The 143742-nt window shown below is 48.9% G+C and overlaps 1 protein-coding gene and 2 pseudogenes across 6 annotated transcripts; 2 read left to right on the top strand and 1 right to left on the bottom strand.

The window, feature by feature from the left end:
- Window positions 1-35015: 35015 nt before the first annotated feature.
- Window positions 35016-36521, top strand: LOC308627736 (phosphoethanolamine/phosphocholine phosphatase-like; annotated as a pseudogene). The gene has a single exon. The product of its transcript is annotated as a phosphoethanolamine/phosphocholine phosphatase-like (transcript).
- Window positions 36522-39751: 3230 nt separating this feature from the next.
- On the bottom strand, window positions 39752-97648 carry LOC308628097 (uncharacterized protein). Of its 4 annotated transcripts, XM_081254658.1 has the most exons (3): window positions 97306-97648; window positions 54510-54752; window positions 39752-40833 (listed from the first exon to the last, which is right to left on the bottom strand). In XM_081254658.1, the coding sequence occupies exons 1-2, from the start codon at window positions 97627-97629 to the stop codon at window positions 54738-54740; spliced, it is 339 nt and encodes a 112-aa protein (XP_081110784.1). In that variant the 5' UTR covers window positions 97630-97648; the 3' UTR covers window positions 39752-40833; window positions 54510-54737. The 4 variants fall into 4 exon arrangements, 2 of the variants coding, with proteins under 2 accessions (XP_081110784.1, XP_081110783.1); XR_014017497.1 differs by lacking the exons at window positions 39752-40833; window positions 54510-54752; window positions 97306-97648 and adding exons at window positions 56474-56934; window positions 57125-57198; XM_081254657.1 differs by lacking the exons at window positions 39752-40833; window positions 54510-54752 and adding an exon at window positions 56474-56934.
- LOC308628093 (putative ATP-dependent RNA helicase DDX28) lies at window positions 57273-63368 on the top strand (annotated as a pseudogene). The gene is made up of 2 exons: window positions 57273-59030; window positions 62990-63368. The product of its transcript is annotated as a putative ATP-dependent RNA helicase DDX28 (transcript).
- Window positions 97649-143742: the final 46094 nt, after the last annotated feature.

Here is a 143742-nt window from a genome sequence, read left to right as displayed (position 1 = left end):
CTTATCCTACAAAGGCCTTTATGCTACTCCTAGGCCTTGCCCTGACACTGTCCTTAACTCAGGCCTTGACACTACTAGTAACTCAGGCCGTGATACTGTCCCTAAGGCCCTGACAGTGTCCCTGTCTAAGGGACTGAATGTCCTCCTAACTCTGGCCCTGCCATTATACATAAGAAAAGCTCTGACACTCGTCCTAACCGAGGCACCGACACTGTCCCTCACTAAGGCCCTGACACTACTTCTAACTCATGCCCTGACATTATACCTAACGTAGGCTCTGATGCTAACCCTAACTAAGGCCCTGACGGTGAGCCTAACTAAGGCCTTCACACTATTCCTGACTAAAGGCGTTGCCCTAGCCCAGGCCATAGCCGCAGTCCGAACCCCAGCCCCAGCCCCCACCCCTGATCCTACAGAGGCCCTTATGGTCCTCCTAGGCCTTTCCCTGACACTGTCCTTAACTAAGGCCTTGACACTATTTCTAACTAAGGCCCCAGCCCTAGCGCCGCCCCAGCCCTAGCCTCACCGTAGCCGCAGTCCCAGCCCTAGCCCCAACACCAGCCCCAGCCCCAGCCCTCGCCCCTGATGCTGATTCTATAGAGGCCCTTATGAGTCTCCTAGGCGTTCCCTGACAATGTGGTAACTAAGGCCTTGACACTATTTCTAACTAAGGCCCCAGGTCCAGCCCCATCCGCAGCCCCAGCCCCTGATGCTGTTCCTATAGAGGCCTTTATGCCCCTCCTAGGCCTTGCCCTGACACTGTCCTTAAGTAAGGCCTTGACGCTGTTCCTAACTAAGGGCCTAGCCCTAAACCTAGCCCCAGCCCCAGCCCCAGCTCCAGCCCCAGCCCCAGCCCTATCCCCAGCCCCAGCCCCAGCCCTAGCCCTAGCCCCAGCGAGAGCCCCAGCCCTAGCGCCCCAGCCACAGGCCCAACCCCAGCTACTGATGCTGATCCTACAGAGGCCCTTATGCTCCTCCTAGGCGTTGCCCTGACACTGTCCTTAACTCAGGCCTTGACACTACTAGTAACTCAGGCCGTGATACTATCCCTAACTAAGGCCCTGACAGTGTCCCTGTCTAAGGGACTGAATGTCCTCCTAACTCTGGCCCTGCCGTTATACATAAAAAAAGCTCTGACGCTCGTCCTAACCGAGGCCCCGACACTGTCCCTCACTAAGGCCCTGACACTACTTCTAACTCAGGGCCACATTATACCTAATGAAGGCTCTGATGCTAACCCTAACTATGGCCCTGACAGTGACCTTAACTAAGGACTTGACACTATTCCTAACTAAGGGCCTAGCCCTAGCCGTAGCCCAAGCCCCAGCCCCAGCCCCAGCCCTAGCCCAAGCCCCAGCCCCAGCCGCAGCCCCAGCCCTAGCCTCACCGTAGCCGAAGTCCCAGCCCTAGCCCCAACCCCAGCCCCAGCCCCAGCCCTCGCCCCTGATGCTGATTCTATAGAGGCCCTTATGAGGCTCCTAGGCCTTCCCTGACAATGTGGTAACTAAGGCCTTGACACTATTTCTAACTAAGGCCCCAGGTCCAGCCCCAGCCGTAGCCCCAGCCCCTGATGCTGATCCTATAGAGACCTTTATGCCCCTCCTAGGCCTTGCCCTGACACTGTCCTTAAGTAAGGCCTTGACGCTATTCCTAACTAAGGGCCTAGCCCTAAACCTAGCCCCAGCCCCAGCCCCAGCTCCGGCCCCAGCCCCAGCCCTATGCCCAGCCCCAGCCACAGCCCTAGCCCTAGCCCCAGCCAGAGCCCCAGCCCTAGCCCCAGCCACAGGCCCAACCCCAGCCACTGATGCTGATCCTACAGAGGCCCTTATGCTCCTCCTAGGCCTTCTCTGACAATGTGGTAACTACGGCCTTGACACTATTTCTAACTAAGGCCCCAGGTCCAGCCCCATCCGCAGCCCCAGCCCCTGATGCTGATCCTATAGAGACCTTTCTGATCCTCCTAGGCCTTCCCCTGACAATGTGGTAACTAAGGCCTTGACACTATTTCTAACTAAGGCCCCAGGTCCAGCCCCAGCCGTAGCCCCAGCCCCTGATGCTGATCCTATAGAGGCCTTTATGCTCCTCCAAGACCATGCCCTGACACTGTCCTTAAGTAAGGCCTTGACCCTATTCCTAACTAAGGGCCTAGCCCTAAACCTAGCCCCAGCCACAGCCCCACCGCTAGCCCCAGACCCACACCCAGCCCAACCTTACCCTCAGCCCTAGCTCCAGCCCCAGCCCCAGCCCTATCCCCAGCCCCAGCACCAGCCCTAGCCCTAGCCCCAGCCAGAGCCCCAGGCCTAGCCCCAGCCACAGGCCCAACTCCAGCCACTGATGCTGATCCTACAGAGGCCCTTATGCTCCTCCTAGGCCTTGCCCTGACACTGTCCTTAACTCAGGCCTTGACACTACTAGTAACTCAGGCCTTGATACTGTCCCTAACTAAGGCCCTGACAGTGTCCCTGTCTAAGGGACTGAATGTCCTCCTAACTCTGGCCCTGCCATTATACATAAAAAAAGCTCTGACGCTCGTCCTAACCGAGGCCCCGACACTGTCCCTCACTAAGGCCCTGACACTACTTCTAACTCAGGCCCTGTCATTATACCTAACGAAAGCTCTGATGCTAACCCTAACTAAGGTCCTGACAGTGACACTAACTAAGGCCTTGACACTATTCCTAACTAAGGGCCTAGCCCTAGCCCCAGCCCCAACCCCCGTCCCAGCGCCAACCCCAGCCCGAGCTCCAGCCTCTGATGCTTATCCTACAAAGGCCCTTATGCTACTCCTAGGCCTTGCCCTGACACTGTCCTTAAATAAGGCCTTGCCACTACTACTAACTCAGGCCGTGGTACTGTCCCTAACTAAGGCCCTGACAGTGACCCTAACTAAGGGTCTGACTCTCCTCCTAACTCTGGCCCTGCCAGTATACATAAACAAGGCTCTGACACTCGTCCTAATCGAGGGCTTGACACTGTCCCTCACTAAGGCCCTGACACTACTTCTAACTCAGGCCCTGTCATTATACCTAACGTAGGCTCTGATGCTAACCCTAACTTAGGCCCTGACGGTGACCCTAACTAAGGCCTTCACACTATTCTTAACTAAGGGCGTAGCCCTAGCCCTAGCCCTAGCCGCAGCCCCAGCCCCAGCCCCAGCCCCCACCCCTGATCCTACAGAGGCCCTTATGATCCTCCTAGGCCTTTCCCTGACACTGTCCTTAACTAAGGCCTTGACACTATTTCTAACTAAGGCCCCAGCCCCAGCGCAGCCCCAGCCCTAGCCCCAGGCCTAGCCCCAGCCCCCTCCCCAGCCCCAGCCCCCGCCCCAGTCCCAGCCCCAACCCCAGCCCGAGCCCCAGCCTCTGATGCTTATCCTACAAAGGCCCTTATGCTACTCCTAGACCTTGCCCTGACACTGTCCTTAAGTAAGGCCTTGACAATACTACTAACTCAGGCCGTGGTCCTGTCCCTAACTAAGGCCCTGACAGTGTCCCTAACTAAGGGTCTGACTCTCCTCCTAACTCTGGCCCTGCCATTATACATAAAGAAGACTCTGACGCTCGTCCTAATCAAGGGCCTGACACTGTCCCTCACTAAGGCCCTGACACTACTTCTAACTCAGGGCCACATTATACCTAACGAAGGCTCTGATGCTAACCCTAACTATGGCCCTGACAGTGACCTTAACTAAGGCCTTGACACTATTCCTAACTAAGGGCCGAGCCCTAAACCTAACCCCAGCCCCAGCCCCAGCCCGAGCCCCAGACCCACACCCAGCCCTAGCCTTACCCTCAGCCCTAGCTCCAGCCCCAGCCCCAGCCCTATTCCAAGCCCCAGCCCCAGCCCTAGCCCTAGCCCCAGCCAGAGCCCCAGCCCTAGCCCCAGCCACAGGCCCAACCCCAGCCACTGATGCTGATCCTACATAGGCCCTTATGCTCCTCCTTGGCCTTGCCCTGACACTGTCCTTAACTCAGGCCGTGACACTACTAGTAACTCAGGCCGTGATACTGTCCCTAACTAAGGCCCTGACAGTGTCCCTGTCTAAGGGACTGAATGTCCTCCTAACTCTGGCCCTGCCATTATACATAAAAAAAGCTCTGACGCTCGTCCTAACCGAGGCCCCGACACTGTCCCTCACTAAGGCCCTGACACTACTTCTAACTCAGGCCCTGTCATAATACCTAACGAAAGCTCTGATGCTAACCGTAACTAAGGCCCTGACAGTGACACTAACTAAGGCCTTGACACTATTCCTAACTAAGGGCCTAGCCCTAGCCCCAGCCCCAGCCCCAGTCCCAGCCCCAACCCCAGCCCGAGCCCCAGCCTCTGATGCTTATCCTACAAAGGCCCCTATGCTACTCCAAGGCCTTGCCCTGACACTGTCCTTAAATAAGGCCTTGCCACTACTACTAACTCAGGCCGTGGTACTGTCCCTAACTAAGGCCCTGACAGTGTCCGTAACTAAGGGTCTGACTCTCCTCCTAACTCTGGCCCTGCCAGTATACATAAACAAGGCTCTGACACTCGTCCTAATCGAGGGCTTGACACTGTCCCTCACTAAGGCCCTGACACTACTTCTAACTCAGGCCCTGTCATTATACCTAACGTAGGCTATGATGCTAACCCTAACTAAGGCCCTGACGGTGACCCTAACTAAGGCCTTCACACTATTCCTAACTAAGGGCGTAGCCCTAGCCCTAGCCCTAGGCGCAGCCCCAGCCCCAGCCCCAGCCCCCAACCCTGATCCTACAGAGGCCCTTATGGTCCTCCTAGGCCTTTCCCTGACACTGTCCTTAACTAAGGCCTTGACACTATTTCTAACTAACTCCCCAGCCCCAGCGCAGCCCCAGGCCCAGGCCCAGCCCCAGCCCTAGCCCCAGGCCTAGCCCCAGCCCCAGACCCAGACCCAGCCCCAGCCCCAGCCTCTGATGCTTATCCTACAAAGGCCCTTATGCTACTCCTAGGCCTTGCCCTGACACTGTCCTTAAGTAAGGCCTTGACAATACTACTAACTCAGGCCGTGGTACTGTCCCTAACTAAGGCCCTGACAGTGTCCCTGTCTAAGGGACTGAATGTCCTCCTAACTCTGGCCCTGCCATTATACATAAACAAGGCTCTGACACTCGTCCTAATCGAGGGCCAGACACTGTCCCTCACTAAGGACCTGACACTACTTCTAACTCAGGGCCACATTATACCTAACGAAGGCTCTGATGCTAACCCTAACTATGGCCCTGACAGTGACCTTAACTAAGGCCTTGACACTATTCCTAACTAAGGGCCGAGCCCTAGCCCTAGCCCAAGCCCCAGGCCCAGCCGTAGCCCAAGCCCAAGCCCCAGCCCCAGCCGCAGCCCCAGCCCTAGCCTCACCATAGCCGCAGTCTCAGCCCTAGCCCCAACCCCAGCCCCAGCCCCAGCCCTCGCCCCTGATGCTGATTCTATAGAGGCCCTTATGATTCTCCTAGGCCTTCCCTGACAATGTGGTAACTAAGGCCTTGACACTATTTCTAACTAAGGCCCCAGGTCCAGCCCCATCCGCAGCCCCAGCCCCTGATGCTGTTCCTATAGAGGCCTTTATGCCCCTCCTAGGCCTTGCCCTGACACTGTCCTTAAGTAAGGCCTTGACGCTATTCCTAACTAAGGGCCTAGCCCTAAACCTAGCCCCAGCCCCAGCCCCAGCTCCAGCCCCAGCCCCAGCCCTATCCCCAGCCCCAGCCCCAGCCCTAGCCCTAGCCCCAGCCAGAGCCCCAGCCCTAGCCCCAGCCACACGCCCAACCCCAGCCACTGATGCTGATCCTACAGAGGCCCTTATGTTCCTCCTAGGCCTTGCCCTGACACTGTCCTTAACTCAGGCCTTGATACTACTAGTAACTCAGGCTGTGATACTATCCCTAACTAAGGCCCTGACAGTGTCCCTGTCTAAGGGACTGAATGTCCTCCTAACTCTGGCCCTGCCATTATACATAAAGAAGACTCTGACGCTCGTCCTAATCGACGGCCTGACACTGTCCCTCACTAAGGCCCTGACACTACTTCTAACTCAGAGCCACATTATACCTAACGAAGGCTCTGATGCTAACCCTAACTAAGACCCTGACAGTGAAACTAACTAAGGCATTGACACTATTCTTAACTATGGGCCTAGCCCTAGTTCTAGCCCCAGGCCCAGCCCAAGCCCCAGCCCCAGCCCTAGCCCCAGCCGCAGCCCCAGCCCTAGCCCCAGCCGCAGCCCCAACCCTAGCCCCGGCAGCAGCTGAAGCCCAAGCCCTAGCCCCAACCCCAGCCCCAGCCTCAGTCCCAGCCCTAGCCCCTGATGCTGATCTTATAGAGGCCCTTATGATCCTCCTAGACCTTCCCTGGACAATGTGGTAACTAAGGCGTTGACACTATTTCTAACTAAGGCCCCAGGTCCAGCCCCAGCCGCAGCCCCAGCCCCTGATGCTGATCCTATAGAGGCTTTTATGCTCCTCCTAGGCCTTGCCCTGACACTGTCCTTAAGTAAGGCCTTGACCCTATTCCTAACTAAGGGCCTAGCCCTAAACCTAGCCCCAGCCCCAGCCCCAGCCCTAGACCCATTCCCAGGCCCATCCCAGCCCCAGCCCCAGCCCCAGCCCCAGCCCCAGCCCTAGACTTACTCTCAGCCCTAGCTCCAGCCCCAGCCCCAGCCCTAGCCCCAGCCCCAGCCCCAGCAACAGCCCTAGCCCTAGCCCCAGCCAGAGCCCCAGCCCCAACCCCAGCCCGATCCCCAGCCTCTGATGCTTATCCTACAAAGGCCTTTATGCTACTCCTAGGCCTTGCCCTGACACTGTCCTTAACTCAGGCCTTGACACTACTAGTAACTCAGGCCGTGATACTGTCCCTAAGGCCCTGACAGTGTCCCTGTCTAAGGGACTGAATGTCCTCCTAACTCTGGCCCTGCCATTATACATAAGAAAAGCTCTGACACTCGTCCTAACCGAGGCACCGACACTGTCCCTCACTAAGGCCCTGACACTACTTCTAACTCATGCCCTGACATTATACCTAACGTAGGCTCTGATGCTAACCCTAACTAAGGCCCTGACGGTGAGCCTAACTAAGGCCTTCACACTATTCCTGACTAAAGGCGTTGCCCTAGCCCAGGCCATAGCCGCAGTCCGAACCCCAGCCCCAGCCCCCACCCCTGATCCTACAGAGGCCCTTATGGTCCTCCTAGGCCTTTCCCTGACACTGTCCTTAACTAAGGCCTTGACACTATTTCTAACTAAGGCCCCAGCCCTAGCGCCGCCCCAGCCCTAGCCTCACCGTAGCCGCAGTCCCAGCCCTAGCCCCAACACCAGCCCCAGCCCCAGCCCTCGCCCCTGATGCTGATTCTATAGAGGCCCTTATGAGTCTCCTAGGCGTTCCCTGACAATGTGGTAACTAAGGCCTTGACACTATTTCTAACTAAGGCCCCAGGTCCAGCCCCATCCGCAGCCCCAGCCCCTGATGCTGTTCCTATAGAGGCCTTTATGCCCCTCCTAGGCCTTGCCCTGACACTGTCCTTAAGTAAGGCCTTGACGCTATTCCTAACTAAGGGCCTAGCCCTAAACCTAGCCCCAGCCCCAGCCCCAGCTCCAGCCCCAGCCCCAGCCCTATCCCCAGCCCCAGCCCCAGCCCTAGCCCTAGCCCCAGCCAGAGCCCCAGCCCTAGCCCCAGCCACAGGCCCAACCCCAGCTACTGATGCTGATCCTACAGAGGCCCTTATGCTCCTCCTAGGCGTTGCCCTGACACTGTCCTTAACTCAGGCCTTGACACTACTAGTAACTCAGGCCGTGATACTATCCCTAACTAAGGCCCTGACAGTGTCCCTGTCTAAGGGACTGAATGTCCTCCTAACTCTGGCCCTGCCATTATACATAAAAAAAGCTCTGACGCTCGTCCTAACCGAGGCCCCGACACTGTCCCTCACTAAGGCCCTGACACTACTTCTAACTCAGGGCCACATTATACCTAACGAAGGCTCTGATGCTAACCCTAACTATGGCCCTGACAGTGACCTTAACTAAGGACTTGACACTATTCCTAACTAAGGGCCTAGCCCTAGCCGTAGCCCAAGCCCCAGCCCCAGCCCCAGCCCTAGCCCAAGCCCCAGCCCCAGCCGCAGCCCCAGCCCTAGCCTCACCGTAGCCGCAGTCCCAGCCCTAGCCCCAACCCCAGCCCCAGCCCCAGCCCTCGCCCCTGATGCTGATTCTATAGAGGCCCTTATGAGGCTCCTAGGCCTTCCCTGACAATGTGGTAACTAAGGCCTTGACACTATTTCTAACTAAGGCCCCAGGTCCAGCCCCAGCCGTAGCCCCAGCCCCTGATGCTGATCCTATAGAGACCTTTATGCCCCTCCTAGGCCTTGCCCTGACACTGTCCTTAAGTAAGGCCTTGACGCTATTCCTAACTAAGGGCCTAGCCCTAAACCTAGCCCCAGCCCCAGCCCCAGCTCCGGCCCCAGCCCCAGCCCTATGCCCAGCCCCAGCCACAGCCCTAGCCCTAGCCCCAGCCAGAGCCCCAGCCCTAGCCCCAGCCACAGGCCCAACCCCAGCCACTGATGCTGATCCTACAGAGGCCCTTATGCTCCTCCTAGGCCTTCTCTGACAATGTGGTAACTACGGCCTTGACACTATTTCTAACTAAGGCCCCAGGTCCAGCCCCATCCGCAGCCCCAGCCCCTGATGCTGATCCTATAGAGACCTTTCTGATCCTCCTAGGCCTTCCCCTGACAATGTGGTAACTAAGGCCTTGACACTATTTCTAACTAAGGCCCCAGGTCCAGCCCCAGCCGTAGCCCCAGCCCCTGATGCTGATCCTATAGAGGCCTTTATGCTCCTCCAAGACCATGCCCTGACACTGTCCTTAAGTAAGGCCTTGACCCTATTCCTAACTAAGGGCCTAGCCCTAAACCTAGCCCCAGCCACAGCCCCACCGCTAGCCCCAGACCCACACCCAGCCCAACCTTACCCTCAGCCCTAGCTCCAGCCCCAGCCCCAGCCCTATCCCCAGCCCCAGCACCAGCCCTAGCCCTAGCCCCAGCCAGAGCCCCAGGCCTAGCCCCAGCCACAGGCCCAACTCCAGCCACTGATGCTGATCCTACAGAGGCCCTTATGCTCCTCCTAGGCCTTGCCCTGACACTGTCCTTAACTCAGGCCTTGACACTACTAGTAACTCAGGCCTTGATACTGTCCCTAACTAAGGCCCTGACAGTGTCCCTGTCTAAGGGACTGAATGTCCTCCTAACTCTGGCCCTGCCATTATACATAAAAAAAGCTCTGACGCTCGTCCTAACCGAGGCCCCGACACTATCCCTCACTAAGGCCCTGACACTACTTCTAACTCAGGCCCTATCATTATACCTAACGAAAGCTCTGATGCTAACCCTAACTAAGGGCCTGACAGTGACACTAACTAAGGCCTTGACACTATTCCTAACTAAGGGCCTAGCCCTAGCCCCAGCCCCGGCCCCAGTCCCAGCGCCAACCCCAGCCCGAGCTCCAGCCTCTAATGCTTATCCTACAAAGGCCCTTATGCTACTCCTAGGCCTTGCCCTGACACTGTCCTTAAATAAGGCCTTGCCACTACTACTAACTCAGTCCGTGGTACTGTCCTTAACTAAGGCCCAGACAGTGTCCCTAACTAAGGGTTTGACTCTCCTCCTAACTCTGGCCCTGCCATTATACATATAAAAGGCTCTGACACTCGTCCTAATCGAGGGCTTGACACTGTCCCTCACTAAGGCCCTGACACTACTTCTAACTCAGGCCCTGTCATTATACCTAACGTAGGCTCTGATGCTAACCCTAACTAAGACCCTGACGGTGACCCTAACTAAGGCCTTCACACTATTCCTATCTAAAGGCGTGGCCCTAGCCCTAGGTGCAGCCCCAGCCCCCACCCCTGATCCTACAGAGGCCCTTATGGTCCTCCTAGGCCTTTCCCTGACACTGTCCTGAACTAAGGCCTTGACACTATTTCTAACTAAGGCCCCAGCCCCAGCGCAGCCCCAGCCCCAGCCCCAGCCCCAGCCCCAGCCCCAGCCGCAGCCCCAACCCCAGCCCGAGCCGCAGCCTCTGATGCTTATCCTACAAAGGCCCTTATGGTACTCCTAGGCCTTGCCCTGATACTGTCCTTAAGTAAGGCCTTGCCACTACTACTAACTCAGGCCGTGGTACTGTCCCTAACTAAGGCCCTGACAGTGTCCCTAACTAAGGGTCTGACTCTCCTCCTAACTCTGGCCCTGCCATTATACTTAAAGAAGACTCTGACGCTCGTCCTAATCGAGGGCCTGACACTGTCCCTCACTAAGGCCCTGACACTACTTCTAACTCAGGGCCACATTATTCCTAACGAAGGCTCTGATGCTAACCCTAACTATGGCCCTGACAGTGACCTTAACTAAGGCCTTGACACTATTCCTAACTAAGGGCCTAGCCCTAGCCGTAGCCCAAGCCCGAGCCCCAGCCCTAGCCCTAGCCCAAGCCCCAGCCCCAGCCGCAGCCCCAGCCCTAGCCGCACCGTAGCCGCAGTCCCAGCCCTAGCCCCAACCCCAGCCCCAGCCCCAGCCCTCGCCCCTGATGCTGATTCTATAGAGGCCCTTATGAGTCTCCTAGGCCTTCCCTGACAATGTGGTAATTAAGGCCTTGACACTATTTCTTACTAAGGCCCCAGGTCCAGCCCCAGCCGCAGCCCCAGCTCCTGATGCTGATCCTATAGAGGCCTTTATGCTCCTCCTAGGCCTTGCCCTGACACTGTCCTTAAGTAAGGCCTTTATCCTATTCCTAACTAAGGGCCTAGCCCTAAACCTAGCCCCAGCCCCAGCCCCAGCCCTAGACCCAGCCCTAGACCCAGTCCCAGCCCCAGCCCCAGCCCCAGCCCAAGCCCCTGCCCTAGCCCTAGCCCCAGCCCCAGACCCAGCCCTTGCCTTAGCCTCAGACCCAGCTCCAGCCCCAGCCCCAGCCACAGCCCTAGCCCTAGCCCCAGCCACAGCCCCAGCCCTAGACCCAGCCCCATGCCCAACCCCAACCCCTGATGCTGATCCTACCGAGGCCCTTATGCTCCTCCTAGGCCTTGCCCTGACACTGTCCTTAACTCAGGCCTTGACACTACTACTAACTCAGGCCGTGATACTGTCCCTCACTAAAGCCCTGACAGTGTCCCTGTCTAAGTGACTGAATGTCCTCCTAACTCTGGCCCTGCCATTATACATAAAAAAAGCTCTGACGCTCGTCCTAACCGAACCCCTGAGACTGTCCCTCACTGAGGCCCTGACACTACTTCTAACTCAGGCCCTGTCATTATACCTAACGAAAGCTCTGATGCTAACCCTAACTAACGCCCTGACAATGAGACTAACTAAGGCCTTGACACTATTCTTAACTAAGGCCCCAGCCCTAGCCCGTCCCCTAGCCCCAGCTCCAGCCCTAGCCCAAGCCCCAGCCCCAGCCCTAGCCCCAGGCCCAGCCGCAGTCCCAGCCAGAGGCCCTACCCCAGCCCCATCCCCAGCCCCAGCCCCAGCCCTAGGCCCTGATGCTGATCCTATAGAGACCTTTATGATCCTCCTAGGCCTTCCCCTGACAATGTGGTAACTAAGGCCTTGACACTATTTCTAACTAAGTCCCCAGGTCCAGCCCCAGCCGCAGCCGCAGCCCCTGATGCTGATCCTGTAGAGGCCTTTATGCTCCTCCTAGGCCTTGCCCTGACACTGTCCTTAAGTAAGGCCTTGACCCTATTCCTAACTAAGGGCCTAGCCCTAAACCTAGCCCCAGCCCCAGCCCCAGCCCTAGCCCTAGCCCCAGTCCCAGCCCCAGCCCCAGCCCCAGCCCCAGCCCTAGCCCCAGACACAGCCCTAGCCTTAGCCTCAGCGCCAGCTCCAACCCCAGCCCCAGCCCTAGCCCCAGCCTTAGCCCCAGCCCCAGCCCCAGCCCTAGCCGTAGCCCCAGCCCCAGCCACAGCCCTAGACCCAGCCCCAGGCCCAACGCCAGCCCCTGATGCTGATCCTACAGAGGCCCTTATGCTCCTCCTAGGCCTTGCCCTGACACTGTCCTTAACTCAGGCCTTGACACTACTACTAACTCAGGCCGTGGTACTGTCCCTAACTAAGGCCCTGACAGTGTCCCTGTCTAAGGGACTGAATGTCCTCCTAACTCTGGCCCTGCCATTATACATAAAAAAAGCTCTGACGCTCGTCCTAACCGAAGCCCTGAGACTGTCCCTCACTAAGGCCCTGACACTACTTCTAACTCAGGACCTGTCATTATTCCTAACGAAGGCTCTGATGCTAACCCTAACTAAGGCCCTGACAGTGACCCTAACTAAGTCCTTGACACTATTCCCAACTAAGGGCCTAGCCCTAGCCCCAGCCCTAGCCCTAGCCCTAACCCCAGCCCCAGCCCTAGCCCCAGCCCCAGCCCAAGCCCTAGCCCCAGGCCCAGCCCTAGCCCTTGCCCCAGCCACAACCCCAGTCCTAGCCCCAGCCCCCGGCCCAACCCCAGCACCTGATGCTGATCGTACAGAGGCCCTTATGTTCCTCCAAGGCCTTACCCTGACACTGTCCTTAACTCAGACCTTGACACTAATACTAACTCAGGCCGTGATACTGTCCCTAACTAAGGCCCTGACAGTGTCTCTGTCTAAGGGCCTGAATCTTCTCCTAACTCTGGTTTTGCCATTATACATAAAAAAAGCTCTGACGCTCGTGCTAACCGAGGCCCCGACACTGTCCCTCACTAAGGCCCTGACACTATTTCTAACTCATGCCCTGACATTATACCTAACGTAGGCTCTGATGCTAACCCTACGTAAGGCCCTGACAGTGACCCTAACTAAGGCCTCCACACTATTTCTAACTAAGGGCGTAGCCCTAGCCCTAGCCCTAGCCGCAGCCGCATCCCCAGCCCCAGCCCCCACCCCTGATCGTACAGAGGCCCTTATGCTCCTCCTAGGCCTTTCCTTGACACTGTCCTTAACTAAGGCCTTGACACTATTTCTATCTAAGGCCCCAGCCCCAGCGCCAACCCCATCGCAGCCCCAGCCCCAGGCCCAGCCCCGGCCCTAGCTCCAGTCCCAGCCCCAGCCCTAGCCCCAGCCCCAGCCCCAACCCCAGCCCCAACCCCAGCCTCTGATGCTTATCCTACAGAGGCCCTTATGCTACTCCTAGGCCTTGCCCTGACACTGTCCTTAACTCAGGCCTTGACAGAACTACTAACTCAGGCTGTGATACTGTCCCTAACTACGGCCCTAATAGTGTCCCTAACTAGGGGCCTGACTCTCCTCCTAATGTGGCCCTGCCATTATACATAAAAAAGGCTCTGACGCTCGTCCTAATCGAGGGCCTGACACTGTCCCTCACTAAGGCCCTGACACTACTTCTAACTCAGAGCCACATTATACCTAACGAAGGCTCTGATGCTAACCCTAACTAAGTCCCTGACAGTGAAACTAACTAAGGCATTGACACTATTCTTAACTAAGGGCCTAGCCTTAGTCCTAGCCCCAGGCCCAGCCCAAGCCCCAGCCCCAGCCCTAGCCCCAGCCGCAGCCCCAGCCCTAGCCCCAGCCGCAGCCCCAGCCCTAGCCCCGGCAGCAGCTGAAGTCCAAGCCCTAGCCCCAACCCCAGCCCCAGCCTCAGTCCCAGCCCTAGCCCCTGATGCTGATCTTATAGAGGCCCTTATGATCCTCCTAGACCTTCCCTGGACAATGTGGTAACTAAGGCGTTGACACTATTTCTAACTAAGGCCCCAGGTCCAGCCCCAGCCGCAGCCCCAGCCCCTGATGCTGATCCTATAGAGGCTTTTATGCTCCTCCTAGGCCTTGCCCTGACACTGTCCTTAAGTAAGGCCTTGACCCTATTCCTAACTAAGGGCCTAGCCTTAAACCTAGCCCCAGCCCCAGCCCCAGCCCTAGCCCCAGCCCCAGCCCCAGCCCTAGGCTTACCCTCAGCCCTAGCTCCAGCCCCAGCCCCAGCCCTAGCCCCAGCCCCAGCAACAGCCCTAGCCCTAGCCCCAGCCAGAGCCCCAGCCCCAACCCCAGCCCGATCCCCAGCCTCTGTTGCTTATCCTACAAAGGCCCTTATGCTACTCCTAGGCCTTGCCCTGACACTGTCCTTAACTCAGGCCTTGACACTACTAGTAACTCAGGCCGTGATACTGTCCCTAACTAAGGCCCTGACAGTGTCCCTGTCTAAGGGACTGAATGTCCTCCTAACACTGGCCCTGCCATTATACATAAAAAAAGCTCTGACGCTCGTCCTAACCGAGGCCCCGACACTGTCCCTCACTAAGGCCCTGACACTACTTCTAACTCATGCCCTGACATTATACCTAAGGTAGGCTCTGATGCTAACCCTAACTAAGGCCCTGACGGTGACCCTAACTAAGGCCTTCACACTATTCCTGACTAAAGGCGTTGCCCTAGCCCAGGCCATAGCCGCAGCCCGAACCCCAGCCCCCACCGCTGATCCTACAGAGGCCCTTATGGTCCTCCTAGGCCTTTCCCTGACACTGTCCTTAACTAAGGCCTTGACACTATTTATAACTAAGGCCCCAGCCCCAGCGCCGCCCAAGGCCCCGGCCCAGCCCAAGCCCTAGCCCCAGGCCTAGCCCCAGCCCCAGCCCCAGCCCCAGCCCCAGCCCCAACCCCAACCCCAGCCCTATCCCCAGCCTCTGATGCTTATCCTACAAAGGCCCTTATGCTACTCCTAGGCCTTGCCCTGACACTGTCCTTAAGTAAGGCCTTGACAATACTACTAACTCAGGCCGTGGTACTGTCCCTAACTAAGGCCCTGACAGTGTCCCTGTCTAAGGGACTGAATGTCCTCCTAACTCTGGCCCTGCCATTATACATAAGAAAAGCTCTGACGCTCGTCCTAATCGAGGGCTTGACACTGTCCCTCACTAAGGCCCTGACACTACTTCTAACTCAGGCCCTGTCATTATACCTAACGTAGGCTCTGATGCTAACCCTAACTAAGGCCCTGACGGTGACCCTAACTAAGGCCTTCACACTATTCCTAACTAAGGGCGTAGCCCTAGCCCTAGCCCTAGGCGCAGCCCCAGCCCCAGCCCCAGCCCCCAACCCTGATCCTACAGAGGCCCTTATGGTCCTCCTAGGCCTTTCCCTGACACTGTCCTTAACTAAGGCCTTGACACTATTTCTAACTAACTCCCCAGCCCCAGCGCAGCCCCAGGCCCAGGCCCAGCCCCAGCCCTAGCCCCAGGCCTAGCCCCAGCCCCAGACCCAGACCCAGCCCCAGCCCCAGCCTCTGATGCTTATCCTACAAAGGCCCTTATGCTACTCCTAGGCCTTGCCCTGACACTGTCCTTAAGTAAGGCCTTGACAATACTACTAACTCAGGCCGTGGTACTGTCCCTAACTAAGGCCCTGACAGTGTCCCTGTCTAAGGGACTGAATGTCCTCCTAACTCTGGCCCTGCCATTATACATAAACAAGGCTCTGACACTCGTCCTAATCGAGGGCCAGACACTGTCCCTCACTAAGGACCTGACACTACTTCTAACTCAGGGCCACATTATACCTAACGAAGGCTCTGATGCTAACCCTAACTATGGCCCTGACAGTGACCTTAACTAAGGCCTTGACACTATTCCTAACTAAGGGCCGAGCCCTAGCCCTAGCCCAAGCCCCAGTCCCAGCCGTAGCCCAAGCCCAAGCCCCAGCCCCAGCCGCAGCCCCAGCCCTAGCCTCACCATAGCCGCAGTCTCAGCCCTAGCCCCAACCCCAGCCCCAGCCCCAGCCCTCGCCCCTGATGCTGATTCTATAGAGGCCCTTATGATTCTCCTAGGCCTTCCCTGACAATGTGGTAACTAAGGCCTTGACACTATTTCTAACTAAGGCCCCAGGTCCAGCCCCATCCGCAGCCCCAGCCCCTGATGCTGTTCCTATAGAGGCCTTTATGCCCCTCCTAGGCCTTGCCCTGACACTGTCCTTAAGTAAGGCCTTGACGCTATTCCTAACTAAGGGCCTAGCCCTAAACCTAGCCCCAGCCCCAGCCCCAGCTCCAGCCCCAGCCCCAGCCCTATCCCCAGCCCCAGCCCCAGCCCTAGCCCTAGCCCCAGCCAGAGCCCCAGCCCTAGCCCCAGCCACACGCCCAACCCCAGCCACTGATGCTGATCCTACAGAGGCCCTTATGTTCCTCCTAGGCCTTGCCCTGACACTGTCCTTAACTCAGGCCTTGATACTACTAGTAACTCAGGCTGTGATACTATCCCTAACTAAGGCCCTGACAGTGTCCCTGTCTAAGGGACTGAATGTCCTCCTAACTCTGGCCCTGCCATTATACATAAAGAAGACTCTGACGCTCGTCCTAATCGACGGCCTGACACTGTCCCTCACTAAGGCCCTGACACTACTTCTAACTCAGAGCCACATTATACCTAACGAAGGCTCTGATGCTAACCCTAACTAAGACCCTGACAGTGAAACTAACTAAGGCATTGACACTATTCTTAACTATGGGCCTAGCCCTAGTTCTAGCCCCAGGCCCAGCCCAAGCCCCAGCCCCAGCCCTAGCCCCAGCCGCAGCCCCAGCCCTAGCCCCGGCAGCAGCTGAAGCCCAAGCCCTAGCCCCAACCCCAGCCCCAGCCTCAGTCCCAGCCCTAGCCCCTGATGCTGATCTTATAGAGGCCCTTATGATCCTCCTAGACCTTCCCTGGACAATGTGGTAACTAAGGCGTTGACACTATTTCTAACTAAGGCCCCAGGTCCAGCCCCAGCCGCAGCCCCAGCCCCTGATGCTGATCCTATAGAGGCTTTTATGCTCCTCCTAGGCCTTGCCCTGACACTGTCCTTAAGTAAGGCCTTGACCCTATTCCTAACTAAGGGCCTAGCCCTAAACCTAGCCCCAGCCCCAGCCCCAGCCCTAGACCCATTCCCAGTCCCATCCCAGCCCCAGCCCCAGCCCCAGCCCCAGCCCCAGCCCTAGGCTTACCCTCAGCCCTAGCTCCAGCCCCAGCCCCAGCCCTAGCCCCAGCCAGAGCCCCAGCCCCAACCCCAGCCCGATCCCCAGCCTCTGATGCTTATCCTACAAAGGCCTTTATGCTACTCCTAGGCCTTGCCCTGACACTGTCCTTAACTCAGGCCTTGACACTACTAGTAACTCAGGCCGTGATACTGTCCCTAAGGCCCTGACAGTGTCCCTGTCTAAGGGACTGAATGTCCTCCTAACTCTGGCCCTGCCATTATACATAAGAAAAGCTCTGACACTCGTCCTAACCGAGGCACCGACACTGTCCCTCACTAAGGCCCTGACACTACTTCTAACTCATGCCCTGACATTATACCTAACGTAGGCTCTGATGCTAACCCTAACTAAGGCCCTGACGGTGAGCCTAACTAAGGCCTTCACACTATTCCTGACTAAAGGCGTTGCCCTAGCCCAGGCCATAGCCGCAGTCCGAACCCCAGCCCCAGCCCCCACCCCTGATCCTACAGAGGCCCTTATGGTCCTCCTAGGCCTTTCCCTGACACTGTCCTTAACTAAGGCCTTGACACTATTTCTAACTAAGGCCCCAGCCCTAGCGCCGCCCCAGCCCTAGCCTCACCATAGCCGCAGTCCCAGCCCTAGCCCCAACACCAGCCCCAGCCCCAGCCCTCGCCCCTGATGCTGATTCTATAGAGGCCCTTATGAGTCTCCTAGGCGTTCCCTGACAATGTGGTAACTAAGGCCTTGACACTATTTCTAACTAAGGCCCCAGGTCCAGCCCCATCCGCAGCCCCAGCCCCTGATGCTGTTCCTATAGAGGCCTTTATGCCCCTCCTAGGCCTTGCCCTGACACTGTCCTTAAGTAAGGCCTTGATGCTGTTCCTAACTAAGGGCCTAGCCCTAAACCTAGCCCCAGCCCCAGCCCCAGCTCCAGCCCCAGCCCCAGCCCTATCCCCAGCCCCAGCCCCAGCCCTAGCCCTAGCCCCAGCGAGAGCCCCAGCCCTAGCCCCAGCCACAGGCCCAACCCCAGCTACTGATGCTGATCCTACAGAGGCCCTTATGCTCCTCCTAGGCGTTGCCCTGACACTGTCCTTAACTCAGGCCTTGACACTACTAGTAACTCAGGCCGTGATACTATCCCTAACTAAGGCCCTGACAGTGTCCCTGTCTAAGGGACTGAATGTCCTCCTAACTCTGGCCCTGCCATTATACATAAAAAAAGCTCTGACGCTCGTCCTAACCGAGGCCCCGACACTGTCCCTCACTAAGGCCCTGACACTACTTCTAACTCAGGGCCACATTATACCTAACGAAGGCTCTGATGCTAACCCTAACTATGGCCCTGACAGTGACCTTAACTAAGGACTTGACACTATTCCTAACTAAGGGCCTAGCCCTAGCCGTAGCCCAAGCCCCAGCCCCAGCCCCAGCCCTAGCCCAAGCCCCAGCCCCAGCCGCAGCCCCAGCCCTAGCCTCACCGTAGCCGCAGTCCCAGCCCTAGCCCCAACCCCAGCCCCAGCCCCAGCCCTCGCCCCTGATGCTGATTCTATAGAGGCCCTTATGAGGCTCCTAGGCCTTCCCTGACAATGTGGTAACTAAGGCCTTGACACTATTTCTAACTAAGGCCCCAGGTCCAGCCCCAGCCGTAGCCCCAGCCCCTGATGCTGATCCTATAGAGACCTTTATGCCCCTCCTAGGCCTTGCCCTGACACTGTCCTTAAGTAAGGCCTTGACGCTATTCCTAACTAAGGGCCTAGCCCTAAACCTAGCCCCAGCCCCAGCCCCAGCTCCGGCCCCAGCCCCAGCCCTATGCCCAGCCCCAGCCACAGCCCTAGCCCTAGCCCCAGCCAGAGCCCCAGCCCTAGCCCCAGCCACAGGCCCAACCCCAGCCACTGATGCTGATCCTACAGAGGCCCTTATGCTCCTCCTAGGCCTTCTCTGACAATGTGGTAACTACGGCCTTGACACTATTTCTAACTAAGGCCCCAGGTCCAGCCCCATCCGCAGCCCCAGCCCCTGATGCTGATCCTATAGAGACCTTTCTGATCCTCCTAGGCCTTCCCCTGACAATGTGGTAACTAAGGCCTTGACACTATTTCTAACTAAGGCCCCAGGTCCAGCCCCAGCCGTAGCCCAGCCCCTGATGCTGATCCTATAGAGGCCTTTATGCTCCTCCAAGACCATGCCCTGACACTGTCCTTAAGTAAGGCCTTGACCCTATTCCTAACTAAGGGCCTAGCCCTAAACCTAGCCCCAGCCACAGCCCCACCGCTAGCCCCAGACCCACACCCAGCCCAACCTTACCCTCAGCCCTAGCTCCAGCCCCAGCCCCAGCCCTATCCCCAGCCCCAGCACCAGCCCTAGCCCTAGCCCCAGCCAGAGCCCCAGGCCTAGCCCCAGCCACAGGCCCAACTCCAGCCACTGATGCTGATCCTACAGAGGCCCTTATGCTCCTCCTAGGCCTTGCCCTGACACTGTCCTTAACTCAGGCCTTGACACTACTAGTAACTCAGGCCTTGATACTGTCCCTAACTAAGGCCCTGACAGTGTCCCTGTCTAAGGGACTGAATGTCCTCCTAACTCTGGCCCTGCCATTATACATAAAAAAAGCTCTGACGCTCGTCCTAACCGAGGCCCCGACACTATCCCTCACTAAGGCCCTGACACTACTTCTAACTCAGGCCCTATCATTATACCTAACGAAAGCTCTGATGCTAACCCTAACTAAGGGCCTGACAGTGACACTAACTAAGGCCTTGACACTATTCCTAACTAAGGGCCTAGCCCTAGCCCCAGCCCCGGCCCCAGTCCCAGCGCCAACCCCAGCCCGAGCTCCAGCCTCTAATGCTTATCCTACAAAGGCCCTTATGCTACTCCTAGGCCTTGCCCTGACACTGTCCTTAAATAAGGCCTTGCCACTACTACTAACTCAGTCCGTGGTACTGTCCTTAACTAAGGCCCAGACAGTGTCCCTAACTAAGGGTTTGACTCTCCTCCTAACTCTGGCCCTGCCATTATACATATAAAAGGCTCTGACACTCGTCCTAATCGAGGGCTTGACACTGTCCCTCACTAAGGCCCTGACACTACTTCTAACTCAGGCCCTGTCATTATACCTAACGTAGGCTCTGATGCTAACCCTAACTAAGACCCTGACGGTGACCCTAACTAAGGCCTTCACACTATTCCTATCTAAAGGCGTGGCCCTAGCCCTAGGTGCAGCCCCAGCCCCCACCCCTGATCCTACAGAGGCCCTTATGGTCCTCCTAGGCCTTTCCCTGACACTGTCCTGAACTAAGGCCTTGACACTATTTCTAACTAAGGCCCCAGCCCCAGCGCAGCCCCAGCCCCAGCCCCAGCCCCAGCCCCAGCCCCAGCCGCAGCCCCAACCCCAGCCCGAGCCGCAGCCTCTGATGCTTATCCTACAAAGGCCCTTATGGTACTCCTAGGCCTTGCCCTGATACTGTCCTTAAGTAAGGCCTTGCCACTACTACTAACTCAGGCCGTGGTACTGTCCCTAACTAAGGCCCTGACAGTGTCCCTAACTAAGGGTCTGACTCTCCTCCTAACTCTGGCCCTGCCATTATACTTAAAGAAGACTCTGACGCTCGTCCTAATCGAGGGCCTGACACTGTCCCTCACTAAGGCCCTGACACTACTTCTAACTCAGGGCCACATTATTCCTAACGAAGGCTCTGATGCTAACCCTAACTATGGCCCTGACAGTGACCTTAACTAAGGCCTTGACACTATTCCTAACTAAGGGCCTAGCCCTAGCCGTAGCCCAAGCCCGAGCCCCAGCCCTAGCCCTAGCCCAAGCCCCAGCCCCAGCCGCAGCCCCAGCCCTAGCCGCACCGTAGCCGCAGTCCCAGCCCTAGCCCCAACCCCAGCCCCAGCCCCAGCCCTCGCCCCTGATGCTGATTCTATAGAGGCCCTTATGAGTCTCCTAGGCCTTCCCTGACAATGTGGTAATTAAGGCCTTGACACTATTTCTTACTAAGGCCCCAGGTCCAGCCCCAGCCGCAGCCCCAGCTCCTGATGCTGATCCTATAGAGGCCTTTATGCTCCTCCTAGGCCTTGCCCTGACACTGTCCTTAAGTAAGGCCTTTATCCTATTCCTAACTAAGGGCCTAGCCCTAAACCTAGCCCCAGCCCCAGCCCCAGCCCTAGACCCAGCCCTAGACCCAGTCCCAGCCCCAGCCCCAGCCCCAGCCCAAGCCCCTGCCCTAGCCCTAGCCCCAGCCCCAGCCCCAGACCCAGCCCTTGCCTTAGCCTCAGACCCAGCTCCAGCCCCAGCCCCAGCCACAGCCCTAGCCCTAGCCCCAGCCACAGCCCCAGCCCTAGACCCAGCCCCATGCCCAACCCCAACCCCTGATGCTGATCCTACCGAGGCCCTTATGCTCCTCCTAGGCCTTGCCCTGACACTGTCCTTAACTCAGGCCTTGACACTACTACTAACTCAGGCCGTGATACTGTCCCTCACTAAAGCCCTGACAGTGTCCCTGTCTAAGTGACTGAATGTCCTCCTAACTCTGGCCCTGCCATTATACATAAAAAAAGCTCTGACGCTCGTCCTAACCGAACCCCTGAGACTGTCCCTCACTGAGGCCCTGACACTACTTCTAACTCAGGCCCTGTCATTATACCTAACGAAAGCTCTGATGCTAACCCTAACTAACGCCCTGACAATGAGACTAACTAAGGCCTTGACACTATTCTTAACTAAGGCCCCAGCCCTAGCCCGTCCCCTAGCCCCAGCTCCAGCCCTAGCCCAAGCCCCAGCCCCAGCCCTAGCCCCAGGCCCAGCCGCAGTCCCAGCCAGAGGCCCTACCCCAGCCCCATCCCCAGCCCCAGCCCCAGCCCTAGGCCCTGATGCTGATCCTATAGAGACCTTTATGATCCTCCTAGGCCTTCCCCTGACAATGTGGTAACTAAGGCCTTGACACTATTTCTAACTAAGTCCCCAGGTCCAGCCCCAGCCGCAGCCGCAGCCCCTGATGCTGATCCTGTAGAGGCCTTTATGCTCCTCCTAGGCCTTGCCCTGACACTGTCCTTAAGTAAGGCCTTGACCCTATTGCTAACTAAGGGCCTAGCCCTAAACCTAGCCCCAGCCCCAGCCCCAGCCCTAGCCCTAGCCCCAGTCCCAGCCCCAGCCCCAGCCCCAGCCCCAGCCCTAGCCCCAGACACAGCCCTAGCCTTAGCCTCAGCGCCAGCTCCAACCCCAGCCCCAGCCCTAGCCCCAGCCTTAGCCCCAGCCCCAGCCCCAGCCCTAGCCGTAGCCCCAGCCCCAGCCACAGCCCTAGACCCAGCCCCAGGCCCAACGCCAGCCCCTGATGCTGATCCTACAGAGGCCCTTATGCTCCTCCTAGGCCTTGCCCTGACACTGTCCTTAACTCAGGCCTTGACACTACTACTAACTCAGGCCGTGGTACAGTCCCTAACTAAGGCCCTGACAGTGTCCCTGTCTAAGGGACTGAATGTCCTCCTAACTCTGGCCCTGCCATTATACATAAAAAAAGCTCTGACGCTCGTCCTAACCGAAGCCCTGAGACTGTCCCTCACTAAGGCCCTGACACTACTTCTAACTCAGGACCTGTCATTATACCTAACGAATGCTCTGATGCTAACCCTAACTAAGGCCCTGACAGTGACCCTAACTAAGTCCTTGACACTATTCCCAACTAAGGGCCTAGCCCTAGCCCCAGCCCTAGCCCTAGCCCTAACCCCAGCCCCAGCCCTAGCCCCAGCCCCAGCCCAAGCCCTAGCCCCAGGCCCAGCCCTAGCCCTTGCCCCAGCCACAACCCCAGTCCTAGCCCCAGCCCCCGGCCCAACCCCAGCACCTGATGCTGATCGTACAGAGGCCCTTATGTTCCTCCAAGGCCTTACCCTGACACTGTCCTTAACTCAGACCTTGACACTAATACTAACTCAGGCCGTGATACTGTCCCTAACTAAGGCCCTGACAGTGTCTCTGTCTAAGGGCCTGAATCTTCTCCTAACTCTGGTTTTGCCATTATACATAAAAAAAGCTCTGACGCTCGTGCTAACCGAGGCCCCGACACTGTCCCTCACTAAGGCCCTGACACTATTTCTAACTCATGCCCTGACATAATACCTAACGTAGGCTCTGATGCTAATCCTACGTAAGGCCCTGACAGTGACCCTAACTAAGGCCTCCACACTATTTCTAACTAAGGGCGTAGCCCTAGCCCTAGCCCTAGCCGCAGCCGCATCCCCAGCCCCAGCCCCCACCCCTGATCGTACAGAGGCCCTTATGCTCCTCCTAGGCCTTTCCTTGACACTGTCCTTAACTAAGGCCTTGACACTATTTCTATCTAAGGCCCCAGCCCCAGCGCCAACCCCATCGCAGCCCCAGCCCCAGGCCCAGCCCCGGCCCTAGCTCCAGTCCCAGCCCCAGCCCTAGCCCCAGCCCCAGCCCCAACCCCAGCCCCAACCCCAGCCTCTGATGCTTATCCTACATAGGCCCTTATGCTACTCCTAGGCCTTGCCCTGACACTGTCCTTAACTCAGGCCTTGACAGAACTACTAACTCAGGCTGTGATACTGTCCCTAACTACGGCCCTAATAGTGTCCCTAACTAGGGGCCTGACTCTCCTCCTAATGTGGCCCTGCCATTATACATAAAAAAGGCTCTGACGCTCGTCCTAATCAAGGGCCTGACACTGTCCCTCACTAAGGCCCTGACACTACTTCTAACTCAGGGCCACATTATACCTAACGAAAGCTCTGATGCTAACCCTAACTAAGGCCGTGACAGTGACCCTAACTAAGGCCGTGACAGTGACCCTGACTAAGACCTTGACACTATTCCTAACTAGGCCCTGCAGCTACACTTAACTCAGGCCCTGACACTGTCCCTAAATAAGGCCCTGATACTACACCTACAACAGGTCCTGACACTGTTCCTAACAGAGGCACTGATGCTAGTCCTAACTCAGGTCCTGAGAGTGTCCGTAACAAAAGCCCTGCTGCTGTCTAATATCTAAAGTTTTGACAGTATCCTTAGCATATAACCTGTCCCATCTCTTACTAAGGTCCTGAAACTGTCCCTAAGTGAGCCTTGACGCTGTCCCTAAGTGAGACCCTGAGCCTGTCCTTAAGTGAGGCCCTGAGAATGTCTTTAACCAAGACCCTAATGCTGATCCTACAGAGGCCCTCATACTCCTCCTAGGCCTTGCCCTGACACTGTCCCTACCGAAGGCTGTGACGCTGTTCCTAAAGAAGGCCCAGGTGTTCTCAGTAACTAAGGCCTTCAAACTGTCCCTCGCTACGTTCCTGACTTTATCCCTAGCCCGTAACGTGACTCAGTCCGTAGTTAATGTCCTGCCTCTTACCCTACCTGAAGCCCTAATGCTGTCCCTAACTAATTTCCTGACTAGTCATCAGTAAGGCCCTGACACTGTTTGTAAGTAAGGCCCGGAAGCTGTGTCTAATGCAGGCCCTGCTGCTGGCAATAACTAAAGGCCTGACACTATCCTGAGCTAATATACTGAACCATCTCTAACCGAGGTCCTGACACTATCCCTAAGTCAGCCCTGATGCTGGCCCTAAATCCCTGAGGCTGTCCCTAAGACAGGCCCTGAAGCTATCCCTAACTGAGGCCTTGACGCTTCGCCTAACTCAGGCCCTGACCATGTCTTTTTTTTTTTTTTTTTTTTTTTTTTTGCGGTACACCGGCCTCTCACTGTTGTGGCCTCTCCCGTTGTGGAGCGCAGGCTCCGGACGTGCAGGCTCAGCGGCCTTGGCTCATGGGCCCAGCCACTCCACGGTATGTGGGATCTTTCCGGACCGGGGCACGAACCCGTGTCCCCTGTATCGGCAGGCGGACTCTCAACCACTGCACCACCAGGGAAGCCCCCATGTCTTTAACTAAGACCGTAATGCTGATCCTACAGAGGCCCTGATGCTTCTCCTGAGTCATGACCTGACAGTGTCCCCAGCTAAGGGACTGACGCTAGGCCTCACTCAGGCCCTGTCGCTCTCCCTACGTCAGGCTCTGACGCTTTCCCTACCTGAAGCCCTGACACTGGTTCTAAACAAGGCCCTGATATTCTCAGTAACTAAGGTGTTGACACTATACCTGGGTCATTTCCTGACACTATACCTAGATCATAATTTAACCCTGTCTTTAGGTAAATCAGGCCTCTTACGGCAACTAAAGCCCTGATGCTGTTCTTAACTCAGGCCCTGAATTCAGCCCCAAGGCTGTGACACTGTCCCTAACTAAGGCCTTGATGCTCTAAGTCAGCTCCTGATACTGTCCTTAACTAAGGCCGTAATACTATTCCTCACTCAAGCCCTGACAGTGTACCTAACAGAAGGCTCTGACACTAGTCCCAACCAAGGTCCTGACAGTGTCCGTAACAAAGCCTCTGTTGCTCCTAACCAATGCCCGGACACTGTCCCTAAGTAGAGCCTGAGACTATGGCTAACTCAGGCCGTGACACGATACCGAACAGAGGTTCTGATGCTGGTCCTAGCTCAGGCCCTCACACTATTTCTAAGAAAGGCTCTGGTGCTACTCCTAACTAAGGCCCTGAGACTACTCCTAACTCACGCCCTGACACTCTCCCTAAATAACGCCCTGACATTACTCCTAGCTCAACCCGTGAATGTGTCCCCAACTAAGGCCCTTGTTGTACTCCTAATGTAGGCCCTGCCACGATACCTAAGAAAGGCTTTGATGCTAGTATTAACTAAGGTCCTGACACTGTCCGAACTAAGGCCCTGACACTACTCCTAACTCAGGCCCAGACACGATACCTAACGAAGGCTCTGATGCTAATCCTAACTCAGGCCCTGACACTGTCCCTAACAAAGGCCCTGCTGCCGTCAATATCTGAAGTTGTGACACTCTCCTGAGCATATATCCTGTCACATCTCTTACTAAGGTCGTGAAACTGTCCCTACGTGAGCCTTGACGCTGTCCCTAAGTGAGGCCTTGAGAATGTCTTTAACCAAGACCCTGATGCTGATCCTACAGAGGCCCTTATGCTCCTCCTAGGCCTTGCCCTGGCACTGTCCCTACCGAAGGCCATGACGCTGGTCGTAAAGAAGGCCCAGGTTCTCTCAGTAACTAAGGCCTTCAAACTGTCCCTCGGTCCTTTCCTGACCTTATTCCTAGCCCGTAACCTGACTCAGTCCATTGTTAATATCCTGCCTCTCATCCTACATAAAGCCCTAATGCTGTCCCTAACTAAGGTCCTGAATAGTCCTTTTAAGGCCCTGACGCTGTCTGTAAGTAAGGCCCGGAAGCTGTCCCTAATGTAGGCCCTGCTGATAGTAATAACTAAAGGCCTGACACTATACTGAGCTAATATACTGACCCATGTCTAACCAAGGTCCTGACACTATTCCTGAGTCAGCCCTGACGCTGTCCCCAAATAAAGCCATGAGGTTGTTGCTAACATAGGCCCTGAAGCTACCCGTAACTGAGGCCCTGACGCTCTCCCTAACTCAGTCTCTGATCATGTCTTAAGACCGTAATGCTGATTCTACAGAGGCCCTGATGCTGCTCCTGAGTCATGTCCTGACAGTGTCCCTAGCTAAGGGCCTGACGCTAGGCCTCAGTCATGCTCTGACCATCTCTCTGTCAGGCTCTGACGCTGTCCCTACCTGAAGCCCTGATACTCGTTCTGAACAAGGCCCTGATCCTCTCAGTAACTAAAGTTTGACACTATCCGTAGGTTATTTCCTGATACTATACCTAGACTTTAACCTAATAGTTTCTTTAGCTAAAGTTGAGCTTCTTATGCCAACTAAAGCCCTGATGCTGTGCCTAACTGAGGCCCTGACTTTAGTCCCAAGGCCATGACACTGTCCCTAACTAAGGCCTAGATGCTCATCCTAAGTCAGGGCCTCATACTGTCCCTACCTAGGGCCCTGACACTATTCCTAACTGAGGCCCTGACACAATCCCTAACAAAGTCCTTGACTCTACTGCTAACTCAGGCCCTGACAGTGTCCCTAAATAACGCCCTGATACTACTCCTAACTCAGGCCATGACATTGTTCCTAACTAAGGCTCTGATACTACTCTTAACTCAGGCCCTGATATGATACCTAACAAAGACCCTAGTCCTAACCAAGGCCCTGACACACACTGTCCCTATCTAAGGCCTTGACATTGCTCCTAACTCAGGCCCTCACACGATTACTAACAAAGGCTCTGTTGCTAGTCCTGACTAAGGACCTGACACTGTCCCCAACTAAGACCCTGACACTACTCCTAACTCAGGCCTTGACATGATACCTAACAAAGTCTGTGATGCTAGTGCAAACTAAGGCCCAACACTGTCCCTAACTAAAGCCTTGACACTACTCCTAAGTCAAGGGCCTTAGTTAGGTCCTGTTTCAGCACCTTAGTTAGGAATAGCATCAGAACCTTAGTTAGGTATTGTGTCAGGGCCTAAGTTAGGAGTACTGTCAGGGCCTTAGTGAGGGACAGTGTCAGGGGCTGAGTTAGGAGTACAGTGAAGGCCTTGGTGAGGACAGTGTCAGGGCCTTAGTTAGGACTATTCAGGTCCTTAGGGACAGAGTTAGGGCTTCAGGTAAGCTAATTATTACTTAATAAGTAAGCCTTGTTAGGTATCGGGTCAGGGCCTAAGTTAGGAGTACTGTCAGGGTCTTAGTTAGGGACAGTGTGAGGGCCTTGATTAGGACTAGCATCTGAGCCTTTGTTAGGGACAGTGTCAGGGTCTTAGTTAGGACTAACGTCAGGACCTTCTGTTAGGTACACTGTCAGGGCCTGAGTTAGGATTAGTGTTAGGGCCTTTGTTAGGGACAGTATCAGGCCCTGACGTTGGACCAGCATCTAGGCCTTAGTTAGGGACAGTGTCAAGGCCTTGGGACTAAGTCAGGGCCTGAGTTACGCACAGCATCCAGGCCTTTAGTTGGCATGAGAGGCTCGACTTTAGCTAAAGACAGGGTTACGTTAAGGTATAGGTATAGTGTCAGGAAATGACCTGGGGATAGTGTGAATACCACAGTTACTGGGAGTATCAGGTCCTTGTTTAGAACCAGTGTCAGGGGTTCAGGTAGGGATTGCCTGGGAGCCTGTTATAGGGAGAGCGACAGGGCCTGAGTGAGGCCTAGCATCAGGCCCTTAGCTAGGGACACTCTCAGGGCATGACTTAGGAGCAACATCGGGGCCTTTGTAGGATGAGCAGTAGGGTCTTAGTTAAAGACATGATCAGGGCCTGAGTTAGGAGTACATTCAGGGCCTTAGGTAGGGAGAGTGTCAGGGCCTTAGTTAAGACTAGCATCAGAGCCTTTGTTAGGTATTGTGTCAGGGCCTGAGTTATGAGTAGTGTCAGGGCCTTAGTTAGGGACAGTGTCAGGACCTGAGATAGGAGTAGTGTGAAGGCTTTAGTTAGGGCCAGTGTCAGGGCCTGATTTAGCAGTAGTCAGGGCCTTAGTTAGGGACAGCATTAGGGCTTCAGGTAGGATAAGAGGCAGGACATTAGCTACGGACTGAGTCAGGTTACAGGCTAGGCATAACGTCAGGAAATGAGCGAGGGATAGTTTGAAGGCCTTAGTTATTCAGATCATCAGGACCTTATTTAGGACCTGCGTCAGGGCCTTATCTAGGGACAGTGTCCACGCAAGGCTTAGGAGTAGCACCAGTACTTCTGTAAGATCAGCATCAGGGTCTTTGTTAAAGACATTATCAGGACCTCTGTTAGGGACAGCCTCAGGGCCTCTCTTAGGGACAGCATCAAGCCCTCACTTAGGGACAGTTTCAGGAACTTAGTAAGAGATGGGACAGGATATAAGCTTAGGATAGTGTCAGGACTTTCGATATTGACAGCAGCAGGGCCTTTATTAGGGACAGTGTCAGGGCCTGAGTTAAGTGTAGCATCAGGGCCTTAGTTAGGAATAGTGTCAAGGCCTTAGTTAGGGTTACCATCAGTGCCTTCGTTAGGTATCATGTCAGGGCCTGAGTTAGTAGTTGTGTCAGGGCCTCAGGGACAGTGTCAGGGCCTGAGTCATTAGTAGTGTCAAGGCCTTCGTTAAGGACAGTGTCAGGGCCTGAGTTATGTGTAGCATCAGGGCCTTAGTTAGGAGTAGTATCAAGGGCTTAGTTAGGGTTAGTGTCAGGGCCTTAGTTAGGATTAGCATCAGAGCCTTCATTAGGTACTGTGTCAGGGCCTGAGTTAGGAGTAGTGTCAGCGCCTTTGTTTCGGACAGTGTCAGGGCCTTGGTTAGAACTAGCGTCAGAGCCTTTGTTAGTTATAATGTCAGGGCCTTAGTTAGGGACACTGTCATGGCCTGAGGTAGGTGTAGTGTCAGGGCCTTAGGTAGAGACAGTATCAGGGCCTGAGTTAGTGGTAGTGTCCAGGCCTTAGTTAAGGACAGTGTCAGAGCCTTAGGTACGATTAGCATCAGAGCCTTTGTTAGGTATCGTGTTAGGGCCTGAATTAGGAGTCGCACAAGGCCTTTCATTGTGGACAATGTTAGGGCCTGAGTTAGGAGTGGCATCAGTGCCTTTATTAGGAACAGTGTCAGGGCCTTAGTTAGGACTAGCATCAGAGCCTTTGTTAGGAATCGTTTGAGAGCCTGAGTTAGGAGTAGTGTCAGGGCCTTAGTTAGGGACAGTGTCAGTGCCTTAGTTAGGAACAGCATCAGAGCCTTTTTTAGGTATCGTGTCATGGCCTGAGTTATTAGTAATCTCAGGCCTTACTTAGGGACAGTGTCATTGCCTTGGTTAGGACTTGGGGGACAAGAAGACCATGCAACTGGGTGCTGCCGCTTTCCACCTCCTCTCCCTCAGGCTCCCTGGCCTGCCCGCGTCCCTGTGGCACAGCTCTGTGTTTGGTCACCCTTTGTGTGGTAGAGGCCTGGAGGAGATGGTCAGTGTCCTCATGGGAGGATCCTGCTGCCCACAGAGCATCTGGGACTCTGAATCCAAGTTCAGCAAGGGGAATACTCTGGAACTTTCTGACCCTCCAGGCCCCAAAAGCCTGGGAGCTTGGCTGGGCTCCCGTACCCACTTCTTATGCAGTCTCCCTGGCTCCCCCATCCCACCACAGTGAGGATCCAGAAGGTGCTATGTGAGGCCCTTTCCAGTCTGGGCAGCACCAGGGCCCTGGGGCTCTTCCAGGCCCAGAGCATCTCTGAGTGTATTCCAGTGTAGTGAAAAATTGACAGTTTTCACACAGTGTAGAACAAGCCTGGCTGTTATTTATGGTTCGTGTTGTGTGTGATTTTTCATGGTCTTGGAGAGTCCTATCATTTTTTTTATGCATCAGCACATTTTCCCACAGCACGTGCTTGAGTCCACAGGCTCAGGGGGTATTCCTGGGTTCTCTGGTCAGGAAGGCCCAGTCAGACTGGAGGGGAGACTGACTACACCCAAGGCCTGATCCTTGTCAGGCAGAGGGCAGGAGATAGTCCAGTTGAGGTAGGATTGAGGCTCATTCCAGGAGGGTCATCCTGACTGTGGTCTAAAGAGATGCCGCTGCTTCTGGGAATATTTTTTTCTAGAGGAGCAAAACAGAGATGTTGTATAGAGCATGCCTTGGACTAACAGGCAAAGGCAAGTCCGTGCAGGCCTGTGAGAGGGGGATCATGTCTCCCAGATCTTCATGGACTGTAGACCCAGCACCTCTGCAATCAGCCCCAGGTGGAGCAGCATTAAGACATAGAAGAAGTGGACTTGGGTCAGACTGCAGCTTTGTGATTGTGCACAGAGACGGCTGACTGTTTCCCAACTCCAGGGTTCTAGAACTGGGGCCTCTGGAGGGCATAGGCATTCAGGAATATGGTGAAGTGCTTATGGAAGAGTAGTTAGCAAAATGTAAGCCTCAGCCCACAGCAAGATACCATGCAAGATAACACAAGACCCCCAGTCCGGAAGTAGCACAGACATGACCTGCAAGTGACACTCAGACTTGCTTCTCCCACGAGCGGCTGGGGCAGCGGAAGGCTCGGCTGAGGCAGCTGAGCAGGCTGGGTCTGTACCCCACGACTGGGCAGGGCAGAGCGTGCTTGAGCCTTCAACGAGCCTCAGTGACAGGTGCAGGGCTGTGACCATCTTTAGTTCCCAGGGGCCATCTGGTGTCTCCTCGTTCTTGGGGAGGGTGAAACACAAACAAACTTTGTGAGATTTCCTGAGCTTGTGTGTGTATGTGTGTATTACGTGAGTGTGCGCAAGCATGTGCATGTGTGTGCTGTCTGTGCACAGGTCTGTGTACACCCGAGTGCATGTGAGTGTGTTTATGTGCAGGCAGGCACATGTGTGTATGCACGTGTTTTTGCATGCGCAGCACGTGTGATTGTGTGCCTGTGTGTGACTGCAGTCCATCTTTTCATGTGTGTGTGTACATGTGTGTGAATGCCGGTATGCTTGGGCGTGTACGTGCACATGTGTGTGTACAGATGCATACTGTGGGGGGATGAGGAAGGCACGGGGTTGTTGCTTTCTGGTGCCGCCTTCCCCCACCCTCCCTTTTGCTGTGGCCTCAGCACTTCGTGGTGAAGTGTAGAGACTCAAAAGGAGGACCACTACCCGCTACCGTCAGTGATCTGTCTGCTCATCCTCACGGTCATCCATCTGTCCAGTAAACATCCCTGAGCCTGTGCCACGTGCTGGGGCCTGGGGTCCACAGTGAAGCAGGCGCATGCTCTCAGCTGTGCTCAGCCCAGCCGTGCGCGGGACAGAGAAGCTGCAGGCCAGGTATGTCTGCGGAGGGAGAGGTTACCTCTGGCTGGTGGGTCAGCGGAGGTGGCAGCTGAGCTGAACTGAAGGAGCGGGATGGACGGAGCTCGCTCTAGAGGAGGGTGGGGGCAGGGGGCAGGGGAAGGGGCTGGGTGCCTGGCTCGCGGGGAGGACGCATCGCAGAGGGGCTGCAAGGGTGGCCAGACAGCTAGCTTTGACTTCGTTTTATAGACAGAACAGTTTTGGAACCAGAGTGACAGGATTAGGCCCACATTTTTCCTCTGGTGGCGGCTGAGGGGTTTGATGGCAGAAGAGAGGAGATGGGCCAAGGAACAGGGGTGACGGTGGGGGCTGTGCCTCCGCCAGGCTTCCAGCCTCTTTGTGGTGGTCCCTTGGGTCCACAAGGTTAGCACACACCTTGCGTGAGGCCAGAATGGGGCTTCCTCTTCATTCCCTCTTTCCCAGAAGTAAACGCAACACAGTTTGGAGTTGGTGAGACTGAGGGGGCCATCTTTCAGGAAAGGCAAGCGTCAGCGTTGGCTGGGGTGCCCACCCGGGGACAAGGGGGACCCTTAGCCAGACCCGCAGACCCCGGGGAAGGACACGGTGTGCTCAGAGAGGCAGGGATAGTCAGGAAAGCCAGGTGTGCAGAGAAGGCTCGGCCAAGGGGGCCCTGGGGGCTCAGAGACTCAGGAAGTGAGGGGAGGGGCGGCCAGACATCCGTGAACTAGGCCCAGGGGTCGACGGACCAACGGTCGTGCTGTGTGCAGGGTGGACACACAGGGCCAGAGGCACTTCTGTAGGGAACGTCTCCTGGGTGCAGTGGGCTCTGGAAATTGTCTGCGGGTTGCCACACCTTCTGGGGGCTCTCCGGCCCAGGCCCTAGCCGGGAGCTGCCTGTCCAGCCTACCCTGGCTCCACCTCCAGACTGCGCAATCCTGGGCGGGCGGGACAGGCTCCTCGTGCCTCGGTTGCCATGACCTGTAACGTTTCCTTTCCAGTTTCCAGATTCATTGTAAGTATATATGTACAGTTTCTTGCGTTGTCTTGCGCCACCCGTTGGCTTAGGGAAGAACTCTCCTAGTAGGTTGGCCTGCAAGGTGTGCTACTTCAGAGCTTCCATCTGACATACTCTTCCCTGCCCGAAATGCAAACACAGCACACACTCCCTGCCTGGTTTGGGAATGATGACACCTCACCTCTCACCTCTCCTGCCGTCTCCTGCCCGCACTCCAACCTCAAGGACACTTCGGTTCCGCATCTGACTCCCGACCCCTCCAGCTGGCTGGGGACAGGCAGCCTCATGAGACAGTGCACACAAAGTTTTCTGGCCGGGCTGTGAAGATGAGGACCAGGTCCCACCTGTGCCAATGAAGCAGGCGTCTCACCTGGATTAGTCTCCGGGCTGTTGAAGGTGGACTGAAGGTCAGACAGTCCAGAGGCCAAGGGCCCCAGAGGAGGGGGGTGTGGGCACAGGTAGACCAGGAGCAGCTGCCCATCTGGTCAGGAGAGTCCAACAACCCAGGACTTTCTGGTTCCTGGGGGGAGGAGAGGGCAGAGGCAGTGGGGGCCCAAAGACAGGTCTTGCTTCACCTCTGGATGGAGCCACTCAGGTGAGCCCAGGTTTTGAGGGATGAGTTAAAGGATGCAGGCTAGAGGGTCAGGGTTAGAGGATCAGGTTAGACGGTCTGAGTCAGGGTCAGGGTAAGGGTTGGGAGTTTACAGGTCAAGGTCGAGTATCTAGGGGCTAGGGGTTAGGAGCCTTAGGGTTTAGGATTAGAGATTAGGAGGTTAGGGTTAGGGAGTGAACAGTAGAGATTTGGGCGTTAGGGTTAGTGGGTTAGTGTTAAGCACAGCTGACCCACGGCCCCCCTAACCCCACACGTCTGAGTCCTGTAGGGTGGACAGGACTTGCCTGGGGTCACTCACGAGTGGGGGTTCACCTGGGCCGCTGGTTATCTACCCCCGTCCTGGAACCTGAGAGCAGAAGAACGAAACGTCTGCTCGGGTCACTGACTTTCAAATCCAACTCAACCTCAGTCAATGGCTGTTAGGGCCTCAGAAGCCCACAGGGCTCCCTCCTACCATCTGAACTGGAAAGAGTAGTGCTGGCCCCACTTGGCCTGGGCAGCCCGGGTCCAGCACAGGCCTGACTGAGCTCACTCCATGGTCATGTTATGAATTTATATAGAACTTGGTGCAGCGACCTACCAGCCCCCAGGTGCTGCCTCCTGAGGGCTGGTGGGGCCCTCCTGGGACTGCAGGCATCCTTTGTCCCATCTGAGTGGGCATCAGTAGACATCAAGTCTCAGGACAGCCCTTGACCTCTGACCATCCAGGCAGTCACCTATGGTCCTCCAGCTCAGGCCAGTCTGGTCCCTGTCAAGCCCCTGTGGGCAATTACTGAGCTGACCTTGCTGCTGGCAATTGAACAGCTACCTGGGCAGCACAGACAGCCCTTTGGGATGTTTCAGTTACTAACATGCATGTGGTTGAGAAAAGGGCCTCCCCCTCACAGGCCCATAGCCTGCCAAGTGAGGTAATAACCGTCTAAACATTTGAGTGTGTCCCTGACATAACAACCATACAGCAGACCATGGCCTTGCAATCCTTTGGGCTTCCAGCTGTAACAAACTTTTGATATTCATACTCATTAAGAGTCAAAGATACGGGAGCAACTGGGCCACCCAATGGACAGTTTGACACTGAGGCCGCATGGTCTTGGAGATCCACATGCACCCATGTGGTCTCTGAAAGCTGCCCATGATGGATTCCATGATACGGCATAATCCTTGAGCCTCCCACTGCTTCATTGAGCAAGAATTTGCTAACCACCATAGCATTTAGTCTCTGCTCTTTGTAAAGGAGAGAGGAGACTGGATAAATGAGCAGTATTGTTCTTGGGGGATGGGTGAGTCATGTGGCCAGGGGGCAGGTGTGACTCCTGGGCTCCCGCCACCAGAGACATCAAGGAGGGCTGTGCCTTTTGCAAGAGGAAGAGGTTCTTGCTGTTGTGGACGGACAGCAAGAGCACTGGATGGGTGGCTGCAGCCCCTGACCCTAAATCAGCCCCGTCCTTCCTTGGCCTTCAGATCCCACAGCTGTGCAGTGGGCCGTCAGTGGTGTGGAATCTGCCGCTTTCCCCAGTCCAGCATCTGTTCTCATGCCAAAGTCCAGAACCTCAGCTTTCCTTTGGGAACTTCTTACTTGTTTCCAGTCCAAACAGTTCCAGAGGGCTGATGCTACGTTCCACCCACCTTGAAGATGGGCATATGATCCACATCTAGCCAATCCCGTGTTCCATCCTGTGGGTGCTCTGATGGGTTCAAGGACGATGCTATGATCCAAACCAGGCCAGTGACGTTAATTTTATTTCATTTTTTGGCCATACTGTGCACGCGGGATTTTAGTTCCCTGACCAAGGATTGAACCTGTGCCCCCTACATTGGGAGCTCAGAGTGTTAACCACTGGACCACCAGGGAAGTCCCATCCCCTCATTTTCAAAACTGCTATTGATTTAAAGCACACAAGATGGTTGTGATATGAGTGGCCTTTTCAGTATGACTTCTTTGACTTAGAATGTTTTCAATGTTTATCCATGTTGTAACATGTATTATCAGTGTTTCATTCATTTTTTTATTGTGGTTAAAAATACATAACATGGGGATGGGGGGCAAGTGGAGGGAACGGCCCAGATGCACACCATTCACGGACCCTCTGGACTGGAAGGACTCGTGAGAGCCGGAGCCCAGAAATCCGGGGATGGATAAGATGCAGCGTCCCCTCCAATTCCCGTAAGCGCCCCTTGCTCCATCCTGCACCCAAATACCTCAGCTAGGCCCTCTCCCCACTCTTGACACTCCAGACTCAGCCGGGACAGACCTCTGCAGCCGCCACTCCCCACCCTGCAGGAGAAGCTCAGAGGTCCTGTCCCCCTTTCCTCTGAGGGACTCTTTTTGGTGACCACAAAAGGATTTGGTCGCTCAGGACAAAGCTGGTAGAGGACAGTGGGATGGCTGTGCCCGGCGCGCCACGCTTCCTCCTGACCTTCGACTTGGACGAGAGTATCGTGGACGAAAACAGCAACGACTCCGTCGTGCACGTGCCGCGGCGGGCCAGCGGCTGCCTGAGAGCCTGCGTGCCACCTAGCGCGAGGGCTTCTACAACGAGTACATGCAGCGCGTCTTCCAGTACCTGGGCGAGCAGGGAGTGCGGCCGCGGGACCTGCGCGCCATCTACGAGGCCATCCCCCTGTCACCCGGCACGGGCGGGCTGCTGCAGTTTGTGGCCAAGCAGGGTGCCTGCTTTGAGGTTATTCTCATCTCAGACGCCAACACCTTTGGCATGGAGAGTGCGCTGTGCGCCGCCGGCCACCACGGCCTGTTCTGCCGCATCTTCAGCAACCCGTCGGGGCCCGACCCTTGGGGGCTGCTGGCGCTGCAGCCCTTCCACGCGCACAGCTGCGCTCGCTGCCCCGCCAACATGTGCCAGCACAAGGTGCTCAGCGACTATCTGCGCGAGCAGGCCGACGACGGCCTGCCCTTCAAGCACCTTTTCTACGTGAGCAACGGCGCCAACGACTTCTGCCCCATGGGGCTGCTGGCAGGCGGCGACGTGGCCTTCCCGCGCCACCACTACCCCATGCACCGCCTTATGCAGGAGGCGCAGAAGGCCGAGCCCAGCTCCTTCCGCGCCAGGGTGGTGCCCTGGGAAACCTCCACCGAAGTGCGCCTACACCTGCATCAGGTGCTGAGGACGTGGCCTGCAGGGGCCACCCGGGCGGGGAGGGCGTGGGGCGGTGGGGGTCGGGAAAGAGAAAGCTAGTTTTATTACTCCCTTTCCCTTTCGTTTCGGTATATCCCTCCAGGATTTCCCGGAATCCCAGGTTGGTCCATTTGGGGACTGGAGGAGAGAGTTGGGAGCTGTCCCCATCTGTGCAGTTAACCCAGCTCGGCTGCCTCCCCCAGTTCCACTGCAAGCGAATTCCGGAGTCCGGCCGCAGCAGCGTGGCGCGCATATCTGAGCAGGCAGCAGTGTTTCCACAAACCTTGTCCTCTCAGTTGGGAGGACGGGGTTCCCTGTCAGGGTCGAGAAGGAACATGTCCCGCCGCGTTGCGGTTAACTGTTGCCTTGGGCTGCGTGGCCTCCCTCCTCCAGTCTTCTGTCCAGAGGACCTAGGCCCCGAAATGTTTCCCCCCACCTCCCCCGCACTGGACTCCCCACAGAGAGAGGTGGTGCTCCCTACCAACGGTCCCAGGCCTAGATCTTGCTTTACCTACTGTGACTACACTACACTCCTTGCCTCCCCCAACCCCACCCTGTAAGCATCCCCACAGGATAAAAAGCTGGAGGGAACGGTCACCTCCTGTTGGTGGAAAGAGGTAGCACACTGTCCCGGGGCTCGGGTCTGGCCAGCCAGGGACCTCACAGAGCCCGAAGATGTCTCCTTGCAGCACAGCCTCGTCTATGCAGCAAGAAAGCAGGGACTTAACCAAGGTCGCCCCACTGACTGGGCCCTTTTGAGCCCCCCTCCTCCCGTATGGAAGAGAAAGCCATGATGCTTTAAAGCAGAGCCAGTGGAAACCCAAGGCCCACCTCCCTCTTCTGGGGTTTCAGAGCTGTGAAGGAGGTGAAGGGGCAGAGGTGAGCGAGGTGTCTCACGCTGCCGTCTGGGGGATGAGGGCGAGGTGAGCTCTGCTCTCAGAGAGCCCCACTTAAGTGAGGGAGCTGGTCCCCACTCTTGGAGGAGTGCCCAGCCTGGGGCACCAAGACTGAATACACAACAAAGTAGGCAACAGGCAAAAGAGCAGGGTGCGGCCCACCTTCGCAGAGGGGCACAGGGGTCTAGTGTGGAGGGCTCAGTGAGCACCGAGGAGATGGGAGATACTGCTGCTTAGGGCAGGCAGAGGAGGCTCAGTTAGCAGGAGCCTTACAGGTGGGTTGCCTTTCAGTCCCTCGGCCCGCTAGCCCTGCAGGGCAATCATCAGGAGGTCATCAGAATTTTATTCAAAGTTGGCACTTGCAGCTGGACACCCTGTCTTGCATGGCGTAAGGGTCCCCTGTGGATAAGGTCACCAAGCTCCTTGGCTTCCAGTTCTTTCCTGTCTCCAGCAGGCCTCTGGGTGCCTCCTCTTCTTCACCCGGACGCCTTCCCACTGCAATGGGGGAAAGGAAGAGACACAGCTCACAGCCCAGGAGGCGTGCCGGTCTGGTCCAGTCTTGACTGGAGCAGGCTTTGGTGTGGGACTCAAGAGGCTCACTCAAGGCGGTGCTTGGGTCAGCATCCCAGAGATCCCAGGTTGTCAGCAGCTGGGCTGCGCATAGTTCCTGGGGAAGAATCCAGACCCCTCTGAGCCGATGCCCTCACAGAAGCCATCGGAGTAGTGGCGGGTGATGCAGATAATGGTGCCCTCAGAGAAGGAGAGTTCATTGTCCTTGTGGCGGGTGTATGGGTACAGTGTCATTACTGCAGGGCGGGAGGCGAGGGGTGCCGTGAGACGTGCCTCCTGCCCCGCCACAGGGATGCTTGTGCCCACATACTGGACTCTAGGGGGCAATGTGGGGAGTGGGGCAGGAGATGCCTTCTTCAAAGCCCCAGGACTCCTCCCCAGCTGAGCTAATACTCAGTATCAGGCCAGCTGCTTCCCTCCTCTGTGGGGGTGCGGTGGCGTGGAATAAAAGGCTCCACAAGTGTGACACAAGCCATCCCCTCCACTTCAAGAAACTTCAGTGTTTGAGAGCAGGGCCCCAGGATGTACCCATGTTTTGTAATCTGCTTTCAGCCCCCGTTCATCCTGGTCTTTCCACAATGTCTCTGGCAGGTGCTGGAGGTATTGCTCAGTAGGTGCTCTAGTAGGTGCTCAGTAAATACAGCAACATTGAACAGTGTAGACTTGGCCGAGTGAGCCTTCGGCAAGTCACTTAGTTTAACCTCTCAGGCTCAGCTTCGTCTGTTAAATTGGAGTGTGAAGATCCTAGGAGGTTAAGTAAAAGTGAGAAAATGGATGAGAAGCTTCGACTCTGGGGTCTGGTATAAAGCAGGGGCTAAATTATGTTAAAACCCCCCACATAACATTTGCCATTTAAATCATTTTGAGCATACAGTTCTATGGCATTAATTACATTCACGTTGTACAAATATTCTCAGCATCCACCTCCGGAAGTTATTTTCCCTATGGAAAATTCTGTATCAGTTTCTCTAAATTTTTGCCAACATTTGTTATTTTTAGCTTTCTTGATTGTAGGCTTTCTAGTGTGTGGAGGGGTCGGCGTTGTGGTGTTAACTTGCATTTCATCACGACTAATGACGATTAACATCTCTTCATGTGCTTGCTGACCATTTGTATGTCTTATCTGGAGAAGGGTCTTTTGAAGCCCTTTTTCCATTTAAAACATTGGGTTGTTTGCCGAGTCCTGCCAAGCGCTCTTCCTGGCGGCGTTGGTGTCGGTGAGTCCAGCCTGGAGCCGTCTCCGCGCTGCAGGGGCCCGCGCCCGGGGGCATCGCTAGCTGCCTCTCAGGAGAGGAGACGCCCGCCCCCCGTGCCTGGAGCGCCGAGATCGTGCTGCGCCGCGCGGACGCGGCGCCGGCGGGGCGGGTCTTGCTAGGCATTGGGTGCGGGTCACCTGAGCGCGGCGGCGGTTTGCGCGCCTCTCCCGGAGAAGAATGTCCTGCAAGTGGGTGTTCCGGCGCCTGTGCCTGGAGCGCCGAGATTGTGCTGCGCCGCGCGGACGCGGCGCCGCCGGGGCGGGTCTTGCTCGGCATTGGCTGTGGGTCACCTGAGCGCGGCGGTGGTCTGCGCGCCTCTGCCGGAAGAGAGTGTCTTGGAAGTGGGCGTCCCGGCCAGAGCACACCTGGCGCGGGGCGTCCTCGGGGCTCCTCGCCGTCGGCACCACGCGAGCTGGCGGGGGTCTAGGAAGCCAGTGCTCGGCGGCTGGGAACGACCCGTCCCGTGGGTCCCTGGCACCCCAGCGGCATCCGAGCGCGGAGCGGAGGGCTGCGGACCGCAGGTAAGGGGACGGGGGTTGGTGGGGGTGGGTGGAGGAAGGAACGAGGAATTACACCAGAGCTGTTTGGTACAGGGGCAGAAACAGAAAACTCAGACATACCCCTGCAGAGGCCATGGGAGTTAAGTTGTAAATGCTGCTGGCTTTCAGTAGCCGGCAGCCATTCTCTTCCTGTAGCTGATGGGATACAAAGCTCTACTGGGTTGTTCTTTGCACGGGATAGTCTTGTTTTGCAGAAATTCAGCTCAGAGCCATCCTTGATGTGTAAGTGTAAGGTCGGATCTTAACAAACGGCATCGCGAAACAGAGGAAAGCTTCAAGTGAGCTTTATTAGGGGGCGCTCCCGGGCGAGGTTCACTGGTCGAGAGAAAGGGACCAGAGAAGTCGCCCCCGGGCGAGGGCTGGGCAAGATTTTATAGGGGAAGAAGGGAAAGGGGTGTGGTGAATCTGGGAGGGCGCAGGGAATTCCTTATCTGGTGGTCTCTTCGGGTGTCGTGGCACTATCTGATGCCGATTACATCAGTCTTGGGACCGCTAGTCCCGTCCCTCGAAAGGCGGGAAGGCTGGGCCGGGTGGAAATCCCCCAGGTCAGTTCCTGGAACTGGGTGGTCCGGAATGTCTCCAGGTCAGTTTCTGGAACTGGGTGGTCCGGAGAGTTTCGGTCTGATGCAACCTGTGAATCTGATTGCGTCCCCCTGCCTCTGGCCAGTTGGCCTTACATCCCGACATCTTTGGTGTAATGGGGCGGCGTTCCGATCTCTGGCTACTTCATGCTGAATGGGGGCGTCGAAAGGGGAGTCGGGCGACCAGAGGTCCGAGGCTTAGGGGAGACCAGTGGGGGTTTCTGTAGGAAGTAAGGTGTAAGGACCGAGGAACATTTGGTTTGTGGCCACCCAAGAGACTTCCTCCATGGGCCGGCGAAGGAACTTAAGAAAACGGGGGGCAAACATGAGCAAGATACAGATGAGAATTAAGGGGCCTCAGATTGGTGTTAGCCAGGTATAGAGGGTGGATCGCCACCAATCGGGAATTGGGGAGGCGGACTGTTGGTGTTTGCGTTGGAGTTCTTCTCTTAAGCGATGGAGGGCGTTTACAGCAGCATTCCTCCTGTAGGAAGAAGCAGGTACCTCCTTTGTCGGCCGTCAGGAGATCCAGGGCTCGTCGATTCTGGAGAGCGACTCGGGCTATGGAGGTGATTTGGCACTGGAGAGAGGAGATGGAGGCGGCGGAGCCTTCAATGGCTAGCTGGAGCTTATGTTCTAAGTCGCGGGATGTTGAAACACTGTGTTAGAGCTCCCCCCCGCCCCCCGAGGCCTGCAGCGACCAGGGAGGAGGCGAGAGAGATGCCTGCGACCAGAGGAAGAAAGATAGCTCTTTTTTGTCGGGTAAGGGGCGGCGTGATTAGCGAGGAAAATTCGGCTTGGCTATACAGTGTGAGTTGTGGGACGAGAGTAACGGGGATACATGGGAAGGGGGAGGAAGAATTGATCTCTTTTGTGAGGGAACCATTGCACCACAAAAACATGCCTGGTGGTGCTTCAATTGATGTGTTTACCGTGAGGGATGTGTTGCAAAGAAACCCGGTATCAGCTAGATTTGGGTGGCTGCCGTAACAGATGATGAGATTTTTTTGAATCAAGGAATATGGGGACTTTTAACGGGGAAAAAGGTGGGTTTTGGGATGTGTAGGAAGTAGAATTGAAGGGTTGGTCGAGTGGGACAGCAGCCAAGGGTGGCCGGCCAAGCGAGGCACATAGAAAGCAGTCGGAGATGTTACCTATTCCTGTGTGGTTGAGTATCTGTAGTGTTTGTTTGGTCAGTTCGGCTGCTGCTGCTAGGGCCCGAAGGCATGGTTGCCATCCCCGAATGGTTGGGTCTAGCTGTTTGGAGAGGTAAGCCACGGGGCGGTAGGAAGGCTCAACAGGCTGGGCAAGGAGTCCAGTGGCTATTCCAGCCCGTTCATCTACAAAAAGGTGAAAAGGTTGGTTTTGGTTGGGCAGAGAAAGGGGAGAAGATATCAGAGCATTACAGAGGGTGAGAAAGGCCTGTCGAACGGCGGAAGGAGAGGTGAGGGGTCCTTGAGGAGTTTCTTTAGCGGCTACATATAAGGGTTTAGCGAGGAGAGCAAAGTTAGGGATCCAGTGTCGGAAAAATCCTATAAGGCCCAAAAAAGAATTTGTTCCGCTGTTTCCGGAGGCTGGAGTTCACGGATAATCCGGGTGCGATCGGCTGTTAGACCTTTGGTGGTGGGGGTAAGGTGGAGCCCCAGGTAGGTTACAGAAGATACAGATAACTGAGCCTTGGCTGGAGACCCGATAACCACGAGAGCCAAGGTAACTGAGGAGATCTGCAGTATGTTGTCTTGAGAGGCTGAGATGGGCTACAAAGCAGGAGGTCATCTACATATTGAAGGAGTGTGCTGGGGGTACCGGAGCAGGAAGTGAGGTCCTGTGCCAGTGCCTGACCGAAGAGGTGAGGACTCTCGCGGAAGCCCTGGGGAAGAACTGTCCAGGTGAGCTGACTGGAAGTATGAGTATCCGGATCCGTCCAGGTAAAGGTGAAGAGGAAATACGAGTCAGGATGTAGGGGGATAGTGAAAAAGGCATCTTTGAGATCTAGAACCGTAAAGTGGGTTGTGGATGGGGGGATATGGGAGAGCAAGGTGTATGGGTTTGGTACTACTGGGTGGAGAGGGATTATGGCTTCATTGATTAGGAGGAGGTCCTGGACTAGGCGATAATCCCCAGAGGCCTTGCGGACAGGCAGGATGGGGGTGTTTCAGGGAGTCAGTGGGGATAAGGAGTCCCTGGTTTAGGAGTCTGGTGATAATAGGTTGTAGGCCCCTAAGGTGAGTCTCAGAGATGGGAAATTGGGGCCTTGATGGAAATTTGGAGAGGTCCTTTAGGCGGATGAGGACGGGGGAATGGTGTGTTGCTATTATGGGCTTAGAAGCATCCTAGACATGGGGATTGATTGGGTTCCGTGTGATTGGAAGAGGGGGATAGGAGGGGGAGGGTTCTAGAGACAGGCCGAGAAGAGGAAGCAGGAGTTGGGAGGAGGGGACCTTAGGGTCAAGTCTATCCAGCTGGAGGGAGGCCCCTAAGTGGAAAAGGACATCTCGGCCTAGCAAGGGAACTGGGCAGGATGGTATGACTAAGAAGGAATGAGTAAAAGGGAGTCCTTCGATATGACATGGGAGTGGACCGGTCTGGAGTGGGAAGGATGGTTTGCCATCAATACCCATGACCGAGATCTGGGAAGGAGAAACTGGCTCGGAATAAGTAGGCAGGACCGAATAGGTAGCCCCCGTGTCCCCCAGAAATGAGATGGGCTTACCCGCTACCTGTAGCGTTACCCTGGGCTCGGTGAGGGTGATGGGGGTCTTCGAGTCCGGGTGCTGTCAGTCGTCAGCCAATCCCAGCAGTTCGAGTGGTAATGCCATTGGGTCGGCCTGCCCCCCACGTGGAGACGCTGAGGGAGGGCCAGTCGTAAGGCAGTCACTCTTCCAGTGGCCCGTTAACCCGCAGCTGGGACAGGGCTTAGAAGGAGGTCGGGGATGGGGACATTGGCGAGCCCAGTGGCCTTTTCCGCATTTGAAGCAGGCCCCCGGCGGGGTTGCCTTTTGCAGACCCCATGGATGCTGTGATACATGGGAGATGGCCGGCCTTAGGGCGGCTACAAGAGGTTGGGTTTGGAGGGCCACCTTCTGGTGCATCCGAGCCTGTCAGCTGGATCCTGCCAAATCCTCACGGCCAGTGTAGACTTTAAAGGCCATCTTTACCAGATCTCGAATAGGGGTTTGAGGGCCATCTTCTGCCCGTTTTAATTTCTTTCGGATGTCTGGGGCTGACTGGGTGATAAAATGGGTGGCTAGGACCGCTGCCCCTGCCGGGGTGTCGGGATCCAGCTGGGTGTAGAAAGTTAAGGCCGCTGTAAGGAGATAGAGAAAGATAGCTGGATTTTCGTTAGGTTCTTGGATTATCTCTTTAGTTTTTCAAAATTGACTACCTTATGAGCAGCAGCCTGCATGCCAGCCAGGAGGCACTGGATCATGAGGTCGTGTTTATGACGGCCATCTTGGCCATCCTGATAAGTCCAGCCTGGATTGGTACCAGGTACAGCAGTCACTCCGACAGGCATGGAGTTGTCAGTAAGGTGAACCTGATCTGCATGGTTTCGGGCAGCAGTTTGAATTCTCTTTCCCTCTCATCAGGGGTCAGAGTAGAAGATAGGATCACAGAGATATCATACCAGGTTAGATCGTAAGCTTGAGAGAGGTAGCAATATTATTTGATGTAGCGGGAAGAGTCCGCCGAAAAGGAGCCTAATCACGTTTCTATTTGAGAGAGAACTTGGAGGGAAAAGGGAACATGAACTCTAACTAATCCTTCCGCTCCTTCTACCTCCCTCAGAGGGCAGAGGAGATTTGGATCTTGGGAGTCGGGAGAGCGTGTATGTGCACTAATTGGCGAAGCAAGAGGCAAGGGAGGAGAAACCGTTGAGGGAGGCGGGGGAGCGGTTGGATGGGCCGGAGCGGCTGCGGGATGAGGAGGGACCGCTTCCGGGTTGGGTGGAGGCTGGAGAGGAGCTCTGGAGGGGGGAGAGGTGAGAGATTCGGGTGGGTCGCCTAGTGGAGAGGAGTCATCATCAAAGGAAATTAGGGGCTTGGATGTAGGAGATGCCTGTTTGGCAGGAAAGATCTGGGAAGTGGAACAATCGACGTAGAGGGAGGGGCGGGAGCATAAATACCAGAAGGCCTGAACATAGGGGACCTCGGATCATTTGCCCATCCTGCGGCAGTAATTATCTAGATCACGGAGGATGTTAAAATTGAAAGTCCCTTCAGGAGGCCATTTGGATTGACTGTCTAGAGAATATTGTGGCCTGGCCACAGTGGAATAGAAAATAAGCCGTCGGCAACGGAGAACTTGGGAGAAACCGAGGGCTGTAAAATTGGCTAGGAGACACCCCAGGGGTGTCTTAGAATCTGGTTTCGATTCTGAGGTTCCCATGACCCCCAGTCTGTCCCTGAGTGAATGGAGGAGGAGAGAGGCGTGCCTGGTCTCAGTCTCCAATTCACGGCAGGTCGGAGAGCAGTCAGGTGATTGGGACGTCTCCACAGTTCCATAGACCTTACTTGCTATATGGTCGGTCTTTTGATATATGTATTTAATAGGTATTTGTACATGTATGGTAACCCTAATCTTAATTTTTCCATTCACCCCACCTATCCTTTTAGATAAGCATACTTCTAAGTCTGTGAGTGTCTTTCTCTGTGGAAATATGTTCATTTGTGTTAGTTATTAGTTAACACCTATAAGTGATATCATAGGATATAGGTTTTTGCTTTCTGACTTACCTCATGTTCTGTGATTATCTCCAAGCTCATCTATGGTGCTTCAAATAGCAGTGTTTCATTGTTTTCCATGGCTAATATTCTGTTCATCTGTTGATGGACATTTTGGTTGCTTCACTGTCTTGGCTATTGTGAATAAGGCTGCAGTGCAGATTTTGCAGCCCGGGTCTTATCGATTCAGGTCTCAGGTGAGAGGCCCAGTGGTGTGACTGCTGGATTGAATGGTACCTCGATTTTTATTTTAATTGCAGCTCCCTTCTGTTCTCATTATTGGCTGTTACCACTTTACATCTCACCAGAAGCTAGAGGGTACAGTGTTCTCTAAAACCCCTTCAATATTTATTGTTTGTAGTCTTTTTGCTGATGGCCAGTTGAGTGGTGTGAGTTGAAACCTTTTTGTAGATTACATTTGCACGAGTCTAATAATTACTGAGGTTGGGCTTTTATCCATTTTCCTTTTTTTAAAAGAGTGAGCCAAATTAACCTCTTCATATTATTTTCTTGAAAAATTTGCAGTTTTGAATTTTTTTGGCCATTCCCTACCTCCGCACAGTTGTTTAGGGCAGGTGTCCTTTACAGCCCTGAGTCCTTGTGAATGTTAAGTGACCATTAGCTGTGGGTTTAAAGTTGCTCTTGTGGGAAACGGCCACAAGGCGGCAGCATTTCTACATTTCCAACTCTGGGTTTTTGGGCAACAGAGCTTTCCTGGAAATCGTGTTAGTAAGCTGCAAATTAGAGTGGAATGTGCCAGCGAAAAGCCCCAAGAGTTTATATCTCCTAAATTATTGTTTGTTTTTTAAATTTAATTTTTATTATCAGAGCAAATTTGATAAAAATGTAGATTCTCCTAGGTGTACAGTCTCCGGTTCATCCTATCAATGTATCTGTCTATTCCTCTTTGGATCCTTTCCCGTGTATGTTATTATAGAGTGTTGAGTAGACCTCTCTTCGTATTCCATAGGTATTGTGTGATTATATATTTCATATGTATTAGTACATGTCTGTTAACCCCCATATCCTAATTCATACATTCCTTACACCTTTCCATTTGGTTAAACATAATTTGGTTTTCTGAATCTATGTGTGTCCTTCTCTTGGAAATTATTTCATGGGTATCAATTTTTAGGTCACACCTATAAGTGATGTCATAGGATGTCTGTCTTTCGGTTTCTTTCTTACTTCAAGTTGGGTGATTATCTGTAGATCCTTCTATAGTGGTGCCAACGGCACTGTTCCATGCTTTTTCATGGCTAATATTCCATTGTGTACATGGACGACTTCTTCTTGGTGCATTTTTCTGTTGATAGACATTTTGGTTTCTTCCAGGTCTTGGGATGGTACATGTTGCTGCAGTGCAGGATTGCCAGCCTGTGTCTTTTTGATTCTGGTCTACTCAGGTGATAGGCCCATTAGTGGGCCTACCAGATCACATGGTAGCTCCATTTTTACCCTTAAACGCACCTCCATTCTGTTCTCACTACTGGCTGTTACCAGGTTACATCCCACCAGCAGCTAAAGGGTACAGAGTCCTCTAAAACCCCTTCAGCATTTATTCTTTGTAGACTTTTTTTTGCTGATGATCATCCTGAAGGCTGTGAGGTGAAAGTCTCTGTACACTGGACTTGCATGGCTTTATTAATTCCTGATGTTCAGCCTTTTTCCATTCCCGTTTTTTTAACAAAAAAAGAAAGAAAGAAAAAGAAACAGAACACAAATGTGCGTAAAATATGCCTCTTGAAACTGTCGGTTTGAAATATGGACGTCTTTTGAATTTTTTGGTCGATATATGACCCCAGGATTTGTTTTCAGGGCAGGTGTCATTTACAGGCCTGCAATGATTTTGAATATCAACTGACCATTAGCGCTGGGATTAAAGCTGCTGTTGTGTGAAACGGCCACAAGGTGGCAGCATTTCTCCCATACCAAATCTGGTTACTAGGGCAACAGAGCCTCAATGGAAGTCGTGTTCTAGGTTGTAATTTAGAATGGAATATCCCGGGAGAAAGCTCCTTAAGTTTGTCTCACAACTTCTTGTTCGTTTTTTTAATATAATTTTTATTTTTTATCACAGCAAGTTTGATTTCAATATTTGGCTTGTTCTAGGTGTGCAAGATGTCGTTCTTGTACACATAAACATACGTGTATTCTTCCTGGGATCGTTGCCCATGTACGTTACGACAGAATGTTGAGTACTCTTCTCTTGGTATTCTGTAGGTCTTTGGTGATTATATATTTCACCTGTGTTTGTATACGTCTGTTAACCCCAATATCCTAATGTATCCAATCCACACAAATTTCCATTGGTGAAACATAAGTTTGTTGAATGAATCTGTGATTGCCCTTCTCTGTGGAGATATCTTCACTGGTATCAATTTATAGGTAACACCTGTAAGTGATATCATACGATATGTGTATTTCCCTTTCTGATTTACTACATGTTGTGTGATTACCTCTAGACTCATCTACGGTGCTGCAAATGGCATTGTGTCCTTTTTTTCCTTGGCTAATATTCCGTCTGTACATGTACCAGTTAGTCTTTTTCCACTCATCTGTTGATGGACTTTTTGGTTGCTTCCATGCCTTGGCTATTGTAATGCTGCGGCAATGCACATATGCCTGCCTGTGTCTTTCCAATTATGTCTTCTTAGGTTATAGGCCCAGGGGTGGGCCTGCTGAATCATATGGTAGCAAAATGTTTACCTTGTAAAGGCACCTCCATTCTGTTCTCATTAGTGGCTCTTACCAGGTTACGTCCCACTTAAAGTTGAGGGTATGCACTTCTCCACAACACCTTCAGCGTTTATTGTTTGTAGATTTTTGCTGATGTTTATTCTGACTAGTGTGTTCTGATACCTGTTTGTGGTTGGATTTGCATGTGTCTCATAATCCCTTGAAATTGAGCTTTCTGGCATGTCCTTTTATTCTTCAAACTGTGAGTACAGCTTACCTCTTCAAATTGTTTTCGTGACGTATGTGTGATATTTAGAAATATTTTGGCCATTACCTCCCACAAGACATTTTGAGGGCAGGTTTCATTTACAGCCCTCCAGTACTGGTGCATATGAAGTGACCCTTAGCACAGGTTTTAAAGATGCTGTTGCAGGTCAAGGCCAGAGGGCGGCAGCATTTCTGCTTTTGCCAATCTGGTAACTAGGGAAAAAGATCTTCCTGGCAGTGGTGTTCCTCGGTTATAAATTAGAGTGGAATGTGCCCGGATAAACCCCCAAAAGCTGATGTCTCCTTACCTATGTTTGTTTTCTAAATTGAATTTATATTTTTTTTATTGGAGTCATATTCCATTGTGTACATGGACCACTTCTTTCTGCATTCCTCTGTTGATGGACATTTTCGTAGCTTGCAAGTGTTGGCTATGGTAAATATTGTTGGAGTGCAAGATTGCTAGCCTGTGTCTATTTTTTTTTTTTTTTTTGCGGTACGTGGGCATCTCTCTGCCGTGGCCCCTCCCATTGCAGAGCACAGGCTCCGGACACACAGGCCCAGCAGCCATAGCTCACGGGACCAGCCACTCCACGGCATGTGGGATTTTCCTGAAACAGGGCATGAACCCGTGTCCCTTGCATCGCCGGTGGACTGTCAACCAGTGTGCCTCCAGTGAAGCCCAGCCTGTGTCTTTTTGATTCTCATCCTCTCAGGTGATAGGCCCAGCAGTGGGTTTGCTTGATTGAATGGTAGCTCAGTATTTACCTTTTCAAGGCACCTCCTTTGTGTTTTCCTTACTGGCTCTTACCATGTCCCACGTTGAACCAAGGGTAGGCATTTCTCGACAACCCCTTCAGCATTTATTGTTTGCAGAATTTTTGCTGATGGCCATTCTGACTGGTGTGAGCTGATAGGATTTTTGTAATTTGGATTTACATGTCTTTAATTATTCCTAATGTTCAGCATTTGTCCACACCTTTTTTTTAACATCTTTATTGCAGTATAATTGCTTTACAATGGTGTGTTAGTTTCTGCTTTATAACAAAGTGAATCAGCTGTACATATACATATATCCCCATATCTCCTCCCTCTTGCATCTCCCTCCCTCCCACCCTCCCTATCCCAACACTCTAGGTGGTCACAAAGCACCGAGCTGATCTCCCTGTGCTACGTGGATGCTTCCCACTAGCTATCTGTTTTACATATGGTTAAGGACACGGGTAGGGGGAAGGGTAAGCTGGGACAAAGTGAGAGAGTTGCATGGACTTATATATACTACCATATGTCCACACCTTTTAAAATTTCTGTTAAAAAGTGAAAAAAAAAACCGGAGAGTACAATTAACCACCTGAAATTGTCTTCTTGTAAGGTTGCCGTCAAAATTGAATTTTTTGGTCAATTTTCGACCCCAGGATTGTTTTTTAGGGCAGGTGTCATTCACAGGCCTGTAATGAGTGTGAATATTTAGTGACCATTATTAGCACTGGGTTTAAAACTGCTGTTGTGGGAAACGGCCACAAGGCGGCAGCATTTTTCCATTCCCAAATCTGGTTACTAGGGCAGCAGAGCCTTTCTGGAAGTCCTGTGCCTAGGCTGTAAATTAAAATGGAATGTGCCAGGAGAAACCCCCATAAGTTTATCTTACATTAATTCTTGTTCGTTGTTTTAGTTTTTTAATCAGGGTAATGATTAGAATATTGTTTGTCCTAGGTGTACACAATCTGGTTCATTTGTGCATTTTATATATATATATATATATATATATATATATATATATATATACACATATATATATACATATATATATATATACATATATATATATATACACACACACACATATATATATATATATATATATATATATATATATATATATATATATTCCTGTACAGAGCCAATTCCCATGTAAATTATTGCAGAGTGTTCCATAGACCTCCCTTGCTATATGGTCGGTACACGTATGGTAACCCTAATCTTAATTTTTCCATTCACCCCACCATTCCTTTTAGATAAGCATAGTTTATTTTCTAAGTCTGTGAGTGTCTTTCTCTGTGGAAATATATTCATTTGTGTCAGTTGTTAGATAACGCCTATAAGTGGTATCATAGGATATGTCTTTTGCTTTCCGACTTACCTCATGTTCTGTGATTATCTACAGGATCAACTATGGTGCCTCAAAGAGCAGTGTTTCATTGTTTTCCATGGCGAATATTCCATTTTGTACATGGACCACTCCTTCTTTTTCCACTCATCTGGTGACGGACATTTTGGTTACCTCCATGTCTTGGTTATTGTGAAAATTCCTGTAGTGCGGTTGTTGAAGCCTGTGCCTTCTCGACTCTGGACTTCTCAGGTGAGAGGCTCAGCAGTGGGCCTGCTGAATGGAATGGTGGCTCAATTTTTACGTTTAAACGCAGCTCCTTTCTCTTCTCATTATTTGCTGTTACCACTTTACATCTCACCAGAAGCTAGAGGGTACAGTGTTCTCTAAAACCCCTTCAGCATTTATTGCTTGTAGACTTTTTGCTGATGGTAGTTGACATGTGTGAGTTGAAAATTTTTGGAGGTTAGACTTGCATGAGTCTTAATAATTCCTGATGTTGAGCTTTTATCCATTTTCCTCTTTTTTGAAAATGAGTAAAACTTACCCCTCCATACTATCTCCTTGAAAATATGCCAGTTTTGAATTTTTTTGGCCACTCCCTACCTCCGCACAATTGTTTAGGGCAGGTGTCCTTTACAGCCCTGAGTCCTTGTGAATGTTAAGTGACCATTAGCTGTGGGTTTAAAGTTGCTCTTGTGGGAAACAGCCACAAGGCAGCAGCATTTCTACATTTCCAACTCTGGGTTTCCTGGAAATCGTGTTAGTAAGCTGCAAATTAGAGTGGAATGTGCCAGCGAAAAGCCCCAAGAGTTTATATCTCCTAAATTATTGTTTGTTTTTTAAATTTAATTTTTATTATCAGAGCAAATTTGATAAAAATGTAGATTCTCCTAGGTGTACAGTCTCCGGTTCATCCTATCAATGTATCTGTCTATTCCTCTTTGGATCCTTTCCCGTGTATGTTATTATAGAGTGTTGAGTAGACCTCTCTTCGTATTCCATAGGTATTGTGTGATTATATATTTCATATGTATTAGTACATGTCTGTTAACCCCCATATCCTAATTCATACATTCCTTACACCTTTCCATTTGGTTAAACATAATTTGGTTTTCTGAATCTATGTGTGTCCTTCTCTTGGAAATTATTTCATGGGTATCAATTTTTAGGTCACACCTATAAGTGATGTCATAGGATGTCTGTCTTTCGGTTTCTTTCTTACTTCAAGTTGGGTGATTATCTGTAGATCCTTCTATAGTGGTGCCAACGGCACTGTTCCATGCTTTTTCATGGCTAATATTCCATTGTGTACATGGACGACTTCTTCTTGGTGCATTTTTCTGTTGATAGACATTTTGGTTTCTTCCAGGTCTTGGGATGGTACATGTTGCTGCAGTGCAGGATTGCCAGCCTGTGTCTTTTTGATTCTGGTCTACTCAGGTGATAGGCCCATTAGTGGGCCTACCAGATCACATGGTAACTCCATTTTTACCCTTAAACGCACCTCCATTCTGTTCTCACTACTGGCTGTTACCAGGTTACATCCCACCAGCAGCTAAAGGGTACAGAGTCCTCTAAAACCCCTTCAGCATTTATTCTTTGTAGACTTTTTTTTGCTGATGATCATCCTGAAGGCTGTGAGGTGAAAGTCTCTGTACACTGGATTTGCATGGCTTTATTAATTCCTGATGTTCAGCCTTTTTCCATTCCCGTTTTTTTAACAAAAAAAGAAAGAAAGAAAAAGAAACAGAACACAAATGTGCGTAAAATATGCCTCTTGAAACTGTCGTTTTGAAATATGGACGTCTTTTGAATTTTTTGTTCGATATACGACCCCAGGATTTGTTTTCAGGGCAGGTGTCATTTACAGGCCTGCAATGATTTTGAATATCAACTGACCATGAGCGCTGGGATTAAAGCTGCTGTTGTGTGAAACGGCCACAAGGTGGCAGCAGTTCTCCCATACCAAATCTGGTTACTAGGGCAGCAGAGCCTCAATGGAAGTCGTGTTCTAGATTGGAATTTAGAATGGAATGTGCCAGGAGAAAGCCCCTCAAGTTTGTCTCACTACTTCTTGTTCGTGTTTTTAATTTAATTTTTTTATTTTTTATTACAGCAAGTTTGATTACAACGTTTGGCTTGTTGTAGGTGTGCAAGATATGGTTCTTTTACACATAAACATATGTCTGTTCTTCCTGGGATCCTTATCCCATGTACGTTATGACAGAATGTTGAGTAGTCTTCTCTTGGTATTCCGTAGGTCTTTGGTGATTATATATTTCACCTGTGTTTGTATACGTCTGTTAACCCCAATATCCTAATGTATCCAATCCTCACACCTTTCCATTGGTGAACCATAAATTTGTTTAATGAATCTCTGATAGCCCTTCTCTGTGGGAATATCTTCACTGGTATCAATTTTTAGGTAACACCTATAAGTGATATCATAGGATATGTGTCTTTCTCTTTCTGACTTACTCCAGGTTGTGTGATTACATCTAGAATCATCTGTGGTGCTGCACAGGGCAATGTGTCCTTTTTTGTTCCTTGGCTAATATTTTGTCTGTACTTGTACCAGTTCTTCTTTGTCCACTCATCTGTTGCTGGACTTTTTGGTTACTTCCATATCTTGGCTATTGTAATACTGTGCAGTGCACATTTGCATTCCTGTGCCTTTCCAATTCTGTCTTCTTTGGTTACAGGTCCAGGAATGGGCCTGGTGAATGATATTGTAGCTCAATGTGTACCTTTTAAAGGCATCTCCATTCTGTTCTCATTAGTGGATCTTTCAAGGGTACGTCCAACTGAAAGTTGAGGTTATGCATTTCTCCACAAACATTTCAGCATTTATTGTTTATAGGTTTCTTGCTGATGGTTATTCTGAGGTGTACCAGCTGAAACCTCTTTGTAGCTGAATTTGCGTGTGTCTCATAATCCGTTGAAATTAAGCTTTAAGGCATGTCCATTTTATTTTTCAAACTGTGATTACAGCTTAGCTCTTCAAAGTCTTTTCTTAAAGTATGAGTCACATTTTGCAATTTTTTGGCCATTACCTCCCTCAAGGCATTTTGTGGGCAGGTCTCATTTACAGCCATGCAGTAGTTGTTCACATGAAGTGACCATTAGCACAGGTTTTAAGCTGCTTTTGCAGGTAACGGCCAGAGTGTGGCAGCCTTTCTACGTTCCCCATGCTGGTACTAGGGAAACAGACCTTCCTGCCAGTGGTGTTCCTCAGTTATAAATTAGAGAGAAATGTGCCCGCATAAACTCCCAATTGCTTCTGTCTCCTTACTTATATTTCATTTTAAATTTAAATTATACTTTTTATTGGAGTAATATTCCATTGTGTACATGGACCACTGCTTCTTGGTGCACTCCTCTGTTGATGGACATTTTCGTTGCTTCCAAGTGTTGGCTATGGTAAGTATTGCTGGAGTGCAGAATTGCCTGTCTGTGAGGTTTTGATTCTCATTTGCTCAGGTGACAGGTCCAGCAGTGGGTATGATTGATTGCCTGGTAGTGCAATGTTTCCCTTTTCAAAGCACCTCCATTGTGTTTTCATTAGTGGCTCTTACCACGTCCCCCTTAGAACGGAGGGTACGCACTTCTCCACAATCGCTTCAGCATTTATTGCTTGCAGCATTTTGTTAATGGCCATTCTAACTGCTGTGAGCTGATAGGTTTTTGTAATTTGGGTTTGCATGTCTTTATAAATTCCTAAAACTCACCATTTTTCCAAGCTTTTTTTGTTTTTGTTTTTAAAAAAAGGAGAAAAAAGTATGCATACGATAAACCTTTTCAAATTGTCCTCTTGGAAGGTTGCCCTCTTTTCAATTTCTTATTCAATTTTCGACCCCAGGATTATTTTGGTGGACAGGTGTCATTACAGAACTGGCAAGATTGGTGAATAGTTAGTGACCATTAGCAGTGGGTTTAAAGCTGCTGTTGTGTGAAACGGTCACAAGGAGGCAGCATTTCTCCATTCCCCAATCTGGGTAATAGGGCAGCAGAGCCTTTCTGGAAGTCGTGTTCCTAGGTTGTAAATTAGAATGGAATGTGCCAGGAGAAACCCCCATACGTTTATGTCTCATTACTTCTTGTTGGTTGTCTTAATTTTTGTAATCGGGGTAATTATTAGAATATTGTTTGCCCTAGCTGTACACAATCTGGCTCATTTGTACATTATATATATCTATTTATATACAGATCCTCTGCCCATGCAAAATATTACACAGTGTTCCGTAGACCTCCCTTGCTATATGGTCGGTCTTTGTGACACATGTATATAATATGTATTGGTATATGTAACACTGATCTTAATTTATCCATTCCTCCCACCTTTCCTTTTAGATAAGTATAGTTTTTTCCTACATCTGTGAGTGTCTTTCTCTGTGGAAATATTTTCCTGTGTGTCAGTTATCAGATAACGCCTATAAGTAATATCATAGGATATAGGTCTTTTGATTTCCAACTTACCTCATGTTCCATGATTATCTCTATGCTCATCTGTGGTGCCTCAAAGAGCAGTGTTTCATTGTTCTCCATGGTGAATATTCCACTGTGTACATGGACCTCTTCTTTTTTATCCATTCACCTGTTGATGGACATTTTGGTTGCTTCACCATCTTGGCTATTGTGAATAAGGCCGCAGTGCAACTGATACAGCCTGTGTGTTCCCGATTCTGGACTTCTCAGGTGAGAGGCCTAGCGGTGGGCCTGCTGCGTCGAATGGAAAACGTAGGGAGTAACCAGGCAACGTCAGTTACCATGGCAGCCCTGGGAAAAACATTACCATGTGACACTAACATTCCCAGGAGCCTACATTTGTTTCCACAATAGGTAAACCTTTCTCATTTCAAAGTACTATAATGTGAAATATGCATCTCAGTCAGAACTAGAGGTTACTCAATGTCTGCTGTGATCGGAGGAAAAGAGAAGGGCCTTACACAGTATCTAAAGCAATGACACGAAGAAACTAGGGGCCACGGGCAGAGACACACAGGCTCAGACAGGCTCCAACCTCTATGACATGCTGAGGAGATTCACTTTGTAAGGGCTCGAGCACGAGAAAGCAGCCACTAACCAGCTACCCTGTCTCAACTATGTGGAGAAAGTCAATGTAAATGCTTACCTATGTATTATTCTTTTCTGATCGTTCTTTCAGCGTATCCCTTCTGGCTTTGTGCAAAGCGATTCTTCGTTTTGTACCTGAAAAATGAGTGGCACATGTAAATGGATGAAACTTGTCAGAGCAGACATCCAAGGAGCTCTTCAGCTAACGAACGAGGAGCTCCGAGTTCTGGGAAAGAATCGTAAAAGTAGTGTAGAATCACAATATCTTAGAGCATCCTTTATATGAAATCCCCTCTTGCATATCACCAGTCACTGGTCATCAGCCTATACATGAACTTTGCAGTGACAGAAAACCCAGCACTGTCTAGACAGGTCTAGGCACTTCTAGTTGCTACAGCAGTCTATATCAAATTCAGAATCGGACTCCCTGTCACGCATCAGTCCCAGTCTGCCTTCTGCAATGGTACACCCCATGGCACACCTCATCTCTTTTCCATCTGGCACATTTCCCAAACACATGAGGACAATTTTGTTCTTCCTAAAGCTCTCTTCTCCCACGTCACCCTCCTAAATCACTCCTTCCTTCCTGTGTTTATGACTTTGAGGAGCCCCCAAGGTTTTCTCATCCCAAGGCCGTGACAAGCAATGGCATCAGTGTGCCTGCTACAGATTCTGGGAAAGGGGCAGGGCCACACAAGGGTCTGGCAAATGTGACTGACAACCTGAAGGGAGAGTACATGTGAGAACCTCAGCTCTCTTCAGTCCTCAGCCTCTATCCAAGGTTTCTCCATAGCACGCTATTGACATTTTGGGCCAGATAATTCTTTTGGGGTGGTGGGGAGGGCTGTCCTATGCCTTGTACGATATGTAGTAGCATCCTGGCCACTACCCACTCGATGTCTGCAGCACCGTCCCACCCGCCCCCACACCCCGGATGTGACAAAGAAAAATGTCTCCAGCCGTTGTCAAACGTTCTGGAGGACGGGTGATGGCAAAATCACCCTCACTCAAGAGCCACTGCTCTTTCCAATGACTCTGTTCACCCATGAGGACTCAAAACCCTCTCCTCTGCTGGCTTAGCATCCAACTCTCCAGAACGTCTATCGTGTATCAAAATGCTATTTGAAATTTGATAGTATTTATCTCTGTAACGGTATCTGATGAAAGTAAAACTCTTTCGCCAGATGTTAAGAACCTCCCAGGTGATTAATCCACGTTTACCTTATCTCCTACCCAAGACACTGGAAATTACAGAAATGATCGGACACCCATTTTCGGTATCCGTTCAGGAAGTACCTGTTGTCTAAGGCTTTTTGGCAACCTGAACAACTGAATTAAAGTAAAATATTCTTCCTGACCGCGGCTTTGTGAGACAAGACACAAACCTGTAGCAGGACCCTCCTCTCTGCTGTTTACGGAATTGAGGTATCTGACTGGAAAGCCGTTGGAGGTGAACTACCCAAGAAAGCAGTGGGTTCAGGATGAGAATTTGGAAAGGGTGACAAGGGAGGGGAGAATGAACCTCAGCTGAAAAGAAAGGGGAAAAGTACCAAGAGATGAGTTCTCTTGACTGAAGAGAAGATACGCTGAAAGCCATCAGCTTGCCCTCGGGGCCCTCAGCTCTCTGGGGAGCTCTAAGGGAAGGGTGAGCCTGGACCTACGACTCCGGACTCCTGGTCTCGGCCCCCAGGCCTGACCCATTCACTCAGACTCTCAATAAATACTTGTATTCAAAGACCTTACACGGGGACCACATCTGGGAAAACATCGCCGCACCCTCATCATAAGTCACAGGGGGAGACCCGAACTGGCCAAGCCATGACAGGAGCTGTGAGGGCGACAAAAGAGCACGGCAGGGATCGGACATCGGATCGCCAGAAGCCCTCCGCCCTCCTGGTTCGTAATGCCAGGGCCCCATCGCCGCGTATCGCCGGACCCCGGTCCCGCCTCCGTCGCGCACCCTTCCCCAAGGTTGGCGGGGGGTCTGGAGTCACCATCCCCGGTTCGGACCTACACACCTCGCCGCTGCTGAGCTCTACAGATCCCGCTCCTTCCACACAGTTCGCCGAGTCCGCGGGCCTTACTGAGCCGCGCCGGCCACCATCCGCGAGGCCTTGGCGCGCCGGTGACGTCACTGTCGTGCGCCTCTCCCGCAACAAGGGGTGTATGGCTCTGGCACGGCGGCTGCGGCTGTTGTCGCTCGCGGCTCGGTTGCTTCTCGCGCCTCGCCGGGACCTGACGGTCCGCGGTCCCAACGAGCCCCTGCCCGTGGTGCGCATCCCGCGGGCTCTACAGCGGCAGCAGGAAGAGCGGCATAGCGGCCAGCGTAGCCCCCCCGCGGCCGATGCTGCCGCGTCCTTGGCTGACGCTGATGTCAGTGCGGCGACCCGACTTGAACCAGGCGGCTCACCTCACGCTAGGCTCTTGGAACCCGTGCCACTCTCTTCGTGGGGCTGGAGGAATCGGTGCACCCACGCGGACCATTTCTCCATCGAGTGCGCGCAACATGAGGCTCCAGCGCTGCAGAACCTTTCGCCCAAGGGCAGCTGCACTGAATTGTGTCTGGAGCTCCCCGTTCTGAGCGCGCTACAGGAGGCTGCTCCCGAAGTTGTTCGGCCCACAAACGTGCAGTCGAGTACCATTCCCCCACTTCTTCGCGGCCGCCACATTCTCTGCGCCGCAGAAACCGGCAGTGGCAAAACTCTCAGCTACATGCTACCTCTCCTTCAACGGCTGTTGGGCCAGCCAAGCCTGGACCCCTGTCGTACCCCTGCTCCTCGAGGCCTGGTTCTTGTGCCTTCTCGAGAATTAGCCGAACTGGTGAGTGCCGTGGCCCAGGCCTTGGGCAGCTCCTTGGACCTCCAGGTGCGGGAATTAGGGGGAGGCCATGGCATGAGGAGGATCAGGCTGCAACTGTCCAAACAACCTCCAGCAGATATTCTGGTAGCCACTCCGGGGGCTCTGTGGAAGGCCCTGAAAACTCAACTGATCAGCCTGGAGCAGCTCTCCTTGGTGTTGGATGATGCAGACATGCTGTTGGATGAAATCTTCCTGGAACTGGTGGATTACATCTTGGAGGGGAGCCATATAGCAGAAGGCTCAGCTGACATAAAAGACCCCTTCAGTCCCAAAGCTCAGTTAGTGCTGGTGGGTGCCACATTTCCCGAAGGTATAGGCCAGCTGCTGAGTAAAGTTGCCAGCTTAGACTCTCTAACCCCCGTTACCAGTGACAAGCTCCACTGCATCATGCCTCACGTCAGACAGACGTTCATGAGGCCGAAGGGAACAGAGAAGGTGACTGGGTTGGTGCAGATCCTCAGGCAGCATGACAGAGCATATAGGACTGGCCCCGCAGGAACTATTCTTCTGTTCTGTAATTGCTACAGCACTGTGAACTGGCTGGGGTATATATTCTGGATGACCACAAAATCCAACACTTAAGACTGCAGGGACAAATGCCAGCCTCAATGAGAGCAGGCATCTTCCAGTCCTTCCAGAAGGGCTCCCGAGACATTCTTCTCTGCACAGACATCGCCTCTCAGGGCCTGGACAGCACCCAGGTGGAGCTAGTCATCAATTATGATTTCCCTCTCACCCTGCAAGACTACATCCACAGAGCAGGGAGGGTGGGCCGGGTGGGGAGCGAGGTGCCAGGCACCGTCGTCAGCTTTGTGACCCATCCCTGGCACGTGAGCCTGGCTCAGAAGATTGAACTGGCAGCTCGCCAGAGGAGAAGCCTTCCAGGACTGGGGTCCTCAGTGAGAGAGCCTTTGCACCAGCAAACCTTATTGCAGCAGGCTTATATATGATGCCATAACAGGGACCTTTCCCTCTGTGCTGGATGGGTGAGCACACTTGTCAGTAGGGTGCTCTGGGCTGCCTAATCACCTTCCGAAGACCCGGGCTGCTGTCTGGCTTCAAAAGGTAAGTTGCTGGCCAACACTTGAGGGTGAACTACTGAGCTTGGCTCTCTGTAGTCTTTCACGTGAAGAATAATGTCGATCTTGGCTCTGTATTATGTCATGGTTTCTAACAATAAGCGATGTTTCTATGGGTGCCCCTTAATAACAGTTTCCACTGGGGCAGAATTCAGTAGACCCTGAGAAGATTCACACTCCAAACTACCACACTTAGGACGAAGGCTCTTTCAATTGATGTTTTAGTTTAAATTTTGTTTCCTGCCCCCAAACATCCATTAAGCCTCCAGGAGAAGGAAAAGGGGATGTGACTAGCAATAAAGAGAAATTTTCTTCACAACAATGGCCATGGCAAGCTTAGGCACTTTTGGTGAAATCTCTCTGGGAAGTACTGGCAGAGGAATAAAAGTCAAACTGACACAGAAATATTGCTTGGTGTGCATTTCCAGGCTCTGCCTTCTTTCTCATCTCTTGGTGGCAGGTGGAGGAAGAGAAGAAAAGTTTAAACTTTTTTATAAACCAGCAGAATAAGCTTATAACATCCTCTCACTATCTCTGCATAGGTTCTAGTCTCTGCAGCATTATATAAGCTTTGCCCAAAGTAATGAACTGTTGAAAGTCAAATGTAATACTTCACCAAACAACTTAAAAATGCTTGCGCACTGGAAAGGGTTAAGTTGCAGAGAACACAAATGGACCCAGAGCAACCTTTGCCGAAAGAGAATATTGTGCTAAATGTACAGTCATAGCTCTTTTCCATATGAAGAAACAGTCAGAAGGATAAAAGAACTTGGTCAAAATCACACAAGTCAGTAGGAAAGAATCTGGTTTGTCTGTCCTCAGGGTTGTGTTCTTTAACCACCAGGCTAGCTTTTCTCAAATCTGATTCATGCATAGACTAACTATACACCTCTGCTTGCCTTGAATATTCCCTGTTTATACATATGCCTGCTGCAGTTTTTAATATTGCCCACTTTGACTCCCAAAAGCAACCGAGAATACACAATAATTTGGTCTCTCTATCCATGGACCACTGTGGTGGGACTGCCCAGGAAGCTTATTAAAAGTGCAGCTTCCTGAGCCCTACTCCAGATCTAGATAAGTTTTCTGAGGGTTGGCTCAAGAATCCAGGTACAAGGCCTTTTAAGTGGTTTGGTGGAACCCCCCAGGTGATTCTCTCGCTCTTAAGTTAATAAACCGTTTATTCTGCCTCCCCCAGATGCCCAGCCAGGTCCTGTTAAGGTAGGAGTCCCCACACCACATCAGAGGGATGCTCCCAGCCAAGTAATCTCCGGAGCCTCGGAGATTCTGAATGGTCTCATGCTGGCCCACCTGCCGTGACAAACCTCCGCCAGAGCAAGCATTCCCCTTCACATTTTACCTTCTACCACTCCCAAAGGCAGTCTGCTCCAATGAGGCCTGACTTCGTCTGTCCTAACGGGCACCCACTGATTCAAGCAGTTTAGGGATAGAAGGTGCTGTGGTTCTCAACCAGGGTGGCCCAACCTCTAAAAGGGTAGTCCAAGCAGTCTCTACCTCCTGGGCACATCCCCTCTGCAACAGCCCCAGTAAACGAAGGTCCCATCTTTGCTTTTTCAAGGTCGGCAACAGGGAGTCCCCTCCTAAAGAAGGTTCTCTCTCATTGCCACACTATCAAAAGCTGCCCCAAATGTGGTTCCTTCCTGTGGGCCTGATCAGGCTAAGGGCAGAGTTGTCTCTTTCCTTCTCTGAGTCAGACCAAGTTGTCTTACTAACCCCTCTTCACAGTGTTGACCATGATTTTCACGGGGGCTGCTGCTGAGCCTTTATCTCATCCTTTCATGGTGGAGAGAGAGAGGATTATAATGATTTTTACTTCTAGGGGAGAGGGGAGTGTAATGATTGTCATTTTGTATTATGTCCTTTTGTCATGAATTTGTTTTGAATTTCATATTAAAATGGGCCCACCATTCCCACTTTGTGAGGTCATTCAGCACCCTCATTTTGCAGCTTTAACATCTCTCTCAGCATCACTTGGAAATGTTTGAAACGGCATGAGCTCATCCTCACATTCCTATCAGCTGTAAATCCGGAGCCCCGACATGAACGTAACCATTGAGCAGAACCCCTCTTCACTAGCTGTGTAACACTGGGTAGGCTCCTTAACATCTTGGTTTTTCTAAGCCCTCAGGTGTAAAAATGTGAGGGTTCTATGAATTTATATTTGGGGCAGGACAAGGTCGAGAAGAGTGTGTCTTTGCTTGTATTCTTCCAAACTGGAATGTCTTCCCTCTCTTCCCCATGGGTCCAAATCTCACTTGTCCTTCAGGCCCACTGCCAAGGAGCCTTCCCTGATTCCAGTCCACACAATTCTCTGCCTCTCAGGGTCAGTGCCATACAACCTAGCTGTCTCTTAACGTTAATCTTGCCTCTCAAGCCAGTTTTAGAATGTGGGTCTCTCTTGCCCTCCTGGGGCCCCTGGGGCTGTACCAGCCCACCTGCATGCCCCACGTGGGGTGTCTACTAGACTAGGGCATGGGTGGGGAGGCCCAGGTGTGAGGGGCCAGGCAGAGTACCTTTGCCTCCACCCTGCTCTCCTCCACAAAACTGCCCCGCCTCCTGAAGCCTGACCGCAAGTCACAGGTTCCTTATTATGACCTCACTGGGTAGTGATGACCTCACAGGCCTTCTCACAGTTTCCATGGCAGCATAACTATGGAAACGTGCTGCCCTCAGAGAAACTTCCCTACCAGTTCTCCACCAGATACCAATCTCTTTGGTTGTCTGAGAGAGAATGTCTGACCGGATCGTCTATATTTACTCAAACCTGTGCTCTGTTCCCTGGCTGGGCAGTGCAGCAGGTACACCGAGACCGGGCATCTGTAGAAGAGGCATGGTGTACACACAACCTCACCTGGCTGCCACATGTTCCTGTGGGGCTTGCCCACTACGTAAACCTCAGCGCTTTCCCAGCTGTAAGTAATACCAGTGACCTGGGACACCTTCAGGGTCCCACAGTGCTCACTGCTGAGGACAAGTGAAAGGTCATCCCTGAACTAGTGTTCAGGAAGCTTCTGATCTTTATAAATGTTGCCTTCCGCTTTGGGCTACAGGATGCTTCCATTCAGACCCTTTCCTGATTGGCCTCTTAGCAAAAGACAAGCGCGTTTTTGTTGGCAGATGGTAAACGGAGCAGTTTGAGGAAGAGGGCCACTCTTGAACCGCACCTTCAAACCCAGGCACCTCTGTGTTGTCATGTACGCATCTATGTCGGTCCCCTCAGACACATCCCATACTGAGCTGCTGAGTACTAGGGGAGAGGGTGGTGCCCTATTCATGGGAAGACCGGAAGGACCAAGGGGCGTGATGAAGCGCTAGTGAGACTGGAGGGCTGAGCAGATGGTGTCCCAGGAGGCTGGGTGGATGTGAGCCTACACTTGGTACCCAGAACCCGGTTCTGAGTCTCCTGATCACTCTGCCTCAGTACTTGGCCTTGTTCTAATCTAGATAAAAATATCAGAGGGCTAGAGTTCAGTGTGGTTGTAACAGGCATTATAAATGGGGCCCAAGAGGGGTTGCCAAGGTGGGAGGGGTCCTTAACCAATTTATATTAGGTTATCTTTTTCCAAAACTTGAAAGACGTTTCCATTAAAGCCTCAGAAGTGACACACTGCAAGAAGTGTTTTCCCTGTTGTGGAAGGGAGAGATGAGAGGATCATGATTGCAATTTCTTTCGGGTTCTACTGTTTTCCCTGGCAACGGTGAAGAGACTACCTCACCTGATGCAGCCGTAGGCTCTAGGAATTGCTTTTGCAGCCAGTGTCCCTTCTCTAGGGACTCATAGAGGTGATGGGCCAAGTCTGTGTTTTGGATGTCAAGTAGATTAAAGGTCTTCAGCCAGAAACTGGGAGAGACATGAGAGAGGGAAATTCTGGCAGGAGACTGTGTACAGCAGAAGTAACTGATCAGTTCTGATTTTCTTTGCAGCAGCTGTGGCTCCCATTTCTCCTCCTAAACCTGGTCACTACCATGTCCTTAACCGAGGGTGTGGAGAAACGCAGTTGGGCCGGCATGGGGAGACATACTGCCTGGTTGGTGGCTACCGGGCCTACAGGGATGCTCCTTTGGCCATGCCAGCAAAGGAGGAAGCCGAGAAGCCAGTCCCCAGATGTGCTCCCGAGAGAAAGCACACTCCGGAAGAGTCGGACGAAGATCTCGGTTGCTCCAGACCCAAAATCCGGCGATTGTAGCATGGTGCCAGGAGGCGGACTCCACAGAATCTTGCTGGCTGAACCATTCTGAAGACAGGGCAATGGTTTAACTGCCTAAGACAGCGAATGCCTCTTCCTGCAGTGATCCCTCCCACCCCCCCCACCACTGCCCACTACCACAGATTAGAACCTGCGTCGTTCTGTCTGAGCCTTCCTCAGCCAGGAGCCTCCCTGCACACTAAATGGCCATAAGCCAGGAGCCTCAGAAAGTGAGGTTTGAAATGAGAGTCTGCCCTGAACATCCCAGGGCGGAAGCTGGCCTGGAAGAAAACCTGGCATTCCTCTGCTCAATCCTCACGGGCCCCTTTGTGAGCTGGAGAAAGTGAAGTCTGCACTCTGCGAGCCGAGGAGGATGCAGGAGCAGAGACAGGGTGCAGAGAAGCCTTAGCAGTCTACCACATGGGCTCCTGCCCTGAGCCATTGTCAGCGGCCACCACCACAAACCAGTGGGGAGCTGGGCTTTTTGAAACTGAAAGCAGCAATCTGTGGCTTCGCAAAGAGCCTCCTGCCTGGGGTCTCAGGAGGCAGGACAGAGAGGCCCAGGAAGCCCTGCTCCCTGAAGCAAGAACAGGATGGAGAGTCAAGCAGCACGCACCCCGCCCCGAGGTTCACATGCTCCTTTATTGCCAGCCCCTTCTGTCCCCAGTGGGGTCCCTTACTGCTCAATAAAATGTTTTTCTGTAACAGATTTGTAGGGTCGCCAGTGCTCAGACTTAGGTCACTACCCCTGTGCTAGGCACTCCTGCCACCTGGGAAAGATTCCAAAGGTGGAACAGCTCCAGGGGGTGCCAGGGATCAGAGCAAAAACTTGAGAGGCTGGGGATGCAGGAGTTTGGGCACAGTCCCTAAATCATCTCAGTGGTTGAGCTGCTGTGAGAAGGCACATCCCCAGTGTGCGTGTGTGTGTGTGTGTGTGTGTGTGTTGGGGGGAGGGGGTCCCTAGAGGAGGCAGCTAGAGGGAGGGCCTGAGGCTGGAAATGGGGAATGGCGTGCGGCCCCTGAGCAAGCACAGGCACTTAGCCCTTGAGGTTTCTGGGAAAGCTAGAGCCACAAGGGCCACGAGATAAGGCAAGTGTAGCAGCAGAACCCAGGTGCCAGGTCTTTCTTCAGAACCTACACTTCTCCACGAGGCCGGGCCTTCCACGCTGAGGTAGGAGGGATCCTGGCCAGAAGGTCAGCCAGCAGCTCTGGGACGAAGGTTGCTGCGGTGGGGGCTCTTCTGCCATGGAAGCGACTTCATTTCCTTCCACACAAATAGCCTACTGACTGAGTTCCTGCTCTGTTGAGTAAAAGGGTGTTGACTCTCCCCAGAAGGTTGTTCAGTTCACATCCCAAAAGTCCCTCTATTCAGGCCCTGGGGAGGTGTAGCAGCTCCTGAGGGCGCTCTCCTGAGGCTGGCTGACAAAAGTGGGGGAGGTTCCTGATAGTTCCCAGGTGCTGGTTCAAGTCCCCAGAGAATGGTCATGCAGGTTGGGGAGTCAAGTAGGAGGAGAGAGAAGGTTGGGGGCAGAGGGCCCCTTCCTGAATCCAGAGCTCACATGGTTACCCCCCCCCATTTCCAGAAATTATCTCTTCCCCCACACCAGCCTCCATGGCCCAGTACCGGGAAACCGGGAGCCCAGAGCACTTGTGGCCACAGAGACACTCGCACGCAGCCCTCGGGGTGGGCGGGGCCGGCTGCAGGCAGATGGGGACGAGGTGTGCTCCCGGGAGGCCACGGGCTGCAGGTGGCCCTCTGAGAGAAGCACCCCATTTTGGACAGGAAGTTTAGAGGCGGGGGAGAGCACCCTAGGGCGCCCCCTCGGAGCAGTGGGTGTGGGAAGAGGGGCGGGGGCGGAGGGAACCCGCGATGGGAGGCGAGTGGGCTCTCAGCAGAGGCCAGCTTAGCCCGCGGGAGCTGCCTCTGAGCAGGGGGCGGGAGGGCAGTGCCCCCTGTGGCTGCCGGGCTTCCCGGATCCGGATCGCGGCTCTCCGCACACGGCTCGCAGGGTCCTGTGACTCTGTATCCCTTCCCTCACCCCGCCCCCCTCGCGAGGCCGCACCGCTGGGTGGCCTGTGTCGACGGGCAGAACCCCATAGCCCGCCCCTCTCAGACCCGCCTCTGCCCGCCTGCCTTGCCCTGCGCAGCTTGCGGCCCGGGGGCCTCGAAGGTCCCCGTGCACGCAGCCAGCGGCCTCTGCTGTGCCTGCTGCTCCTGCTGGGTCTGATGCTGTGATCGGTAACCCTCGTGCAGACCACGCTGGGCACCTCCAGCACCCCAAGTCCGCGGGAGCGCACGCGGGCCCTGATGCGGGACTTCCCGCTTGTGGAAGGGTGGCTGCAGTGTGTGCGGGCTGCTGGGGGCCTAGCCTGGCCCTGGGCAGGGGAGGAGGTCCGGAGCATGTAGCGCTAGTGGGGAGGCTCCCTCACACCACCCCTGGATGTCCTCTCCATCGTCTAAGGATGCCCTTCCCCTTCTCTGTCATCCCCTCCCTGGTGGGAAACCCTCAGCCCAGGCCTCAGCTGCTCCTAGTATAGTCTGTGTGACAGTGTGAGGTGGGGGACCCCCAGGCTGGCCCAGGCCAGGCAATGTGTCCTGCCCGATCCCAAGACCTAAGGAGCCCACCCATTTGCCTTGACCTCCCTCCAGCCACAACAACATGCCCCTGGTCCACAATGGGCTATATAGCATGGTAATCTGCTCAATTTCAGCCATGGCTAGACCAGCTTGGACAGGCTGAAAGATGGTCTCGTGGGTGGCCAGGTACCAAAGGGACACACAAGGTGCCACCATGGCTGCTGGGGAATGTGGGGCAGTTTGGGGGCCACAGAGACCACAGGTTAGTCACATTGGAACGAAGTTACCATAGTGACCTAGAAAGTGCCATGCCATGGATGCTGGGGGCTACAGGGGTCACAGTGAGCCCACCTGACGGGCTTCCAAGTACCACAGAAAAAGCAACGCATTACATGTGACTTCTGGGCACAGTAAGTGCTGTGCCAGCTGAGGAGGCTATGAGAAGCCCAAGGAGTTCCAAAGCCCAAACTAAGCCCTGGCCTTCCCTCAGTTCTGGTCAGCCTACGTCCCATGCCAGACCCACGAACGGGATGCTGTGCGCCTCATCCTGGAACAAATTGACCTCATCCGCCTCATGTGTGCCTCCTATTCTGAGCTGGAGCTTGTGACCTCAGTTAAAGGTAGACGGGGGACTTCCCTGGTAGTCTAGAGGTTAAGACTCCACGCTTCAACTGCAGGAGGGGCGGGTTTCATTCCCGGTGGGGGAACTAAGAGCCCTTATGCTGCGTGGCATGGCCAAAAAAAAAGGTAAACAGACTGGTGGTAGTGGGTGTTAGGGACTTCAGTAAGCTACCCCTGCCTCTGAAAATGATCATCTGACCTATGTGCCCCCAGCTCTCAACAATACCCGGAAGTTGGCTTGCCTTACTGGTGTGGAGGGCGGGCACTCACTGGACAGTAGCCTCTCCATCTTGCGTACCTTCTATGCGCTGGGTGTGCGCTACGTGACACTCACCCACACCTGCTACATGCCCTGGTGAGCACCTGAATATATTCAGGAAAAAACGCATTCGCCCTTTTTGGCCAACCAAACAAGCGGGCAATGCAAATCAACACTGCAAAGAAGTCTCACTAGGCATCGGTCAAAAGGGCCATGCTGAAAAAGTGTAAAAACCAGAAATGCAGGGCAAGTCAAGGAGAAAAGGGAGCTTTTTTACGCTGATGGGAGTGATATAAATTGCCAACGGCCACTCTCGAAAATTGTATGGTGTTTCCTAAAACATCTAAAAAACAGAGCTACAGAGCACAGGGCACTTCCACTCATGGGCTTATATCTTGAGAAAACCAAAAATCGACAGGACACAGGCACCCCAAATTTTAGGGCTGCTGTGTTCACAAAATCCTCGACTCGGGTACACCTTAAGTATCTCATGAAAGAGAAAAATGGATAAACAAGTTGTAGTACTTATGTACAACGGAATATCACTCAGCCATGAAATCAATGTCCTAAGGCTAGTAGCAGCATAATGAGTGGATTTAGGTACGATGATTCTAAGAGAAATACGTCACACAGATAAAGAAACTTATCATAAGATATCAGTTATAGACGGAATGTAAAAATCGCTATATGAACTAAATTACAAAACAGAACAGAGTCACACATTTAGAAAACACACTTATGGCTGCTTAAGGGGAAAGGTGAGGTGGGGTGATGCATAAAACAACAGTTTGAAATTAGCACAGATACCGTTCCATCAACCAAATATGTAATAGAGAAGACATACTCATTGCTCAGTGAACTGGACTCAACACACCTTATTCACCACAGAAGAATATATCTGCGTAGTAAGAATCTTAAAAAGTATTTATTGATATTTCTCGGTAAGTGAATATAGTGGGTGTAAAGAGGCACAAACACAGCATTGAAAATCAGCTAAATCCCATTATAAATACAAATTACAAAAAAAAGCAAAGATAGTGAAAGAGAGAGAAATTCTTACAAAATTCGTTCAGTGGCTGTGATGCAACCTGGATTGACCACATCTAGACCCACAGCTGGAAGAGACATAAGGCTGGACACTCTTGGGGGCGACCGGATTGGTGAGGTTGCGTGAGCAAATGCAGACCCTTTAAAGTAATACTGCGTGCTACCCATTCCATGGGTCAGAAATCTCCAGGTTCAAGGGAATCTTCCTACAGCTAAAAAATGCATGGGAAACCCAGAGGATGGTACACACCATATGATCGGGAAACGTTTCTAAAATGCACCTCATTTTTCATCTCGTGGTGCTCGGGTTCGCCATTCCAGCTGCTTTACCAACAATCTACCCACTTGGAGAATCAGCACCTTTAACCTCCAGTTTCGTACAGTTTGCAATTTGTCCAGAGGTTGAACGGGTAGAGGGGGAACCAATGAGAGATCACCTCTAGGTGTTTGGACAGACACATGTCACTCTAATTTCCAATCAGGAAGAAGAATTAACCGAAGGCTCTGCCTGCCCCCCCGGAACCAGAATAGGGCCTGAAGCAATCCTGAGGTTTGGAGGCCAGCTCCCAAAAAGGCGAGTTGAAAAATGGATCTCAGAGGCACTAAAATTCACAAACCTGCAGGATAATAAATGATAACTTTCGTACCTTATTGAGGTAAGGCAACGAAGAGGATTTGAAAACAAGGCAGAATTGCAGGAAACCGTTTTCAAGAGGTAGATCGGAGTTGCCTTTAAAGCACATGAAAAGCGGCAGAACTTCGACAATGATGCAGTTGGCCAAAATGGGCGTACGTTTTTTTTTCCTGAATATATTAAGGAAAAAACGCGTAGGCCCTTTTTGGCCAACCAAGCAAGTGGGCAATGTAAATCAGCACTACAAAGAAGTCTCACTTCGCATCGTTCAAAAGGGGTTTTACCATGTTTGAAATTCCAATATTTTAGCCTGACACGTTTTTGGATTTTAGAAAAAAATATATTTTAAATGAGACAAAAAATCTTTTTTATGACCCAAAAAGACAGCAATAGTTTTATATTTTTATCTATTTCACTTGCACACAAAAGTCTCATGGGGTTTTGTAAAGCAGTCCTGTTGGATGCTGTGCATGGTGCAAATATGGATTAAAGCTTTGGAATCTTAAGCTTCACTCACCTGAAACTTTTAAATTAGGATGCAAGCAATCCTTTCCAACATGTGAACAGAGAAGGACACTGTCTTCATTTTATTTGTCAGGTAATTAATCTGTCTTTTGCCCCAAGGAGAGAAACACCTGGCACTTCTATCAATGTGTTGTACAAAAATCTTTGAACACAGAGTGCAAGCAGAGGCTGATACAAGATGTGAAAGAAAAAAAAAAAGAGAGAGACCCCTGTGGCATTTTCTCCTAACTTATTGCAATCTCCCATTTAAAACGTGGGAATAATCAATCTTCTGAGGAAAAAGGCCCAAGGAAGCTTTTTGCTTTTGTGGAATAATGCAATGCCTAAAGATTTCATGAGGCAAGAAGAATTAATGAGAATGACCATGAGAAATCAAGAAAAGTCAGATCCATGGATGAAGTGATGTTTACCTCTGTGAATCAATGAGAAATAGGAGCAAATGAAAAGAAAGCTGAATACAACATTTTCTGAATAAATGTAACCTTTCAGCTGTCATAGACAAATTAATGCTCACTATGATACAACATATTTAGTTCAGAAAGTTAACTTAAATTTAAAGCTTAACAATTAGATTTATTGAAGAAACGAAAACATATTTGTGGTTTAGAATATATAATGTGTTCTGCAACAGATAAGAAGATTACATAAATAAATAGAAATAAGACTAGAGGAAAATAACAAATTAGATGTTATTAACATTAAAAACTGACACTCATCTAAAGAAAGAGGAGAGACAAAGACAGAAGAACTTATATCAAGTATATATTTAAAACTCCTAAATAAGAAGTCTTCAGATGTTAAAAAAAAAAAGTCTTCAATAAGAAGATAATGTAATAGCAAAGATGGGAAAAATATACCAAAAGATATTTCAAGAAAGAGAGTACAGAACGTTAAGTAAACATATCAAAAGATGCTTGGCTTCTTAGTAGTCAATTAAATGCAAAAAAGTCATACCTGGAATTATCACTCCCCAACAAGAAAGTTCAAATGAAAATGACAGGTATTATCAAGTTTGACAAGAATGTGTGTAATCCTTGAATCTCATTCACTGCTGCTGAGGATGAAAAATCATACAAATGTTTTGAAAATATTTAGAAATATCTAAAAAGATAAACAGATGAAAGCTATGAGTCAAAAATTTTACTACTACATGTATATTGAACAATAATTTATACACATACCACCAAAGCTCAAGTTCTAGTATGTATATACCAGTGCAATTCTCAATAGACCCAAACTGAAAATCACTCATATTGTAATACATTTTGGAAAAAATTAATTAATAGTTAAATATTTACACTATGGAATCCTATGCAACAGTGTCAGTGCATGACAACAACAACAGGCAACCATATAGGCATATTCATAAACAACATAAAATTAAAAAGCCCAATCCAAAAGTGATTTTACTGTGCCATTACATTTATATAAAATACAAAATACAGGTAAAGTGATCTTTTTGTTAGATACCAGAACAATATTAAACCTTAAGGGGAGTCACTAGAATTGGACAAGGGGGGCTCTGAGTATCTGGCAATTTTCTGTGTCTGTATCTAGAAGCTATGTATAGAGTGTATGCAGATTCTGAATTTTCTGAAATTTGTCATTTCCTTACAAACCATGCATATTTTTAGTTGTTTTTTATACATAACAAAAAGTAAAAATGATAGACTAGGGAAGGTAATTATATTAGCACTTTAATATCCATGCTTTTCAAGGTGGAAGTGAAAGGTATTAAATACTTGACATTGTGATTACTTCTTAAAAGTAAGGTGAAAATTTCAGATTAATAAATAAGACATACTTCTTCATATATCATCCTCAAAGAGGAGGGGTAGAAAAGAGTATTATTATTTTTTATTTAATATAGAACAGTTAAAATAGAAAATAATGAAAACAGACTAGGTTTAAAAAAGAGCACACTGGACTTCCCTGGTAGCTCAGTAGGTAAGAATTTGCCTGCCAATGCAGGGGACAGGGGTTCAATCCCTGGTCTGGGAAGATCCCACAGGCTGTAGAGCAACTAAGCCCGTGTGCCACGACTACTTGGCCTGCGTTCTAGAGCCTGCAAGCAACAACTACTGAGCCTGCGTGACACAACTACTGAAGTCCATGCACCTAGAGCCCATACTCCACAAGAAGAGAAACCACAGCAAGGAGAAACCCATGCACCACAATGATGAGTAGCCCCTGCTCGACACAACTAGAGAAACCCTGTGCAGCATCGAAGACCCAACACAACCATAAATAAATAAAATTAAGTATTGTGACTTGTGAGATGACTCACTCATGTGGCTGTAAGTAAGAGGCCTCAGCTCCTTGCCACATGAATCTCTCCTTAGGGCTGCTTGAGTGTCCTCATGACATGGCAGCTGGCTTACCCCAGGATGAGTGATCTAGCAGAAACCAAAGCAGAAGCTCCAATATCTTTTATACCTTTGGAAGCTGCACTTTGTCATTTCTGCAATGTCTTATTAGTTAAAACATCAGCCCTTTTCAACTGTGAGGAGGCACACAGGTGCATGATGACTGGGAGATAATTAGGGTATGATTAGGGCCTTCTTGGAGGCTGGCTACCAAGGTGGCTGACTCACCGAACACTGAATTTTGTTTTCTTCACTGATGGAGAGAAAATGGTGAGTGAATCTCATTGGTGTTCTTTGAGATGTACCAAAGCTAGCTCTTGCTCTCACCCCCAGCTGTGTGGCTGAGAGGGTCTTGGTGCTCCAGCCGGGTGTCAGGCCTGTGCCTCTGAGTTGGGAGAGCAGAGTTCAGAATATTGGTCTACCAGAGACCTTGGGCACCTTGTAATATCAAAACGGCGAAAGCATCCCAGAGATATCCGTCTCAATGCTAAGACCCAGCTCCACTCAAAGACCAGTAAGATCCCGTGCTGGACATCCAATGCCAAACAACTAGCAAGACAGGAATGCAGGCCCACCAATTATCAGAGAGGCTGCCTAAAATCATAATAGGTCACAGACACCCCAAAACACAACACCGGATGCAGACCTGCCCAACAGAAAGACAAGATCCAGACAAACCCACCAGAACACAGGCACCAGTCCTCTCCACCAGAAAGCATACACAACCCACTGAACCAACCTTAGCCACTGGGGGCAGACACCAAAAACAACGGGAACTACGAATCTTCAGCCTGCGTAAAGGAGACCCCAAACACCGTCCACAAAGCCAAATGAGAAGACAGAGAAACACAGAGCAGATGAAGGAACAAGGTAAAAACCCACCAGACCAAACAAATGTAGAGGAAATAGGCAGTCTACCTGAAAAAGAATTCAGAGTAATGATACTAAATATGATCCCAAATCTTGGAACTGGAATGGAGAATATACACGACATGTTTAACAAGGACCTAGAAGAACTAAAGAGCAAACAAACAATGATGAACAACACAGTAAATGGAATTGAAAATTTTCTAGAAGGAAACAATAGCAGAATAACTGAGGCAGAAGAATGGATAAATGACCTGGAAGATAAAATAGTGGAAATAACTACCACAGAGCAGAATAAAGAAAAAAGAATGATAAGAATTGAGGACAATCTGAGACACTTCTGGGACAATGTTAAACACACCAACATTAGAATATAGGGGTCACAGAAGTAGAAGAGAAAAAGAAAGAGACAGAAAATATTTGAAGAGATTATAGTTGAAAACTTCGCTAATATGTGAAAGGAAATCGTTAATCAAGTCCAGGAAGTGCAGAGAGTCCCATACAAGATACACCCAAGGAGAAACATGCCAAAACACATATTAATCAAACTATCAAAAATTAAATGCAAAGAAATAATATTAAAAGCAGCAAGGGAAAAACAACAAATAACATACAAGGGAATCCCCATAAGGTTAACAGCTGATCTTTCAGCAGAAACTCTGCAAGCCAGAAGGGACAGGCAGGACATATTTAAAGTGAAGAAAGGGGAAAAGCTACAACCAAGATTACTCTACCCAGCAAGGACCTCATTCAGATTCGACAGAGAAATTAAAACCTTTACAGACAAGCAAAATCTAAGAGAATGCAGCACCACCAAACCAGCTTTACAACAAATGCTAAAGGAACTTCTCTAGGCAGGAGACACAAGAGAAGGAAAAGACATACAATAACAAACCCAAAACAATTAAGAAAATGGTAATAAGAACATACATATCAATAATTACCTTAAATGTAAATGGATTAAATGCTCCAACCAAAAGACATAGACTGGCTGAATGGATCTGAAAACAGGACCGGTATATATGCGGTCTACAAGAGACCCACTTCAGACCTAGGGACACATAGAGACTGAAAGTGAGGGGATGGAATAAAATATTCCATGCAAATGGAAATCAGAAGAAAGCTAGAGTAGCAATTTTCATATCAGAAAAAAGAAACTTTAAAATAAAGACTATTACAGGAGACAAAGAAAGACACTACATAATCATCAAGGGATCAACCTAAGAAGAAGACTTAACAATTGTACATATTTATGCACCCAATATAGGAGCACCTCCATACATAAGGAAAAGGCTAACAGCCATAAAAGGGGAAATCGAAGGTAACACAATCGTAGTAGGGGACTTTAACACCCCCCTTTCACCAATGAACAGATCATCCAAAATGAAAATAAATAAGGAAACACAAGCTTTAAATGATACATTAAACAAGATGGACTTAATTGATATTTATAGGACATTCCATCCAAAAACAACAGAATACACTCTCAAGTGTTTGAGGAACATTCTTCAGGATAGATCATATCTTGGGTCACAAATCAAGCATTGGTAAATTTAAGAAAATTGAAATTGTATCATGTATTTTTTCCGACAACGCTATCAGAATAGATATCAATTACAGGAAAAAAATCTGTAAAAGAATACAACCACATGGACGCTAAACAGTACACTACTTTATTACCAAGAGATCACTGAAGAAATCAAAGAGGAAATTAAAAAATACCTAGAAACAAATGGCAATGAAAACATGACGACCCCAAACCTATGGGATGCAGCAAAAGCAGTTCTAAGAGGGAAGTTTATAGCAATACAATCCTGCCTCACGAAACAAGAAACATCTCAAATAAACAAACTAAACTTACACCTAAAGCAATTAGAGAAAGAAAGAAAAAAAAAACCCAAAGTCAGCAGAGGAAAGAAATCATAATGGTCAGATCAGAAATAAATGAAAAAGAAATGAAGGAAACAGCAAAGATCAAAAAAACTAAAAGCTGATTCTTTGAGAAGATAAACAAAAGTGATAAAACCATTAGCCAGAGTCATCAAGAAAAAAAGGGAGAAGACTCAAATCAATAAAATTACAAATGAAAAAGGAGAAGTAACAACTGACACTGCAGAAATACAAAGAATTATGAGAGATTACTGCAAGCAACTATATGCCAGTAAAATGGACAACCTGGAAGAAATGGACAAATTCTTAGAAAAGCACAAACTTCCAAGACTGAACCAGGAAGAAATAGAAACTATAAACAAACCAATCCGAAGCACTGAAATTGAGACTGTCATTAAAATCTTCCAACAAACAAAAGCCCAGGACCAGATGGCTTCAAAGGCAAAGTCTATCAAATATTTAGAGACGAGTTAACACCTAACCTTCTCAAACTCTTCCAAAATATAGCAGAGGGAGGAACACTCCCAAACTTATTCTATGAGACCACCATCTCCCTGATACCAAAACCAGACAAAGATGTCACAAATAATGAAAACTACAGGCCAATATTACTGATGAACATACATGCAAAAATTCTCAGCAAAATACTAGCAAAAAGAATCCAACAGCACATTAAAAGGATCATACACCATAATCAAGCTGGGTTTATCCCAGTGATGCAAGGATTCTTCAATACATGCAAATCAATGTGATACACCATATTAAAAAACCTGAAGGATAAAAACCATATGATCATCTCAATACATGCAGAAAATGCTTTCGACAATATTAAACAGCCATTTATGATAAACCTCTAGAAAGTAGGCACAGAAGGAACTTTCCTCAACATAGTAAAGGCCATATATGACAAACCCACAGTCATCATTGTTCTCAATGGTGAAAAAGTGAAACCATTTCCACTAAGATCAGGAACAAGACAACGTTGCCCAGTCTCACCACTATTATTCAACACACTTTTGGAATTTTTACCTACAACAATCAGATAAGAAAAAGAAATAAAAGGAATCCAACTCGGAAAAGAAGAAGTTAAGCTGTCACTGTTTGCCACTAGATGACATGATACTATATATAGAGAATCCTAAAGGTGCTACCAGAAACCTACTAGAGTTAATCAATGAAGTTTGTAAGGCTGCAGGATACAAAATTAATGTACAGATATCCCTTTCATTCCCATACACTAAAGATGAAAAGTCTGAAAGAGAAATTAAGGAAACACTCCCATTTACCCATGCAACAAAAGGAATAAAATACCTAGGAATAAACCTACCTAAGGAGACAAAAGACTTTTACTCAGAAAACTATAAGACACTGATGAAATAAATCAAAGATGACACAAACAGGTGGAGAGATATACCATGTTCTTGGATTGGAAGAATCAACACTGTGAAATGACTATACTACACAAAGCAATCTACAGATTCAATGCAATCCCTATCAAAATACCAATGGCATTTTTCAGAAAACTACAACAAAATATTTCCCAATTTGTATGGAAACACAAAAGACCCCGAACAGCCAAAGCAATCTTGAGAAGAAAAACAGAGCTGGAGTAATCAGAATCCCTGACTTCAGACTATACTACAAAGCTACAGTAATCAACACAGTATGGTACTGGCACAAAAACAGAAATATATATCAATGGAACAGGAGAGAAAGCCCAGAGATAAACCCAGACACATATGGTCACCTTATTTTTGATAAAGGATGCAAGAATATAGAATGGAGAAATCACGGCCTCTTCCATAAGTGGTGCTGGGAAAACTGGACAGCTACAGGTAAAAGAATTAAATTAAAAGACTCCCTTACACCATACACAAAAATAAACTCAAAATGGATAAAAGACTTAATGTAAAGCCAGACACTATAAAATTCTTAGAGGAAAACATAGGCAGAACACTCTATGACATCAATCACAGCAAGATCCTTTTTGACCCACCTCCTAGAGAAATGGAAATAAAAATAAAAATAAAAACATGGGACCTAATGAGACTTAAAAGCTTTTGCACAGCAAAGGAAAATGTAAACAAGATGAAAAGACAACCCCCAGAATGGGAGAAAATATTTGCCAATGAAGCAACTGACAAAGGATTAATCTCCAAACTTTACAAGCACCCCCTGCAGCTCAATATCAAAGAAACAAACAAGCCAATCCAAAATGGGCAGAAGACCTATTAGACATTTCTCCAAAGAAGATATACACATTGCCAGGAAACACATGAAAGAATGCTCAACATCACTGATCATTAGAGAATTGCAAATCAAAATTACAATGAGGTATCATCCCACACAGGTAAGAAGGGCCATCATTCAAAAAATCTACAAACAATAAATGCTGCAGAGGTGTGGAGAAAAGGGAACCCTCTTGCACCGTTGGTGGGAATGTAAATTGATACACAGACACTATGGAGAACAGTATGGAGGTTCCTTAAAAAACTAAAAATAGAGCTACCATATGACACAGCAATCCCACTACTGGGCATATACCTGGAGAAAACCATAATTCAAAAAGAATCATGTTCCACAATATTCATTGCAACTCTATTTGCAATAGCCAGGACATGGAAGCAACCTAAGTGTCCATCAACTGATGAATGGATAAAAAAGATTTTGCACATCTTCAATATAAAATGGAATATTATCAGCCATAAAAATAAATGAAATTGAGTTATTTATAGTGAGGCGGATGGACCTAGAGTCTGTCATACAGAGTGAAGTAAGTCAGAAAGACAAAAACGAATACTGTATGCTAACACATATATATGGAATTTTAAAAAAGAAAAAAAATGGTTGGGAAGAAACTACGGGCAGGACAGGAATACAGACGCAGACGTAGAGAATGGACTTGAGGACATGGGGAGGGGGAAGAGTAAGCCGGGACGAAGTAAGAGAGTGGCATTAACCTATATATACTACCAAATGTAAAATAGATAGCTAGTAGGAAACAGCTGCATAGCATGGGGAGATCAGCTCAGTGCTCTGTGACCACTTAGAGGGGTGGGAAACGGAGGGTGGGAGGGAGATGCAAGAGGGAGGAGAAATCGGGATATATTTATATGTATAGCTGATTCACTTTGTTATACAGCAGAAACTAACTCACCATTGTAAAGCAATTATAGTCCAATAAAGATGCTAAAAATAAATAAATAAATAAATAAATTATACCTCCCCCAAATTAAGTTTTTTTAAAAATAAATAAATAGGGCTTCCCTGGTGGCGCAGTGGTTGAGAGTCCGCCTGCCGATGCAGGGGACGCGGGTTCGTGCCCCGGCCTGGGAAGATCCCACATGCCACGGAGCGGCTAGGCCCGTGAGCCATGGCTGCTGAGCCTGCACGTCTGGAGCCTGTGCTCCGCAACGGGAGAGGCCACAACACTGAGAAGCCCGCGTACCGCAAAAAACAAACAAACAAACAAACAAACAAATAAATAAATAAAAAAGGGTACTCAATAACATGGTAACTCTAAACCTAAGTATTTTCAATACTACAGCAAAGGTAAATGGATTAATGTCTCCTATTAAAGTGTAATTTTTTATATTATGTGCAACTAAAATTTTTTCCCAATATACAGGTAAAATAAAATAATTACTTTAGAAAGGTGAAAACATTCCATGTATTTAAAAACAGTAAAACGATAAGCATATGATATGCATCTTAGATAAAGTAGTGTTTAATTTCAGAACAATTTGTCAATATTGTAACTAGTACTATTATCCCAATTTCTTAAAAATATTTCAATACTTTTTCTATTTGAAAAAATACTTTAATATTATTTCCTTTGCTCTTTTGTGGTCTAATACATGGTAAGTATTTAGCTGCTAACATAACTTTAAAATATTTGTTTTTTACAGCCAAACAAAACTGAATCAAGAAGAAATAGATAACTTGAACAGACTGATCACTACAAGCAAAATAGAAACTGTAATTTACAAAAACTCCCTACTAACAAAAATCCAGGATCAGATGGTTTCACAGGCAAATTCTACCAAATATACAAAGCAAAACTTACACTGATTCTTCTCAAGCTCTTCGAAAAGATTGAAGATTAAGGAATACATCCAATGACATTCTATGAAGCCACCATCACCCTGATATCAAAACCAGATGGGGGGGGGACTTCCCTGGTGGCACAGTGGTTAAGAATCCATCTGCCAATGCAGGGGACATAGTTTCAAGCCCTGGTCCGGGAAGATCTCACATGCCGTGGAGCAACTAAGCCTATGTGCCACAACTACTGAGCCTGTGCTCTACAGCCCACGAGCCATAACTACTGAGCCTGATAGCCACAACTACTGAAGCCCACGCACCTAGAGCCCATGCTCTGCAAAAAAGAAGCCAGTGCAGTGAACAGCCCGCACACCACAACAAAGAGTAACCCATACTCGCCACAACTAGAGAGAGCCCGTTCACAGCAACAAACACCCAATGCATCCAAAAATAAGTAAATAAAGAAATTTACTGAAAAATAAAAAAACACAGATGGGGACTTTTCTGGTGGTCCTGCAGTTAAGATTTTTCCTTCCAGTGCAGGGGGTGTGGGTTCAATGCCTAGTGGTGGAGCTAAGATCCCACATGCCTCACAATTAAGAAACCAAAACATAAAACAGAAGCAATACTGTAACAAATTCAATAAAGACTTAAAAAAAAAAACAACACAGAGAAAGACACTAGCAAAAAAGAAAATTGCAGGCCAATATCTCTGATAAATATGGATGCAAAAATTCTCAACTGAATATTAGAAAACCCAATCTGACAGCACATAAGAGGATCATACACCATGATCGAATCTGATTCACCCCCGTGTCACAAAGTTGTTTCAACATATGCCAATCAATCAACATGATACACTCCATCAACAAAGGAAAAACACAAAACAAATGATCATCTCAATAGATGCCGAAAAAGCATTTGAGAAACTTCAACATCCATTCATGATAAAAATGCTTACTAAAATGGGTATAAAGGAAACATCTCAACATAATAAAAGCTATTTATGACAAACCCACAGCCAATATAATATTCAATGCTCATGACAAAATATCAAAGAAGCACGGAAAAGTGATGGAGGAGATGGAGAAACTTCTCAGTGTGCAGATGCAGGATCAATATCAGCGCTAAATCCTGCTCAGCTTATGGTGATTCAAGAGAAAGCTAAAAGCCTTTATGAAGACTTGAAGAAGAAACACGGGAAAGAATCAGAGGGCATATTTTTTAATGCCAGCCATGGCTGTTTTCATCGGTTCAAGGGTAGAGCCAACCTCAACAAGGTAAAAGTAAGTGGAGAGGCAGCAGGTGCAGATAGGGTAGCTGTCCAGGAACTTCCTGAAACACTTTGAGAAATTATTGATAATGGTGTGCATTTACCCAACCAGGTGTTTAATGTGGATGAGACACATCTGTACTGGAAGAGGATGCCAGACCGAAGTTACATCAGTAAGAAGGAAAAGTTGATGCCGGGCTGTAAAGCAGAAACAGATAGGCTAACTGTTGTTTGGTGGCAATTCTTCCAGTGATATGAAGCTGAAGCCTCTCTTAGTTCATCATTCAGAGAACCCAAGAACCCTTAAAAACATAGCCAATGACTCTCTTCCTATTGTGTGGAAGTGTAACCCCAAATCCTGGATTACACAGGCCACGTTCCAGGATTGGTTTTGCCAACACTTTATCCCAGATGTAGAGAAATATTGCTCGGAGAAGGACGTCCCAGAAAAACATTCTTTTGCTGCTTGACAATGCTCTGGGCCACCCCCCTTTCATGGATGACTTTTCCCAACGTCAAAGTAGTGCATCTGTCACCGAATACTGCATTGCTCATCCATCCTATGGACCAGGAAGTTATAGCGACTTTCAAGAAATATTATTTATGTCACACTTTTTGTCAGGCAGTAAAGGTAAGTGAGAAATCAGGAAGAACCTAGGGACAATTTTGGAAGGACTATAACATCTACAAGGCCATAAAAAACATTGACTTTGCATGGTGTGAGTGTATGTTGGTCACCATGAATGGGGTTTGGAAGAACCTTTGCCCACAGTTTGTTCATGATGTTTGTGGACTTGAGAAGGCAGATCAGAAGTCTGAAAAGGTCTTCAGCAACGTAGTGACCCTCAGCGAGAAGCTGGAGCTAGATCTGCAAGAGGACGGTTTCATTGAACTCCTTGCTGTGCAACATGAGGAGCTTACTGATGGAATTGGAGGCGCAGAGAAAGGATGAAGAGGGACAGGAGGAAGAAGTAGTAACTGAAGAACTGAAGAGATTCACGACACAGAAAATGCCAAGGGCATCTTCTAAATTTGAGGAGGCACTGTTAGTTTCTGAGGCACAGGGCTCGAACCTACAATGGTACCCAAAGGTGGTAGCAGCCATTCAGAAGGCAAACCAGTGCTACCGTGTCATCATCTATGATGAGAAGAAACGAGCTACGACCCAGACATCAATGGATCAGTTTTTCAAGAGGGTAGATAGAATGAAATCCAGCAAGGAACCAGAACCTGTGTCATCAATGTCAGGTATGAGTGAAATTGGAGCTTGCCCCCTGTCTCCCACTGCTGATAACCCTTCACCTCTACCATCTCCCACCTCCTCCCCCTCCTCCAATCAGTAACTCTTCTCGCCTGTTCCCTCGATGCCAGCCCCAGTATCCCAGCTGTTGTACTGTATTACTGTACTTTTCAAGTCACTGTACTGTAAGACTAAAAATGTCTTCTTTGTTTTGTGTTTGTTTCTTATATACTGTTTGTGTGAAAAGTATTATAAACCCATTATGGTACAATACCATATAGCTGACTGTGTAACCTGGGTACCTCGGCTAACTCTGTTGGACTTACAAACAAATTGGACTTACAAACGCACTCTTGGAACAGAACTTGTTCATACGTAGCGGACTTACAGTAAAAGCAAAAAAGAAACAGGAACTAATCAAACTTATAAGCTTTTGCACAGCAAAGGAAACCATAATCAAAATGAAAATACAACCTATGGGCTGGGAGAAAATATTAGCAAATGATGAGACTGACAATGGCTTAATTTACAAACTATACAAACAGCTCCTACAACTCAATAACAATATAACAAATAACTCAATGGAAAAATGGGTAGAAGACCTAAATAAACATTTCTCTAAAGAAGACATACAGATAGCCAATAGGCACATGAAAAGATGCTAATCATCACTAATTATTAGAGAAATGCAAATCCAAATTACAATGAGGTATCACTTCACACTGATCAGAATGGCCATCATTAAAAAAAATCTACAATTAACAAATGCTGGATGGGGTATGGAGAAAAGGGAACCCCTCAGCACTGTTGGTGGCCATGTAAGTTGGTGCAGCCACTATGGAAAACAGTATGGAGGTTCCGCAAAAAAACTATAAAGAGAGTTGCCATCTGATCTAGCAATCCCACTTCTGGACATATATCTAGACAAAATTATAATTCCAAAAAATATATAAAACCCTATGTTCATAGAAGCACTATTTATAATAGCCAAGACATGGAAACAACCTAAATGTTCATTAAAAAATGAATGTATAAAGAAAGTGTGGTATACGTATACAATAGATATTACTCAGACATAAAAAGGAATGAAATAATGCCATTTGCAGCAACATGGATGGACATAGAGATAATGATACTGAGGTAAGTCATAAAGAGAAAGACAAATACCATATAATATCACTTACATGTGGAATCGAAAACAGGACACAAATGAACATGTCAGCAAAACAGAAACAAACACACAGATATAGAAAACAGAGTTGTGGTTGCCAAGGAAAGAGTGATGGAAAGATTGGGAGTTTTGGAATAGCAGAAGCAAACTATTCTACATAGGATGGACAAGCCACAAAGACCTACTGTACAGCAGAGGAAACTATATTCAGTATCCTCTGATAAACCATAATGGAAAAGAATATATATATATATATATATACATATATATATATATGACTGAATCACTTTGCTGCACAGCAGAAATTAATACAATAATGTATAAAGGCTGCAGAAGGTGTGGAGAAAAGGGAACCCTCCTGCACTGTTGGTGGGAATGTAAACTGATACAGCCACTATGGAGAACAATATGGAGGTTCCTTAAAAGCTAAAAATAGGACTACCATATGACCCAGCAATCCCACTACTGAGCATATACCCGGAGAAAACCATAATTCAAAAAGATACATGTATCACAATATTCACTGTAGCACTATTTACAATAGCCAGGACATAGAACCAACCTAAATGTCCATCGACAGAGGAATATAGAAAGAAGATATGGCCTATATATATAATGGAGTATTACTCAGCCATAAAAAGGAATAAAACTGAGTTATTTGTAGTGAGGTGGTTGGACCTAGAGTCTGTCATACAGAGTGAAGTACGTCAGAAAGAGAAAAACAAATACTGTATGTGAACACATATATATGGAATTCAGAAAAATGGTACTGACGAACATAGTGACAGGGCAGGAATAAAGACACAGATGTAGAGAACGGACTTCAGGACACAGGGCTGAAGGGGACACAGGGACGTAGTGAGAGAGTAGCACTGACATATATATACTACCGAATGTAAAAGAGCTAGTGGTAAGCTGCCGCATAGCACAGGGAGATCAGCTCGGTGCTTTATGTCCCCCACAGGGGTGGGATAGGGAGTCTGGGAGGGAGCCTCAAGACGGGGGGATATGGGGATATATGTATACATATAGGTGATTCACTTTGTTGTAAAGCAGAAACTAATACAGTGTTATAAAGCAATTATACTCTAATAAAAATGTATTTTAAAATACCACAACGTTGTAAATCAACTACACTAGAAAATATTTCTTAAGTGAAAAAGATTTTTTGAATGTATGTTTTATTGTGTGTGTGTACCACAGGTTCAATATATATGAATTATGTTAAATTGATTACATTGTTTTTCAAAATAAAGAATTTTTGATATTCTACATCAGCTGCATAATATAAATGCAGAAAAACTATATTATTTTTTTCTAAAGTTCAGAAATACCCATTTTGCTCATTCGGTATACTATAAACCACTAACTGTTAAAAAGGGATTCATGACCTCTTTCTTCCAAAGAAATATTTCTGCACTCACACAAGTTTAATAGAATGTTCCATCATGAACTGGCTTCCTACCTTAGAGACACGAGATTTGCATCCTGAAATCTCTTTCTTGCAAAAATGTCCAATTAGCATCCTAGCATTACAGAAAAGAAATGCTTTTTGCCAGATCTCAAATTACATACAACTTTATCACGACATCACATATGTTTTTTTCCCACACACACAGACTGTATTTTATTTTTACAAGAGAAAAATCAACTGACACCAAACATTGTAAATGGATGACCACAGCAAAAGCAACAATGATTGTAATTACCAAACATGAAACACACTCATACTATTGTTATAATATTGACATTCATTCCAGGAATCCTCCAAAGCTCCTTTATTTTGCAGTGAAAGACACCATGTTTTTTTTTGGTTTTTTTTTTTTTTTTTTTTTTGCAGTACGCAGGCCTATCAGTGTTGTGGGCTCTCCCATTGTGGAGCATAGGCTCCGGACGTGCAGGCTCAGCGGCCATGGCTCACGGGCCTAGCCGCTTCGTGGCATGTGGGATCTTCCCGGACCGGGGCACGAACCTGTGTCCCCTGCATCGGCAGGCGGACTCTCAACAACTGCACCACCAGGGAAGCCTGACATCATATATATTTAAATTATCAGCACTCACCTGAGATCTTCAAAAATCAACAAAAACATAATTTTGTGCTCTCTTTCATTTACTCTGGTTCTAAGTGGTCATTTCTAAACGAAAGTATTTAAGTATGTTAACGTCATCTTATAACATCATATTTCAAATGACTACCGTCTCTCCAAAGATGCAATATGAGGAACTCATAAGTAGGCTCTCCAAAGTTTTACTCTTTTAATCTGTATTACACTTCTGCTGAACTTCACACTGTTCATTATTCTCTGAGAATATTCTTTTTCTTGTATGCCCATCTCACATGCTCTTTCATGAAGTTTTTTCCTACAATTTTATGCCTAGTTTATTTCTGAGAAAATGCATTATTCCAGATTGATAATTATAGACACAAACACTTCTATATAATTCCCTGAGAGTTTCAAAAACTCCTTCTTTTTTTTTTAAATACCTAGATTCTGAAGCTCTCCACAAAGCATTACTAAAATTGCATTTACATAGTATCTACATATTAATCACACATTAATGCATTTACAATTGTATTATGCTTTATTGCTAATTTTGGAGCATAAACGTAGCTGTCTTATTTACCACCCTCTTGGAAATCACTTTAATATTTGCACTTAGGACTTGAAAGAGAATGGATAAATAAAAACCTGAAGAATATGCAAATACAATTTATATATTTCTCATAAAATTAGGTGATTATCTAACCTTTATCCAGAAAAAAGAAGAGCCCACATACTCTGCAGTCATGATACTCGAGAATGTGTGGTCTTCCAGCAGGAAAACATGCGGTAATCCACGTGGCAGAGTTTACCTGTGACCAGCTGGGGTTAGTGTCCTATGCATTCCTTACATGCAACATATCAGGAGTGGCCAAAGTGAATTTGTCAGTTGTGGCAATCAGTATAATGAAGATTTGTAGCAGGTCATGCTCATATATGCAGCACAGGTACAATCAACATTTTGCTCAATTCTGGTAGATCTAAATCTGTATCTGTTACCTTGTCTTTAACGAGGAAATGTCAGAACTGACTTACCAAAAAAAAGTGTTTTGTTTGTTTGTTTTAATTACAGTCACGGTGAGTAAGACATAGCTCAGAACAACTAATGTGACTTAGTGATTCTCTCATCAGGAAATGCAGTTTCTACTTCCCTGTTTATTCTCCACATCTTGTAGTAAGTTAAGTTTCAGTGAAAGATAAATCTACAGGGTGAAAAGAAAAGAAAACTTACATGTGTTGATAAGATCATTCTGACAGGTTTTACCACGTATGTCAGTGTTTCTGGTGATGGACACAAGCTAGAGCTCCCTACTCTGACATTTTCACTGATGTCATTCCCCTTGACCCTCAATTTGAAAGTGGATAAAAATGTTTTCTATGTTTTCTTCTTTAAGAAATTAAATAAAGAATGCTGTCTAGACATGATCCTCTAATGACTTTCAGTCAGTGGTCATCAAGAGAAGAAAAGCACAGAATCTCATCCCCACAGAAGGGTGACATTCAGTCAGGTAAGAAAATTCTCCCCAAAATCAGAGCTTCATCTTTAACATTCAACCAAAGGCTTTCACAGGTGCTTCATACTCTGCACTCAGCCTTACCATATGGGATTGGCTCTGAGAATCTCACACCAGATGACTGACAAACATGTCATAGTACAGTGATCTGGGACCAGATCCTGCCTCTCTTAATGATCTCCCGCAGGGACATTGCAATATTCTAGGATATTTCCTGGAGCCCTCTACTCTATACAGGTACACTTCCAAGTAGAAACAGAAGCTTTGATTCTCACTGGGACCCCTGCTCTGTCCCACCAACCTCTCTAGAAATATGATGTTCTAATCTCTCCTGATCAGAACATTGCACGGTCTCTCACTGTGCTAATTTAGTAAAGGTAAAAGAGAAACAAGAAAGAGCAAACTATGCAGGGAGCAATATATAAGATTCCTTTACTTAATGTATTTATCTGATATACACAAATATTGAGAAGTATAGATTCATTCCATAATGGTCAAGAAAAGAGGAGGAGGAACCTCCATGCCAACAGTATATATAAGTTGGAATCAATCCTGCATAAGCTCCAGCTAAAGCTTAGCTACGAGGTACTAACTCTTCTCATAAAGAAGCAATAGTTCTCCATCATTTGAAGCACACTGAGGACTCAGACAGCTGGACGCTGAGGGTGTAGTATCCTGACTCGAATTCTGTACCTGCATCACAGAGCAATGAAATATTCCCAAAGAATTATTAAGGATGAGGTGGGGAGCCGAAATAATAAAGATGAAACCACAGTCTGCCCTACCATCCATTCTGCTGGATATTACCACCATCTTGGCCCAGTATGACCTTCCCACTTTTCTCTGGGCCTCCCTACTTCCCACCTCCATCCTCTCATTATATCTTACCTACACTTGGAAACGACTCTAGTTTTTCCACTTATCTTCATCAACAAGCAATCCAAATAGCAACTGTGTATATAACTCCTTAGAAACCTCAGGTATGACTCATTTGAACGGATCCTGGGTCACACCTACCTCCTGATCTTGGAGAGTCTCCCAGAGAGTCCAGAGGCAACTACAGCACAGCCTCAGGGACATAGACACTGGCAGCAGCCACTTGGGGGAGCTCCTTCTACCTCGTGGCCACTGGTACCAGCAAGCATTATTTCAGAGTCCTCCCTCTGTCTTTTTAGCCTCAGGGTCTAGCCCTACCTATTTCCACCAGACTATAGACACAAGTACTAGGATGCTGCAGGCCAAGCAAGTAACTGAGCAGGGGCATAGCCCCATCCACCAGCAAACAGGCTGCTTTCAGACCCTCTCAATGCACAGCTGCCGCTGGACATGGGCCCAGCCACCAAAAGCCCCAGGACCAGCCTCCACACCTAAGTGGAGAGGCACCAGCCCCAGAGTCCTTGGCCCCTCTGACAAGTGAGCCTGCTCTGGCCTTGGAATCAGTCTCACCGTCGGCAGGTGATTACTGCACAGGGACTGGATGGAGCTTGGACCTACCCAACAGCAAATCTGCTCTAGCAGTGGGATCAGCCTCATACACCAACAGGCACACACCAGCTCCAGGAATACCACAGCCCAGCAGCCTGTGTGACCAGAACACTCACTTGCAGGCCACAAGCAGCCATGCACTCACTTGGGTCTTGACCCTGCCCATCAGAATGACAGCACAAGATTAGGGATACCCCAGACCCTGCAGACAGCTGTGTCAGGAACAGTGATCCAACACCAACTCTGAGACTCCTGGGCCCTGCAGCCAGAACTCAGGACCTGTGTCTTCCTCCCAGTAGCCAGCATCACCGCAGTGACTGGGCACTAGCCCTGATATCACCTGGACTGCAATTCTACCCATAAGTGAACCAGCACTAGATTTGGTGTCCCCCAGAGTTGTGCAGCCAGCTGCCTTATGATTTAGGCTCACCAAGCCACACAGACAGCTTCCATACAAGCCAGAGTCTGGCAAACAAGCACTCTGGGGGCAGCCAAGCCTACCAGAACACCCACAGCAGTCAGCCCACCACAGTAGAAGAGCCCAAGTAGCCCACATAGGGGGTACACCTAGAACATATAGTTCTAGTGACCAGGGGACATTGGGCTGCTGGGACACATAGGACCTCTCCTACAAAAGGCCACTTCTAGAAGGTCAGGAAATGTAACGAACCTACTACATACATAGCAATAAAAACAGCAAGTTAAGAAAAATGAGGTGACACTGAAACACGATCCAAATGAAGGAACAAGATAAGAACTCAGAAGAAGATCTAAGTGAAGTGGAGGTAACCAATCTCCTCAAAAAATAGTTCAAGGTAATGACTATAAAGATGATCAAAGAACTCAGGAGAAGAATGGACGACCAGAGCAAGAAGGTAGAATTTTTTAAAAAAGAGTTAGAGCATTAAAGAACAACAAAACAGAGATGAGGAATACAATAACTGAAATGAAAAATACACTAAAAGGAAACTACTGTAGACTAAATGACACAGAGGAATGAATCAGAAAACTGAAGGACAGAGTACTGGCAATCACTGAAGATGAACTGTAAAACAATAGATTAAAATGAAATGAAGAAAGTTGAACAGACATGTGAAACATCGGATGTACTAATATTTGCATTATACTGGTCCCAGAAGCAAAAAGGAAAGAGAAAGCAGTGTAGAGCATACCTGAAGACATAAGAGCTGAAAACTTCCATAACCTGGGAAAGAAAACAGACATCCAAGTCCAGTAAACACAGTAAGGCCAAAACAGGATCAACCCAAAGAGGACCACACCAAGACTCACTGTAATTAAAATGGCAAAAAAATAAAGATAAAAAGACACTATTAAAAGGAGCAAAGGAAAAGCAACAAGTTACAAACATGCGAACTTGCATTAAGTTATCAGCTGACTTTTCAGGATAACCTCTGCATGCCGGAAGGGAGTGGCATGGTATATTTAAAGTCATGAAAGGGAAAAGCCTATAACCAAAAATACTCTACCCAGCAAGGCTCTCCTTCAGATTTGATGGTGAGATCTAAAGTTTTACAGAGAAGCAAAACTAAAAGAGCACAGCATCGCCAAACCAGCTTTATGAGAAATCTTAAAGGGGCTTTTCTCAGTGAAAAAGAAAAGGCCATGACTGAAGCATAAAAATTAGAAAAGGAAACTTACTAACGGAAAAACCTCATTGGATAAGGCAAATATTCAACAAAGGCAGTAAATCAACCATGTACACAGCTAATAGGAAGGATGAAAGAAAACAGTAAAAAAACTCATCTGTATTCACAATAAGAAGTTAAGGGACACACAAAACAAGTAGATGTAAAATATAAGGTCAAATTCAGTAACTGTGGGGGAGCAGAGTAACAATGCAGGGTTGTTAGTGTCCACGTGAAACTAAGAGCTCAGCAACTGAAATAATCACACACACACACACACACACACACACACACCTGAAAGAAATCCAAACATCATATTAAAGAGAGTCCTCACATCACAGACGAATAAAAGGGGAAGAAAGGAACAGTGAAGAAATTAAAGAGGGATTCTAAAAATACCCAAGAGAAATGAAAATGAACACACAGTGATCCAAAATCGATGGGACACAGCCAACGCAGTTCACAGGGGGAAGTTATAGTGATACAAGCTTATTCTTAGGAAACAAGAAAAATATCAAATAAACAACCTAACATTACACCTGAAGGAATTAGAAAAAGAAGAAAAAAACAAAACTCCAAGCTGTCAGAAAGAAAAAAAAAATTAAGAAAACAATACCATATGCAATCACACCAAAAAGAATAAGATACCTAGGAACAAACACACCTAAGCAGGTAAAAGACACGTACTCAGAAATGTATCAGCCATTGGTGAAAGAAGTTGAAGGCAACAGAAAAAGATGGGAAAATATAGCAGGTGCATGGACTGGAAGAATTAATACTGTTAAAATAACCATACTGCCAAAGACAATCTACAGATTTAATGCAATCCCTATCAGAATACCAAAGCATTTTCACAAAACCTGAAAAAGTAATTTTAAAATTTGTATAGAAACACAAAGATTCCAAATAGCCAAAAAATCTTGGGAAAGTACAGAGCTGGAGGCATCACACACCTTGACTTCAGATTATACTGCAAAGCGACAGTAATCAAAGAGAATCGAACTGGAGCAAAAACAGACACAAAGATCACTGGAATGGAATAGCATAGAGATCCCAGAAATAAGCCCACACACGTATATTTAATTGATTTATGACAAAGCAGGCAATATGGAGAAAGAACTGTCTCTTCAATAAGTGGTACTAGGAAAACTGGTCAGCTACATGGAAAAGAATAAAATTAGAGTATTTTAGCACACCGTATATAAAATTAACGCAAAACTGAATAAAGACCTAAATGTGGGACCATAAAACCCCGAGAGGAAAATAAAGAACATTCTTCAACATAAATGATAGCAACAGTTTTGCGTTCAGTCTACTAAGGCAAATGAAACAAAAGCAAAAATAAACAAATGGGACTTCACTAAACTTAAAAGATTTTGCACAGCAAAGGAAACCAAAGACAAAATGAAAAGACAACCTGCTGAAGGAGAGACAATATTTGCACATGATAAGAGGTTAACACCAAAAGGATGACCAACCAAGGGTTCATATCTAAACTACAGAAACAGCACATACAACTCAATATCAGAACTGCACCCAAACTATTTTTTTAAAAAATGAGAAGACTTAAATAGACATTTTTCCAAGGAAAAAATACAGATAGACAGCCAGAATGCACAAAGATGCTAAACATAGCTAATCGGCAATAAAATGCAAATCAAAACTATGAGATATATCACCTCAGTCTTGTCAGAATGGCTGTCATCAAAAAGGTCACAAATAACAAAGGTTAGTGAGGATGTGGAGAAAGGGAAACTCTTGTAAACTCTTGATGTGAATGTGAAGTAGTGCAGCTACTGTGGAAAGAAGAATGCAGGTTCCACAAAAAACTAAAAATAGAACTACCATAATATCCAGCAATTTCCCTCTTGGGTATATCAGAAGAAAACAAAAACACTATTTTAAAAAAAATTAACTGCACACCAATGTTCATAACAGTGTTATTTGCCATAGCCAAGATATAGAGTCAAACTAAGTGTTCATCAATAGGTTAGGGGATAAAAAAATGATATTTATGATGACTTCAGCAAAAAATGAAATTTTGCTATTTGCAAGAACATGGATGGACTTGGAGGGTATTATGCTTAGTAAAATAAGCCGCAGAGAAAACAAGCCTGGTAGGTTATCACTTACACGTGGCATCTAAAACATTGAATACAACAACAACAACAATGAAACAGACTCACAGATTAAAGAACAGACTAGTGGTTACCAGCAGGGAGAGACAGGGTGGAGGAGCAAAATAGTGGTAGGAGATTCTGAGGAAGAATCCACTATGTATAAAATCAATAATCTACAGTGACGTTCTGTATAGCATGGGGAATAGAGCCACTCTTTTATAATAAGTATAAATGGAGAAGAACCTAAACATTTATGAGTCACTATGTTGTACCTCTGAAACTAATATAATAATGTAAATTAACTATAGATCAATAAAATATAAAGTAAGAAACAATAAAGGAGAGACAGATTATTAGATAGAAATCAATTAAATAAACACAAGTTTTGGAAATCAAGGAATTAAAAAACAACATGTAAGACAACACTGGCCTTTAAAGTGTACGATCTATTCATTTAAAAGAAATCATTTAAGTGGTGAAAAATGGTACCCATTCTCACAATTTTGTATATCTAGGATCAATTATTATCTACAAAAATATGTTACAAATGTTCACTCAAAAACAAAGAGAAAATTTGGATTAACCCATTTTAGTATACAAATTTAATATCAAAGTCTCTATGTAACACTGATGTGAATAAGTTCTGTTAGCCACTTCTAGTTTCCTTGTGATGTAAAATCTTTCAAAGCATACAAATCAGCCTTTCTACATCATTCCATTAGACATACATAGAAGTTAAAAGAAATGAGAAGACAGAAAAATCAACCAGGAAGGCGAATTTACTGAGAAACAGCCATTCGTTCTCCCTCCTCCTTTGCTTTTCCTCCTTTTCCAGGTCTCTTTCGGTTCCAATCAAGAGAAGTCTTGAGAATTCTGAGAATATTTCTTTGAGGGCTTCAAACCACCATACCTACGTCCTCTGCCACAACTACACACACGGGAACAAAAATAAACCTCTGCTATCTGCTCGTGTAGGAGAGGTTCATGCAAAATAAACTCCTACATGGAGACCAACAGGTGGGTTTTCTACCTGTTCTTTATAATGTCCTTCCATTATAGTAAATCCCACACATTATGAGGCAGAAGGGGTTATGTGAGCTCTTCCTTGAAGTCAAAAACCTTGCATTCATTTCAAGTACCTGGTGATCATAGGGTAAAGCCAGGGAAGGTGCCATCGCCCTCGGTGGGGGGCGGTGAATGGGCTTCCGCAACCATGCACCTCCTGATGAACAGATTCTGAAGAAACAAAGGGCGGTCACACCGCAGCCAGCCTGTCAGACTGTCGGGCCACTGGGCAACCCCACCAGTCTGGAAGTGCCCCATAAGTTGCTCAAAGCAAAACTCTGCCCCCCCCGTGAAGCCAGGCAATTTGACCAGAGAGTCAGAGGAGACCAGTAATCAACTCCTCCTCTCTGCTCACCTCCTTGGGGTTACAGCAACCCCATCTCCAAACCCAACTCTGATCCTGGAGTGCCAAGGTGGGAGCGCAGGTGGGCTCTGCCGGTGCTTCAGCGCCTTCTGGGAAGCCCCTAGTTTGAATATGATTTGAGTTTGATCCTGAGAAACCATCAGAACTTCCCACCAGAGATAAATGAGGAGATTCTGGCCTTTATTAGTGCGTACGGTGAACCCGGTCGTCCTGGCTGTACTTGCCAACCCTCCTATTTTACGCACCTATGTTTATCCACCTTCCTCCCTGTGAGTACCTTTCACTAACCCTGAGCTCAGACTCCTGACCTATTACAGTGACTTTTTCAGTCTTTCTTTAAAAATGTACAGGTAGGGCTTCTCTGGTGGCGCAGTGGTTGAGAGTCCACCTGCAATGCGGGGGACACAGGTTCATGCCCCAGTACGGGAGGATCCCACATGCCGCGGAGCGGCTAGGCCTATGAGCCATGGCCGCTGAGCCTGTGCGTCCGGAGCCTGTGCTCCACGACGGGAGAAACCACAACAGTGAGCGGCCCGCGTACCGCAAAAAAAAAAAAAAAAAAGGACAGGTAATAAAATGAATTTAACCTAGAAGCAGCAGCTCAGTAAGGGAAATAAAATCATCAGAAGTTACCTAATCACAGCCACAGCCATCCAGGGCCCTGTCTTATCTGCTGGGGCATAAGAATGGGACCTTCCTAAACTTGAAGGGCATCCAATCAGATAAGTTGATTACGCTCACCTCTGGCTCTTGGAGGGACTGCTAGGCAGTCTACCCAGTGTATACTGACTGCAAAACACGGTCATGGTTTTGAAACACCTATGCTCCAGGAAAGATTTTTGTGGTGCATGGGGAAGGTTTCTTTTTGACATCAAGCAAAAAATAAGTCACCAAGCCCTTTGAGCACAGGGCTTCTTAAGAGGGAAGTAGAAGGAAGGAATGGGCAGAAAACATGATCTCCTCGGAAGTGCAGGGCGTTTTTCCAAAAGAGTAGGATTTAGTCTCAGTTTAAGGAGAACACCTTTAAATAGCTGGGACAGCTCCAAACTGCAGTTTAGGGAACGAGTGCTCCAAAAGAACAGTGCTTTACAAGTCCTGGCCAGGCAGCAAGAGGATGAAGAGTTGGTTTTGCATAGTTTTGAACGCAGGAGTAAAGAAACCGAGGCATCTCTGACTAAAAGGGCCTGAGATCCTATGGCATCAGTGGGTCAGTCAGTTGCAGGGAGCAGGGGGTGTGGGGGGCGATATTTCTCTCTCAACATCTCCCAGGGCAGCCACCCCTCCCAACCCCACCCCCCTACTCCCTTCACCCTTCCTCCCTCCACTGTTGGGTCCCCAGGGACAGCACTTCTTAAGCTGGAGCGCTCAAGCACCATCTCTGCAGTCTGGATTCTTCTGGAGCCTGGCAAGTTCTGGGACAGGAAGCCAGGTCTGCAAGGCCGCTGGGGTGCAGTCAGCCCTGGAGGTCTGGAGGGGAAATGGAGCCCTGAAGGCCACCCACGTCCTTGAAGCCGAGGGAGGAACACATCCTTCTAACAGTACTTCTCAGGGGTCAGCATGCTCCCCACCCAACAGTGATCCATACTCACTTGAGGCAACAAGGACTGCCTCTAACTGGCCCCCTCGATTGTGCCTTAAGGGTCCTCGCACATGTGTGATAGCGCTGGCCCTGGATCTCTTTAGTCAGCCTAGGCCAGTGCTGCCGGGGTCCCTCCAGTCCCATCCCCCAGCCCCTCCCTCTGGGACTGTATCTAATAGAAGAAAGAGCACAGAGGAATTGGCTAAATCAAGGGACCTGGGAGCCTGGGTATGAGTTTGAAGACCGAGAACTTAAGGCACAATTACATATTATTGGAGACTCTTGTGGGGTGTGTGGGGTGAGGTTAGGAGGCTGAGAGGCTGAGTCGACCTGGTGAGTCCAGCCCCAGGACACCACACAGCCCCGTCCCCCCTTCCCTGCCATCAGACAAGGGGTGCCGCAACTCCAGCCGGGACTCTGCACTTCCCCCTCCCTGATTCTCCTCCAGAAGAGCAGGTGGTCCCGCTCTGAGGGCAGCGGCAAGACAACGGACCAAGTCCCCCCCCCGCACTAAGGCACTACTGGAAGCTCTTCCTGCACAGCAGTGCTGGCTTGGAGCAAACCCGAGCAGCGCCAAAGTTGGTCTCGTCCTGCAGCGGAGGGACGCAGGGTTTAAGTCAGCTGCCCTGGCTTTAAAGCAATCAGCCCCCCCTTTAGGTCAGGTGACCCGACTTTAAATCACTGTGTGCCCCTCAAGCCTGCAACTTCAAAAGTTGGGAACTTCACTTTGATCCCAGCACCTCACATAGCTGAATGCACACTAGTCACCCCCAAGCCTGGCTTAGAGGCAGGATATAAGGTAAGGGGATGGGCGTGCACTCATGGTGATGAGGGTGTACTTCATGTACCAGAAGGGTCTAGGCACTCTGGGGTACAGCTAGCAGTGCACGATACAGCAGCTCCCTGGCAAAGCTGGTGAGGCCCAGGGAGAGCAGACACACCCATGCGTGCAGAGGTTCCAGGACGGGAGCTGGGGCACAGCCAGCCAGGAGGGTGTGAAAGTGGAGGATCTGAGCCTTTTGTGAAAGGCAGACACAGAGGATGGATGAGAAACAAAGACCAGATGAAATATGGATTTGAAAAACACACCCTGCTCTTGAAATTGGGGTGGGGGGGCACCCCAGACTTGAGACTTCTTACTCCCCAGTACCTAGTGCTTTGGCCTTTGCCCAATTACTTATAAAATTTACTGATAATATCTAACCCATAGAATACTGCATTTGTAGTGCTATTGCATGTTAATGTTTCTATAGTGGAAAAATCTTTTCTACAAGAAACAGGTACACTATCTGAAATCAATTAAAACCCCTCTTTATAAAGTACTATATTGGACTTCCCTGGTGGTGCAGTGGTTAAGAATATGCCTGCCAACGCAGGGGACATGGGTTCGAGCCCTGGTCAGGGAAGATCTCACATGCTGCGGAGCAGCTATGCCCATGCGCCACAACTAGTGAACCTGCAGGCCACAACTATTGAAGCCCGTGTGCCTAGAGCCGGTGTTCCACAACAAGAGCAGCAAGAGAAGCCACTGCAATGAGAAGCCCGCGCACCACAACAAAGAGTAGCCCCCGCTCGCCGCAACTGGAGAAAGACCGCGCACAGCAACGAAGACCCAACACAGCCAAAAATTAATTAATTAATTAATTAATTTTAAAAAGTACTCTATCCTTCTGTACAACTTCTCTGGGAAGCACAGAGATGGCGTGGGAGAGTGAGAAAGACCAATAATTAGTGCACATCTCTCATGCAGGTGCTCTGCTGGCTCAGATACATTTATCCCCACTTTACAAAGGAGGAAATAAGCTCAGAGAGGTTTAGTAATTTTCCCAAAGCCAAACAGCTATTGAGTGGCAGAACCAAGATCTGAACCAAGTCTGTTGCCTCCAAAGCCTAAGTCCTCATCACAACAAAACTCAATTAATATTTACATTTATCGAATTACATTGCAGCCTGGGGAGTTCTTGGCACAATCCTGAATAAGAGTGAGAAAGAAAGAAATAGCATTGTTCCTACAGTCAACCAAAATTTTTGGAGCAGCAGCTAGATGCCTGGTCCTTTTTGGGGTTCAGCAGTGATCACGACAGGAAAAGTCGTGCTTTCATGAACCATGTAGTGGGGAGGAGAGACGGGTGCAACTTGGGTGAGGGATTTCACCTTGCTGGGCCTCTGTTTGCTCATCTGGAAAATGGGATGGGTGTTCCTCATTTTCTGGGATTGTCCGGCTGGACATTCTCTGATTCCATAAGAAGCATTTGTTTTCCTGTTTCTTTAAAATTCATTCAAGCCATGAGCCGTGATGCATGTTGTTAGCTGCTCCCCAAATCACTCTTCCCCACCCTTTTCCTGTGATCAGGTCTTTCCCGAAACATGACTCACAATCAGTCAAGTCACAGAACCTAAGGGGCACCCAGCAGAAAAATTCCAACCCTTGCTTCTCAGGAGCTCTGTGGTCTACCTGCCAGGTAAACTTAACTCACCTGGAACAAGGTGGCCATCCCTGGTTTCACATCAACATGATCTCAGGCACAAACCTCCTTTTTTTCCATTTGGTCTTTAAGTTACTTGTTGAAACAACTGTACAAATATGACAAAGGTATAAAATCAGGCATCTTCTGCCCCTAGCGCCTACTAATACATGATGTTCTGCCACTTTAAGGATAAAGATAGAACATTTCAACATTCTGCTGCCCTCATTATTTGTCATTTTTGTTGATATTTCTATTGAATACATCTTTCAAAATTTTAACAATGGAACATTTATTTAGGTTGCTCCAGACCCAGCCTTTAGTGGTAAGGGGTTTTTTGTTATATTTCTATTATGTTTCCTTTAAAAACCATTATCCTATTTAAATGGATTAAGTCAATTCTATAGGCATGTATCTTATGATATTCATGAAATGCATCCATAGAGGGCAGTAGTACAATTGATCACACTTGAGAACCTCTAGTAGCACAGTTAAGTGTACATATTATCTATGTGTAAACCAAAGTACATGCCGAGTGAGATTCTCCTACCCTTTTCACTCTGTGCCCCTCAAGCCGGTGAGAAATGGAATATTTCTTGCCATCTCAGTAAACAAAGGATATCACAGTCATCAGCCCTTGCAGCCCTCCAGTGTGAGCCGCGAGCCCTGAGGATCTCAGGATATGCGAATACAGAATGCAGGCCCCAGAGCGCTGAGGTGCATATGAAAGGAAGGAATTCAGGGAGCCCAGCCTCTGGCATCTCCGCAAACAAAGAAAAGCGCTGCATTCCTCACGTTGGGAGAGCCGGTTTTCCTTAGTTAACAATCACCTGCTGATGGTCCCCATTACCTGCGCCAGTGCCCTGCCCTGTCCCCTCCCCCCGGTCCTTTAGCTCAGGGAGGAAGGAGGGCAGAGGGACTCCGCTGAATAAGGGGCCTGCGAGCCTCGGGAGGAGTTTTTAGCCGCCTTCCCCGCAGTCGGGGGGAGGCGCGCTGACGCTGTAGCCGGGCCCTGCGCCTCCCTTGCCCCGTTTCCCCTCAGGACACTCAGGCCGACCCCCTCCCCACGCCCCACTGGGCCCCGCGAGCCAGGCCGAGGGCAGGGGCGAGAGGAGGGACCGAAGTTCCCGGGACCAGACGCTGGGGGCCGCCCTTTCTGCACAGCAGCGGCGGGTGGCAGCGAACCCCTGCCCCTCAGAAGCTGGTCTTGCCCTGCCGCCAGGGCACCGTACCAGGCGGAGGGTCGGCGCCCACTTACCCGGCCCGCCGTCCGCACGACTGTCGCGGCTTCGGCCTCCGGGGCCCCTCCAGAGCCGGCAGCGTCAGTGAGGCCGCCCTCGCCGCGGGCTCCGGGGCAGTTCCGTGAAGGCGGAGGGAAGAGACCCCGAGCCGGGAGCTCCAGCTCTGCGGAAACGCGGGCTCCGTTCTGGGCGCAGCGGGTGGGACCGCTCTGCCCCGAGGCCTTCTGGGAGGGACGGAGGCGCCGGGGGAGGGAGCCGCCAGGAGCGCAGGGCCCCGTCGGGGGTCCTGGAGGGGCGGCCCGGCCTGAGGGCCCCGCCCACTGTGACCGCAGCCCAGGCATTTTTCCTGGAGTCCTACACTACAAAGTTAGAAAGATACACGGTCTATGGTAAATATTCACAAATGATTGTTGCTGCTGTGCTTACTATCCTATTAAAGGTGTAAAATCCATAAAACACTTTAAGTTCAAAATTAAATATGAAATTTTACCTTTCTAATTATGTCTCTGCTATTCACAATTGTCGTTAATGAATCAGAGACTGTGGCATCACTAGTTAAAAGTGAGCTTGTTAAAAAAATAGAACTCAGGGCTTCCCTGGTGGCGCAGTGGTTGAGAGTCCGCCTGCCGATGCAGGGGACACGGGTTCGTGCCCCGGTCTGGGAAGATCCCACATGCCGCAGAGCGGCTGGGCCCGTGAGCCATGGCTGCTGAGCCTGCGCGTCCGGAGCCTGTGCTCTGCAAGGGGAGAGGCCACAACAGTGAGAGGCCCGCGTACCGCAACAAAAAAAAAAAAAAAAAAAAAAATAGAACTCAGGCCCACCGGACCTACTGAATCACAATCTGAACTTTTACAATCTCCCCAGTGTACTTGTGTACCCATGAATAGTTGAAAGGTACATTTCTACCTCGACACGTCTTTTCTGTCTGAGAAATACACACATTTTATCCAATTTGATATAAATAAAACACTCAAAAATGCATATGCCTGTGTTGAAGCCATCATTTTAACATTTCTTTTCCAGATAAGTATAGTCTCTATACTGGTTTTGTGGATCACATGCCACACTCTTTTCTTGTAGTTAGAAATAAGATAGAGAAACTTACTTTGTTAAAAAAAAATATATATATATATATACACATATATATATATATATATATGTATATATATATATTAGTGGATAATTGAAGACACTCTTCTAAATTAAAACCAGTTCTCTTAACTTGCTGTTTTCTTCTTGGGTCACATTATGAACTCTTCCCGTGGCCAGACGGCATGTGTACTTTTAATTTCAGGGACTGCTGACATTCCAGGATATGGCCATAGATTTCTCTCAAGAGGAGTGAGAATGCCTGGACCAAGATCAGTGGGAACTGTCCAGGTATGTGATGTTAGACAAGTATAGGAACCTGCTCTCCTCGGGTGAGGATACCTTCCTTCCAGAATTCCTTATCCAACCACAGGGTTTAGAGTCCTTCATTTGTAGAATGTCTCCTGGAATCTTCTGCTTCCTACAATAGGGTTCAAGATAGCAACGTTTCAGGAAAGATTGGGAGTTTGTGGGTATAATTTATCTTATTCTTTTAACATTGCAGCCTCCCTCAGCCGCATAGCACAGGGAGACCAGCTCAGTGCTTTGTGACCACCTAGAGGGGTGGGATAGGGAGGGTGGGAGGGAGGGAGATGCAAGAGGGAAGAAATATGGGAACATATGCTTATGTATAACTGACTCACTTTGTTATAAAGCAGAAAATAACACATCATTGTAAAGGAATTATACTCCAATAAAGATGTTAAAAAATAATAAAAATAATAATAAAAATAATAAAAATAATAATAAAAATAATAAATTGCAGCCTCCCTTTTAATATACTTTGTAACTGCTTGGGCTGTGTCTATATGAACTGTGTACTATATGCTTCTGTCACAGTCCTTACAATATTTTATTGTCTTATTTTCTGTAACAATTCTCCATGGATTCTTTGGGCTTAAGATATACTAAAAGGGAGACTGCGATTCTGGGACTTCCCTGGTGATGAAGTGGTTAAGAATTCGCCTGCCAATGCAGGGGACACGGGTTCGATCCCTGGTCTGGGAAGATCCCACTTGCCACGGAGCAACTAAGCCAGTGGGCTACAACTACTGAGCCTGTGTACCACAACTACTGAAGCTGGTGCGCCTTGGGCCCGTGTGCCATTTATTTTTTGGAGAAGCAACCACCTCTGAGTGATCAAAATTTAGACCAACTAGTCAAAATGCTTTATCACCTGTTCTAAAACACTGATCAACAGAACAAGTTTTACTAGGGATAACAGTGTAATTGTATTCTGGAGTTCATAGCGGCAATATGGTTTATGACCTTGATGCTGGATCACGACATTTCAATGGTATAACTGCTCTTAATTGTTCAACGATTAAAGTCTCACGTGATCTGAGTTCAGACTGGAGTCATCCTGGTTGCTTTCTGTCTATTGCAGATTTCTGCCAGTAGGAAAGGACAAGAGCATTACGGCTTACTTTACAAAATGTCTGGAAACTAAATGATGATATAATCTACATTCAATTAATTTATACATACCCTACTGTAGAACCATGTTTGTTAAGGTGGCAGAGCCCGGTAATTATGTAAAACTGAAACCTTTATCTGCACTGGTTCAAGTCCTCTTCCTAAGAATATGTTTATAATCAACATTCTTTCACAAATGACCCAATTTAATTCACCATAGCATCCCTCATATTAATTAAATGGAAAATCCTAGGCTATATACAAATCCAGAAAGGGCCAACAATCCTCAGCCCCCATGGATGATTACAAACCATTGCTGAGGCATACAAATTACTTATTAAAGAACCGCTATGTCCATCAACATCATCAATTTATATATTATTGCCCCAATGCTAACCTTAACCCTGGCTCTCAAAACATGAATTCCTCTTCCCATATCTTACCCACTAATTAATATAAATGTTGGCATATTATTTATATTAGCCATATCACACTTAGCCATTTATTCCATTCTCAGATCTGGATGAGCTTCACATTCAAAATACTCACTCACTGGAGCCCTAGGGACAGTAGCAGACACAATCCCATATGAAGTAATGTAGCAGTTATTCTATTCTCAGTCTTACTGATAAATGGATCATTTACACTTTCAACAGTAATTATTACACGAGAACGCCTATGACTAGTTTTCTCCTGACCCCTACCCAGAATTTATCTCCGCGGTAGCAGAAATCCAATGAAGTCCCACTTGATTTAACAGAAGTAGAATCAAAACCTGTATATGTCTTCAATGTAGAAAATGTAGCAGGCCCATTCACCCCGTCCTTCCTAGAGAATATGTTAATTTCCTTATAATAAACGTTTCCACAACAATCTACTTTTAGGAGCATTCGACAATCCTTAGGTGCCAGAATTATAGATTCTTTCATCTTGTGAATATAGTTTTTTTTTAAAAATAATTTTTTATAGTTTTACTGCCTTTAAACAAAATGTACTCCATTGCTGTGGAATATTCCTTCATAGGAGCGTGCATGGTTCATTTCTGCATCTGCTTGTGATGGTCTTCAGGTTCTTTCAGGTTTGGCTCCTGTGGCTGCAGAGTCCATGTCCGTGTGTCCTGGTGCAGGGCTGGGGGGGTTGTGTTCAGCTGGGAGGAACACTGTGGGTCTGTGTGCACGGACTTCACTCTCTGAGGCCCGATTGTTTCAGAAGTGGTTGCACCCCCCGCTGCGCACCAGGTTTTCCATTGCTCCACATCCTGCTGATATTTGATACTGTGTCTTCATGTCTGCCATTCTGGTAGGTGTGTGCACAGTAGTTTTCTTACGGTTTTAATCCCTCGGTTGTTAGTGAAGTTGTGCATCTTGTGTTATTCACGGACTACTTCCTGTTGTTTTTTTTAAAAAGTTTTAAAAATTGTGGTCCAATACACAAAACATAAACTTTATTATCTTAACCGTTTTTAAGTGCACATTTCAGGGTCCAGAAGTAATTCGCACTGTTGTGCAAACCTGACCGCCATCGTCCTCCAGAATTTTTTCATCCTGCAAAATTGAAACAGTCCCCATTAAACACTCAGTCACCATTGTCCCTCCCTCAGCCCCTGGCACTCACCATCCTACTTTCTGTCTCTATGTTTCCGACTGCTCTAGGGGCCTTGTATGAATGGATCAAGCACTGTTTGTTTGTTTGTGTCTAGCTTACATCACTGAGCATTAATGCCCTCAAGGTTCATCCCTGCTGCAGCCTGTGTCAGAATTGCCTTCCCTTTTAGGCTGAATAACATTCCCTTGTATTGATGGACCATGTTTTTCTTCTCCATTCATCCATTAGTGGACACATGTACTATCTACATTCATTTCTCCTGTCATAATATTTGTGGAATAACGTCAGAAAGTCCTATGAATCAAAAGTCATTTGCCATTAACTTTTTCCTTAAACTTTTTATTGTGAAAAACATCAAAGCTAAGAAAAGGGAAAAATACATGTCAGCTTCACTTGTGTTCAGGACTTAATGCTTTACGGACTCACTTTATGGATTCACTTTATTCCCTGTGTGTGTGCTATGTACATGCGTGTGCATGTGCCTGTTTGCATACCTATGCTGTGCATGTGCATAGGTATGTGCACTTGCACACGTTCGTTAGTGTGCACTTGCTCACGTTAGTGTGTGCATGGGCATATGCGTGCATGTGTGTTCATATGCTAGTGTGTGAATATATTTGTGCTGTGCACCTACATATGTTTGTGTGTGTGCTGTGCCCGCCTGTGTGCACAACTGTGTGTTTGCTGAAACCACTTGCAGATATATCCACACGCAGCTGCTCTAACAATCCTGCGTAGCCACGTAAAGGTCACAGATCTCAGGGATTTAAATGGATGGAGCAGGATGTCCTGACACAGAGTCTGTCTTCCAATGACTGTCACGGTCTCAGTAACATGCTTCACACCTTCTTTAAGCCCCATTCAGGGTGCAGTTTAGACCCCCATTACATTCAGTCACCTGCCCCAGGTCCCCTAAAGCTACAATGTCACAGTTGGAGAGTCCGGCCAAGGCTGGGGATGCCCCTCCTGTTGGCCTGGCCTCCAGGCCCTGCACTTGGCTCCTGTGTTCCCATCTCTCAGCCAGGCCCCGACTTGGATGGGGCCGCCACCTCTTTCCTCACAGTGTCCCATCGCCCAGTCAAGGGGGTTCATTCTCCCAAAGTCAGCATCAGGAGTGGGGGCGTGACAGTCCCCACTGGGTCTCCTTCATGTGAGACCTTGTCCTTTTGAAAGAGCAGGCGCCCTGCCCTCGGGGGTGGGGGCTGGGGGGTGACATGCGGCCCACGATGGGCAGGCGGGTCACCAGGTGGGGCGAGCCAGTGTGCAAGGAGCTCCGCGGTGGGTTCTCCTCTCCAACAGCTTCTGTGCCCCTACCTCTCCCCGTGACTCCCCTCGAAGACAGCGCGGTGCCCGGGACGGGAGCCATGGGAGCCGTCAGCCACCGCCCCCTCTACACACACCCACACACACACGCACACACACACACGCACATGCACATGCACACGCTGCAGGGAAGCAGGACCTGAGTGCAGGGCTCTCAGCGGCCCTGAGCGCCCCGCCAGGAATTGGCCAGTGGAATGGACAGACCGGATCTCCCAGCCCGGACCATGCAGGACTGTCCTGCCTGGGTTCCAGTGTGGCTGCCTCCTTCTGGAAGCCTGGGAGGCTGGAATCAGGCCACTTCTTGTCTGTCCTGGCAGCAGACGGGGCTGCACTCTCAGAAGTTCATGGCTCACCCATGGATCCTGACCATCAGGTGGCCAAAGAAACTGGTAACATTTCTGTTTTGCCTGTTGAAATGTTTAATGACAAAGATTTTGTTCAGTTTCCTGATGTGGGTGTCCAAAGATGAGAGACCCATGTGTGTGATCTGTACCTCCTATGAGATCAGCCCTAAGCTAGTTTAAACATGGTCAAGTTCTGTCTACACGGTAGATTTAGACCTCTGCATGTCCTTTCTACTGATTATGTTCAGAGCTGACCATGTGTTGTCTATAAGAAGAAGATTTAGGCCTGACCATGTTCTGTGTATGCTAGGACTATGGGAACCTGGGTAGAAACCCGGCCTGGCCTCAGGACTGGGAAGCTCCGTGCCTGCATCTGAAGGTGAGTGCTTAAATGTCTGGGGTCTGGAACTGAGGTGGGCTTCTCTAAGTAACAGCCTCTCTTCTGAGTGTGGTTACTTGGTCCTCCCAAGGGTCAGTGCTGTGGTCGGAGCCTTAGTCTTAATCCCTGTAAGGTTCACCTTCCCTGGGGCTCGTGGAGAATCCACAGGAGGGCTACCTGGCAATAATTCCAATTCACCAGCACGTGCATGGTGCGTAGGGAGGCAGGTTTAGCTGGTGAATTGATTGCAGGGCACGCAGATCGGGCAAAAGCCCGATGGGTAACAGCTGAGGCTGCTGCTGAGCTCTCCTTCCATTCTACCGTCCCTACTCAGAAGCGTCCAGAGCTGCCCCCCTGCTTTCAGCCCTGCTGTCCTGTGAGTTATCTCAACAAGCATGTGAGACAAGAAAGGACTGAGCCTGCCAGAACCAAGTAGTGTGCTCAACTTCAGCATGAAAGCTTTAAAAACAAGTAAAATCAACAGAATCAAACTGAAAAGAGGAGGACTTCTCTGGTACAAGTGTGGGGAGAGGAGACCCACCTGCCACATTTTCCCATCCCAGGAGGCCCCAGGAACACAGCTTGTTTCCACATGAGGGGATCCACCAGCAGAGCCATGGTGTCCTGACCAAGGGGACATGTCACCCCAGGTGCAGGGTCTGGGGAGGTGAGGTCACCCTGGAGACTGTGCACGTGTGACCCCAGTTGGGGGAGTCTGGGGAGGGCGGTTCACCCTGGGACTGTGGACATGTGACTCAGGTGGAGAGGTCTGGGTAGGAGGGGTCACCTGTTGAGAGAGAACGTGTGACTTTAGGTGCAGGGTTTAGGGAGGTGGGGTCACCGTGGTGAGTGTGGACGTGCGACCCCAGGTAAAGGGTGTGGGGACTGTGTGGCTCTCACCACATCTGCATGGGTCAGGATCACATGTACGGGGAGAGCCCATATGTGCTCTTTGCCTGCAGTGTGTCTTTTCCCCTTTGAGATTTCCAACCTCTGCATTAAGGGTGTTGACCTGATTAACCTGTGGTACCTTTTCTTCTCTTAGTCTTCTCACATTCATGTGAGGTCAGGCATGTTTGAGTGGGTTGCTGCTCTGTGTTCTGGTGAGTGACAATGCTTGGTGGTATCATATTAATAACATATCATATCATATGTCTAATCTATGGGGGTCACCACTGCCTGGGTCCCCCTGGACAGAGGTCAGGTGAGCACAGACTAACCCCCCCCTAAGAATGGTCTTCCATGTGCCATGTGAGGGTACTGTGATGGCCCCTAAGGTAGGGGACTGTGTCTGGGCCTCCGACATCTGTGATGAAGGGGAGTCGAAATGGAATCACAGCGAACAAGACATTATTTTAAGAATTTATTTTAAGTGAAATAAAACACACGTCACATACCCTTTACCATCTTCACCATTTTAAGTGCACGTTTCTGAGGCATCAGATCTATTCACTTTCTCGTGGAGCCATCACCACCATTCCTAGGACTTTTCATCTTGCAAAACCAAAATTCCACAACCACGAACGTCTCACTCCCCATTCTCTCCCACTGCCCCTGGCACCGATATCCACTCCAGTCCCTGAGTTGTGGACTCCAGGGCACCCACTGGAGTGGAATCCTGCAGTGTTTGCTGAGGGGTCACTTTGGAAGAGCTGACTTTCAGCCTGAAGCTCTGCCTGTTTGCATCTGAAGAATCTGCATTTAAGGAGAGGGTGTATGAGGAAGGGGCTGTATGAGGGACAAAGGTGTCTAGGGTACAGATGAGCCAGGACCTGACCAGCTGCCTGTTGGGTCCTCTGGATCCATCTCTTGGTCTGTGCCTCATCTGCATCATCACTGTTCCCGCTGGCACCCCTGGGGTGTTGTCTGAGTGAGATTCCCCTGGTGCCCCTGCTCTTCTCCCCTCCTCCTGCTGGTTGGGGAGGAAACTGCTTGCTGTGGGGTCTGTACTCCTGAGGCAGGAAGGACCCTGCAGCGTGGACCTGCAGAGTGTGGGTGTGGTCCCAAGAGCATGGGACCCACATAGGACACAGCATTGGGGCGTGACAAGTGCTAGGGTTGCCTTATCACTGACGCCAAGATCCTGCTCGGGAGGGCGTGGTGGGTGGCCTGGGACCCCAGAGGCCCCATTCCTATCCTGGAGCTTGGAGGGTGCATCCCCATGGGCTCCAGATTCACCCCACATCTCAGCCATATCTCTCTGTCCTGTCTTTGACCTCAGGAAAACGACCTCTACTGATCATTGTCCACAACATAGGCCTGGTCCTGTCGGTATTAGGATTCTTTAATTTAGGCGTCCTGGGATAGCAGCTCTTTTTAGGCCTGAGAAGGAACAGCTCAGGAGTATACAGCAATTTCAGATGAAACTAATATTCAATGACTATCTCTATAGTGCTAGGTTGTTGACTTCTATTAATCACTATTCTCCTGGTTTTAGCTCTGATGTGGGGATTACAGAGCAGTCAACATTTAAATCTTCATAATCTGTGTATTTGTAGCATCAGTATCATTACTGACCCATAGTTTTTATGCTTTGGGAAGAGTTATTGATTTCATGTATCATGTAAAGGATTCACAATGATGATAGAGCAGCTAAGATTACAATAATGGCTGGTAAAATGTTCAAATTTTCTCTACCTGTGCATCTATTGTACATATATGAGTTAGTTTAATTGTCAATATTAGTGAAATAATATAGAGGACTAGAAAACTTCTTTTAAAAATCACTATTAATGTGTGTGATGAAAATGTAAAAGTTCTTCCATAATCGGTGATGTTGTATCTTGAGAGCTTAGATGAAATTGATATGCCTTTGTGATATACACTATTTTAGCCTATAATTTCACTTTGAAAATTTTACATCACTTTTTACTTTTATCTCATTTATTGAGAAAGACATAATTGTTATGCTGTTGGCTTCAAACTGCTTGAAAAGGACTTGAGTCCTACCTTATTTTACATTTACATAGGTAGGACTTCAAATATAGGATATGGTGGAGGGCATCCGTGCAACCATTCTAGGTTAGGAGCAGCAGTTTCCACTGCTGAGACTTCTCGTTTGGACACAAATGGTTTTCACAGTATGAAGATTATTAGCATTACTGCTGCTACTGAGACGAATGAGCCTAAAGACAAAATATTTCATGTTGTGTGTGCCTCAGAGGAATGTAGTAACCTCCCTGAGAGGCCAAGAAAGTGCTGCAGGAAGTCATATTTACTACTACAAATATACCTGTGAAGTGAGTTTTGCTACTGCTGAGTTAACTGTGTAACCTGAGAATAGTGGGAATCAGTGTAGGAAGCCTCCTATAATAGTGAAGACTGCTCCCATGGACACTACGTCATGGAAGTGTGCTACTACATAGTATGTATCCTGGAGGACAATGTCTGGGGATGAGTTGGCTAAGATGATTCCTGTCAAACCACCTACTGTAAAAAGGAAAATAAAGCCTAAAACTCATAATAGAGTGGGATCTCATATAATATTACCTCCGTGAAGAGTTGCTAATCAGGGACTTCCCTGGTGATGCAGTGGTAAAGAATTGGCCTGCCAATATAGGTGAAATGGGTTTGATCCCCGGTCCAGGAAGATTCCACATGCCGCGGAGCAAAAAGCCCGTGCGCCACAACTACTGAGCCTGACCTCTAGAGCCCGTGAGCCACAACTACTGAAGGCCACATGCCTAGAGCCTGTGCTCTGCAACAAGAGAAGCCACCGCCATGAGAAGCCTGCGCATGGCGACGAAGAGTAGCTCCCGCTCACCGCAACGAGAGAAAGCCGGTGCGCAGCAACGAAGACCCAACGCAGCCAAAAATAAAAAAATAAAAAAATTAAATAAAGAGTTTCTAGTCGGCTAGATACTTTTACTCCTGTAGGGATAGAAGTAATTATGGTAGCTGATGCAAAGTGTGCTCCTGAGTCGACAGCTACCCTTATGGTAAATATGAGATGGGCCCACGAGAGAAATCCTAAAAGGCCAGTGGACATGACTCATAATATTCCCAAATAGCTGAAAGGCAGTTTTTGTCCTAAATCGTATGTAATGATATGTGAAATTATAACAAACCCTGGTAGGCCATGAATACACACTTCAGGGTGACCAAAGAATCAAGCTAGGTGTTGCTATAGGATTCGGTTTCCTCCTGCAGGGTCAAAGAATGTAGTGTTGAGATTTCTATCTCTTAACAGTGTGGCAATTCTGGCTGCTTGGACTGAGAGTGGTAATTATAGTAATATGGCTATAGTTAGGGAAGACTAAACAAATAATGGTGTTTGGTATTGGGATTTGACTGCTGGTTTTGGATTAAAGACTATAGTAATACAAGAAATAGCACGAAGAATTGAAGAGACACCTGCTAAAGGTAAGGAGGAAATGGTTAGGTCGACAGAGGCTCCTGCGTGGGCCAGATTGCAGGCTAGAGCTGAATATACAGTTCCACTTTTACCAGAACCAGCTTCTACTATTGGTAATATGAGTAGGAGTAAGAATGATGGGGGAAGTAGTCAAAAGTTTACATGATTTATTTGGGGAAATGCTACCTCAGGTATCCCAGTTATTAGTGGCCCAAGTCAATTTCTGAACCCTGCAGTATAATGGGTACAACTATAAAGAAAATTATTACAAGTGCAGGGACTGTTATGACTACGTTAAAGATTTGGGCATCTCCAAGTAGCGCTCCAGGTTAACATAGCTCAGCCAGGATTAATATCCTCAAGGCGCTGCCTGCTACTCCAGCTCAAGCACCAAATAGTAAATATAAAACACCAATATCTTTGTGATTTGTTGAAAATAATCAGCAGTGTATGAACAGAGGTAAAATGACTTGAGCTCGCATTAGACTGTAAACGTAAAGACAGAGATGGAGCCCTCTGCTCTTGTCCCGTTTAGCTGTGGATCTAGATGGGGTCAATGCAGGTTTCATCACAGCCCCTGAACGAATTTTGTAACAGTTTCTCCTTGGTTTTTTTTTTTTGTAATTTATTTTTATAATGGGATATAGCTGATTTTCAATGCTGCTGCACATCCACTTGATTCACTTACAGAGAGACATCCATAAATTCTTTTCCAGATTCTTACCAGTCGTATATATTCTTTTATGGTGACTAGAGTGTGCCCAGTCTAGTTTTTTGAGCTATAGAGTAGGTCTTGTCAATTACCTATTTGGTCTTTGGAACCCTATCTGTGCTAATTTCAACCCTCTGGTTTATGCCTCACCCCACCCCACCTTTCCCCTTTAGCAGCCTTAAGTTTGTTTTCTAAATGTGTGACTCTCTTTTGTAATTTAGTTCATGTGTAGCCATTTTTAGATTCCACCTATAAGTGATATCTTATGCTAAGTGTCTTTTTGTGTCTGACTTATGTCACTTAGAATGATTGTACCTAAGTTCACCTGAGTTGCTGCAACTGGCCTTATTTCATTGATCTCATGGCTGAGTAATATTCCATTGTACATAAGTACCATATCATCTTTATCCATTTTTTCCTTCCAAGGACATTTATATTGTTTCTAAGTCGAGGCTCCTGCAAAAGGGCTGCACTAATAGTTGAAGTGCCTGTGTCTTATGGATTTATGGTTATCCCGAGATATACACCCAGGAGTGGAAGTGCTGTATGCTGTAGCTCTATTTTTTTTTAATTAATTAATTTTTTTGGCCTGTGTTGGGTCTTTGTTATAGCACGTGGGCTTTCTGTAGTTGCAGCAAGTTGGGGCTACTCTTCGTTGAAGTGCATGGGCTTCTCATTTCAGTGGCTTCTCTTCTTGCAGAGCATGGGCTCTAGGCTTCGGGCTTCAGTAGTTGTGGCTCACGGGCTCTAGAGCACAGGCTCAGTAGTTGTGGTGCACGGGCTTAGTTGCTCCGCAGCATGTGTTATTTTTCTGGACCAGGGCTCGAACCCATGTCCTCTGCATTGGCAGTTGGATTCTTAACCACCGCGCCCCCAGGCAAGTCCCTATAGCTCTGTCTGTATTTCTGGCATGGTATGACATGGCTGTTTTGATAAGTACTTTATTTTCTAGTAAATTTCAAGTGTATAAAAAACTTTAAATAGCAGTATAAAGTTTTCCACATTCACAAAATACTCCAGTTTGTTTTACCCTGTGAGAGTAGGAGGGCCACTCTCCCAGGGAACGAGCACATAACCCCAAAATGAGGAATAATTATGGTTTCCACATTATAATCCTATCTACAGACATGCTTCAACTTTCACCAGCTGCCCCCGCTTTGTGGAAATGTATTTTTCTATTCGAATCCAGTTTTCTTTTCTTGGAACCATCACTGGGGCTTTTCCTCACTTAAAAAACCTTGCTGGGTTTAAAGTGTACAAGATGAGCATGATCTGGGTGGTTTTTCTGTATGGCTTCTTTCACTTAGGATGTTTTCAGTGTTTATCCACATTGTAACATTGATCATTATTTCATTCATTTTTTCCATTGTGATTAAAAACACATAACATTTACTATTTAAATCATTTTTTAAAAACTTTTAAAAAAATTATTTTATTTTATTTTCTATTTTTTGGCTGTGTCGGGTCTTTGTTGCTGCACGCAGGCTTTCTCTAGTTGCGGCGAGCGGGGCTACTCTTCGTTGCTGTGTGCAGGCTTCTCATTGCGGTGGCTTCTCTTGTTACGGAGCACGGGCTCTAGGCGCACAGGTTTCAGTAGTTGTGGCACGAGGGCTCAGTAGCTGTGGCTCACGGGCTTAGTTGCTCTGTGGCATGTGGGATCTTCCAGGACCAGCGCTTGAACTCGTGTCCCCTGCGTTGGCAGGCAGATTCTTAACCACTGTGCCATGGGGAAAGCCCCATTTAAACCATTTGTAAGTACACAGTTCTGTGGCATTAACTACATTCACATTGCTGTACAAATATCCTCACCATCCATCTCCAGAGCTTTATCTTCCCCATGTGAAACCGTAACCATTAAACACGAACTCATCTCAACCCCTGGCAACCTTATTCTACTTTGTCTTTGAGTTTGACTTATCTGGATACCTCATACTAGTGGAATCATAGAATATTTGTCCTTTTTGTGTCTGACTGGTTGCACTTAGCATAATGACTTCAAGGTTCATCCACATTGTAGCATGTGTGAGAATTACCTTAGTTTTAAAGGTTGAATCATATTCCATTGTGTATATACTACACTGTACTTATCCATTCATCTGTTGAAGGATGTGTTGTGTTGCTTCCACCTTTTGGCTATTGTGAATAATGTTGCTATGAATATGGGGTACAAATGTCTGTTCCAGCCTTTGCTTTCTAATATTCTGGGTGTACACCCTGGAGTGGAATCAAGGGATCACATCCATGTGTTTTAGGAGCCACCATACAGTTTTCCACAGCGGCTGTATAATTTTACTTTATTCCTTTATATGACAGAATAATGTAGCTTATGAATCTACCTTATTTTGCTTATCCGTTTACCTGCTGATGGACATTTAAATCTTTTCTACCCTGGGCTATTGTGAACAGTGCTGCTATGAATAATTGGTGTACAAGTTTTTGTTTGAATGCCTGTTTTCCATTTTTTTGGTATATATCTAGGAGTGGAGTTGTTGAACCACATGGTAATTATATTTTATATCTTTAAGTAAATGGTAAAGGTTTGTACGCATAGACTGCACCATTGTGCATCTCCACAAGTAACTTTTAAGGGTTCCAATTTCTCTGCATTGCTGCCAACATTTGTTATTTTTATTTATATATTTTAAAATTGATTTTAAAGTTTATTTTTATTCTAGTGTGTGTGAAGGGGCATCACACTGTGGCTTTCATTTGCATTTTCATCATGACTACTGACGTTTGACATCTTTCCATGTCCTTGTTGACCATTTGTACATCTTGCCTGGAGAGCAGTCCATGCAGCCATTTGTCTGTTTCAAAAATGTTATTGTCTTTTTGTTGATGAGTTGGAAAAGTCCTGGGTATATTCTAGGTAAAGAGTCTTATCAGATATAGAATGTGCCAATATTGTCTTCCATTCTGTGGGCTGTCTTCTTCCTTTCTGGATAGCCTCTTTTGATGCACAAAGGTTTGTAATTTTGAGGAAAGCCAATTTATCTATTTTTTTCTTTCATTTCTTATGCTTTACTGTCAAATCTAAGAAACCATTGCTAAATTCATGGTCAGGAAGATTTAATTCCTTGGTTTATTTGAGAGTTCATACAGTCATCCCTCGGTACCCACTAGGCCAGGCTTTAGGCCTAGGTTTGAGTCAGTGTGAGGGTTCAGGGGTCATGGTTTAGGGTTAGGGGTCATTGTTGGAGAGTCCTGGTAGAGGGCTGTGGCTAAAGGGTCAGGGGTTAGAGTTTAGGGGTCGGGGCAAGGGTCTAGGGGTCTGGGGCTAGGGTTGTTAGGGGGTTACGGTTAGAGGTTAGGGTTATTAGGGTAAAGGTTAGAGTTAGGTTTAAGCACAATTGGCCCTCATTGGCCTCCCCTCTCTTTCTCTCTGAAGCCTCCAGAATGGATAGGACTTGCCCAGGGTCAAACAGGAGTCAGGGAGCTGAGGTCAATAACTGTTTTTCTGGCCTCCCTTCCCCCAGTCCTGGGCTCTGAGAGAAGAATGAAATGTCTGTTCTTGTCTCGGACTGTTTCTTATCCAAGTCAACCTCTGTCAAGGATTGGGGAGGGTGTCAGAAGTCATGTATGGTTTCCTTCTGCCCTCCTACCTGGGAAGGGTGATGCTGGCCCTACTCTGCCTGGGCAGCCCCAGGTTCCAGCACAGCCAAGACAGGAGGGCACTCAGCGGACACGTGTGGATTTATTATACAGGACTGGGGGCAGTGACCTGCCAGCCCCCAGATGCCACCTTCTTAAGGGCTGGTGGGGCCCTCCTGGCACTGGAGGCATCCTTTGTTCCATCTGAATGGGCATGAATAGATGATCAAGTCTCAGGCAGGACAGCCTTTGACCTCTGACTATCCAGGCAGGCATCTGTGGTCCTCTAGCTCAGTCCAGCCTGGGCATTGTCAGGCCCTCATGTACAGTTACGGAGCTGACCATGATGCTGGGCAATTCAAGAGCTACCTGGGCAGTGTAGACATTTCTTTGAGAAGTTTCAACTACTAACATGCATGTGGCTGAGAAAAAGGCCTCCCGCTCACAGCCTCATAGGCTGCCAAGAGAAGTAATAATCCTCTAAACATTGGAGTGTGTCCTTGACACAACACCCGTACAGTAGACCATGGCCCTGCAATCCTTTGTCCTTTCAGTCGTTAGAAACTTTTGACATGCATATTCATTAAGAATCAAAGATATGGGAGCACCTGGACCTCCCAGTGGGAGGTTTACACTGACTCTGCCATTGTCTTGGAGAGCCATATGCATCCATGTGGCCTCTGGAAGCCTGCCAATTATGGGTTCCATGGCATGGAATAATCCTTGAGCCTCCCGTTACTTCATTGCACAAGAGTTTCCTTACCACCCTAGCATTTGGTTTCTTCCCTTAGAAAAGGAGAGAGAAGAAACTGGAAAAGGAGCAGTATTGTTTTTCAGGGATGGGTAGTTAATATGGCCAGGGAGATGGCATAACTCATGGGCTCCCACATCTCAGGGGCAGGAATGAGGTCTGTGGGTCTTCTGAGGGCACATGGGCTGTTCTGGGTCAGCCTCTGAGATGTGAGGACCTGATGCCCAAGGAAAGAGACTTGAGTTTACCACCACCAATGATCCTGACTTTTCAGCAAGTGAAAGAACTTCTTGCAGTCTTGGGAGGGACAGTAAGAGCACTGGATACATAGCTGCAGCCCCTGACCCTAAGTGAACCCCTTTTTTCCTTTTGTGTCAGATTCTGTGCTGTGCAGTGAGCTGTCATTGACTTAGAATCTGTTGCTTTCTCCCAGCGAACATCTGTTCTCAGGCCCAAGTGCCTCAGTTTTCCTTTGGGAATTACATCTCACCTGCTTCCAGTCCAAACAGTTGCAGAAGGATGATCCCATGTTCCACTCAGCTCGAAGAAGGGTTTACAACCCACATCTAGCCAGTCCCATTTTCCATCTTCTGGTGTTGGGTCAAGGATGAGAATGCAACCCAAGCCAGATCAAAGGCATTTAAAACCATGACTTTTTGGAATCCAAGAAAAGGAGAAACTCTTTCTCGGAAAATGGATGGTGAGTGGTTGTCAGCCTAGAACTGCTGTTGGCCCAAGGGCAGTGAGAGAGCCTGTGCCTGTGAATGGGGTCCCCCAAAGGCACTGAGCGGGACAAAGTTTTGGAGAGAAGCAAGATCACACTGAGACAGTGTGAGCCGCTGGACCTGCCAGGTCCAAACCCATTCTTCAACTTGTCACTTGCAAGTATTAATGTATTTCTACCCTTACAATAAATACTAATTTATTTTACTTCCGTAAGTGTGTCCAGTCACTGGGAAAAGAAAAAGTCCTGGTTGATACATCTGAGTCAATAATCCCTGATCCTTCCTCAGGTGTCCTCACTGGGTAGGCGTGGCTGGGGGAGGTGAAGACACTGGGTGGGGTCATATACTAGGGGAGCTGCCAGACATCTCTGTCCCTGCTCCTTCCCTGTCCCAGGAGGGGGAAACCCTGGAAGAGTGATAGGATAACCAGTAGAGGAAGAGGTTCCTCAGTGATTAATTGGCCTTTTTGTGTTTTCCTTAATTTAGGGACCATTTTGGTAATGTGTTTTTACAAAGAAATCCCCCTTTGCCTCTAGGTTTCCAGTTTGTTACAGTAGGTTTCTCTCATTTGATGTTTACTTTTTCCTGTCTAATTTTCTACAGAATCATGACAAATAATGAACAAATACTGATACTTTACTATTAACTGAAGCCCTTATTCACGTTCCTTTGTTATACCTTTCCTTGTTCCAGGGTCTCAAAGGACATGGGGTCATCATGTCTGTTTAGTCTCTTCTGGGCTCTGACAGTTGCTCAGACTCTCCTTGTTTCCATGACCTTGACAGTGTGGAGGAGGACTGGTCAGGTATTATATAGACTGCCGGGCACTGGGATTTGCTTGGTGTTTTTGTCGTGGTTAGACTTGGCTTTGAAAAAGCAGATCACAGAGGTGAAGTGCTTCCTCTTCACTATATATCAAGAGGACAGGCTCTTAAGGAAACTTCTCACTTATATTCTTAACTTTGGTCACCTAGCTGAAGTAGTGTTTGTCAAGTTTTCCCACAGGTTAATTTTTTTCCCATGTCCATCCTGTGTGTCTTATTTAGGAGGAAGTCATAATGCAGAAGCCACACTTGAGGAGGGAGGTGTTAGCTTCACATCCTTGATGGACAGCTGAGTGTCTATATGAATTGTTTAGAAGCTTTTTGCATAGGAGATTTCTATTTAACACCATTCATCGAAAACTATGTAATTTATTTTTACCAGTTTGGACACGTGAATGATTACTGTAAACTTTTGGTTATAATCCAGCACTACATTATTAGACTGCTTAGTTCATTCTTGCTTTGGCTGTTGAGAGCTTTTTCCATTTGCTCCTGTTTTCATTTTACATAATTTTTCTTTTGTGGGTTTTTAAAATTTTGGGTACTTCTTTACTTTCTGATATTTTAAGATTACACTGCTTCATATATTTACTGTCTCAGTCCTAGCATCAGCCCTTTCTTCAAAGAGCCCTTGTTCCTTTTATTAGAGAATGGTATTAAAAACTTACATTTGGGAGCTAAATATGCTCAGCTGACAGTACATAGAAGTACATGCATGTATCCCAGCCTATGCATATACACATAATTATAAAGATATCCATATGGAACTATGTGTAGGCTAAAGATAGTTTATACCGATGTCTCCAACCGGATCTGTTATGACATGGATATCGTAACCTTCTCCCTTTGTTTGACTGTAACATCCCACTCCAGTGGTAAGAAACCTGGCTTCCACCATTTGTCATTTATTAAATTCAGTGCTTGTTCCATTAGATTACTGATATAGTAGTTTCAGTACTGTTAGCTACTACCCATCATGGGAAAGAACTTAGAGTCCACTGTGTATGTATGGCACATTTTGTCTTTGGTCTACAGATTCTGTACATTTCCAAAGTTAACATAGGTCAGCCCATTTGTCCCACTACCAACAGTGAGTTTTTCCATACATTTCTGAAACAGTTAGATTCTTTGTTACATTCTGTATTCCAGTCTTTGACACTCCCATATCCTAAGTAGCTAAGTTTGAATAGATTGTAAATTACTTGTTGTGTTGTAAAAATCTGTGGGTGTAGACAAATGCATAGTGACAGGTATTCACCACTAAAGTATCATATGGACTATTTCTACCACATATTCCTTAAACTGTTTACCAGTGTCAGTTTTACCTTTTCTAGAATGTCATATAAATGAGGTCATACAGTGTGTAGCACTTCAGACTGGATTCTTTCACTTAGCAATGTACGTGTTAGTTGCATCTATATCTATCTATATATATTTGCATGGGTTGATGATCCATTCCTTTATATCTCTGAATACTATTGCACTGCATGTATATGAGAGGAAAAATAATTTTCCCTCTACACTTCTATGTTCTTTATTGAGATCTCCCTTGTAATGAAAAAGAGACGAACTGGAGAAAACAATCAGAAGTTTAATATATACCATGCGTACCTCCTGTATACTTGAAAGATACCCAGGAAAACTGAGTCACTCCCTGAAATGGCCCAAGCCATTACCTTAAATGCTATCTTCTGCTGAGAACAAAAGAAAGATGTTAGGGAATGGAGGAAGCCATTTAAGGGATGTTATTAGTCAAAGCCCAGTAAACAAGGGTATGGTTGTTACACAGATTTACATCCAGGCCTATTTCATTGACAAGCTTTTTTTTTTTTTTAAACATTTATTTATTTGGCTGCACTGGGTCTTAGTTGCAGCCTGTGTAATCTTTAGTGGCGGCATGCAGGCCCTTAATTGCAGCATGTGGGATCTAGTTCCCTGACCAGGGATTGAACCCTGGTCCCCTGCATTGGGAGTGTGGAGTCTTAACCACTGGACCAGCAGGGAAGTCCCAACAAACTTTTCTTGATATTTAGTCATCTTTCAATTCCTGGTCCAAAGAGGGACGTACGCTTACAAATGGAGATATCCTTAATAAATGGAAATTTACCTCCTAAAAGGGCATTTTCTACTTTATTTATTTATTTGCGGTACATGGGCCTCTCACTGTTGTGGCCTCTCCCGTTGCGGAGCACAGGCTCTGGACGTGCAGGCTCAGCGGCCATGGCTCATGGGCCCAACCACTCCGCAGCATGTGGGATCTTCCCACACTAGGGCACGAACCCGTGTCCCCTGCATCGGCAGGCAGACTCTCAACCACTGTGCCACCAGGGAAGCCATCTACTTGGTTTTGAAAGATTCTCCTGGGTCTGCTGTTTCTTAAATTAACCAGTCCAAAATAATCCTTTTGTCAAATGGGCATATTTTGGGGTGGTGTATTCTGCTCCCCTTGACATGTATGTGCCCTAATTTGCTTATGAATTCATCTACAGAAGGACATCCTGATATCTTAAGTTTTTAGCCATTATGAATAGAGCTGCTGTGCATTACTTGATGCTAGTTTTGGTTTGAACACAGTTTTTCAAAGCAGTTGTCTAAATACAAGAGGTACACTTCTTGGATCCTAAGGTGAGACTTTTTAGATTTGGAAAAAACTGCCAAACTGTCTTCCAAAGTTGGTTGTACATGCATTCCACCAGTATCTTGAGTATATTCTTGTATGCTTATTTACTGCCTGTTTATCTTCCTGGGCTAGGTGTGTGTTTCAATCTTTACTAAATTTTAATGGCGTTGTTGGCATAATTTGAGTACAAATCCTTTATCAGATATGTGTTTTGGAAATAGTTTCTTGCAGTTTGTAGTTTGTCTTCTTGTTTTCTGAATAAGGTCACCAGACCCAAAATCATGTAGATTATCTTTTTTGTCTAGCATTTTTATAGTTTGGTAATTTAAATTTGTCTATGGGCAATTTTGAGTGAATTTTGGTTTAAGTTGTAATGTTTGTGTCTACATTCATTTCATTACATATGGTTTGTAATTAATTGCTCCTTAACCAATTTTAGAGAAGATACAGTGAGACACTTGGCTCCATTTCAGTTTGGATTTCCAAACTTAGTATATACAGCAGAACTGCCTTCCGGATGAGGCCTCTGGGTTTGTGAGTGCGGCACTCCCGGCACTTTTCTCACGTGCCACAGGGCGCGCCAAACCAAACAGTCTGACCCTGGGGGCACAGGTGCACCCTGCCCACAGACTTTGCTCTGTGACAAGCAGACGGGAGCTTTGTCTCCTGTCAGGGCTTAGGTTTCTGGAACATGAGGCATTGTCCACACTGACAGGGGCTGGGTTTTCTCAGGAGGCACTGGTGAGGAGACTCCACAAGAGGAAAAAATGAGCAAGTGTGGAGAATCTTCCTGTGCAACTGACTGCTGGCTGGGTGGGTGCATCTTCAGGGGACTCAGGAGAGAAAGAGTTTAATGTGGAATACTGTGTGCTTTTAGTTAGCTTTATATGCAGTGTAGATGGTGACCACTGTCGTTCTTTGGAGTCCGGTGTCTAGTTTTCCAGGCACTGGTTGTTGATGGCTTTAGGTAGAATAAACATTTTTTAAAAACTTTATTGGAGTATAATTGCTTTACAATGGTGTGTTAGTTTCTGCTTTATAACAAAGTGAATCGGTAAAACATATACATATGTTCCCATATCTCTTCCCTCTTGCGTCTCCCTCCCTCCTACCCTCCCTATCCCACCCCTCTAGGTGGTCACAAAGCACCAAGCTGATCTCCCTGTGCTATGCGGCTGCTTCCCACTAGCTATCTATTTTACGTTTGGTAGTGTATATATGTCCAAGCCACTCTCTCACTTTGTCACAGCTTACCCTTCCCCCTCCCCATATCCTCAAGTCCATTCTCTAGTAGGTCTGTGTCTTTATTCCTGTCTTACACCTAGGTTCTTCATGACATTTTTTTCCTTAAATTCCATATATATGTGTCAGCATATGGTATTTGTCTTTCCCTTTCTGACTTACTTCACTCTGTATGACAGACTCTAGCTCCATCCACCTCATTACGAATAGCTCAATTTCGTTTCTTTTGGGGGCTGTGTAATATTCCATTGTATATATGAGCCACATCTTCTTTATCCATTCATCTGATCATGGACACTAAGGTTGATTCCATCTCCTGGCTATGGTAAATAGAGCTGCAATGAACATTTTGGTACATGACTCTTTTTGAATTATGGTTTTCTCAGGGTATATGCCCAGTAGTTGGATTGCTGGGTCATATGGTAGTTCTATTTGTAGTTATTTAAGGAACCTCCATACTGCTCGCCATAGTGGCTGTACCAATTCACATTCCCACCAGCAGTGCAAGAGTGTTCATTTTTCTCCACATCCTCTCCAACATTTATTGTTTCTAGATTTTTTGATGATGGCCATTCTGACTGGCGTGAGGTGATATCTCATTCTAGTTTTGATTTGCATTTCTCTAATGATTAATGATGTTGAGCATTTTTTCATGTGTTTGTTGGCAGTCTGTATATCTTCTTTGGTGAAATGTATAGGTCTACTGCCCATTTTTGGATTGGGTTGTTACTTTTTTAGTTATTGAGCTGCATGAGCTGCTTGTAAATTTTGGAGATTAATCCTTTGTCAGTTGCTTCATTTGCAAATATTTTCTCCCATTCTGAGGGTTGTCTTTTCATCTTGTTTATGGTTTCCTTTGCTGTGCAAAAGCTTTGAAGTTTCATTAGGTCCCATTTGTTTGTTTTTGTTTTTATTTCCATTTCTCTAGGAGGTGGGTCAGATAGGATCTTGATGTGATTTATGTCATAGAGTGTTCTGCCTATGTTTTCCTCTAAGAGTTTGATAGTGTCTGGCCTTACATTTAGGTCTTTAGTCCATTTTGAGCTTACTTTTGTGTATGGTGTTAGGGAGTGATCTAATCTCCTACTTTTACACGTACCTGTCCAGTTTTCCCAGCACCACTTATTGAAGAGGCTGTCCTTTCTCCACTGTACATTCCTGCCACTTTATCAAAGATAAGGTGACCATATGTGCGTGGGTTGGTTATTATAGGTCTTTTCCTTCTCTTGTGTTTCTTGCCTAGAGAAGATCCTTTAGCATTTGTTGTAAAGCTGGTTTGGTGGTGCTGAACTCTCTCAGCTTTTGCTTGTCTGTGAAGGTTTTAATTTCTCCATCCAATCTGAATGAGATCCTTGCTGGGTAGAGTAATCTTGGCTGTAGGTTGTTCTCCTTCATCACTTTAAATATGTCCTGCCAGTCCCTTCTGGCTTGCAGAGTTTCTGCTGAAAGATCAGCTGTTAACCTTATGGGGATTCCCTTGTGTGTTATTTGTTGTTTTTCCCTTGCTGCTTTTAATATGTTTTCTTTGCATTTAATTTTTGACAGTTTGATTAATATGTGTCTTGGCATGTTTCTCCTTGGATTTATCCTGTATGGTACTCTCTGTGCTTCCTGGACTTGATTAACTATTTCCTTTCCCATATTAGGGAAGTTTTCAACTATAATCTCTTCAAATATTTTCTCAGTCCCTTTCTTTTTCTCTTCTTCTTCTGGAACCCCTATAATTCGAATGTTGGTGCGTTTAATGTTGTCCCAGAGGTCTCTGAGACTGTCCTCAGTTCTTTTCATTCTTTTTTCTCTATTCTGCTCTGAAGTAGTTATTTCCACTATTTTATCTTCCAGGTCACTTATCCGTTCTTCTGCCTCAGTTATTCTGCTATTGATCCCTTCTAGAGTATTTTTAATTTCATTTATTGTGGTGTTCATCGTTGCTTGTTTCATCTTTAGTTCTTCTAGGTCCTTGTTAAATGTTTCTTGCATTTTCTCTATTCTATTTCCAAGATGTTGGATCATCTTTACTATCATTATTCTGAATTCTTTTTCAGGGAGACTGCCTATTTCCTCTTCATTTGTTAGGTCTGGTGGGTTTTCATCTTGCTCCTTCATCTGCTGTGTGTTTTTCTGTCTTCTCATTTTGCTTCTCTTACTGTGTTTGGGGGGGGGGTCTCCTTTTTGCAGGCTGCAGGTTCGTAGTTCCCGTCGTTTTTGGTGTCTGTCCCCAGTGGCTAAAGTTGGTTCAGTGGGTTGTGTAGGCTTCCTGGTGGAGGGTGCCTGTGTTCCGGTGGATGAGGCTGGATCTTGTCTTTCTGGTGGGCAGGTCCACGTCTGGTGGTGTGTTTTGGGGTGTCTTGGACTTATTATGATTTTAGGCAGCCTCTCTGCTGATGGGTGGGGTTGTGTTCCTGTCTTGCTAGTTGTTTGGCATAGGGAGTCCAGCACTGTAGCTTGCTGGTCATTGAGATAAGCTGGGTGTTGGTGTTGAGATGGAGATCTCTGGGTGATTTTCGCCGTTGGATATTACGTGGAGCTCGGAGGTCTCTTTTGGACCCGTGTCCTGAAGTTGGCTCTCCCACCTCAGAGGCACAGCACTGACTCCTGGCTGCAGCACCAAGAGCCTTTCATCCACACGGCTCAGAATAAAAGGGAGAAAAAGGAGAAAGAAAGAAAGAAAGAAAGAAAGAAAGAAAGAAAGAGGATAAAAGAAAATAAAGTAAGGTCAAATAAAATAAAGTTATTAAAATAAAGAATTATTAAGAAAAAAATTTTTAAGTAAGAAAAACAAAAACCAAAGAAAACGGGCGGATAGAACCCTAGGACAAATGGTGAAAGCAAAGGTATACAGACAAAATCTCACACAGAAGCATACACGTACACACTCACAAAAAGAGGGAAAGGGGAAAAAACTCATAAATCTTGCTCTCAAAGTCCACCTCCTCAATTTGGGATGATTCGTTGTCTATTCAGGTATTCCAGAGACGCAGGGTACATCAGGTTGATTGCGGAGCTTTAATCCGCTGCTTCTGAGGCTTGCTGGGAGAGATTCCCCTTTGTCTTCTTCGTTCGCACAGCTCCCGGGGCTCAGCTTTGGATTCGGCCCCGCCTCTGCGTGTAGGTCGCCGGAGGACGTCTGTTCTTCGCTCAGACAGGACGGGGTTAAAGGAGCCGCTGATTCGGGGGCTCTGGCTCCCTCAGGCCGCGGGGGAGGGAGGGGCACGGAGGCGGGGCGAGCGTGCGTGGGCGGAGGCCGGCGTGACGTTGCGTCAGCACGAGGCGCGCCCGTGCGTTCTCCCGGGGATGTGGTCTGTGGAGCCCGGGGCCGTGGCGGTGGCGGGCAGCACAGGCTCCCGGGAGGGGAGGTGTGGAGAGTGACCTGCGCTCGCACACGGGCTTCTTGGTGGCGGCAGCAGCAGCCCCAGCGTCCCACGCCCGTCTCTGGGGTCCGCGCTTTCAGGCGCGCCTCGCGCCCGTCTCTGGAGCTCCTTTCAGCAGCGCTCTGAATCCCCTCTCCTCACGCACCAGGAAACAAAGAGGGAAGGAAAAGTCTCTTGCCTCTTCGGCAGCTCCAGACTTTTCCCCGGACTCCCTCCCGGCCGGCCGTGGCGCACTAACTCCCTTCAGGCTGTGTTCACGCCGCCAGCGCGCTCTGACTGAAGCCCGAGCCTCAGCTCCCAGCCCCGCCCGCCCGGGCGGGTGAGCAGACAAGCCTCTCGGGCTGGTGAGTGGCGGTCGGCACCGGTCCTCTGTGCGGGAATCTCTCTGCTTGGCCCTCCGTACCCCTGTGGCTGCGGTCTCCTCCGCGGCTCCGAAGCTTTCCCCCTCCGCCACCCGCAGTCTCCGCCCGCGAAGGGGCTCCTAGTGTGTGGAAACCGTTTCTCCTTCACGGCTCCCTCCCACTGGTGCAGGTCCCGGCCCTATCCTTTTGTCTCCGTTTATTCTGTTTTCTTTTGCCCGACCCAGGTACGTGGGGAGTTTCTTTTCTTTTCTTTTCTTTTTTTTTTTTTTGCGGTACGCGGGCCTCTCACTGTTGTGGCCTCTCCCGTTGCGGAGCACAGGCTCCGGACGCGCAGGCTCAGCGGCCATGGCTCACGGGCCCAGCCGCTCCGCGGCATGTGGGATCTTCCCGGCCCGGGGCACGAACCCGTGTCCCCTGCATCGGCAGGCGGACTCTGAACCACTGCGCCACCAGGGAAGCCCCGTGGGGAGTTTCTTGCCTTTGGGGAGGTCTGAGGTCTTCTGCCAGCGTTCAGTAGGTGTTCTGCAGGGTTGGTTCCCCGTGTAGCTGTATTTCTGATGTTCCTGTGGAGAGGAAGGTGATCTGCGTGTCGTACTCTTCCGCCATCTTCCCCCTCTCCCAAACATTTTAATAATAGTAATTTTTCTGACGCATGAGCATGGAATATTGTTTCCTACTGTGTCTTCTTTACAGTTTCTTTACCAGTGCTTTATAATTTTCTGAGTATAGGTCTTTCGTGTCCTTGGTTAAATTTATTGCTAAATAGTTCGTTCTTTTGGATGGAATTGTAAATGGGATTGTTTTCTTAATGTTTCTTGCTGGTGGTTCATTATTAGTGTATAGAAACGAAACTGATTTGTGTATATTGAGTGCATATTTTGCAACTTTACTGAATTTATTTTTTAACATATTTTTTGAAGTAATGTGAAAAATTGCAATACTAAAATCTCACCGTTTCTACTGCCCCCCAGGTGATCCACAGGACCCACGACATGGTAGCTACTAATACACTCTTCCCACGGTGCCTCTTAATCCCGTGCGGACTCCTACAAGGGAAATAAGTATCACAACTTTGGTTGAACGTGGTCTGGGTAAGTCTTGGCCTCTATAAGAAAAATTTGATGTCTGTCTTCTCTGATTTTCTGGCATGATCCTGACATGGTTGTCTAGAAAAGTAATTTACTTTCCAGTAATTTAAAATGTACAGAAAAGTTGCAATAATGTCAAAAAGTACTCACATTTGCCACTTGACACAAAATGCTCAGTGTGTTTTGCCCAAGGCACCAGCACATAACCCCTAAATGAAGACATCCTGATGTCCACATTGTAATTTAATACTCAGCCCCACTTCAACCTTCACCTACTGTCCGAACGGTATGAAAATGTCTTTTTCCATCCTGATCCAGTTTTCTTTTTCTGGAACCATGACTGAGTTTTTCCCTCATTTGGACAACCTTGAAGGATTTGAAGCAGACAAGATGAGTATGGGATCTAGGGGGCCTTTTCTGTATGGCTTTTTTCACTAAGAATGTTTTTAACGTTCATTTTTGTAACAAATATCAGCGCTACAGTTTTATTTTCATTGTCATTAAAAATACAAAACACGACTTTAGCATTTAATTTACTTTATGTATACAGTTTTGTGGTATTAACTACCTTCCTTTAGTTGCACAAACAAGTTAACTAACATGTGTACCTCCTGTGTGCATGGCAGATACCCAGGAAATTGAGTAACACCCTGAAACTGCCCAAGACATCACCTTAAATACCGTATTCATCTGAAAGGGAAAAAAAGGAAGGCTATAGTTGTTTCTGTCTACATTCATTTGATTGTATATGGTTTCCAATTGATGTTGTATAGCTAGTTGTGGAGAAGTCATGGGATAGGTGGCTTCATTTCAGTTTGAATTTCCAAATTTAGTGGATTCTGCAGGCTTGTTACAAGGTTTACAAGCTTCATATTGGATCAGGACATCCCCTGGTGTAACTGGTATTCACGGTTTGTTCAACAGTTAAAGGTCTGTGTGATATGAGTTCATCCGGGAGTAATCCAGGTTAGTTTCTGTTACACATTTGTCCCAGGATGGAAGGACAAGAGAACTAAGACCTAATTTATAAAAGTGCCTTCAAACTAATTGATACTGAAGTATAGTTAACCTACAATGTGTTAATTTCTGCTGCACAGCAAAGTGATTCATATATACGTACATACATATGTACATATTTTTCATATTCTTTTCCATTATGGTTCATTACAGGGTATTGAATACAGTTCCCTGTGCTGTACAGGAAGACCTTACGTATCCATCCTATATCTAATAATTTGCATCTACTAATACCAAACTCCCAATCCATCCCTCTCCCCTGTCTTCCCCTTGACAACCACAAGTCTGTTTTCTATATTTGTGAGTCTGTTTTTGTTCTGTAGATAGGTTCATTTGGGTCTCATTTTATAATCCACATATAAGTGATATCATATGGTATTTGTTGTTCTCTGTCTGACTGACTTCACTTTGTATGATAATCTCTAGGTCCATCCATGTAGCTGCAAATGGCATTATTTCATTCTGTTTTATGGCTGAGTAATGTTCCGTTGTATATATGTACCACATCTTCTATATCCATTCATCTGCTGAGGGACATTCAGGTTGCTTCCACGTCTTGGCTATTGTGAATAGTGCTGCTGTGAATGCTGGGGTGCGTGTATCTTTTCGAATTATAGTTCTGTCTGGATATGTGCCCAGGAGTGGGATTGCTGGGTCATATGGTAATTCTAGTTTTAGTTTTTGAGGAACCTCCATACTGTTTTCCATAGTGGCTGCATCAATTTACATTCCCACCAGTAGTGTGTGTAGTAGGGTTCCCTTTTCTCCACACCCCTTCCAGCATTTCTTTCTAGACATTTTAATGATGGCCATTCTGACCACTATGAGGTGATAACTCGCTGTAGTTTTGATTTGCGTTCTCTAATAATTAGCGATGTGGAGCATCTTTTCATGTGCCTGTTGGCTATCTGTATGTCTTTGGAGAAATGTCTGTTTAGACCTTCTGCTTATTTTTTGATTTTTTTTTCTTTTTTGAGCTGTATGAGCCGTTTGTATATTTCAGAATTAAGACCTTGTTGGTCGCATCATTTGCAGGTATTTTCTCCCGAACAGTTAGCACAGGTAGTGGAACAACTGGATACCCACATGCAGAAGAGTAAAGTTGGACCCTTACCTCCCCCCACCCCACATACAAAATCAACACAAAATGGACCAAAGGCCTAGGTGCAAGAGCCAAAATTATAAAACTCGTAGAAGAAAACATGAGAGTAAATCTTCACGACCTTGGATTTGGTCATGATATCTTAGATCTACCGAGAGCACAAGCAACAAGGGACAAAATAGATGAATTAGACTTCCTCAAAATGAAAAGGAGTTGTGTGTAAAAGGAGCAAGGAATAAGATAATCCACCATCCAAAATGGCGCAGGATGTTTGCAAACCATGTATCTGATAAAGGACTGTATGTAGCCCACCGGCCAAGCCCCCGGTGGTCCAGTGGAGTGTCTGTGCGGCCCCTCCCGTCCTCGGTGATCAGGGAATTTCAGGCCCCACGGCACCCGAGGGGTGGTCACTGGTCATCCTCGGCACCCTCAAGGAGTGAGTGAGTGCTGGGTGGTGTTGAGCCCCGATGCACTCCCATTACTGCCCTCAAAGGCTGAAGCCTTCAGCATGCCTCCAGAAGGACACAGAGTATTTGCAAGTCTTTGAGAGCCAAGAGAACAGTCTTCACTTTTCTGAAAAGGGCATCTTACTATCTCACAGCATGACCATTTTCAATCTGGCTCTCGGGGTGCCCTCCCACCTTCTTTATTTCTCTGAGAGTGGCCATGGTGGTTTGGCTGTCCCCAGTCCCCACACCAGGTGACAAGGCCAGTGGGGCCAGATCCTGGTGGTCCTTAGCTTCGTTGGAGATTAACCCAGACCCTCGGCCTGCGATTGAACGGGGATGCCCCTGCTTCTCCCCATCACCGATTCTCATCTCCTCCTCTATCTCTTTTCCTCTTGCTTTTCCGTCTCAGATTTACCTGATGGTCACCACTCACAGCTCCCACAGAGCCCAGAGATTTCTCCTTGAAGGAAAGGTTCTGGAAAATCAGAGGGATAAATAAAGGATGCAGCTGATTCCCGCCTTGTGCTGACACCCAAGAGGGTGAGGAGAGTGAGTGTTTTCTCATTAGAATTTTAAATCCTCCAAGTAATAGATCACTGGGGGTGGGGGGCATCCAGTGTTTTCCTGCTCATTCTCATAATGTCATTGCTGAATTTTTATGTGGTAAGTAATTTATATTATTTATCAGTAATTTGATTATTGATATAATCAAATTATTATCAAATTATCCTGAGGGGGATATCCATTTAAAAAATGTTAGAGGTAACTCCAAGGGATTTACAACAAACAAGGACACAGAACCCGTTCTCCAGACACTGGCTGAGAGATTCCTACCCTGAGCCGCCGTCCCCTGGAGGGCGGAGTGGCCATGACTCTCCTCCCACAGGTGAGCCTACACAGGCACATCCCACGTGGGACCACTGCATCGCAGAATCTTAGAGTGGCCAATGGCAGGCCGCTGGCCAGAGATGCGGACAAGAGAAAACTGCCCAGCAGCCTGGGACAACCCCGGGGTGAGGCCTTAGGAAGGGCCAGTGTCAGAGCCTCAGAGATAACTTGAAGAGAGTTCAGGCTGTTAAGGACATCGTCAGAGATGCACTTAGGGACATATTCAGGGCCGTAGTTATGGACAGGATCAGGGCATTATTTAGTGACAGCTTAGACTGTAGGGGACAGCATCAGGGCCTAGGTTAGGGACAGTGTCGGTGCTTCAGTTAGAGAGAACGTGAGAGCCTTAGCTAGACACAGTTCGGGCTGTTACTTAGGGATCTCTTCAGGGCCTTAGAGCCAGCATCGTGGCCATAATTAGAACCAGTGTGAGGGCGTTAGGTAGGGCCAAAACTGTGGTGTTAGTTAGGGAAAGAGGTCATTAGTTACAGACAGTGTCAGGGTTTTAGGTGGGGACAGCGGCAAGTCCTTAGTTAAGAAGAGTGTCAGGGCCTCACTTAGGGGCAGCGTCAGGATGTTAGGGAGAGTCGGGACATTAGAATTTCAGATTCTGAGGTAGAGACAGCATCCGGGCCTTAGTTAGGAAGAGGGTCAGGGCCTTGGTGAGGGACAGGGTCAGGACAACGGTGAGGGACATCTAAGACTATTAGGGACATCGTCAAGGCCTTAGATTGGGCCAGCATCAGGGCTGTGGTGTCGACCAGTGTCAGGGCATTAATGAGGGACAAAATGAGGGTGTTAGTTAGGAAAAGAGTCAGGTCATTAGTTACAGCCAGTTTTAGGGCCTCAGGTAGAATGGGCATCAAGGCCTCAGTTAGGAAGAGCATCAGGGCCTCAGTTAGGTTCAGCATCAGGACGTTAGTTAGGGCCAGCAACGGGGCCTTAGTTAGGGACAGTGTTGTCAGGCCCTCAGAGATCACTTGAGGGCCTTCGTAAGAGACAGTTCAGGCCATTAGTTAGGGACACTTCAGAGACTTTCTTGGGGATATATTCAGGGCCTTAGTAATAGAATCAGGGTGTTATTTTGTCACCGCTTAGGCACTAAAGGACAGCATTAAAGCCTCAGGGAGGGTGTCAGCGTCCTGGGGATAGTGTTAGGGACTTTGTAAGTTATAGCTTAGGCCATTAGCTAGGGACAGTGTCGGGGGCTTATTAAGGGCAGTGTCAGAGACTTCATGAGGGACATCGTCAGGGCCTTAGTTACGGACAGGATCCGGTCCATACTTGGGACCAGTGTCAGGCCGTTATTTAGGGGCAGTGTCAGGGCCTTCTGTAGAAACAGTGTCATACAGGTGTGAATGTCCATGTTGCCTTGCAAAGATGCTTTCTAGGCATTGAAAGCAATGAGGAATGAACAAGTAGCAACAAGGTGCAGGATTTTGCCAAAGAATCATTTTTTTAACATCTTTATTGGAGTCTAATTGCTTTACAATGGTGTGTTAGTTTCTGCTTTATAACAAAGTGAATCAGTTATACGTATACATATGTCCCCATATCTCTTCCCTCTTGCATCTCCCTCCCTCCCACACTCCCTATCCCACCCCTCTAGGTGGTCACAAAGCACCAAGCTGATCTCCCTGTGCTACGCGGCTGCTTCCCACTAGCTATCTATTTTACGTTTGGTAGTGTATATATGTCCAAGCCACTCTCTCACTTTGTCACAGCTTACCCTTCCCCCTCCCCATATCCTCAAGTCCATTCCCTAGTAGGTCTGTGTCTTTATTCCTGTCTTAACCCTAGGTTCTTCATGACATTTTTTCCCTTAAATTCCATATATATGTGTCAGCATACGGTATTTGTCTTTCTCTTTCTGACTGACTTCACTCTGTATGACAGACTCTAGCTCTCCATCCACCTCCTTACAAATAGCTCAATTTCGTTTCTTTTTGTGGCTGAGTAATATTCCATTGTATATATGTGCCACGTCTTCTTTATCCATTCATCCGATGATGGACACTTAGGTTGTTTCCATCTCCGGGCTATTGTAAATAGAGCTGCACTGAACATTTTGGTACATGACTCTTTTTGAATTATGGTTTTCTCAGGGTATATGCCCAGTAGTTGGATTGCTGGGTCATATGGTAGTTCTATTTGTAGCTTTTTAAGGAACCTCCATACTGCTCGCCATAGTGGCTGTGCCAATTCACATTCCCACCAGCAGTGCAAGAGTGTTCCCTTTTCTCCACATCCTCTGCAGCATTTACTGTTTCTAGATTTTTTGATGATGGCCATTCTGACTGGTGTGAGGTGATATCTCATTGTAGTTTTGATTTGCATTTCTCTAATGATTAATGATGTTGAGCATTCTTTCATGTGTTTGTTGGCAATCTGTATATCTTCTTTGGTGAAATGTCTAGGTCTTCTGCCCATTACTGGATTGGGTTGTTTGTTTTTTTTGTTATTGAGCTGCATGAGCTGCTTGTAAATTTTGGAGATTAATCCTTTGTCAGTTGCTTCATTTGCAAATATTTTCTCCCATTCTGAGGGTTGTCTTTTCATCTTGTTTATGGTTCCCTTTGCTGTGCAAAAGCTTTGAAGTTTCATTAGGTCCCATTTGTTTGTTTTTGTTTTTATTTCCATTTCTCTAGGCGGTGGGTCAGAAAGGATCTTGATGTGATTTATGTCATAGAGTGTTCTGCCTATGTTTTTCCCCTAAGAGTTTGATAGTGTCTGGCCTTACCTTTAGGTCTTTAGTCCATTTTGAGCTTATTTTTGTGTATGGTGTTAGGGAGTGATCTAATCTCCTACTTTTACACGTACCTGTCCAGTTTTCCCCGCACCACTTATTGAAGAGGCTGTCCTTTCTCCACTGTACATTCCTGCCACTTTATCAAAGATAAGGTGACCATATGTGCGTGGGTTTGTTATTATAGGTCTTTTCCTTCTCTTGTGTTTCTTGCCTAGAGAAGATCCTTTAGCATTTGTTGTAAAGCTGGTTTGGTGGTGCTGAACTCTCTCAGCTTTTGCTTGTCTGTGAAGGTTTTAATTTCTCCATCCAATCTGAATGAGATCCTTGCTGGGTAGAGTAATCTTGGCTGTAGGTTGTTCTCCTTCATCACTTTAAATATGTCCTGCCAGTCCCTTCTGGCTTGCAGAGTTTCTGCTGAAAGATCAGCTGTTAACCTTATGGGGATTCCCTTGTGTGTTATTTGTTGTTTTTCCCTTGCTGCTTTTAATATGTTTTCTTTGCATTTAATTTTTGACAGTTTGATTAATATGTGTCTTGGCATGTTTCTCCTTGGATTTATCCTGTATGGTACTCTCTGTGCTTCCTGGACTTGATTAACTATTTCCTTTCCCATATTAGGGAAGTTTTCAACTATAATCTCTTCAAATATTTTCTCAGTCCCTTTCTTTTTCTCTTCTTCTTCTGGAACCCCTATAATTCGAATGTTGGTGCGTTTAATGTTGTCCCAGAGGTCTCTGAGACTGTCCTCAGTTCTTTTCATTCTTTTTTCTCTATTCTGCTCTGCAGTAGTTATTTCCACTATTTTATCTTCCAGGTCACTTATCCGTTCTTCTGCCTCAGTTATTCTGCTATTGATCCCTTCTAGAGTATTTTTAATTTCATTTATTGTGGTGTTCATCGTTGCTTGTTTCATCTTTAGTTCTTCTAGGTCCTTGTTAAATGTTTCTTGCATTTTCTCTATTCTATTTCCAAGATTTTGGATCATCTTTACTATCATTATTCTGAATTCTTTTTCAGGGAGACTGCCTATTTCCTCTTCATTTGTTAGGTCTGGTGGGTTTTCATCTTGCTCCTTCATCTGCTGTGTGTTTTTCTGTCTTCTCATTTTGCTTCTCTTACTGTGTTTGGGGGGGGGTCTCCTTTTTGCAGGCTGCAGGTTCGTAGTTCCCGTCGTTTTGGGTGTCTGTCCCCAGTGGCTAAAGTTGGTTCAGTGGGTTGTGTAGGCTTCCTGGTGGAGGGTGCCTGTGTTCCGGTGGATGAGGCTGGATCTTGTCTTTCTGGTGGGGTGTCTTGGACTTATTATGATTTTAGGCAGCCTCTCTGCTAATGGGTGGGGTTGTGTTCCTGTCTTGCTAGTTGTTTGGCATAGGGAGTCCAGCACTGTAGCTTGCTGGTCATTGAGATAAGCTGGGTGTTGGTGTTGAGATGGAGATCTCTGGGAGATTTTCGCCGTTGGATATTACGTGGAGCTCGGAGGTCTCTTTTGGACCCGTGTCCTGAAGTCGGCTCTCCCACCTCAGAGGCACAGCACTGACTCCTGGCTGCAGCAGCAAGAGCCTTTCATCCACACGGCTCAGAATAAAAGGGAGAAAAAGGAGAAAGAAAGAAAGAAAGAAAGAGGATAAAAGAAAATAAAGTAAGGTCAAATAAAATAAAGTTATTAAAATAAAGAATTATTAAGAAAAAAATTTTTAAGTAAGAAAAACAAAAACCAAAGAAAACGGGCGGATAGAACCCTAGGACAAATGGTGAAAGCAAAGGTATACAGACAAAATCTCACACAGAAGCATACACGTACACACTCACAAAAAGAGGGAAAGGGGAAAAAACTCATAAATCTTGCTCTCAAAGTCCACCTCCTCAATTTGGGATGATTCGTTGTCTATTCAGGTATTCCAGAGACGCAGGGTACATCAGGTTGATTGCGGAGCTTTAATCCGCTGCTTCTGAGGCTTGCTGGGAGAGATTCCCCTTTGTCTTCTTCGTTCGCACAGCTCCCGGGGCTCAGCTTTGGATTCGGCCCCGCCTCTGCGTGTAGGTCGCCGGAGGACGTCTGTTCTTCGCTCAGACAGGACGGGGTTAAAGGAGCCGCTGATTCGGGGGCTCTGGCTCCCTCAGGCCGCGGGGGAGGGAGGGGCACGGAGGCGGGGCGAGCGTGCGTGGGCGGAGGCCGGCGTGACGTTGCGTCAGCACGAGGCGCGCCCGTGCGTTCTCCCGGGGATGTGGTCTGTGGAGCCCGGGGCCGTGGCGGTGGCGGGCAGCACAGGCTCCCGGGAGGGGAGGTATGGAGAGTGACCTGCGCTCGCACACGGGCTTCTTGGTGGCGGCAGCAGCAGCCCCAGCGTCCCACGCCCGTCTCTGGGGTCCGCGCTTTCAGGCGCGCCTCGCGCCCGTCTCTGGAGCTCCTTTCAGCAGCGCTCTGAATCCCCTCTCCTCACGCACCAGGAAACAAAGAGGGAAGGAAAAGTCTCTTGCCTCTTCGGCAGCTCCAGACTTTTCCCCGGACTCCCTCCCGGCCGGCCGTGGCGCACTAACTCCCTTCAGGCTGTGTTCACGCCGCCAGCGCGCCCTGACTGAAGCCCGAGCCTCAGCTCCCAGCCCCGCCCGCCCCGGCGGGTGAGGAGACAAGCCTCTCGGGCTGGTGAGTGGCGGTCGGCACCGGTCCTCTGTGCGGGAATCTCTCTGCTTGGCCCTCCGTACCCCTGTGGCTGCGGTCTCCTCCGCGGCTCCGAAGCTTTCCCCCTCCGCCACCCGCAGTCTCCGCCCGCGAAGGGGCTCCTAGTGTGTGGAAACCGTTTCTCCTTCACGGCTCCCTCCCACTGGTGCAGGTCCCATCCCTATCCTTTTGTCTCCGTTTATTCTGTTTTCTTTTGCCCTACCCAGGTACGTGGGGAGTTTCTTTTCTTTTCTTTTCTTTTTTTTTTTTTTTGCGGTACGCGGGCCTCTCACTGTTGTGGCCTCTCCCGTTGTGGAGCACAGGCTCCGGACGCGCAGGCTCAGCGGCCATGGCTCACGGGCCCAGCCGCTCAGCGGCATGTGGGATCTTCCCGGCCCGGGGCACGAACCCGTGTCCCCTGCATCGGCAGGCGGACTCTGAACCACTGCGCCACCAGGGAAGCCCCGTGGGGAGTTTCTTGCCTTTTGGGAGGTCTGAGGTCTTCTGCCAGCGTTCAGTAGGTGTTCTGTAGGGGTGGTTCCCCGTGTAGCTGTATTTCTGATGTTCCTGTGGAGAGGAAGGTGATCTGCGTGTCGTACTCTTCCGCCATCTTCCCCCTCTCCCAAACATTTTAATAATAGTAATTTTTCTGACGCATGAGCAATGAATATTGTTTCCTATTGTGTCTTCAGTTTCTTTACCAGTGCTTTATAGTTTTCTGAGTATAGGTCTTTCGTGTCCTTGGTTAAGTTCATTGCTAAATAGTTCGTTCTTTTGGATGGAATAGTAAATGGGATTGTTTTCTTAATGTTTCTTGCTGGTGGTTCATTATTAGTGTGTAGAAACGAAACTGATGTGTGTATATTGAGTGCATATTTTGCAACTTCACTGCATTTATTTTTTAACATATTTTTTGAAGTAATGTGAAAAATTGCAATCCTAAAATCTCACCGTTTCTACTGCCCCCCAGGTGATCCACAGGACCCACGACATGGTAGCTACTAATACACTCTTCCCACGGTGCCTCTTAATCCCATGCGGACTCCTACAAGGGAAATAAGTATCACAACTTTGGTTGAACGTGTTCTGGGTAAGTCTTGGCCTCTGTAAGAAAAATTTGATGTCTGTCTTCTCTGATTTTCTGGCATGATCCTGACATGGTTGTCTAGAAAAGTAATTTACTTTCCAGCAATTTAAAATGTACAGAAAAGTTGCAATAATGTCAAAAAGTACTCACATTTGCCACTTGACACAAAATGCTCAGTGTGTTTTGCCCAAGGCACCAGCACATAACCCCTAAATGAAGAAATCCTGATGTCCACGTTATAATTTAATACTCAGCCCCACTTCAACCTTCACCTACTGTCCGAACGGTATGAAAATGTCTTTTTCCATCCTGATCCAGTTTTCTTTTTCTGGAACCATGACTGAGTTTCTCCCTCATTTGGACAACCTTGAAGGATTTGAAGCAGACAAGATGAGTATGGGATCTAGGGGGCCTTTTCTGTATGGCTTTTTTCACTAAGAATGTTTTTAACGTTCATTTTTGTAACAAATATCAGCGCTACAGTTTTATTTTCATTGTCATTAAAAATACAAAACACGACTTTAGCATTTAATTCACTTTATGTATACAGTTTTGTGGTATTAACTACCTTCATTTAGTTGCACAAACAAGTTAACTAACATGTGTACCTCCTGTGTGCATGGCAGATACCCAGGAAATGGAGTAACACCCTGAAACGGCCCAAGACATCACCTTAAGTACCGTCTTCATCTAAAAGGGAAAAAAAGGAAGGCTATAGTTGTTTCTGTCTACATTCATTTGATTGTTTATGGTTTCCAATTGATGTTGTATAACTAGTTGTGGAGAAGTCATGGGATAGGTGGCTTCATTTCAGTTTGAATTTCCAAATTTAGTGGATTCTGCAGGCTTGTTACAAGGTTTACAAACTTCATATTGGATCAGGACATCCCCTGGTGTAACTGGTATTCACGGTTTGTTCAACAGTTAAAGTTCTGTGTGATATGAGTTCATCCGGGAGTAATCCAGGTTAGTTTCTGTGATACATTTGTCCCAGGATGAAAGGACAAGAGAACGAAGACCTAATTTATAAAAGTGCCTTCAAACTAATTGATACTGAAGTATAGTTAACCTACAATGTTGTGTTAATTTCTGCTGCACAGCAAAGTGATTCATATATACGTACATACATATATACATATTTTTCATATTCTTTTCCATTATGGTTCATTACAGGGTATTGAATACAGTTCCCTGTGCTGTACAGGAAGACCTTACGTATCCATCCTATATCTAATAATTTGCATCTACTAATACCAAACTCCCAATCCATCCCTCTCCCCTGTCTTCCCCTTGACAACCACAAGTCTGTTTTCTATATTTGTGAGTCTGTGTTTGTTCTGTAGATAGGTTCATTTGGGTCTCATTTCATAATCCACATATAAGTGATATCATACGGTATTTGTTGTTCTCTGTCTGACTGACTTCACTTTGTATGATAATCTCTAGGTCTATCCATGTAGCTGCAAATGGCATTATTTCATTCTGTTTTATGGCTGAGTAATGTTCCGTTGTATATATGTACCACATCTTCTATATCCATTCATCTGCTGAGGGACATTCAGGTTGCTTCCACATCTTGGCTATTGTGAAGAGTGCTGCTGTGAATGCTGGGGTGCGTGTATCTTTTCGAATTATAGTTTTGTCTGGATATGTGCCCAGGAGTGGGATTGCTGGGTCATATGGTAATTCTAGTTTTAGTTTTTGAGGAACCTCCATACTGTTTTCCATAGTGGCTGCATCAATTTACATTCCCACCAGTAGTGTAGTAGGGTTCCCTTTTCTCCACACCCCTTCCAGCATTTCTTTCTAGACATTTTAATGATGGCCATTCTGACCACTATGAGGTGATAACTCGCTGTAGTTTTGATTTGCGTTCTCTAATAATTAGCGATGTGGAACATCTTTTCATGTGCCTGTTGGCTATCTGTATGTCTTTGGAGAAATGTCTGTTGAGACCTTCTGCTTATTTTTTGATTTTTTTTCTTTTTTGAGCTGTATGAGCCGTTTGTATATTTCAGAATTAAGACCTTGTTGGTCGCATCATTTGCAGGTATTTTCTCCCGAACAGTTAGCACAGGTAGTGGAACAACTGGATACCCACATGCAGAAGAGTAAAGTTGGACCCTTACCTCCCCCCACCCCACATACAAAATCAACACAAAATGGACCAAAGGCCTAGGTGCAAGAGCCAAAATTATAAAACTCGTAGAAGAAAACATGAGAGTAAATCTTCACGACCTTGGATTTGGTCATGATATCTTAGATCTACCGAGAGCACAAGCAACAAGGGACAAAATAGATGAATTAGACTTCCTCAAAATGAAAAGGAGTTGTGTGTAAAAGGAGCAAGGAATAAGATAATCCACCATCCAAAATGGCGCAGGATGTTTGCAAACCATGTATCTGATAAAGGACTGTATGTAGCCCACCGGCCAAGCCCCCGGTGGTCCAGTGGAGTGTCTGTGCGGCCCCTCCCGTCCTCGGTGATCAGGGAATTTCAGGCCCCACGGCACCCGAGGGGTGGTCACTGGTCATCCTCGGCACCCTCAAGGAGTGAGTGAGTGCTGGGTGGTGTTGAGCCCCGATGCACTCCCATTACTGCCCTCAAAGGCTGAAGCCTTCAGCATGCCTCCAGAAGGACACAGAGTATTTGCAAGTCTTTGAGAGCCAAGAGAACAGTCTTCACTTTTCTGAAAAGGGCATCTTACTATCTCACAGCATGACCATTTTCAATCTGGCTCTCGGGGTGCCCTCCCACCTTCTTTATTTCTCTGAGAGTGGCCATGGTGGTTTGGCTGTCCCCAGTCCCCACACCAGGTGACAAGGCCAGTGGGGCCAGATCCTGGTGGTCCTTAGCTTCGTTGGAGATTAACCCAGACCCTCGGCCTGCGATTGAACGGGGATGCCCCTGCTTCTCCCCATCACCGATTCTCATCTCCTCCTCTATCTCTTTTCCTCTTGCTTTTCAGTGTCAGATTTACCTGATGGTCACCACTCACAGCTCCCGCAGAGCCCAGAGATTTCTCCTTGAAGGAAAGGTTCTGGAAAATCAGAGGGATAAATAAAGGATGCAGCTGATTTCCGCCTTGTGCTGACACCCAAGGGGGTGAGGAGAGTGAGTGTTTTCTCATTAGAATTTTAACTCCTCCAAGTAATAGATCATTGGGGGTGGGGGGCATCCAGTGTTTTCCTGCTCATTCTCATAATGTCATTGCTGAATTTTTATGTGGTAAGTAATTTATATTATTTATCAGTAATTTGATTATTGATATAATCAAATTATTATCAAACTATCCGGAGGGGGATATCCATTTAAAAAATGTTAGAGGTAACTCCAAGGGATTTACAACAAACAAGGACACAGAACCCGTTCTCCAGACACTGGCTGAGAGATTCCTACCCTGAGCCGCCGTCCCCTGGAGGGCGGAGTGGCCATGACTCTCCTCCCACAGGTGAGCCTACACAGGCACATCCCACGTGGGACCACTGCATCGCAGAATCTTAGAGTGGCCAATGGCAGGCCGCTGGCCGGAGATGCGGACAAGAGAAAACTGCCCAGCAGCCTGGGACAACCCCGGGGTGAGGCCTTAGGAAGGGCCAGTGTCAGAGCCTCAGAGATAACTTGAAGAGAGTTCAGGCTGTTAAGGACATCGTCAGAGATGCACTTAGGGACATATTCAGGGCCTTAGTTGTGGACAGGATCAGGGCATTATTTAGTGACAGCTGAGACTATAGGGGACAGCATCAGGGCCTGATACTGTCCCTAACAAAGTCCGTAACCCTATGCCTGACTGAGGCCCTGACAGTGTACCTAACAGAAGGCTCGGACGCCAGTCCTAACCAAGACCCTGACACTGTCCCTAACAAAGGCTCTGATGGTAGTGCTAACCAAGGCCCTGACACTGTCCCAAAGTAGGGCCTGAGACTATGGCTAACTCAGGCCATGACACGATACCTAACCAAGGCTCTGATGCTAATCCTAACTCAGGCCCTGACACTGTCCCTAACTAAGGCCCTGACACTACTCCAAGCTCAGGTCCTGATACGATACCTAATGAAGGCTCTGATGCTAATCCTAACCAAGGCTCTGATGCTAGTCCTAAGTAAGGCCCTGACACTGTCCTAATTTATGCCCTGACACTACACTGAACACAGACCCTGACACTGTTCCTAAGAGAGGCAATGATTCTATTCCTAACTCAGTCCCTGACACTACTACAAGCTCAGGCCCTCACACGATACCTAATGAAGGCTCTGATGCTAATCCTAACTAAGTCTCTGACACTAATCCTAAGTAAGGCCTTGACTGTACTCCTAAGTAAGCCCCTGACACTGACCCTAACTAAGGACTTGACACTACTCCTAAATCAGGCCCCGACACGATAATGAAGAAAGGCTCTGATGCTCGTTGAAAATAAGGTCCTGACACTGTCCGTAACTAAGGCCTTGACACTACTACTAACTCAGGCTGTGATACTGTCCCTAACTAAGGCCCTGACAGTGTCCCTAACTAAGGGCCTGACTCTCGTCCCAACTCTGGCCCTGCCATTATACATAAGAAAGGCTCTGACTCTTGTACTAACTGAGGCCTTGACACTGACCCTCACTAAGGTGATGACACTACTTCTAACTCAGGCCGTGAAATTAATCCTAATGAAGTCTCTGATGCTAACCCTAACTAAGGCCCTGACACTGTTCCTTACTAATGCCTTGAAACTATTCCTAACTAAGGCCCTAGCCGTAGCCCTAGCCCCAGCCCCAGCCCAAACCCCAGCCCCAGCCCCTGATCCTACAGAGGCCTTTATGCTCCTCCTAGGCCTTGCCCTGACACTGGTTAACTAAGGCGTTGAAACTACTAACTCAGGCTGTGATACTGTCTGTAACTAAGGGTCTGACTCACCTCATAACTCTGTCCCTGCCATTATACATAACAAAGGCTCTGACGCTCATCCTAACCAAGGCCCTGACACTACTTCTAGCTCAGGCCCTGATATTTTATGTAATGTAGGCTCTGATGCTAACCGTAACTAAGGCCCTGACAGTGACCCTAACTAAGGCCTTGACACTATTCCTAACTAAGGCCGTAGCCCTAGCCCTAACCCCAGCCCGAGCCACAGCCCTATCCCCAGCTCCAGCCCCAGCCAAAGCCCCAGCCCCGGCCCCTAATGCTGATCCTACACAGGCCCTTGTGCTCCTCATAGGCCTTTCTCTGACACTGTCCTTAACTAAGGCCTTGACACTATTTGTAACTAAGGACCTATCCCTAATCCTAGCCCCAGCCCCAGCCCCAGGCCTAGCTCCAGTTCCAGCCCCAGCCCCAGCCCCAGCCCCAGCCCCTGCCATAGCCCCAGCCCCAGCCCCAGCCCCTGCCATAGCCCCAGCCCCAACCCCAACCCGAGCCCCAGCCCTAGCCCTAGCCCCAGGCCCAGGCCTAGTCCCAGCCCCAGTCCCAGCCCTAGCCCCAGCCCGAGCCCAAGCGCCAGCCCCAGCCCTAGCCGCAGCTGCAGTCCCAGCCCTAGCCGCAGCCGCAGACCCAGCACCAGCCGCAGCCGCAGACCCAGCCCCAGCCCCAGCCCCAGCCCTAGCCCCAGTCCCAGCCCGAGCCGAAGCCCCAGCCCCAGCTCTAGCCCTAGCCGCAGCCGCAGTCCCAGCCCTAGCCCCAGCCCCAGCCCCAGCCCCAGCCCTATCCCTAGCCCCAGTCCCAGCCCCAGCCCCAGCCCCAGCACTAGCCCCAGACCCAGCCCTAGCCTTAGCCTCAGCCACAGCTGCAGCCCCAGCCAAAGCCCCAGCCCCAACCCTAGCCACAGGTCTAGCCCCAGCCCCAGCCCCAGCCCCAGCCGTAGCCCCAGCCCTAGCCGTAGTCCCAGCCCCAGCCCCATCCCCCGGCCCAGCACTAGCCCCAGACCCAGCCCTAGCCTTAACCTCAGCCCCAGCTCCAGCCCCAGCCCAAGCCCTAGCCCCAGTCCCAGCACCAGCCCCAGCCCCAGCCCTAGCCCCAGCCCCTGCCCTAGCCCCAGCCCCAGCCCGAGGCCAAGCCCCAGCCCCAGCCCTAGCCGCAGCTGCAGTCCCAGCCCTAGCCCCAGCCCCAGCCCTAGCCCCAGCCCCTGCCCCAGCCCCAGCCCCAGCCCGAGCCCAAGCCCCAGCCCCAGCCCTAGCCGCAGCCGCAGTCCCAGCCCTAGACCCAGCCCCAGTCCCAGCCCCAGCCCCAGCCCCAGCCCCAGCCCTAGCCCCAGTCCCAGCCCCAGCTCCAGCCCCCGCCCCAGCACTAGCCCCAGACCCAGCCCTAGCCTTAGCCTCAGCCCCAGCTCCAGCCCCAGCCCCAGCCCCAGCCCTAGCCCCAGTCCCAGCCCCAGCCCCAGCCCCAGCAGTAGCCCCAGCCCCAGCCCCAGCCCCAGCCCCAGCCCTAGCCTTAGACTCAGCCCCAGCCAAAGCCCCAGCCAAAGCCCCAGCCCCAACCCCAGCCACAGGTCCATCCTCAGCCCCAGCCCCAGCCCTAGCCCCAGCCCCAGCACTAGCCCTAGCCCCAGCCCTAGCCCTAGTCCCAGCCCCAGCCCCAGCCCCAATTCCAACACCAGCCCCAGCCCCAGCCCTAGGCCCAGACCCAGCCCTAGCGTTAGCCTCAGCCCCAGCTCCAGCCCCAGCCAAAGCACCAGCCCCAGCCCCAGCCACAGGTCCAGCCCCAGCCCCAGCCCCAGCCCTAGCCCCAGCCCTAGCCCTAGCCCCAGTCACAGCCCCCACCCCCGCCCCAGCACTAGCCCCAGACCCAGCGCTAGCCTTAGCCTCAGCCCCCGCTCCAGCCCCAGCCCCAGCCCCAGCAGTAGCCCAAGCCCCAGCCCCAGCCCTAGCCCTACCCGCAGCCGCAGTCCCAGCCCTAGCCCCAGCCCCAGCCCCAGCCCCAGCCTCAGCCCTATCCCTAGCCCCAGTCCCAGCCCCAGCCCCAGCCCCAGCACTAGCCCCAGACCCAGCCCTAGCCTTAGCCTCAGCCCCAGCTGCAGCCCCAGCCAAAGCCCCAGCCCCAACCCCAGCCACAGGTCTAGCCCCAGCCCCAGCCCCAGCCCTAGCCGTAGCCTCAGCCCTAGCCGTAGTCCCAGCCCCAGCCCCAGCCCCAGCCCCCGCCCCAGCACTAGACCCAGACCCAGCCCTAGCCTTAACCTCAGCCCCAGCTGCAGCCACAGCCAAAGCCCCAGCCCCAACCCCAGCCACAGGTCCATCCCCAGCCCCAGCCCCAGCCCTAGCCCCAGCCCCAGCCCTAGCCCTAGCCCCAGCCCTAGCCCTAGTCCCAGCCCCAGCCCCAGCCCCAGTTCCAACACCAGCCCGAGACCCAGCCCTAGGCCCAGACCCAGCCCTAGCGTTAGCCTCAGCCCCAGCTCCAGCCCCAGCCAAAGCACCAGCCCCAGCTCCAGCCACAGGTCCAGCCCCAGCCCCAGCCCCAGCCCTAGCCCTAGCCCCAGCCCTAGCCCCAGTCACAGCCCCCACCCCCGCCCCAGCACTAGCCCCAGACCCAGCCTAGCCTTAGCCTCAGCCCCCGCTCCAGCCCCAGCCCCAGCCCCAGCAGTAGCCCAAGCCCCAGCCCCAGCCCTAGCCCTACCCGCAGCCGCAGTCCCAGCCCTAGCCCCAGCCCCAGCCCCAGCCCCAGCCCCAGCCTCAGCCCTATCCCTAGCCCCAGTCCCAGCCCCAGCCCCAGCCCCAGCACTAGCCCCAGTCCCAGCCCCAACCCCAGCCACAGGTCTAGCCCCAGCCCCAGCCCCAGCCCTAGCCGTAGCCCCAGCCCTAGCCGTAGTCCCAGCCCCAGCCCCAGCCCCCGCCCCAACACTAGCCCCAGACCCAGCCCTAGCCTTAACCTCAGCCCCAGCTGCAGCCCCAGCCAAAGCCCCAGCCCCAACCCCAGCCACAGGTCCAGCCCCAGACCCAGCCCCAGCCCTAGCCCCAGCCCCAGCCCTAGCCCTAGCCCCAGCCCTAGCCCTAGTCCCAGCCCCAGCCCCAGCCCCAGCCCCAGCTCCAACACCAGCCCCAGCCCCAGCCCTAGCCCCAGTCCCAGCCCCAGCCCCAGCAGTAGCCCCAGCCCCAGCCCTAGCCTCAGCCCCTGCCCTAGCCCCAGCCCCAGCCCGAGCCCAAGCCCCAGCCCTAGCCCTAGCACTAGCCGCAGCCACAGTCCCAGACCTAGCCCCAGCCCCAGCCCCAGCCCCAACCTCAGCCCTATCCCTAGCCCCAGTCCCAGCCCCAGCCCCAGCCCCAGCCCCAGCACTAGCCCCAGCACTAGCCCCAGACCCAGCCCTAGCCTTAGCCTCAGCCCCAGCTGCAGCCCCAGCCCCAACCCCAGCCACAGGTCTAGCCCCAGCCCCAGCCCCAGCCCTAGCTGTAGCCCCACCCCTAGCCGTAGTCCCAGCCCCAGCCCCAGCCCCCGCCGCAGCACTAGCCCCAGACCCAGCCCTAGCCTTAGCCTCAGCCCCAGCTGCAGCCCCAGCCCCAACCCCAGCCACAGGTCTAGCCCCAGCCCCAGCCCTAGCTGTAGCCCCAGCCCTAGCCATAGTCCCAGCCCCAGCCCCAGCCCCCGCCGCAGCACTAGCCCCAGACCCAGCCCTAGCCTTAACCTCAGCCCCAGCTCCAGCCCCAGCCCCAGCCCCAGCCCTAGCCCCAGTCCCAGCCCCAGCCCCAGCAGTAGCCCCAGCCCCAGCCCCAGCCCCAGCCCTAGCCCCAGGCCTAGCCCCAGCCCCAGCCCCAGCACTAGCCCCAGACCCAGCCCTAGGCTTAGCCTCAGCCCCAGCTCCAGCCCCAGCCAAAGTAGCAGCCCCAGCCCCAGCCACAGGTCCAGTCCCAGCCCCAGCCCCAGCCCTAGCCCTAGCCCCAGCCCTAGCCCCAGTCTCAGCCCCAGCCCCAGCCCCCGCCCCAGCACTAGCCCCAGACCCAGCCCTAGCCTTAGCCTCAGCCCCAGCTCCAGCCCCAGCCCCAGCCCCAGCCCCAGTCCCAGCCCCAGCCCCAGCCCCAGCAGTAGCCCCAGCCCCAGCCCCAGCCCCAGCTCCAACACCAGCCCCAGCCCCAGCCGTAGCCCCAGTCCCAGCCCCAGCCCCAGCAGTAGCCCCAGCCCCAGCCCCAGCTCCAGCTCTAGCCCCAGCCCCTGCCCCAGCCCCAGCCCCAGCCCGAGCCCAAGCCCCAGCCCCAGCCCTAGCCGCAGTCGCAGTCCCAGCCCTAGCCCCAGCCCTAGCCCCAGCCCCAGCCCCAGCCCAAGCCCCAGCCCTAGCCCCAGTCCCAGCCCCAGCTCCAGCCCCCGCCGCAGCACTAGCCCCAGACCCAGCCCTAGCCTTAGGCTCAGCCCCAGCTCCAGCCCCAGCCCCAGCCCCAGCCCTAGCCCCAGTCCCAGCCCCAGCCCCAGCCCCAGCAGTAGCCCCAGCCCCAGGCCCAGCCCCAGCCCCAGCACTAGCCCCAGACCCAGCCCTAGCCTTAGCCTCAGCCCCAGCTGCAGCCCCAGCCAAAGCCCCAGCCCCAACCCCAGCCACAGGTCCAGCCCCAGCCCCAGCCCCAGCCCCAACCCCAGCCACAGGTCCAGCCCCAGCCCCAGCCCCAGCCCCAGCCCCAGCCCCAGCCCTAGCCCCAGCCCTAGCCCCAGCCCTAGCCCTAGCCCCAGCCCCAGCCCCAGCCCCAGCTCCAACACCAGCCCCAGCCCCAGCCCTAGCCCCAGTCCCAGCCGGAGCCCCATCCCCATCACTAGCCCCAGACCCAGCCCTAGCGTTAGCCTCAGCCCCAGCTCCAGCCCCAGCCAAAGCACCAGCCCCAGCCCCAGCCACAGGTCCATCCCCAGCCCCAGCCCCAGCCCTAGCCCTAGCCCCAGCCCTAGCCCCAGTCACAGTCCCAGCCCCCGCCCCAGAACTAGCCCCAGACCCAGCGCTAGCCTTAGCCTCAGCCCCAGCTCCAGCCCCAGCCCCAGCCCCAGCTCTAGCCCCAGTCCCAGCCCCAGCAGTAGCCCAAGCCCCAGCCCCAGCCCTAGCTCTAGCCGCAGCCGCAGTCCCAGCCCTAGCCCCAGCCCCAGCCCCAGCCCCAGCCTCCACCCTATCCCTAGCCCCAGTCCCAGCCCCAGCCCCAGCCCCAGCCCCAGCACTAGCCCCAGACCCAGCCCTAGCCTTAGCCTCAGCCCCAGCTGCAGCCCCAGCCAAAGCCCCAGCCCCAACCCCAGCCACAGGTCTAGCCCCAGTCCCAGCCCCAGCCCAAGCAGTAGCCCCAGCCCCAGCCCCAGCATTAGCCCCAGGCCTAGCCCCAGCCCCAGCCCCAGCACTAGCCCCAGACCCAGCCCTAGGCTTAGCCTCAGCCCCAGCTCCAGCCCCAGCCAAAGCACCAGCCCCAGCCCCAGCCACAGGTCCAGCCCCAGCCCCAGCCCCAGCCCTAGCCCTAGCCCCAGCCCTAGCCCCAGTCTCAGCCCCAGCCCCAGCCCCCGCCCCAGCACTAGCCCCAGACCCAGACCTAGCCTTAGCCTCAGCCCCAGCTCCAGCCCCAGCCCCAGCCCCAGTCCCAGCCCCAGCCCCAGCCCCAGCAGTAGCCCCAGCCCCAGCCCCAGCCCCAGCCCCAACACCAGCCCCAGCCCCAGCCGTAGCCCCAGTCCCAGCCCCAGCCCCAGCAGTAGCCCCAGCCCCAGCCCCAGCTCCAGCTCTAGCCCCAGCCCCTGCCCCAGCCCCAGCCCCAGCCCGAGCCCAAGCCCCAGCCCCAGCCCTAGCCGCAGT

This window comes from Mesoplodon bidens (assembly GCF_964165515.1).
Source record: "Mesoplodon bidens genome assembly, chromosome: 14".
NCBI classification, from domain to species: domain Eukaryota; kingdom Metazoa; phylum Chordata; class Mammalia; order Artiodactyla; family Ziphiidae; genus Mesoplodon; species Mesoplodon bidens.
The sequence above is the reverse complement of the archived record's forward strand: the minus strand, read 5'-3'. Positions and strand labels throughout refer to the sequence as shown.

What these genes read in the sequence shown, in the direction of transcription:
- LOC308628097 (XM_081254657.1), bottom strand. Translation starts at nt 97,629, where the DNA reads ATGCCTGGGCTGCGGTCACAGTGGGCGGGGCCCTCAGGCCGGGCCGCC. An exon ending in TCGTGCGGACGGCGGGCCGG is followed by an intron (nt 56,935 to 97,305) that starts GTAAGTGGGCGC and finishes TCGCCCTCACAG; the next exon opens with CTCCTGTCATGGCTTGGCCA.